We start from the raw sequence: 144,179 nt of genomic DNA on the forward strand, positions 1-144,179 counted from the left end.
AAAAGAGAACAAAGTGGTCTGAAGAAACAATGGAAATACTGTGTTAAATTTTCTTGAGCGATTTCTTTCTGATGTTCAGCAGTTTGCCATCACACAGTCACAGGAAATTAACGACTGTTGGTATTTAGTTGTCTCGTGCTTGGTAGGGTTCATTACAAAGCAGAGCTTATGACCACAGATGTTGCCTGCGTGTGGCAAATTTACCATCTGGGCAGAAACACAACAATGTGACACAGTGAACATCACATGCAGAAGCTTGTCGGTATTTCACGTTATTTGTGTTCTTTCTCTACTCAGTTCAAGATTGAGTGTTGGATTACACAATAAATGCTTGATTACATTATGTATACAAAGAAGGATGTGTGGCACATCAGTTGCATATAGATGAAGAATCACTGAGTGATGGAAAGGGTTGTGTATGGGACATGTTGAGGTGCCAACAAATTTAAATTTAGCACAAAAACCTTACAAAAAGACATGTACATGAATGTATATATATATATATATATATATATATATATATATATATATATATATATATATATATATATATATATATATATATATAGGAAGAGGTCATCCCCAAACTGTTCCCACAAAGTTGGGAGCATGAAATTGTCCAAAATATCTTGGAATGCTGAAGCATTAAGAGTTTCTTTCACTGGAACTAAGGGGCCAAGCCCAACCCCTGAAAAACAAAGGGGTCAGAAATAAATACTCTGGAGAAACTACATTTGTTGGCATCTTTTGTGTGATTCTGTATATATACCTAGAGATGAAATAAATAAATAAAAAGCATGTGTGGTACAATCTGTCTTGACCCAAAGCAATATACAGTAGATACACGATGTCTGCACAGTATACTGTAGAGAAACTGAGAAATCTGTGAATAGAAATATAGTGTTAGAAATGATAACATGCATAAAAGAGACAGCGTTTTAAGTTTCAGACACCTGAGTGCCAGGAAGTTAAAGGTATTTTATAAGTGGGTGGTGTGCACCATGATGCTTCAGAAGATTTTTTTTTTCCAGAGGGGAGAGAAGAAAAAAATGGATGAGATATGGATGAAAAGGCACTTATTGTTGATGAACTGGACCATGATCATACCGGTGCAAGATATTGTAGGTGGTCACTGCCAGTGAATTGATGCAGGTCTTAAAACATTATGTAGAAGTCTAAAACTTACCTGAACTCGAGAACAGGTTGCCAAATCACACCATGATCCAGTACAGCAGTAAAAGTTGACTAGAGATACAGAGTTCACTCTGAAGCACTTTAGTCTTCTGAAATCCAAACAGAATCAACATTGATATATATATATATTTTTTTTTTTTTAAAGATACTGCTAGTGTTTAGAGACCAAAAGAGTCATTCAGCTGCACTTCCAGGAGTCAGAAGCTGCCAACTATTTCCTCATGTTAGTGGGAGTATAAGCATGTCTATTTTTCATTTTTTATTATATTATATTATATTATATTATATTATATTATATTATATTATATTATATTATATTATATTATATTATATTATATTATATTATATTATATTATATTATATCCAGTGATTAAAGTATGGATGGAAAAATGTAAGATCAGCATGTTTCTTATTAAGGCTAATCCAAAAATCATAATATCAGGAATCAGTTCACAAGCAGGCAGCAATAAACAATGCTAATCCATAAGCAAACATAAATACACAATCTAGGTAAAAAACAAGAAACATGGAATCAAACAACAACTGACAACGTACGTTTACAATGAATGAGACTTTTGAACGAGACAAAAACGAAGGTATAAAAAGACAAATGCATCAAATTAACAGACAAGAAGTGGTAGCTCAGTGGTTAAGATGTTGGACAACTGATCATCGGGTGAGTTTAAATCTCAGGATCACCAAGCTGCCACTGCTGGACTCTTGAGCAAGGCCTTTAACCCTCAACTGCTCAGTTGTATAAAATGAGATTAAATGTAAGGGTGTCTGCTAAATGCTGTAAATGTAAATGACAAGACAGGGTAGAGGAAGGACTTAAACACAAGCACTTGTATTGTGGAAGTTTGGAGAACACCCTGATAGGCATGGGCAAGAGTAAAAGGTTCACAATTTATTTGTACTGCTGCGCAACATGACCTTAACGCTCTCCGAGAAAGAGGAAGGGCCATGATCATTTGTTACACTGAGTTTTTATAAACGTGATTCAATCACAGAAACCAAGAAGAAAAACATCGTCATTTATTGGATACAGTACAATTGCTGATCAGGACAACCTTACCAAGGTCTGCCTAAGCTGATTCTTAGCCTTAGTCTTGCCACCTTGTCTCCAGCGCATTCTGACCTTCTAACAATTTGCACAACCAATCTCTGAACACAAACAACTTCTAGTCACGTACACAGAAGTTCAGAACATCATCCTTTCAAAACGCCAACCATTACATATACAACACAAACCATACACGGCATTTGGATGCCTGCCATTACAGTCCATATATAGTAATTATGTGTAATCAGTGTGTTCTACTCTTCACCTGATTTAACTGTGATATACTCCTGCATACCGGCAACCTAAATTCCAGGACATATTTTATTTGGGCTCTGAGTTGATTGATCCAGGACAAGCCTACATAATGCAGTATAGTTTCAAAAGGTCAAACAAACTTCCCAGGTGTCCCCCAAATGATCTTTAGCATGTTCATAAATTATTTTTGTGTACCTTTGTGGAAAATGTTAACATGTCTGATCTGAAAGTATGCACTATCCACACACACACACACACCTACATTTTTAAAACAAAGTACTTATAGAATTCTCTTGTTATGACAACTGACAAAGCCTGTGCAAATGTCCAGAGGTTCTTCAGAGGTAGATATAATTTCCCTTATTTTGGCAGTGGGTAATGTAAAGGAAGGAAGACCTTTAGAGAGAGTTTGTTAATGAGATACCATGCAAACAGAGAATTGTAGCTCAATCCTATAGACAGAGAGATCATTATTGATCAGGTCTGGTCAGTCATAAATCAATGAGCTGTATGCCCAAGTGCTAAAGCAGAATCCATTAAAGTCAGAGTGGATGATTTGCTGTTTGTAATACTCGCTGTCTGTGGTCTGTTAGCCACAAAGTCCAGTAGATGGTTGTAGAAGGAAGTGCATAGGCCAAGGATCCTACTAAGACTATATAGTAGTCAGTGCATAGCATCACAATAATGTCCCCTATAGAGGAAAAAGTCACAACAAATGAATACAGTTATTTCACTGATCGCCTTAACACAATGAAGAAACATTTCTATACTCATAGAAGTGTTATCTCTCAAGGTTGACTCTGCCCTATACACAAGTGCACAAAGGCTCACCAGGTAGTACATTGAGGATGCAAATGATAATCATATCCTATAGCTGATTCAATACAGATCTGTCATTTTGCAGCGAAGTGCTAGACAGCCTTCTCAATCACGATCATCAGTTGAGAGAGTATGTTTTAGAAGAATGCTATTTCCAGTGATTGTAGAATACAGTATAATGCAGGTTGAAATCATGCTCTGTACAGAAAGCATGACGTTTTTTTGAAAAAGTTCAAATGCTAATCTAGCCAATAACCTTGAATTTTTTTTTCTTGAATTTCTTCTACAGGGGAATAATAAAGGTAGATCTCATCTTTCATCTGTCATCCTATTTTAGCGTTTCTCCATTTCGAATTTCGTTAGATAATGCATTTTACTGTTACTGATATATTATCCCATATTATACGGTGTTTTTGCTGTCTGATGTCTGAAAGAAAAATACATTTAAGCAAAAAAAAAAAAAAGTAAATTATGTCTGGCCATGTCAAGCCGGATATATTATTGTATGTAATCAGAATACACAGCATTAAACCTGGATATATACAAATGATTCTGAAAGTTTTTGTAATGCAGCTATCTTTACAGTTTGGAAAACCTAAGAATTTTCGAAAAACACTATCAGTAGAGGAATCCAAGGGCAATAAGCAAAAAAAACAGTCTACATCTAGAGTCACCAGTCAATACACACAGCATGGAGCTAAAATGGTAACAAAGAACATGAATCAGGTTTCCAGAAAGAGAGGTACGTGTCGACTAATGCAAAAGGCTTTAGTGTGCTGTGTATATAGACTAAGAGTGATGAAACTAATTAGTAACCATGGCAACAAACAGTCTTGGAGAATGGCTTCATTGGAAAACTTCTCCAAACAGGGTGTTGCTTGGAATCCTTCCTAATGGAGAAACTGGTGTAGGGCTATATGTAGAATCCTTTAAAGGTTTCCCCAAGAGATCACTCAAGAACCCATTAAGGGTACTAAATATTCTAAAGGGTGCAGTATCAAGGAGACAGGGACATCTGGTGGGTCGGTGTGTAATTGTAATAGACTCCATTATAATACATCCTAATTTCTATTCGTATCTGGGTGTTGTTGTTCATTTGGTGTGTGTGAGCTGGCTGACTAGTAGGTTTGCACCATTGGTTAAATTGGTTAAATCGACACGAACTTTGAGGTCTAACTCTCCTAAGAATTTAGCTGCAGCTCTGACTGTTATACATCAGAGACTAAGGACAGTGTGTAATGTAGAGCACTGCAGAAGAAATGGCCTGGATTGTGCTAACCATTTATCTCACCTCTGTCCCTTTTGACCTGATAAACCCCCTAGAGTAGTATGACTTATCTAAAACAACAAACAGCTACAGATTCCCCAGCTACTGCCTTGAGGTGTGTCCCAAATCACATAATTATGCACTATTCTATGCCGTGTTGTAGTATAAATAGCGTGTGTAGTGTGTTCACACTGAATAGTCCAACAAGAAGAAGAGCACTTAAAGTGCCTGGACAATGCACTCATTCAACTGAAAAAAATGAAGAGTGGAACGTTGGACACTTCATGCACTCGACGCTCACAGCTTTGCCTACGTAGCAAAAGAGGGGCGGAGTTACCAAGTGGCAACACTGAATGCCACTGACTGTGAAACAGGTTATACTTCCACTTAGTGAAACCCTGTTAGTGTTTTTGTTAGTGTTATCATCTCAGAGTCGCACCTGAGACAATATTACCCGTCCTAAATGCATACACTAGGCAGTAGTGTATATAGTGCATAGTGTATAGTACGGCATTTGGGACACAAAACTGAAGATTTCATAATTCTCACTCTTTTTCTGGTTCAATAAACTTTTTTTTTGTTGTTGTTATTATTGTTTTTTTTTATTATAAATTGAATATGCTCAGGTCAACTGAAATATCACACATAACAGGGCATAGAGGCGTATTTAGTTTGACATAATGTATATAGTCAGATGACCTTTTCTCTAGCTCAGCTGACAACCAGGTAAGTGCTCAGATTAGATTTGTGTTTTCGCCTCTGCTTGACCGCATTGTGTGTATTTTGAGTAGCTTTGAGTAGGTGAGTGTTTGTTGAAAAAGACTGTTGGTCTTTAAATATGAATCAGATCATAAAGTGATTTGGTAAACATGTTTCTGTTCACCCACACTCACTGGAATGTATCAAACATGTGCCGGATAAAAGAAGTAATATTTGACTGCCTCTCTCTCTGAATGCTGCTTTAGTGCTTGTTGTCTTTATCTAATTAGCATGATGACACCGGGGATGTTTGCCTCAATTAATGCAGGTCAGCTAAGCTCACATTTCGATGTCGAGTGCAGCTGTTAAAATATTTAAAGTACTGATGTTGTATTACCAGTAATCTGTCTTTCTAGAAGGCATACACACAGAGAGAGAGAGAGAGAGAGAGAGAGAGCGAAAGCAAGCCATGCATCAGATTATTTCTGCTCTTTTTTACCACACAGGTGTCAGTGAAGGGACCCAGGGAGGTTTCGAATAAGCTGCAAACTGTAAAATGTGTGAAACACTAAACAGTGGTGGAGTGTGTAGCATTGCTGTCGCACAAGCTCTATGAACATGTGTTCAATCCTGAGCCCTGGTTATTGTATGTGTGCAAATGTGTGTGTGTGTGCATGACTCCCCATGATCCAAGGTGTAATTCCCACATCACGCCAAGTGCTCACAGGAATAAAGCAGTTTCAGAAAGTAAGTGTGTACGTGAGAATAAACAGGTCCGTTCTGTTCTTTTTCATTTCCTTACTGAAATCATCATAATTGTTGAAATTGGACTGAATGACGTTTTATTATATCTGTTGCATTCCTCCCATTAGAGCAATCAGTGAGCTGGTGTCACACTGTTTCTGGCCTGCTTACTCTGCATGTGTAAATAGAGTTGTGATTAATTGGAAATTGCTGCATGATGCACAGAGAAATACACCTCCCATCTGCCAAATGACCAATGCACTGTCAGCTAGAATAATACTGCCAGTCAGCCAGATGAAGTGTCTTCATTTTAAGCAACATTAAGTTCAGGGGCTTTAATTTATCTCTGTAAGAGGACTTGGCAAGCACACACACACACACACAGTTGCTTCTCTTCATTGGAACATAAAAGTAGGAAACACATCAAGATTAAGATTGCATGTCCTAAAGTGAGGTGACTGACCCCACCTTTTATTTATTTATTTATTTATTTATTTATTTATTTATTTATTTATTTATTTATTTATTTATTCATTCATTCATTCATTCATTCATTCATTCATTCATTCACTGCAACATTGCAATTCTCTGGAGATTTCTGGAGTTCAGAAAAGGCGATGCATCAGGCATTGTCTAATATTTAATAAAGAATGCTGCACAATGTTCGTGGACATCATTCCAGATCAAACAGCAACTTTTATTTTATTATTGTTATTTTCAATTCACTCAAAAATAAAGATTTAGGCATCCATAATGCTGAGTATATATATGTGAATTTTAATATTTATATGCATGCTAGTACGATTACTTTTGCAGACATCTCTGTTCATTGCATCATCTCCACTGTACCGAAACGCATTACAATAAAAAGACCCATACTGTTATCTTATCTGCTTGTTTGTTTGTTTTTTCAAGATTGAATTCTGTTCCATGCGAATGCAGACGAGTAAGAGATGGTAAGCATGCAAATTGTGCAAAACAATGAGCTGTTCTCCGGTGACATCCAACCCTACAGATAGCAGCAGCAGGAGAAGGGTGAATAGGTACAGAATGAGAGTGAGGCAGTAAGAGAAAGGGAAAACAACGTCTCACACAGGTTTTCTTGATCACATTCACATTGGGACAGCATCTTCACAAATCACTTGTTGAACCTGAGTCGCTTCTGAACCTGAATGGTGCAATTGTGATTTTTTTTTTTTTTTCCGTCTCTCTTGGACAATGAGATCAATATTTTTTTTCAGACTTCTGACAGCAAAAGGAGCAGTGCTTCAATAAAGCGAATGGGGATTTGTATTATCTTTTCTTTTTTCGATGTATTTTTTCCCTTAACTTTTGAAAGCGTGCGCTGTATATAGCCAATCGGATTTAGGATAAATTCACCAGCACTTGTTCTCTTGAACCCTTTTACGGAAACTAGTAAGATTTCTACTGACATTCACATAGTATCTCGATGTAACTATCACACTGGATTAAATCATCGAAGAACCAAGTTCTGCATTAAGAAATTTCCTGCCATCTTACACTTATTACTTATTGAATTATATCGCATTTATAGTCCAGAGTTCCCATTTATAAACAGTGTATGTGTAAATACTGTAGTATTGTGCATAAACTTTGCATATGGTATTCTGTGCATAGAATGTGATTTAGCAAGAGCTTTTTGTTATGGATGAATATATTTAGAGCAACTCCTGACCATGGGTATGAAGAAAAAATTGTAATTGTAAGTAAACCGATTGAGACAGTCTTTGCTTACTTATAAAAACCCAGATGAAATGTAAATTGAAATCATATAATAGGTACATCTAAAGCCTGATTGGGATGATGCCTTGCTTGGTAGATTTGGCACACTGAGCTTTGTGCAGCTGGAACCTCTTTTGCTCATCAGTTGATTTTGTTTGTCCAGTGACACTGTAGTTACTCTGTCAGCAACATGCCCCACTTTTTTAAAAAGGCTAGAAAAATGCAGGGATAGCAGCCCTGGCACACTCAAGTCCTTTCTACTCTAGAGGGTTTTAGTGAAACTGAATACAGGTTTGGCATTTTCAGCCAGATAATAAGACATCTTACATGCATTCATGTGCTTCATGAAGTAATACATTAGATTTCCAAATATGGAAGTAGGACAGCTAAGAATAATGAGGGATTTTCACATTATTGCAGGTTTTCCAGATTTAATTGGGCAATAGATTGCACACACAGCCATAAAATGGGTATTTAAAGTTTGATGTTTACCATATATGGTGACTGAGGGTTATTTATTTATGTAAATGTGTGTGGCCATATGCAGAACAATTTAAAATGTCTAGGATTTATTCAGATCTATTGTGAACAAGCTGTTCATATACAAAATGCTGGTATATGTGTGTGTGTGTGTGTGTGTGTGTGTGTGTGAAACTGAGAGACTCTAGGCTTTAAAGTCAGAGGCCACCACCTTCATAATGCCAGCAAAACAGATTCAGCACCTTGGACAGGACCCTCGACATCAACATCCAGAAACAGTGACGTAAACAAAAATCGAGGCTTTAGTAGGTGAGACAGTGTTGGCAGGACGCAGGCACCGTTAGAGGGGGGAATGATTGCAGTAACCATTCCCAGCTGGCGGCATATCTGGGGAGGAAACACAGCACTGCCAAGACACAGCAAGCAGAGCCGAGGACGAATGAGGAGAATTGTTGAGATTGTTATTGCTGAAACAAACTTGTATCTATTTTCCCTGACACAGAGTCCCCTGAGAAAAGCTCACCCTTCAGAATGCTGCGGAGATGTCAGCCTCCTAAACTTCAGAGCCACTACATGTGTGCACATTGAGCCATGCACCACAATAAGAGTAATCTTTTACATCTGATACAGACACCTACACCACTCATCGCTCCCTTCTCCTGCATAATATAATGCAAACAAATAAGCCTCCAGGCTTCAACCAGTTTTCCTTCCTGGTGTGTTTTTATGTTCAGACCAACACTAGAAAAGTTAGTGTGCCACAAAATACATGTTCTATCATGTTTTTTAGTTACATTTGGCATCCTGGGAAAAAAAATAAAAATAATGTCTAGCCAGGTGAAAAATGTACAGATTTTAATAAGACAAATAAAACAATAACATGCATGGCATATTGAATATAAAAGTAGGCAACGGCATCTTCAGCTGTCCAGTTTCAGAGTCTGTACTCAGATTTCAGTATCCTCAGATTTCTGTTCTGTGGTCTTCTGCTGTTTCAAGATTTGACATGCTTTTCTGCTCACCATGGTTGTAAAGAGTGGATATAGACTTCCTGTCAATTTGAACAAGTCCGTCCATTCTCTTTCTCTCTCAACACAGTGTTTCTGGCCTCTTACTGGATGTCTGTTGTAGAGCCTGATAACTTGTCAAAAATCCCAAAACATTAGCAATAACTACACAAACCGAACACCATGGCACAGTCACAATCACAGAGATCGCATTTTATTGTCACTGATATTTGATGTAAACATTATCTGAAGCTCTTGTTGTGTATCTTCACCATCTATCATTTTTACATTTAATAATTTCCATGATCAGTAACTTGGAGGAAAGGCTAATTAAATATGGGCCTACTGAACCTGCTGAGAAACAATATAGAGAAAGAATATTAAAATATTATAATAATCGCTACATTAAATGGTTTTTATACCAATCAGTTTTTGAGATTATATCTGACTTTATATAGCATCCTTTAGTTATGGTAAAATTTCCCTGAGAATTCTTTGACAACAAAACACACTGTACTCACATGTACAGGACAGTGCTGACTTTAAACAGCGAGTGGCCAAACAACAACAAGTATTTCTCCCCATGTTCACTTCTAACAACATTCCTTCTCATGCTGTGTGTCAATTGCTGCCTGCATGGCTGAAAGCTGCATCACAAGCAGTACTAATTTAAATCAAACTCCTTTGGCATTACAGTGTGACTCAGACGGCTTAGTCTTTAATGTAATATTGATCAGTGAGCACATTGTCTAGTAATTAGCACTGCAGAGCAACTTCTCTCCTGAAACTTCTCATCACAATTGTGCTTTTGCCAAACATTTTTACGGGAATAGATGCAATATTGTAATATATGAACTCGCCGACTTCAAGGCCTTAAAAATAGCAAGAGGGCCATATTTTCATCTTCACAATTATGCATTTTTTCGCCTTTGCTTCACAATTATGCATTTTCTTTTCCATTTTGCTACTAGATGCAGCATTTTTAGTTGTATATACTGGTATATTACAGTATGATACACATCTAGATATCTAGATTTGTGTATAATGGGGCTTCCATGTGTAAAGATGTGTTAATATATGCTTAGTTGGGTACCAAGGTTTTACTGATATATTACAATACACACACACACACACACACACACACCAAAATATCTCAACATCACTGTTTCTGTGCTCCTGAGCAGTTCTCATTAGCACTTATATATGCAGAAATGTACGTGGCCTGTAAGAGTTTGGATTTGAGCTTGGTTCAGGATTTATGTTTCCAGAGCATGCAGTGTACAGTAATGATAATATAAGTGTGTATAATGCTGTAAACATTGCTTTTAAAACATCTGATGACTTAATTCATTGTTCTGGTGTTACATTTTTTTCAATATTTTCTTTTCTTTTCTGGTTACTTTTTCAACATTTTGATAACAAAAATAAGAGAGAGAGAGAGAGAGAGAGAGAATAGGTTATATGAAGCAAATGTCTTAATTTAACCTATGAAATATTTGTCTCAGGTTCAAATAATAGACTTATTTAATATACACCTGACAGAAGTTCTGGCTATAGTATAGATAATTAGTTAATTACTTAATGAAGTACTTAAATTATTTGCATCATGTTGTGCACTTGGATTATTCAATAACATGACACCTATGTTATTTGTCTTAGTCGCTTCAAGAGAGTGAAGGACTGTTTAAAGCTGCTGTAATGGAAGCGATAACAGAAACTAACTTAGCTCATGGGGGTTTCACAACATTAAATGTAACTGTAAACAATTTTAAAAATGCAAAGCGTCATAATTGTTGCCAAATGGCTGTGGTGTGAGGAAAATAGCACAGCACAGTCCAAGCTGTTATACAAAAATGTTCCACATTGTGTCTGCTTCATGTCAGGCTGCGTCTAGTCTCCTGTAGCTAGAGCTCCAGACTCACAGCAGAAGGTCTGGACTCCATACTGGCCAAGGACCACCCAAGAGGGCATCTGACTGACTCGTAAAGCAACCAATCACAGCTCATTTTGTACAGCCTCATTTTTAGTGGTGTGAAAAAGTCCTACAAAAACAGACTGGTGTGCAACAACAGATCATTCATTTAAGAAAGCCATGCAAATGAATGAGTCTATACCCTGAACGTCACATACTTTGTTAAATCCAGTGTTTAGCTGAGCCTCATTAGCGGCGCTCATTGTCTCAGTTGTAAACATGATGGCTTCGTTCTTCCATGAGGGAAGTAGAGACTTAAAAAGCATGACACACACATCTCCTGGAACTCCTGTGGAATCCATCCAATCAGATGATGCCTTAGAAACTCCTGATGTGTTTCTAAAACTATGTGCCTTATGCATCAGACATTCAGCCAACGCTTTATGAGTTCATCTTAGCTGAGACTAAGCTGTGGCAAACCCTACAGTGTTGATTATTTTCCAGCATCCCCTGCTGTACATCATTCTTTATCAATACAAAGTATTTTATCAATAGAAACTAATGTTTGTGCATTTTCTCAAACACTTCCCCACTACTAAATAGTACAAACTGACTGAAAATCACGGTTTACTTTAAGGTCCTTAAATACAGTTCTAGAATATGAACACGACTATAGTTACTTAGACAACATCCATGAAACACTGCCCTTTATGCCATGCCGAATACCTGTTTCTCTGATGCAGACATTGCTTTAATTTTCTGTCTCTACTTCCAATGCTCTACTTGGTGCTGTGCTCTGTTTACATACAAATATGATGCACAGACTTGCTCATTTGGTGTATCAGATCACGTCTGTGCTATTAATACTAAATCTGCTTTATGCCCAGACATCCAGCAGTTTCTCTTGAGTTGTGGGCTTCATACACATTATCCGTCATTGCAAGAAAAAAAAAAGTGCTTTTATTCTAGCTATTGCTGTAGCTATTACTGCAGTGTTTTCCAAGGTCATTTCAATCTTCCATCTTTTGTGTCCATGTGATTATCCTGAACATTTTGACAGAATAGAATGGAAAAAGCCATAAGCCATGTTGATACAGAATTGAGTTTAAGGGCAAGTGGTGAATTCTGTCAATAAAAGTTTCAAATGTTTTACATAACGTATATAAGAAAATATTAAAAAATATGTCCTGAAATTGATTATATTCTAATAACTGCATGTCCTGATATGGTTTACTAGTGGTTTATTATTATCAATGAGACAGAGAATAAGCCCTACTCATGCTTATGTACTTTTATGCAAACACTGGAGCAAAAGACTAAAAAGTTAATCAGATTTTGTGTTATTAATGCTGCCTCAGACCCACAAAACTATATTGCCCAAAATTCTTCCCTGAATTTATCAGTATATTCAACTGTAGAAGTCATAAAAGTGTTGAATATGTATTCCACAAAAAAAACAAAAAAAAATATTCACGGGCTGCCACAACAACTGTCCTTAATCTTCTATTACGAGTGAGATTTGAACAAATTGACGTGTTTATTTTTCTGTCAGTAAAGGACATGGGTTGAAATTGTGCACACCGTTAAATGTTTAGAGTGAAATATGGTGCAGTATTCCTTTAACAGAATTTTCAGGAGGCAACAAAGTTCAGCGAGAGTGCAACTGTGTGAAAAGTAAGTATGTCAGAGCTCCAGCTTTTGATCAGGACCTGAACGAGGAAAGGAAAAAAAGGTTTTTCGGAGGCTTTGAAAATTAATTCTATGAAATATAAATTGAGTGTGATTTAAGCATTAGCAAGCAGTTATGTCAAGATATAATCACTTGTGATGGAGCGGCATAGGAGTGAGTTCAGGCAAACCTGTGCATGTGTGTGTGTGTGTGTGTGTGTGTGTGTCCGTCCTTGTCATTTATCACTTCTGCACTGAGAAAACAGAGCAAAATATTTTGTACCACTGATAAACTCTGACAGAGCGATGACCTTTTCAGCTCCTTCTGCTCTAAACTCCTGATAAAAGGCAAACCATTAAAAATCCAATAGCAGGAAATGAGCTCCCAATTCACTTGCCAAGAACCGTGAGCCAGCCCGTGTGATAGAGTTTATTTCACCAAGACCGCAGTCATTAAATGCACTGGTGATTAATACCACGGGCAAATCTGGTCTCTTATTTAGAGTGTGCATGTCATCACAAGCCATAGAGATGAATGAAATATTTTGCACGCTCAGTGAACCTTTATTCAGATGCCATTTCTATGAATTAATTAGACACTTACATAAGAGATATCATTTAATTAATACTTAAAAAAAAAAACTGTACACATTTATTCAAATAAATGAACAGGGTGTATATCTGGGGATTGGAGATAAGCTCTGGAAATGTCAGTGAGGAAAGTTCCTCTGATGATATTTTGTTTGAACACTGCAGTAATGCATGAACATAATCCTCCTTTTGGTTCGACATGCTTAGCCACCCTTCTGTTAAATCTCTAATCCACATTTTATTTGAGCAGTAGGTATGTGATAACCTTTCAGAGAACGCCTAGTACTACATGGCAAAGTGAGGAACATGGGCTTGAAGAGCTTCCTCTTCAGCAACAATACCGGAATAAGTGCAATACAGTACTTGAATGTAAACCACAAGGCAGGGAAGCAGACAAGCTTCTGAAATGCAATGCAATGAGAAACACACGAGCCTGATGAACCATAAAAATCTATCATCCTGTTGCATTCACGGATGTATGAAAATTTCTTAGTGCATCTATTTAAGTTGCACACACTTAAAAAAAAGGGGCACCTTATCACATCTCTGATATGATTTGTCTGGATTACATTTGTTTTCTTTTCCCTTTCCATTATAGGTTCTTTATATTGCAGTCTGTTCCAGTGATGTAATCATAAAAAATGTTCTCTCTCAGCTACATCATTAAATGTTCAGTAAGTGTTTAACAAGTTCCAAGAAGGTTAGAGTGTAAAATAAAAAGGTTCCTGCTCCCATTCTAAAAAATATCTCTGCTGTAATAATAGTTTGCTGCACATTGTTCTTCACACATTTCCATTTACAACAATAAAGTGACAACAGAATTTAAAGTAACTTCAGACTTAAAGTGTTGTTTGTGGGCCTGGAGAATAATGTGTTATTTTATTTCACTAGGTACTGCTTCATCTATATTTGGTTTGAAATGACAATAAAAGCTTCTTGAGATGACTTGACTAAAGGCTAACTGTAGCAACATATCTCAACATCTACATATGGTAATAGAGGCACAGCACGTATCATTGCCACCTCACAGCTCCATTTTAAGCCTGAGCTCACTTCACTGAGTGTGTTGTGTATGACATGTCCTCAGATTCTTCCAGGTTCTACGGGTGTTCCTACTCCGTCTGAAAACATGCTGGCGCGTGGTGATTTGCTTCTAAATCTGAGTGAATTTGTGTATTCATGATGCCCTGAGATGGACCAAACTCATTCCAGCCTCATGGGATAGGCTTTGAATCCCAAGACCATGTAAAAGAAATATTACTGAAGTGGAACAAAAAAGGAATGAAAATACATTCTTAGCACAAAAAAAAAGACATATTAACTGTTTGTGGATCCAAAATGTCTACACAACATTCACAGGATGTCAAAGGACGCTAACCTAAAATTGTTAGCTGAGCTAGAACCACTTCTTAAAAAAATGTATGTTTAGTTTTCTCTCAGACTTAAGGTGCAGGAGTAAGCCACAAACAAAGGAAATAAACATATACTCAAAGGAAGTGAGCAGTGGATCATGTGAAGGACCTCCTCAGTGAGGAAAAACAGTCCTGTCAGTTCTTCTGGTAATACTGGAACAATGCAAGAACAGATGCCACTAATACAGAGGAGTGCTGCATGACTTCCTGCATATTTCATGAGTTAAGTTATGTAGCATTTATTTGTCATATATACATTACTGCACAGTGACATTTCCCATCCTTGGTTGAGGTCAGAGTGCAGGGTCAGCCATGATGCAGCACATCTGGAGTTTGTTGTCCTGGCTCCTGGACTTTTTGACCAACAGGCCCCAGCATGTTCGGATAGATCGCCAATGCTCTTCCACCTTCATCCTTGGCACCGGAGTACCACAAGGCTGTGTGCTGAGTCCCTTCCTCTACTCTCTCTTCACGTATGACTACAAGCCTGTACATAGTTCCAACACAGTTATCAAGTTTGCAGATGACACCATGGTGATTGGACTCATCAAAGACAAAGATGAGTCAGCTTATAGAGAGGAGGTGGACCGTCTAGCTGCGTGGTGCACTGACAACAACCTGCTGCTCAACACTACGAAGACCAAGGAGCTCATAGTGGACTTCAGGAAGGAGAAAGGTGACACACATGCACTTCTGGTTAGATGCTAACTGTATTTCGTTGCCTTGTACCCACATGTGCAGTGACAATAAAGTTGAATCTAATCTAGGGTTGAGGGCCTAGCAATGGCAGCTTAGCAGTAGTGGGGCTTGAACCCTAATCTTCCGCTCAAAACCCAGAGCCTTAACCACTTGAGCCACCACTGATGAGTGTTTAAATTTAACAGCTTTATGTCATCAGCACTTCACAAAAGTAGCGCCTTCATATTCCTTTATCAATTCAAGAATTAGGGGGAAGTATCATTTCATTTAGTGTTTGAAGGCTTAGCCTGTTTTCTGTAGTATTGCATGTATGAAGATGTTTTTTTTTTCCAGAACTTTGGGGATATATCTCAATAGAGATTTAATCTGGCTTTATAACAGAGCCAAATAGCTTAGTTTTGAAATATTTTACTAACTTCTTTCAAGTTACTAAGTGCTTGAAGATAAGTGTTAATTAGTGTTTTGGTGATAAAGTATTAATTAGAGTTTGAGTGCTTGCTTTTTATCCTATAGTTGTATTTTCTTCCCCTGAACAGAAGTTTTTATTTCACACCATGAGTCATTATCAGGCCCAGATTTCCTCACTCTTTAACTTACATCATTTTTGCAATTCAAGTCAGGTTTATATTAATGTGCGTGTTCTAATGTATTACGTGTATAGAGATGGCAATGTTTCTTTCATACATAATACGGCTGATTACAAAAAGTGCTGTTATTTAACAAAGGAAAACTTTTTCCCTTGAATTCTGAAAACAGACAATTTTTTGTTTACACCTAAGGAGTCACCAGTATCACTGATCGTTTCACAGAAGTACATTTATCACCGCATGAAAGTTTCAGAAACAAGAGAGGATGGTGAGGAAATAACGTCTGTGATATCGGTGATATCCTAAACATACTTAAAGTATGCTGCGTCATTTATTAATTAGATGAAAATGAAGCTATGGCACTGAATAACACCACCCTATTGTGTTTTATTCATTACTTAGTCGCTGCATAATATGCTGTGAGGTGAATCAGTGAATAATAATTTAACAGGTAGCAGTAAAGTCAGTGTGGATAAGGAAACATGATAAACAGCTCACGCCTGCCTTTTGTTAGACCTGAACTTTCCTAATGTTCCAACGTTCCCTTATCCCCCAACTTATGAGATGGAAATGTATTTAGAGGAGTAGGTCAGAAACCTCTTGCCTTTCCCAAATCAGATAAGGGAAGTGAAGGCAGAGAAAGCCCTGAGACAGAAGAAACATCAGCACTGCTGTATCATGTATGAGTCCTGTTGATGAATGACAGCTTGCCGTTAATACCGTAAACTCCAGTATGGCAGCTAAGCCCATGAGGTATTAAAAGAGCTGGTGTTTTGGGTGGCCTTTCCTTAAACTTTTTGTTTTTGTGCTTAAAAGTTTCAAAGTTTTCTCATTTGACACTTTAAAACCTCACAGGTAACTATACAGGGACTAAGAAGAAAGAAATTGAGTCACTACTATTAACTCTTAATGAATACTGGGTAATTATTCAGTAGGTAATAATAAAGTAATGGTTTGGTCATTTATTTGAATGTTGTATTATAATGTTGCTGAGTCATTTACTGTATGAACATGTCTTAATTCATATGAATGATAGATAGCCAGCAGTTTGCACATTGATATATATATATAGTCAGTTTGCACACTGACCTTTAAATGAGACAATAGCTACATACAGAGTGGAACACTGGATAAGATTGAACAGAATGGTCTAACTCTAGTAAAATAAATTTATTACCTCCCAGGAGCAAGTGTGTCAGTGTTTCTCCTGAATAATCACCACAATCACAAGGAGATTGTTCACATAAATCTGTGTATGTGTATTACATTCATAGTCTTTCAGCCTTTTTATTTGTTATATCGTTAATACTGATCTGGAAAACTATTGCATGCACTTCCAACCTTCAAATAATGGTTAAAGACCCACCTTTTCTCTTAACCTTTTCTGCCTAGCTTTAGTCACAGCCGTTAAAAAAGAAAAAGAAATGGTACTGCAGCTCCACTACCACTGAATTAAAAATCTTGCACTACTCGTATTGTAGTATTTACTTATAGTATTATCCTAGTTGTAGTATTACTACTAGTTTTGTCCTCTGCTTGATATATCCCTTATCTTGTATTTTGTTTTAAATAAATAAATGTAAATATAAAGTTAAAATATTTTCATAATTAGCATTTCTTAGTTCACAATTAATTACCTACTGTAGACTTCTGTCATATTATTTATAATATTCTATTCTATTCTATTTAGTATCGATTCTGCACTAACATTAACATTTGTCTGCTTCCTTTTCCTCCCTCTATCCGTCTCCCTTTGTCTCTGAACTTCTTTGAGATTCCTACAAGCCCAAATGCTTGTGAATTTCATTTATCAAGGGGGGGGGACACCTCTGAGCTGCTCTTTCAGATAAAATCTCATTTAATTTCCCCTGTGACTCCTTTCCCTTGACACAGTACTGGCTGACGTTGTGATTTATCCTCTAGCCTAGACAACACCATAGTGTGTTCAGCCATTAAGCATGTTTGAATGTTGGTGATATTGTCTATGATGTAATGCAGATGTAATATATACACAAGCAAAGGCAGTTTATTGCCCAGATGGTTGCTTACATGCTTTAGCTGGCACTCCACTTAAATTGCACACATGGTGGTAAGGTGACCTGATCTGCTGACGTTATATCCCACAGGAATGTCTTTTTTTTTTCTTCTCATGTCCACATTTGCATAAGCTTTATCTCAATGCTAGGGCTTTGCAAGGACACGAGTGATCTTTCTTCAGCACAAGCTATTTCCCACTGTTTCTCCAGTATATATTATAGCTTGCGATTTCAATAATGGATCAGTGAAGATGGATGCATGAAATGAAACCAAAGGGTCTGGATTCCTGCTGAGGAGCCATAATGGACTTCAGCACACACAGCCTGAAGCTTCTGCATTTACTTATAGCTATGCTTTAGAGAGGTGGCAATGATGGAGAAGACCTGTTGACTTTCCCACGTTTCCAAATGGCTTCTATCAATCCCAGTTGACTGCTTTATCTTGCATCATGATCTTCGTCCTGCTTTAAAAGCAGCAGTGAGACTGTATAGAAATTATATTCTGTATAATGTCTTGCATCTCGTCTTATAGAGAACATCTCCACATATGGAACTGAAAATTCATGCTGTATTGTGTGTTTGTACATCGTCCTCAAATGCCAAAGCTGATAAACTGGTTGCTCAGAATTGTACTATGCTAATGTTAAGCTGAAACTTTGTCTTTTAGGTACTATATAGCATAACACTGAGGTATGCTTTTGCATAAACTGTATTTTAGCTGAGGTAAATGAGGTCCTCACTGCTTAATGTGCAGTATGGATGAGCATGTACGCTAATTATTTAGTCATTTCAAATGGTCTTAACAGCATTTTTATATGGTCTTCCATTAAGATAAGCCTGGTGCTGCCTCTGGAAGACTATTACCAGGCTTAAAACTTCAATTTTCAAGAGAATTACTTCCCAAATAATATATTTTCTTCAGTGTGCATTTTAAACCTCTAACACGTCTATCTTTGCTCTTTTTTTTGTGCTCATTCAGAAACTTCCCGTTTTCAGGAGACTAGATAATTGGAAAAAAATTATCTTTTGACTGTCTGGTTGTCATACTGACATGCATATTAAAGTGTTTAAGACATATTTTATTATTTTTTTTTCCTTCTCAGTCTCCACAGTCCTTCAAGCTCGATTAACCGATCTGTCCAATCTGTGAATTTTATCTTTAATAAATTTTGGAAGTCATCCTGGGACATGAATGTCTGTGCTGTAACTCTAATTCATCTTAAGTAGGCGAACCTATGCAGTGAAGGTTGTAGATGGATGTGTTTGAAAAGTTTTGCACAGCTATAAACAAAATGCGGAGAAAATGAGAGGGAAAACAGTTTTTCTTTCTCACCCATGTGCATGTGAGAACTAGTGAAGCTGTGAATGAAGGTTTATTATGAATGCAGGTGGAAACCTGTGAGTCTCAGGAGACTTTTGTCTCCAATTAGCATCATGCTGCGTGCAACTTTTCACAGTTAAAGGTGGAATTAGTGATTTTCCAATTTGCAAATAGGCTTTACTAATTATTCTGTCAAAAATAAAGTCAACATTAATGCACAACACCACAATAAAAAGTTGTATTGTAGACAAAGAAAGAAATAGGCAACTTATACATAAAGTATTTGTCAATATTTAAAAAGATATAAAATCTATTTATACCCATATGAAAATAACATTGGTTACATAATACACATAATAATAATAATAATAATAATAATAATAATAATAATAATAATAATAATAATTAAAAAAAGATTATTTATTTATTTATTTATTTATTTATATATTTTTTGTGGTACAGCACTTCAGTAGCATTTAGTGTTAGTAAAGTAGTTACTGTATCTTAGACGTAATGTCCATCACCGGCAGTATTTGATTTTTGAAGCTAGCTGTTCAAACTAGCTAAGCAAACATTAGCCAAATAAAAGAAGACAAAAAATATGAAATAAGAACTTTACTGCTCACAACCAGGAATCTTATTTTAACTGTAACTTCCTAATACTTTCTTTTAGCTCACTGTATTGTTTGTTTTCTCCTAAATGTTTTTTTTTTTTGTCTCTGATGTGATTTCTTGCAATCCATCGTTTTTCACAGAGAGACAACAAAGGGGGTGCTGAGGATGCCAGACTCCTGTAGTGTACATTAAACAATTTTAGCTCCAGTGTATCTGTCCTTGACTAATTTGGGGGCAAAGGGATTATTCCTCCAATCCTGGCGACTACTCAGTACATGGTGACTACTCGGTACTCAGTACTCCTGTGGCAGCTGCTCGAGTGGCGTGTAGCGATGCAATTTTCTCAGTCTGCAAGTGATCACCAAGTCTCTGATTCTGTGAAGCATGTTTGGGGAAACTGCCAAAAAGACCTCAAAAAGAGATCAGATTCATCTTCTCTCATGTGTAGTATATCCCTAAACCCAGTTAATCATCCATCTGCGTGGGAGAGTGAGAGCAAAGGGTAAAAGCAATAATATTGCTTCTGTATGAAATTATTTGGCTTGTCATACCCAAATGGATGTTAGGAAATGCAAAAAATAAAAACAAACATGACAGGATCCCTGGCAGAGCATGGTATATAAAGAACTTCCAGTGCTCGCTGCAGAACAGATAGTAATTGTTTGCATCACCATGGCCATAGTTTCCTCCACATTTTCTATTTTTTCCATTATCATACAAAATCATTATTATTATTATTATTATTATTATTATTATTATTATTATTTTTGTGTGTACTTGTTTTTAGCTAGTGTACATGTATACTCCTTTAAATTCCAGCACTCTGAATGTTAAAAACCTTCTCACGTCTGTGTTTGCTGTAGAAATTATAAATTAGATTGCTACATAGGAATATATTTACAAAATATTTACAAAACACTTTCTCAATATAAAACCTCATTATGATAAAGTTTGCTTTAGGCAGAGAGATAGCTAAGCCAGACTAGTGATAAACCTTTAGCCACTTAGCATGTCTATGTAATTTTTAAATAGGGAAACTTTGCTAACTACTCACTCCATTGAGTAACACTGTGAAGCACTGCATTTGGACTTTTGATACTAGCCACTGCTAGGCTACTGTATATGTTGGAACACGAGTGGTAAAATTCCTATGTGTGTGTGTCTATGTGTGCTTGTCTTCATCAACACAAAGACAATTGCAAAGTCTAAAATTCTTTCCAAATCCACAACTTTATTACATCAGGCTTCCATACAGCCTAATAATGATTACCGGTTCAGGAACACTGTGTAGGTGTCGGAACTCAAAAACACATCTTGTTTCTGCTGAGAGAACAAATAGCCTCTGCGATAAATAAATGATGTGCCTTATGTAGTGTATGCTTAAACATTTCCTGCAAGAAATCTGATTTTAGAACAATTTCCAGACCGGTGATTAGTTTTAAAGAGGTATCAATTATATCATTTCGGTTTTCCAACAGTGATCACAATTTTATTCACAAGGAACACTTTAGACAACGTGAAAAAATCCACCAAAACATGACAACTTAGAGACTCTCACAGATGCTGTGGAGAATCAGACGTTCTGCTGTGACGTTCCACATACTTCACATTACGTTTCCACAAAACTTCATTACAGCGCGCATTTGTCAACATTTTATATTTATAGTCCTTAAAAAAATCACGTAATACCTGTATGCTCAGGTCAATGGCTTCCAACAGTACAGTTTGCCTATTTATTGAAATACACTTCATTTTTTTATTTATTTATTTTTTTTTTATTTTTTTTGTTATTATGACATCTTGCAACATTGAACTTTAAGAGCTTCAATATGAAACAGATCAGTCTCAGAGTTGAACTACCTCTAAAGTCGAACCCGCCCGGTTCTGGTGCTTTCCTGTTTGTGCGTTTGTTGTTCTGAAAATCCAGAGATCAAATAAAAGCCACAAACGCTGCAATGGGTTTCATTTACTTTGTCAGATGCTGCGGCATTTTGTGTCATTGTGCAGTTTGACTTGATTTCTGTCAAGAAGGCATTCTGTAAAAACAAAATAGTTTATTTCACAGCCTGTTGAGGCTTCATCTCATCTTTCTCAGCCTCATTCGGTTTTCCTTATCACGCTTCTTGAGGCCGCTGACAAACTGGGAGAAAAGCAGCTCCTGGTCCTTCTGCTTGGGAACACGTTTGAAGCGTGGGTCTCGGCCGTACTTCTCTGAGAACTCTTTGAAAGTTGACCTACATGGAAAAAGAAGGAATAAATCAGCAAGGCTGTCACAGGCTGCTGGAGCCATCCAATTTTCCATTTCAGTGCAGTGATGATATACTGTTGCTCATTCGCACATGTGCTGCTCATCTCCCTGTGCTGCCTTTGTGATTTAATACAGGTTTGGTTATTGTTGATCTGGTGGCTGGATATGAACTTGAGTTGAGTTCTGATCTAGTTTCATTCTTGGGACTAAAAGAAATGGATACAAAGGGAATCATCAACATCCTGATGCGTTTAGCAATTCTTTCACACGAGCTAGCTGTGCCACACTTTAGCTTTGAGTTGAGTGCTGACTCAAAACTTACAGTTCATAATGGTGTGGGTAAGGACTTAGAAGGTTCAGTGCCTTCGCTGAAATGTGAGATAATTTGTCTCTCGTTATGTCTGTATTGGCACATTTTAAAAGTCACATTTCCCCCTCATAAAAAAAAAAAAAAAAACAGTTAATATTAATACTCATGCAAGTTTTATCCAGTTCTGTAAAAGGGGAAATGTGTCATGGGTAGGAATGAATCACCAGAAAGCATATTGTGAAAGGAGGAAGGAGTAAACCTTCAAACAGACTCAAATTTGAATTCACTCCTTCCAGGAACAAGCAGAAGAAAACAAGATCAAACATCCCAAGTCAAAGCTTAGACCTGTGCCACAAATCACATCTATTATTAACACAATAGCTGAATATATAAATTTCAGGTCAAGATTTTGGGACAATATTTTTCCTTTGTGCTAATAGAGCAACTGAGGTAATAAAATAGATCATGGAGGAACATACTTGGATGTAATTTTGGACTCTTCAAGTAATTTCCTGAACTCCTCTTTCGCCTGTTGGAGTTTGTTCTTTCTCTCTTTATATTCTTCTTTTATCCTGGCTTTGGCAAACTGATCAAAAATCTGCAAAGGAGTAGAGACATGGGATTTAGATCCAGAATTGGGTATTAAAGTGACACATAGGTTTGTAATTTCAAGTGAACATCTTTAACCTAGTCTTACCTGCTTCCTCTCCTCTGGTCCCAGGAGCAGGTATCGTGGGTCGAACACAATTTTGTGTAATTCTTTCTCCCATGTTGAGAATGCAGAGACCTGATATTGAGATAGAAATATGAATATGTGCATGCCATCAATAATAAAGGTATTAATATCAAATATCATTCCATGTTTCTATTTCAGCTAATAATCTGTTTACTGTGTAGAGAGGAGAACTTGAAATATCTTGAAAATAATATTTGATCTAGAGAGTTATCTGTGATCTTCATTTTAACTCAGAAATTAACACTGAAAACTCACTCGGAATTTTAATAAGGCCCTGGAGCCATACTGAATGAAATGCACCTCTGCTGGAGTTCATATAACTTCATATTGTTGCTTAATAAAGGTTTTTTTAAAGTGCTTTTAGTGAGCTCACCCCTCTCTCTAGGAGCATCTCTCTGAAGTGCGTGATCCGCAGTTCGAGTGGTAGGACCATCTGATTGGACGCTGCGCACCTCTCTGTATTCTGCTCCTCACTGGCAGACACTGAATTGCTAGATGGCTCCTCCAATCTTAATTGGAAGACATAATGAAAAAGACATCTGTTCAACCTGTAGAATACATCATGGGTGTTTTCCTCTATTTGTTCCCTACAGTCTGCAGTACACAGCCTGCTATTCAAATGAATTATAATTACATCAATGTCAATAATACTCTTTGTAAAAAATCCAATCTCACATGTTCCCAGGCAAGACAAAAATGCAAAATTAGAATTTAAATCACCTTCTCACTATAGTAGAATTATAATAGAGTTCACCTGGAAGTGGATCAGGACCAATTTGCTTACACAGTCTTAGACTGTGGTTTGCATGGATATTGGATGGTCAGTGTCTGTTTCTTCCTTCCTTCCATCCTTCTTTTCTCCCTTCCTTCCTTCCTTCCTTCCTTCCTGTTTTTCTTCTCTATTTCTGGCTAGATTTCAGTTGCACCAGCATCTGGTGGGTTTTTACCAACATTGCAGCACTCTATATTACATCCAGTGTCTATTTATTTATTTTTGCCAATTAGAGACATACTTGTTGCGTTTAGATTTCAGAATATGATCTCCTTCATCATCGCCTTCATCCTCATCATCAGCTGAAGGGGAATTTGAACCATCCTCTGCAGGTACAAAAGAATAAAATAAAATAATTGTAATAATAATAAAAATGTATAATATAATAAAACAAAATATACATATATGGATACATCATATCGGAGTTTTATGTACGTGCTGTTGTGCTGTTAGTTACATACGGAGCAGTGTATGATGTAATACTGATGGACAGCTTGAGAATGTCTTTTAGAGGCCCAATAAATATGGCATTCAAACTGTCCCATGTTTTTTTGAACAAATTGTTTATCTAAATGTATGTAATATATGCATATAAAAATAAAAGACCAAACAGAAATGACCTAAATAACTAAAAACTGAGAAAAAGCAAATAGCAGTGTTTCTCTGCTCATTTATTTTCTATTATCCACCACCCACATTTATTCTGATGTTATGATCTTATTTAATATCTGACCGTCTACGGTAAGCTTGTCAGCAGACTGAATTAAAATGAAGCAAAAACATTTCACTGTTTCATAATATGAATCAATATAATAAACTCTAATAAGCCCAATTCCATCTATCTGTTTTGTCTGAATTGAAAGTGTCAACATCAATAACGATTCACCCAGAGACTGCAATAAGACTTAATCAATAAAAGCATACAAGCTTCAAGGAAATGTAGTCAGCCATGTAATAACTTCCAGACAAGATCTGAACTAATTCAATATGTGCAAAGGCAGAAACATGAGATTAGCTCTTATTAGCTAATCCATGTGAGCAGCAATCAATTGTGGAGGTTTTCTGGGGGGGGCATTATCCTTCTTGACAACATTATGATTACGCAGGGATTACGAGTGAGATGAGTTTGTCAAATTGATACCTCACATGGATGGTTGGGTTTAACATTCGCACCCTACCGATCAATTCCCTTAATAGTCACTTGTTTACCAGCCTAATCTATTGTTAATCTGCCCTTCAATACAACGCTGGCTAACAGCCCTGGTAACTGGCTCAGAAACTGGCAAACTCAAAAACATGGTAATGCAGCATGCTAATGACACCATACTAAGAACACCGTTGACCGTACCTGACATGTCCTTCTTGCGTTTATGTGGAGGATCTTCAATGATTTTGTTGAGGTCACCTCGGTCTTTTAGATCCACTGGTTTTTCCCATACAGACAGCTGCATGGTGGGGTTGAAGAAGAAAACTCTATCGTCTCCTGTCCATACCACGCACCTGCAAACACAGAGAGTTAAGGCCACACATACACACACACACAAACAAAAAAAGCTGAAGAGATTCATAACTGCACACACACACAACAGCTAGAACTACTGTCAGAGCTTTTGTAATAAAAATAAATAAATAATCAACACCTTCTGACTAATCAGAATCAAGCACTTCTCTCCTCAATAGACTTTTACTATATGTGGACCATAACACTTGAGCTTTTTAGACATAAAAATCCAGATTTAGTTCCCTTTTTGCTGTTATAATAACCTCCACTCTTCCCCTCTCCACTGTGTTTTAACACATAGCTGTGGGGATTTCCTGATTGTAGAAGAGCATTAGGTCTTAGTGATGTTGGGTGAGGAGGTCTGGGGTGCAATCAGCATTCCTGTTCATCCTAATGGTCGTCAGTGAGATTGAGGTCAGAGCTCTGTGCAGGACATTCTAATCTTTGCAAACCATGCCTTCATGAACCATGCTTTGTGCACAGATGCATTGTCATGCTGGAACATGAACACACTCACTACCTCAAGTGAAGGGAAATTGCATTTCCACAGCATACAAACTGTGTTTCCAATTTTGTGGCAGGAAGAACCACACTTTAGTGTCATCATCAGGTGTCCACAGACTTTTGGCCAAATAATGTGTTTAATAATTATTACTATACCATATATTACACATTATGTTTGCTTTAAAAAAAAAGTTTGACCTTGTCCTCATTCGTTCTCTTTGTTTGTTCCTCAGTGATCATTTTTTATAAAAAGCCTTGGTCCAGTTCCATGGAGTGTTGTCTGGGCAACCTTCACTTACTGGTATGTTCTGTTTCATGGGTCCTGAAACTCTTTTCCATTTACAGCACAAATTCTATAGCACTCTTATGATATTATTGTACAGTTTAAGAAAATGTAACGGTCTTCTGGTTATCTCTCTGGAGGAATCTTTAAAGGTAGTATGTGAAACCTTACAGCAGAGTGTTTCCCTATAAGATAAAATTGGAAGTAGAATCTTTTATTTACTTATTTATCCGAAGAACCCTTGAAGAAGTCTAGTCTCATCTCAACAGCGTACTAGAGACAATATAAAATCAATATTCAGTTTAAAAATTTAGGTCCATTCCTTTGAAAATTGCTTTTCATCTCTTTGCTGTGCACATAATATATACAGCACCTACAGTATATGACTTTAAAAAAATAAAATAAAAATCTCGATGCAGACACTTCCTGCCACGGATGTATGATGCAGTGTTCAGGAGTGTTGAAAGAAATTTGATGTGACTTCATGCTGAGCATGACAAACACATTCTGACATTTTATTTTGACTCACATCACCAGATCTAAGCAGCCTGCTGAAAATAGTCATGCCAGCTTTTAGTTAATACTGTAAATCCCACCTTTCAATAAAGCCAGCATGCTCTATTTGCGGCATCATTTCTTTTACAAAACAGATGGCAGATATCTGATACTTTGTTTGTCTCGAGTATATTAATAAAATCACCAATAAAACGCCCCCGTTCATTTTACAGCCTAAACACCAGGACAAGGGCTTAAGAAGCATGGAGACTCAGGACCCAAACAAACTCTATACATTAAATCACCTTAAGGCTTTGTGCTATATGACCACTGCAGGAGGTAGATAAACACACTGCAGCTTCGGCAAGAGCCACACAGTCTTCTACAATATGTATCAGCTAAAGTGTGTCGGGTGAGTTCTGCCTCATGAGTCAACAAAAACTGACACAGACAAACCATTATGCCTGCTGTAAACTGAATTTGTGTTGAGGGGAGAAGGGGCTTGGGCTAGGGGATGTTGAGCCACAGGGAAATAATGAGGTTGCACTACATCAGTATTGTTCTGATTCAGGTCTGAGACAGGGAGACATTAAATGAGCTAAAATCTGCTGCTTAATTGTGTGCACCATGGCACTTTAGGTGCAGCAGAGATAGTTAGGATATTAGCTTGTGCTTTTATGACTGGAACACATAACAGAGATCAAATGTGATGCAGGATTGATGTTGGTGTGAATTCTCTGAAATTATAAACGTTTAGATGCTGATTTAAGGATTTCATGCGTAAAATGTATAAGCTGATTTACGAACACAAAGGATTATGCTTGTTGATCGTGTCTAAATGAGTAAGACAGCATGTTATGCTAACAGCATCCCTGTTTCGCCTTAATTAATATGCAATTTGGAATATTTGTACTTAAAAATGCAAAAAAGCACAGTGTTAAGACAAATACAAAAAAAAAAAAAATTAGCACTTGCAGTGTTACTTGTTAAGCATGAGAGAAATGCTGAAAACAGAATGAAGGGATGGAGGTATGGCAATTTTTCGATTACTGAGACCAGACTCACAAGCAGCACAAACCTCAGCTTTATATTGTTAATATTGTTAGCTAACACACAAAATGTTCACAAACTGCACATGCAGATTCATCGCATTGCACACACACATTAGAACAATTAAATAGGGATGTTTGTGAATCGGGGCTAATATCAGTAAAATGAGAAAAAGTTTTCAAACGATATTTCACTTGCAAGTGATCACTTACCATGGTGATCCTGGCACTGGAGTGGACGCAACTGGCCGTTTGTCTTTAGGAGAGTTGTCAATATCCATGCTAATCTTAAACTGCTCATCCTGCAAACACACGCACACACGTTCTGTATTACAGTTTTATTTCTGAGGTATAAAGAATCAACTAAATCTTTATTCAAAGTCCTGTTTTTTTTCCCCCCAAATTCATTTTTTGAATCAAATAAATAAAAAACAGCGACAGTCAAATCATTCATCCAAACTACTTTAACCAGAATAAACCTTAATTTAGCACAACGAGGCACCAAGCCAACCGTAAGTACTCCAACAGCCACCTCACCATCTTGAAAAGGTCTTATCCCCAATTAATGTTTATTCGCTGTGCACTCGTACTCCACTGATTACACAGACGTGAAGTTCAATTAACTTGCCTAGCGCCGGGGTTAGGAGGCTAATCCCAAAATGTGGAGTAGATATTACTGTGTGATAAATGATTTAGACATGTTCAGCTCTCGATAACGGACAGACAGCAGTCAATTACTAAAACCCTGGCTGACCAAATAACACGGATTACCAATTCTCCACACTGAGGGCTTCTGGGTGGCAATGTGTCTGGTCAAATTAATTGGTGTTGTGAGGAAATTTGGCTAATTACAATGTCTGGAAAGGCCAATAAGTGACACTGTGTACAACGTTTAAAAGACACGTACCTTTATACAGACTGGAACTAGCTATTTGACTCAACAACCATAAACTATAAGAAAATACTGTTCGATTTAAAGGAATATAGGAATGCAGTGGAGTTGTAAAACATATTCAGTGTAAAAATATAACAGACTACATTGCCATTTGGTTGACACTTTTATCCATTACCTCTTACAACTGAGACAGAAAGTTGAAGATTATGGATTTTGTTAAAGTAACCCACCAGGGCAGATTGGCAGTGCTGGGATTTGAGCTCATGACCCTCTGATCTTTGACACTGAGCCTCCACTTCCCTCAGCAAGCGTAGAATGATTCAACCTTTACTGTCGAATTAACACTTGCATGAAAAAGCTTGAAATTTCAGTGCTTTTTATAAAACTTAAAATAGAATAGAAACTTAAATCCAAAATTGAGTTGAGCTTTCATAAAAAAGTCACTAAAATATAAGCAACAAAAAAGATTGAATAAATGTTCAATCTCAACGTAATGGAAATCTTCACCATTATAATTCTTGTCCATAAAGTTACATAACTTACTATGCATTGCGTTTCCTTGTATTTTGACTGTTCACTAAAACACTGCTCTTTATATTATTTACATTATTACAGTACACATTTACAGTCCAATCATGTCAAATAATAACGTTATTTTGGTTTTAAGTCCAAGAATATGAAACAGTGTATGTCTCAAAGGTATTTCCAACTCCAATTCCAACTAGACTGCTGAAAGAAGTGATACATGCAGCTGGAGAGCCTCTTTTTAATATTATTAACTCCTCGTTATATCTAGGTCGTGTCCCAAAATCTCTTAAGTTAGCAGTTATTAAGCCTCTTCTTAAGAAACTGAAGCTAGACCCCGATGAAATATCAAATTTCAAACCATCCGTTTATATCTAAAATATAAGAAAAGGTGGTGTCAGCCCAATTATGTTCCTTCCTACAGGAAAACAATATCCATGGAGAATTTCAGTCAGGTTTTAGGCCCCATCATAGTACAGAAACTGCACTAGTTAAAATCACAAATGACTTGATTTTAGCTTCGGACCAAGGCTGCATCTCGATTTTAGTCCTGCTTGATCTTAGTGCTGCATTCGACACTATAGATCATAATATTCTCATAGATCGCTTACAAAATCACATAGGTATGCAGGGACAGGCATTAAAATGGTTTAGATCCTACCTGTCTGATCGATACCACTTTGTAGATTTAAATGCAGAACTGTCCAGTGTAGTGCCAGTGAAATACAGGGTCCTGCAAGGGTCAGTTTTAGGACCTCTGCTTTTCTCAGTATACATGCTTCCATTGGGTAACATCATTAGAATTCATAGGATTAGTTTCCATTGTTATGCCGATGATACCCAGCTATATATTTCATCAAAACCAGATGAAATATGTAATTTGTCTAGACTAACTGGGTGTGTTAAAGATATTAGAGATTGGATGACCGATAATTTTCTATTATTAAATTCTGATAAGACAGAGATATCACTTATTGGCCCAAAAACTAGTACACAGAAGCTCTCGCAATTCAGCTTGCACCTAGAAGGATGCACTGTTACCACTAGCTCAACAGTGAAAGACTTGTATTAGACAGCGACTTATCCTTTGAAAATCATATATCCAATATCACAAAAACAGTCCTCTTCCATCTTAGAAATATTGCCAAGCTTAGGAACATTTTATCTGTATCTGATTCAGAAAAACTAGTTCATGCATTCATGACCTCCAGACTGGACTATTGTAATGCATTACTAGGTGGTTGTCCTGCATCTTCAATAAACAAGCTACACTTAGTCCAGAATGCAGCCGCCAGAGTTCTTACCAGATCAAGAAAATTTGATCATATAACCCCAATATTATCATCCCTGCCCTGGCTACCTGTTAAGTTTAGAATTGACTATAAATTAGCTCTACTTACATACAAGGCTCTAATTGGGTTAGCTCCCACCTATCTCTCCAGTCTTCTAACACGCTATAATCCACCACGCTCTTTAAGATTGCAAAATTCCGGACTTCTAGTAGTTCCCAGAATATCAAAGTCCACAAAAGGGGGTAGAACATTTTCGTATTTAGCTCCAAAACTTTGGAATAGTCTTCCTGACAGTGTTCGGGGCTCAGACACAGTCTCCAAGTTTAAATGTAGACTAAAGACTATATATGTAGACTATCTCTTCAGCCTGGCATACACATAACACTTCCCATAACCTTGTGCTCCAGTACATCTGATTAAATGCACATTATCATCTAGTGCTGCTAATATTATGAACAGCAGCTACGCTAATGCTGTTCCATTGTTTCCCTTCTCCTACCCATCCCGAGGCATATGGAGACTGTGCCGGCTCCAGTGGCATCCGGAGATGGACCAGCTCCAGCCGGGTTCTGCTTTGTGAGGATTGGGGTATTCAAGCAGCATTGTGGACAACAACCTCCTTATTGATTTACATAACATTCTACACATGCTGTATCTACATCAAACAACTGTCACCCAAATGAGGATGGGTTCCCTTTTGAGTCTGGTCTCAAGGTTTCTTCTTCTTACCATCTAAGGGAGTTTTTCCTTGCCACAGTCACCTCAGTCACCTCAGGCTTGCTCACTTGGGATAACATCTAGGACTGTTTGTCTGTTTGCCTGTTTATATGTTTGTTGTTTTCTTATGTTGTTTCTCATGTAAAGCTGCTTTGAGACAATGCTCTTTGTTAAAAGCGCTATACAGAAAATAAATTGAATTGAATTGAAAAGAAAGAACAAAAGCATACTGTATGACCTCTCCAAGGGTCAAAAAACCTTCTTGCCACGCCAAGTATAAATGATTCATTGAGGATGATCGGAGACCTGACACCAAGTAATATACAGTCACTAATTACAGCCTAAATTTGAGACATGAATAGTGTAGTTTTCTTACATAAAACACTGACCTCATCTACTGAGGATGTGTAAGGCCCCTGGGTGGAGGAGATGTCACTATTTTTTTTTATGTATATGTCATCTTTTGCCTGTATACTTGTATATACTGCTAGAATGAGAAAAAAAACTCTACTAATGAGGCATGCACTTATGAATCTAGCAGCATGGGGCTTTTGAATGTACCACTGGACCTTTGCAATAAACTTGACCAAAATACACGGACATTCTCCTGTCTTTTCTGTAAATATGTGTGATCTTAATTTGGACACTAACTTTGAGTCTTTCTAATATTTTGGCTTCTTTATTGAGCAGTTAGATTCAATTCATGCCAAACCACAGATATGGAAATGAAATGAAGTGAACAGTCGTGCCAATTTAGAGGCTGCTAGGGGTTACACCGATATAACGATCAGAAAGAGCTAATGAGGGAGTAAGTGAATGATGATCACAAACCTCGACTTTGTCCTCTGGTGTTGAATCAGAGTGCAACACCAGTGCTCTTGTGCAGGATGGCTTTCTCACTTCCAGTTTCTTTTCTAAGAGGAAGTAAGAAAATGTCAAGCCTTCATCCTGTCTTCTTCTTAGACACCCCCCCCCATTTTAAATTCTCATCAGTCTCAGGCATTCACTGTGCAATCAGGATGTTATGAGAGCTTGCATGTTAAACCACACTTCAATCCACAAGAATGACAATGTAATTTAAAGTGGTGTTAAGTAGGCTAATTAAAGTACTTTAAGCATGCAGTTGGTCCACCAATCAAATCTTCATTTATAAGCAATCTAGACAAGGCAAGTACCGAATGAAAATTGTGCAAAATGTCTTTGGACATAAAAGTGTGCATGTGTGTGTGTGTGTGTGTGTGTGTGCTATAGAAAATCAAAATACTTCACATTCACTTGAACTGCCAATCATATATTCACTTACACACATCTAACGAATAAAATCTCTAAACTCTTTTATGCCACACAGTGTTCTTTCTTCCTGAATAAGGTGCATAAAACTTAACCCTTAGAGCCATAGCCTAGTTTTTTTTTTAGCATCTTCACTTCTAGCTTTACTAGTCCAAAAGAAATACTGACTGCATAATCCTTTTTTTCATCTTCAGCTACTCACAGATTGTATGATAAAGTGAATTATTAGCATATTTATAGGAGACTTTCATGAGTAATACACAATTGTTGCATATTTATCCTCTTTCTACTAAAAAGAGAGTGCCTTTTGAGAATTTTGCTTAATGATCTCCCCCGAATTAGCATTCATTTCCTGCAGGACTGTTGAATTAAATGAATAAACAATAAGCTTTAGCTTGTTTATGGTCAATAAGGCGGTGTTATTTTATGATTTAGAAAGAAATAAGGGCTATCACTTGAAACTGGAAGATAAAATGGGTGTTGTTTGTCTTTTGGTGATGGCTAGTGAGGATGATGGCCTATACTCTTCATTCCCAACAAATTACATGACCCTGTCACATGCCCCTATGTTCACACCCCCTTTGTAAAGACTTTTCTTTGTTTAGTTTCTGTAGTATATTGTTTGTTGTGTGTTTTGCGCTACATTGATCTTGCCCTTGCTCTTTATGCCTTACCAATGATCTGATGCTTGAAAAAATAATTAAGCATTCATTATTATTATGATTATTATTATCATTATTATTATTATTATTATGATGACGATGCTTATTATTATTATTATTATTATTATTATTATTAATAACAACAACAAGAATAATAATAATAATATATTATTATGATGATGATGACAATTATTATTATTATTATTATCATTATTATTAAAAATGAATCATTTTGAGAAATATTTAAATAAATGAAAAGAGATTACTATAATCAGAGATGTCCATGACACAAATGGGAATATGACCTAAGATCATTTTCTATAACATGTTACCTGACTCACCTGAAAATGAAATGAAATATTTCTGAGAGTTACACGGCCCGTGTCATTTTGAATTAAGAGGAGAGACTGTTTGTCAAGTTGTAAGGGGTTAAGCAGTATCTGACACTTCAGGTTAATCCACTGTTGTACCTGTTCTCATTTTATTTATCAAAGAATTCTCCAACAGAATACTTCTAAAATGTGGGGACTTTTCATTACAACTTGGGGAATCTTGTCAAATCCATGGACACATGAGAAAGTACGGATGTCTCTGGCATTTAATCTTACTCTTTGGGGTGTGAAGACATTTGAACCTTTATAACCTCTGGTTATTGATGTGAAGCAATTCAGCGCAGTGCCACTGCCGGAGCTCATTCCACAGCTTCTGGGGTTTATTATTGTTCTGTTTTTCGTTGACATTTGGTCATTGTTCTGACTGCAAAGCACAGTGAGGTCCGTTTCAGGAGGCAATGGGTTTCCCATGTTTAAATCATTGCATTCAGAAACTCCTGACTCCACTAAGACCTCTTAAAAAAAACCCTTTGTAAATTGTCCTGTGTGAACACTTAATAAATGCCAATCTATCTGTTTGGATCGGGACTTGAGACTTTACATTATTCTGTACTAAAGTTGAAGAATTCAAGTGAAAATGGCCTTGGTGTACAATAAAACGTGGAGCGCTGCATATAAAATGTAATTTGTTTCTTCTCCAGTATGATAAAATTCTACCTGGAAATCAATATGGAAACATAAGTCATGCAGGACAGGAATCGGATACTGCACCACACTGATATCTGTACAAATTGTTTCAACAACTATCTATTTGATAGCAACCAATCATTACAATGACAATTTGAATTTGACTGATGTCTGATTCAGTCCTACAATAACTAATATGTCAGTTTTGTTTAGTTTGTTTGTTTTTTTAATATAGAAATATTTATTTATGTATTTAGTTAGTTAGTTAGTTAGTTAGTTAGTTAGTTATTTAAATAATAATAATTATTATTATATGTCTTTCTCTGCCAATTAATTAACTAATTAATTAATTGTTATAATCCTTACAATACTGAAAATTAGTTAAGTCACAATCTGCTTTACTCCTAAACCCTTGTATTTTAAATCCTTGCAGCTGAACATATGGTAAGGGGATGGATAAGTGTTCATACTTTTTCTGGTTTTTCATGCTAATTATTGTTTTAACAAGTCATCTCAACTTTTTATTTAGACAAGGGTATTAGGCAAAAATTTCTAAGAATTATTTATCTATATATATCCATCCATCCATCCATCCAAAATAAAACTTACTCTACTTCCAGTATTTTTTCCTTCATTTAATTAAACTCTGTCAAACTAAGTTTTTCTCCCTCATTTGTCCCAAAACTGTCCTATTTTAAGAACCTTCTATTTGTCATTTTTAACATTTATCATTCACCACATCACTCACATCACAAGGTCTGTCTTACACATCATGTGATCATCTGCTCAGCTCTAATGAAAGAAATCCTCGATCTGACAGACAACAAATGAGGCTCAACTCTCTGGAATATAACAGGAACATGATTTTGTCTGATGATGCAACTGTGAGCCAAATGTGGTAGCAAAAGCAAATCATAGGAAGATATTGTGGATTTTATGGATATGGAAAGTGTTTCAGAATTGAAATCCTTGTTTTCTTTACCTTGACAGATGTGTTTTGTACCATGATTTGTGGGTAAAATGTTCCTTCACATTCTCTATTTCTATTTCGAATGATTTGCTCTTTGCTTTCTAAATTTTCAGTGTACAAGCCGGTTTAATCTGAATATGGATGCTGTGAAAATAAAAGCTTTGTTCAGGGTGCTTTACTGGATCACTCCACATTAGCAAAATGGAAAGGATCCGGTAGTAATATGAGACATTTCAGTCTTTCAAAGAGCAAATGTGAAATGCTTGTAAATGTTTTGTATTGAAAAGAAATGACCCTTGTTGATTTTTATTCCTCAATTTTGCGATATGTGCTATCAGCTGTAAACTTACATCAAATAAACAGTGTTTGTTGGTGAATCTGGTTGCTCTACATAGTCTGGCAGAAGTTCAGACAGTTCGATCGCTGAGGCCTTGCTCACCTGGAGCCTTTTTATCTTTCCAGTCACCAGTTAGAAGGGTCACAGCAGGGGCAGAGAGGGACCTCATAGCAGTGAGCTGTGTGGGCAGAACAGGACTCAGCAGTCCTTCCCATGTGCTGCGAGGTCCTAGGAGTAAAATCGAGAAAACAGAATTAGACTGTGCCCGGAAAAGGCAGATAGAATCTTGCCATCATCATCATCCACATCATTTCTCTCTCTCTCGCTCTCTCTCTCTCTCTCTCACTTTCTCTCTCTCTTGCTTTTTCCATATCTTTCTCATGCTGTGGAGGCATTTTGCTGACATGGTTTAAGTCCACTTTGAGGGATAGGTGATGAAACCTTTTTCTTCTGATGCAATATTTCTATCCTGATAGGTGTGGTTTCTTCTAGGATGATCCCTCCCCCACTCACAAGGCACACAGGCTCAAAAAATGGTTTAAATCAATTCAATAAATCAGATGCTATGGCCTTTACATTCTTAAAATCTAAATCCAAATAAACACCTTTGTGTCTGTGTTGAGTTAACGTAGTCCTCCTGTCAGGCTGGAATCAGTTTGGCCATTCTCCTGTGACCTCTCTCATCAACACGATGCTTTCTACTCAGTACCATTTACTGGACTTTTTTTGTAAGCCCTGTAGACTGCAGTGTGAGCAAAAATCCCAGGGGAGTAGCACTTTCTAAAATTTCATAACCAGCCCATCTGCCACCCACATCCCTGCTGTGGTATACCACAGTGTAGATTCTAAACATACACTATATTGCCAAAAGTATTCGCTCACCCATCCAAATAATCAGAACCAGGTGTTCCAATCACTTCCATGGCCACAGGTGTATAAAATCAAGCACCTAGGCATGCAGACTGTTTTTACAAACATTTGTGAAAGAATGGGTCGCTCTCAGGAGCTCAGTGAATTCCAGCGTGGAACTGTGATAGGATGCCACCTGTGCAACAAATCCAGTCGTGAAATTTCCTCGCTCCTAAATATTCCACAGTCAACTGTCAGCTGTATTATAAGAACGTGGAAGTGTTTGGGAACGACAGCAACTCAGCCACGAAGTGGTAGGCCACGTAAACTGACGGAGCGGGGTCAGCGGATGCTGAGGCGCATAGTGCGAAGAGGTCGCCAACTTTCTGCAGAGTCAATCGCTACAGACCTCCAAACTTCATGTGGCCTTCAGATTAGCTCAAGAGCAGTGCGCAGAGAGCTTCATGGAATGGGTTTCCATGGCCGAGCAGCTGCATCCAAGCCATACATCACCAAGTGCAATGCAAAGCGTCGGATGCAGTGGTGTAAAGCACGCCGCCACTGGACTCTAGAGCAGTGGAGACGCGTTCTCTGGAGTGACGAATCGCGCTTCTCCATCTGGCAATCTGATGGACGAGTCTGGGTTTGGCAGTTGCCAGGAGAACAGTACTTGTCTGACTGCATTGTGCCAAGTGTAAAGTTTGGTGGAGGGGGGATTATGGTGTGGGGTTGTTTTTCAGGAGCTGGGCTTGGCCCCTTAGTTCCAGTGAAAGGAACTCTGAATGCTTCAGCATACCAAGACATTTTGGACAATTCCATGCTCCCAACTTTGTGGGAACAGTTTGGAGCTGGCCCCTTCCTCTTCCAACATGACTGTGATATATATATATATATATATATATATAATTTTTACATTTTATACATACTATATATATAAATTTTTTTTTTTTTCCTAAATAAGAATTTTTTTCTAATAGGGAAACCCTCTGTTGTAGGGATCTACATATAACCATTAAGGGACAAATGAATTACCCTTATGGGCTGTACGTTTCCTTAGAGTGTATCTAATGAATCCTTCATCGTTCATTCATTCCATGTACATGAATTTGACTGTACACCTCTACCTTCCTTTTCAACTCTCTCTCTCTCTCTCTCTCTCTCTCATAAATGCAAGACAGATTACTGCATCAAGGTCTATAGTTGTAGGATTCCTCCCTTAGGATACATTAAACTTTCCTGCTTATGTTGTGCTTATGTTTTGACTAAATATTAATGATGCTTGTGATGTCCTTCATTACCATTAACACCCACCATCTTTTTATATCTCATTCCTAATGAGTATTTTGTTCAGCCAGACAATTTGCATGCAAAGAGTAGCTCATGCATTCTTAGATAAGTTTTTGATTGGCCTTAATACTTGTATGTTGTGTGGGCTTGGTCGGAGTTTTTAATGGCTCATCTAGTAATATTTCTTTTGTCTAAACAGCATGTTCAAATCAATAACTGCCACCACAGCAACATAGCGCTTGCTATTACTATGAGTGTACAGTTAGGGGCTATGTTTTACCTTTATTTATTTCCCATTTTTTTTGTGTTTACATTGCTTATGCAACTTAGAGTACATTCAAAGAAATAGAGTTCAGGGCTAATTAATGTTCTAAAATAAAACAAATGGTTTGCAAAAACCAAACTGAAGGTTTTCTCTCTGCTTGTTTACTATATTCATACACAGTCTTAAAGAGCCTACAGCTGATGTCAGACATAATTAACCTTTCCAAATATGACTTGATTATAACTCTAAATTCAGACAGACCAAGAGAAAAGACCTGAATTGTGGTCTGTTGAATGAACTGAAGAGCATTCACCCATTTCAATTATAATTCCTTTAAATACAACATTCCATCATCATCATTTAGCTTAACATGTGGACTTGTGGTATGTTGGTATAGTCTGTATGTTAAATTTTGGGTTTAAAATATGATCTTAAAATATTTGGACAAAAATGACAATTTATACATATGACATTAAGCGGAAATACATGTTTAAACCATCTAAACGCTAAAACTGAGTGTGTCACACCCTTGAGCTCTCCGCGAGTCATGTGACAATATCAACATGAAAATATCCAAGGACGAATATCAAACTAGCTGTTTGCTATTGATAAGCTGCTATTTAAACTGCATGTATATGCCTTCCCTGATATATTACAATGAGCAAGCTATATATGTTAAGTGCTCTTGTATTTACAATTCTGATGGAGAGAAGGTGTTGATACATATATCAACATATTATGGATATTATAACATATACCTGTAATAGCACCTTGGAGAGCTCCCCGCTATTATGGTATATAATAGCAAGTTCCACAGAGAGGGTTAGATTGTATGGCTCTATTGGATTGGATGTTCCACAAAGAAAACAAACTGATATTTTTCCAAGAAATTCGCATTGGCATACAAAGCATCTTCAACATACAAATGAACAAATGCCAGCTAAGTTTTAACATGTTTGCATTGGTAAAAAGCCAGGCAAAGCCAACCAGAAAAAAAGTTTTTTTTTTCTGTCAGTGAAAGCTGTTCCAAAAGAATCAACCCATAATACCAACATTGAAAAGTACGTTTTTTTGTAGACAGATAGGTGGCATGGGAGGTCTGTTTTATTTTTAGCCCAAGCTTGGTGACACAATTTCCTGTGAGGACCCTTGACATGGAATGCTTAGCTTGGGTCAGTTCTTTGTAAGCAGCCATACAGTTTACATACACTTCGTATTGGGAATATTTGTAATATTTTTGGGTGGCCGGGAATGAATGTATCTGCATTTACAGTTACTTATTAGGGGAAAATTCATTTCGCAATACAAATTTTCTCCTTAAGAACTCGCCAAGTTCGTATGCCGAGGTTCCACTGTAAATGTTAATTTGATGACTTTTTTGGATGGGATGTTTTGTTTTCTGACATGGGCATGCACTTATTTAATTTCAAGAGTGAGAGAGAGGTGGGGGAAATGATTGTCTATATCTGTAATACAGTAAGTGATAACAAGGACTAACTTGTTTTCGACATTTAAAAATAAATGTTCATGTGAGAATGCGCTTTGCTATTGGACGAGTAAAACACAAAACATGACTGGAGCATAATCAAGGTGCTAACAGGCAATCTCTGATTCTGTGTCCCCAAATATATATTTTACATTTGCAAACACATTTATTGTCTCATATTAAATTTGTGAGATTCTCAGTATTTCCATAAAAAAAACTAGCAGAAAAAAATCTCTTTTTGATTTGTAATGTAATGTGACGCTATGAAACATACTGCCACAGTACAGGGTTTTATTGAGCAATTTACACACAGCTGATTGCATAGACAGTCTCGGAAGGAACAGCTTGTTTCACTATCTTCCAAAGAATCTCATTAAGGAAGGTTTAGTTAATTCATTATGCAAAGATGTGTTGTTCTTTTCTCAAGCATTTGAACAGCACAGACTCATGTTACAGAGGCACGGCAGGAACCAAGAGGTATCTACATTTCCGATATTTTATTTATTTTTATTTATTTATTTATTTATTCATTTTTTGAAAACGTCCTAAATGAGCCGCTGGTCCTTAGCATGATTGAAACAGTATAAGATCACTCACTTCTCTCTCTCTCTCTCTCTTTCTCTCTTTCAAGATACAAAACTAAATCTAAAACCATAACTCCATATAAGCTGAATCATACAGGAATAATGAGATGAGAATGTTAAATATATGGTGCTTTGCTTTCAACTATGATCTAGCTACAAATATGTAGAGGAATGCAGCAAAATCTTTATCTTTTGCAGGTGAACATCTTCAGTTTGGTGCAAATATCTTCACTAAGAGATCGGAGATTTGCAATTATGGTCTAAGCTCCATTCTGCGCAGGGTAAAAGACAGGAAGATTATATGAGTGGAGAATGAAAGACCTCAAACACACATAAGCAGTTCTCTAAAGCACCTGATATATTCCCTTGGCTCTGGCATATTTTGTGGAACAAAAAGGACATATTTGTGCTAAAAGGCTTATTGGCTTTCTGCATTCCTTTAACTTCACCTGCAGAAACATCTAAAAGGGTCGATTGGCGGATCTTATTTAGAAAATCTTGGCTTTTTGATGTACAAAGGCCTTTTAATGTCAGAAATGTGATGGAAAGTGGAGGAGACATTATCTGTAATCTATTATTATAAAGTCTTTGAGTTATACAAAAAGAAAAGTCTGGAAGCTCTCTATAACACACCTGGGCTGAGACAGAAAGAAACAAGGACGATTGAGAGGCTGAATAAAGACAGACCAAAATTCTCAGTAAAATAAGATATGGAATGTTTTTTAGACATCTATATTTAGAATGAACCCATTTTGAGAAATAATAGGACAGTTCTTTTCTCCTTTGACAAAAATTCTAATGCACATCCATAAATTTAATCATCTAGCTACTACGTCTCTGATTTATTATTTATTTTATGATTTATTATATCTGACATCATTACGTTTATACAAACTTGTACAAGCAATGTCAATAATTTATAGAAAATTTATAGAAAAATTAAACTGTACAAATCTACAATACAGAGTAAGGGTAATTTTATATATAATCTATGAAAAATAACCCTGCTTCAACCCAACATCAACCAACTACAAATCCTTTCACACATTATTCAAGACATTTGTTGGAAATTTGCAAGTCTGAAACCATGCCAAGTGTTGATCATGTTGATTTTTCTAAATACAGATTATATTCACGTAAAGACTGTACCAAATTCTTCTAAATCCTTTCTCTTACTGCAGCAATCTTTTAATAATACACTGCATCATGCCAGTTCCTGAGAGGAAAAAAGAAAAACATAATGACACAGCTTTATGCATTTGATGAATGGCTTGCATTGACTGGCAAGTTAAATACCTAAAATCCATCCACTAAATGCCACTTTTTTTTACACATGCCATTCTCTATAAGACAGATGTATATAATCAACACGCAAGGATATATTTAAGTCATTTGCATAATCTTTGACCTAAATGGAACTTTATCTGAATTTCATCTGAGCCTATAATGTAGCTGTTATGCATTCTGCCTCACATCACAGTAACAGTGAATTTGACATAGCAGTGTCAGCTAAAAGGCAAGTTCTGCTTGTTCTAACACATTACTGTTTCTATAGTAACAGCCAATCGACATGACTTTGTATAGTGGTTGCTGCATATTGCCAAAACTAATAATGCACAGATATTATTAATATTCTTCTTCTTCTTCTTCTTCTTCTTTTGGCTTTTCCGTTCAGGGGAATCGTCTCTCTTCACCTATCCCTACCTTCTGCATCCTCAATACGTGCACCCACTAGCTTCATATCCTCATTAATTACATCCATATACCTCCTCTTTGGCCTTTCTCTTTGCCTCCTGCCTGGCAGGTCCATGTCCAACATTCTCCTACCAATATACTCACTCTCCCTCCTCTGAACATGTCCAAACCATTTTAATCTGGCCTCCCTAACTTTGTCCCCCAAACATCCAACATGAGCTGTCCCTCTGATGTACTCATTAACGAGTATTAACGAGTTATATTATTAAGATATTACAAATAATAACAAATGAATAGAATAATAGCATTTGTTAATAGATTTATAATAACATTTGTTCATATGGTGAAGGTTTTATAGTGAAGCAGACTCCATTATTTATTGGAGGAGTCAGCACTTGCAGTAAATTGGTGGAACTGGTGTTAAAATGGGTAGAAGGACTACAGGATAGAAAATGTTTCATTTTCTCTGTAACATGATAAGCTGAATTCTATCACTTCCACAATATCAAATGTATCTAGACATGTTTAAATGTACAAACTCTTTTTTTTTTTTTTTTTGCGAACATTGTAATTGCTGTGTTATAGGTGTGGGAAAACAAATTGTCTAGTGTTCTTGCAGAGGAAGGATCACTAACCTATTCGGGAAAGGCTATAAACATTCTTTCTCACAACCAAATGGGTCGCAAATCTTATTCGGTAAACATAGTCTCTAATAGGGGTACGGTAAATGAGGGGTTTACATTAATATAGCCTGAAGGACAGCCTACCAAAATCTGTATAAATACCAGAGGTTTCTTGTCTGTTTTGTGGAGATCTTGATGACCACAGAACTGCTGAGTGTGTTCTAATCTTCAATAAAAGATTCCTGCAACATACTTCCAAGTCTCCTCGCTCTTCTACTGGTCTTCGGTTAATTTACAACAGTGGAAAATAATCATCTTCACACAAGGTTAGGCTGCATCACAAATACCTGTTGTTGATTATTTTCCTACAACAGCACACCCTGTTATGTTTTATTCCTTATATAACACACTCTGTCAGTGCTCTGCTCTGAATAGAACAGAATATTTACTCTGTGTAAATATGAGCTAAAGATGCTGGTATTCCCATAGGCATTGTAGTGAAAACAAAAAAATTCCTGATAGTGACAATGATTTGAATTAGTGGAGATCAGCTGTGGAGTAACAATGGCAAATAAAAGGATTTGTAAGATGTTTGATTCATAATCTCGCAGTTGTTGACACTTTACATTTTAAGAAACCAGCAAGAATTTTGGAATGATGAACTAGAGCTGCACCATTCATAGAAAAAGTGTTACTGTAGGGCACCCAGGACAGTATGATGGAACAGCCAGGTGAACGACTTGGCCAGTCAAGACATTTCCAAACAGATTTTCCTAACGTATTTTAACTCTGTAGCTTAGTTTGTCCAGACCCTTGTCTTTTTTTCCCCAGGTATAGTACTGTACTGCAAAACTGTACATTTGGTTTTATATTCCTTCCACAAAATGTGTTTTTACTTTCCTCAAACAACACACTCTGGACTAACAGTCTCGACCCTTACAGCCCTTAAATCCAGTACGCCATTTTCATGAAGAAGTCAATATTTCCACAGTACCTCTTTTTTCCATTTAGAATCACCTTTACAGATTCACTTTCATATTCAATACATGCAGTAATTTCACTAAAAAAAAGTATAAAATATTTAAATTGGAAATTTCCCCACTGTGGGAGGAATAAAGGTTTATCTTATCTTATCTTATCTTATCTTATCTTATCTTATCTTATCTTATCTTATCTTATCTTATCTTATCTTATCTTATCTTATCTTATCTTATCTTATCTTATCTTATCTTATCTTATCTTATCTTAAATATTCTGCTCCACACTAGATTTTTATTAAGATTGGTTATTCATTATCATACACACCAATAATTTCCTTCTTTCTGGAAGTGAATATTTCCATCAAGTCACGGCACTTTACTTCTTTAGTACTTTATTTCTTTTTGTTTGTAAGTAAATGACCGGCAGACAGAATGTGTATTCCCATAGATCCTACCAGCATGACAAAACTGCTGACATTTCAGTGCTCTTCTCTAAAAAAAAAAAAAACCAAAATCTTCTGATATACAGTATGGTCCTATGTAGAGTCTCTACTGTTTAAAGGGATGAAAAGAATTCATAAGGGTACCAGATGGAAGATTGAGAAAGTATAAAAACTTTGTTGGTGGTGATGTTGTTGTTGACATGCTTGGGTTTGCCCCTTTAGTCCCAGTGAAGGGAAATACAGTGTCCAGGATGTTTTTTTTGTTTTTTTTCATAGTTCCTATACACTCTCACTGAAAACCCGTCCATTAATAAAATGAGTTTTTCCCCATTTTTATGCCAAGAAGAAGCAGAAGAACAAGAAACAGAAAGTGATGAAGTAACAGCCTGTAGCGAAGTTCGCTATTAAAAGGCAATCCATTAAGGCATGTGTTCTCTAGTGCGAATTCAATCTAAATCAATTAAGACTCAGCAGGACAAGCTGTCCTCTCTCTCATTATCTATCACCAAACTCCACATACCATAAGCAGGTGCTGTTCAGCCGCGTTAAATAATCTGGCTTATTTCCTTGGCTTTTTAGCAGTATGAGCAGAAGCAGATTTGCAGTTATCTGAAATACTAGAGCAAGAACATGAATCTGTAGCTGTAGAAATGATCACGGCAATGGTTTTTTGGTTAAAGTCAATGACAACCTCAGTCAGTATCAACAAGGTTTCTTTATTATATGAATAAAGAAGAAATTATAATATTCCTCTACCCTGAAGAAAAAAAAAAATACTGAATTTATTTCATTCAGACATCAGTTCCACGTGAATGAACTGAGTTCCATTAACAAAGTTTGTTGTTCCTCCTTCAAGATGGTTTGGTAGTGTACATTTCAAAGCCCTGAATGAAATCACAGTCTGTTCTCTCAACCCAAACTGTGGAGCAGACCCACGTCACTGGCTTTCTGTTTCTGCAAATTGATCACACTCATTTTACTTTATTCAATCTAGTAATTAAAATCTCATTTACAATAAGATTAGTATAAGCAATGAAATCATGTTTTAATGAGTTTATTTTTCATAAACTTTACATAATACGTCCTCTTCCTTTTTTTCAGTATATATGAACAGATCACCATATACATTTTTGCTTTAAGTAGCTAATTTATCTTGGTCAGGACCTAGGTGGATTCAAAGCCTATACCAGGAATATTGATTCTGAAGTGGAAATATACCTTGGATGGGATAGCAGCCTGTTACAGGGCAGCATGCACACTGGCATTGGTTGAGAGAGGGATGTGGTAGCTCAGTGGTTAACATGTTGGACTACTGCTTGGACGGGTTGAATCCCAGGTCCACCAAGGGTTAGGGTTAGGAGCTACAAATCAGCGATGCTACACAATTATAAGTAAATTAAACTACTTTTCCTTGGCACCATTGAGTGGACCATCTTTTGTACCTTTAGTATGTCTTTTCTACTTGATGATGCATGCAGTGTATCTTTAAGAGACGTCTGTTATTTTTAATAATATAATGTATCTACTGCCCCACCATGCTACCCAGATCAACACAGAAATGTGTATGTTAGTATTTATATTGAGAATGTTAGTATATATTTATTACTGCCTGTCATCAGTGAAAAATCCATGACACTTACATGGACCTCTTCTAGTCATAATTACATAAGTTACGTTTGTTACAAGTATCCTAGAGCCTCAAAATGTTGATGCAATGTCACTGTAAATGGCTGGATCACTCTGGATGGATGAAGACTTTCCATTTCAGATGCATCTAAAAAATTTGAGGAACAAAAAGCAGAAAAAAGTGACCCAGCTGAGTCCCAAGACACATCAAACACAAAGCTGCACATGAAAATGAATGAAAGAAGACGTGCTATGCATCTGTCCTGATCTGCCAGCAGTGATGAGAAGTTCTATCACTATGGGGAAAAAAGTTGCTTCCTTTGAGAAAGTGTCCTAACCTTCTATGTGAAATTGAAATGAAGGCCCAAGTGACAAGTAAGACGTAATTCAGAGGAAAAGAAGAGACGCGGTTAAACTCTTAATGTACGCAATTCCAGGAATATTAAAGAAAATATCTTTTTTGTTGACTGAAAGTATTGAGCTGTCTGGCCTTGGTTAAAAAACAAAATACACATTTGAAGTTTTCTTCTGACTTAAAACAAGACCCCCCCCACCCGAATATGCAGGATAAATTAAATCAAGGTGTGATTTGTTTACGCAAAACTCAACCATTAGATCAGCTGACTAATAGGTGAAGAATGCCCTAAATGACTATAAGTCTAGTGTACTGTCTATGGATCCATTTTGATCATAAGTGAGGCTGAGGCTGATTTCTTCTTAGCCGAGACTGTAGATTCTTGCCTTGAAAGATGTGTCATGTAGTAAAACAGTGAAATACCTCCCTAGTTTTTATAGAGAATTAAGGACTGATATTTTGTTGCTGATGTGTCTGTAATGTCATCAGAAGGAGTGTGAAGTTGTGTGTAATACAGTCAGGTATTTTTCTCTCAAAAGGGAAGAATTTAGTAGAGAAATTAACAGTAGATTAAGCACACAATTTCCAATCGAAGAACAAATTACACAGAAGGAAAGACAGCAAAATTGTCCAGTATATACTTGATTTTGATGAATTATCTTCATGTTTTACATTCTGAGGAAACATAGCATGAAACCAATCGATCGTTATGAACTGTGTGTGTGTGTGTGTACTTTGCCCCAGTATTCTTATTATGCCATCCTTGAGACCTCATAATATAATGCATTGTTCAACCTTAATACACTAATTGTCAAGCTATGGAAAGTTTTTAGGGACGATTATAGAAGATTCTCATCTAATATCACAACCATCACTGTTTTTTTGTTTATGGTAAACTAAAATGACACAAAGTGACCAAAATGTAAAAACCCTGCATGTCAAAAGAAATTGTTTGGCACAAGGAGTGATCAGAGAAATTGCTTTTTTCAGGCTGTCAGATGATTTTCCTCTCAGAACCTCCAAAAGCAAATTGTTGCCCTGAATGCTGACATGTCTTATATATATATATGACAAGACAATTTCTTTGGGAAGCACTATGGTTGCATATAACCTTCAGCATGTCATAAGACAAGCTTTGTTGTCCTCCTCACATTTTATTCCTTTGGTCTGAATGCAATTTTTTATAATTCTTTTATATTTCATTTTTGTATAACTTGTTAAACCAGCAGCATGCCTACTAAGGTTGCATGTAAACTTCACTTAAAATATTATTTAAGCTTTTCCACATCACACACAATTGGTTAGGCTTAAACTTTTACTCATTTGTTTTGTTGAAAGTACTGCAAAGAGCCCAGATTAATGACAAAACCTGGGCTCCTCTATTTTGCAAAACTCAAGGAAAACATTGACATTTTTTCAAGTCCTTTCCAATATTTCAATAGTCTTTTCTTTTAGTTAACTGGCCGATTCAGAATCCTGTTAAAAATGCAGTGTTAGTTTTAGCTGACAGTGCGGTTTAGACCTCTGGCTCAGATCTACCTCACCTCTACCTCTCAAAGCCGGGAAAGCAGGAACAAAGGGGGGTGGCAGGATATGTGGAAGTCTTCACTGAGATGAATAGATAAATAAATCAAATTTGACAGGACTCTTTCATGATGCAACACTCTGCAAGTTTTACAACTGAAGAGCATCTTCTGCGTGTCTCATAGCAAATAAGACGAGTCAATGTCACATCAATGTCACATACATTTTTAATCACCCAGACCAGCCATTGTTTACTTTAACTGTTGTTAAAACTACAATATGAACTATTCAGGAGTTTCTATTTTTAACCCATGCATGTCAAACCACAGGTACACCCAGGAGAGCGATCTTTGTTACGGCTTGTGACACGAACTACACTCATATCTTCTCTTCGTATGAGGCGAGTGAGTATATTTTTACTTTACATTCTAGTGACCTTTCTGGAAAAAGTACATGAGGAAATCCATAGTGCTAGCTACCATCAAGCTGTTTCTCTTGCTATCATTATTAGCCTTGTTATATTCGATCACTGCACTCCTCTGTGTTGTTGCTCAGTGATGGCATTCACTTTTCATTCTTCTGCCGGCGTCACTTTCCCTCAGGGTTATCTCCTCGGATCATTTATATCCCCTGCTATTAAGCCCAGACTGAGTGGGCATCCCTTGCCATATTGCATATTCTCACTGAACCTTCCAAGATAGTTGGACTAACAAACACACATGTCGGGAGCAGACTTAAGTACCCTCCTCATCTCTGTTGGGTCAAATCCTCTATCATCATGGCTATGTGCTGCTAATAATAATGAGTGGGTTTCCCTTGCTGCACTGTGCCATATTCACTGCCGAGCCTATTACATTAGCTGGATCCACTAAAAAAAACACCACTGGGACTAGAATCAAGTTTCTCTCCATTCAACCTTCATTCTCTTTACCAGCTTGCACCCACCAATGACTGATAGGCATTGCAATAAGCTGAGAAAGCAACCATAGTAGACACAGAACACTGATGCTTTTTGAGAGTCGCCTACCAATGACAGCAATTCCAGTTCAAAATTCTACCCTTCAGCCTGTCTCTAGCACCACAGGTGTTTTCAAGACACATGCTGACAGCCCTGTCTTCTCTGACAGAGCAGGCTTCAGAATATTGCCAAACTTGGACAACTGGTTCCTGTGCACAACTATTTTTTTTCTATTCTATTCTGGTGGAATGAAATTCCTCTGTCCACTAGCTGTCTTCAAACAAAGACCGAAGACCTTCCTCTTTACTTAAGCACTTGAAGTAATTTTGTTACTCCACTAACTTGTACAAACTCCTATCTAACAGGTTTTTATCACGATACCATTCTTGTAACCTGACCTATTTGTGCTAGCATTTTGATGGTTTTTTTTTTTTTTTTTTGATAGAGCATACAAAGCACTTCTGTAAATCACTCCGGATAACGGAATCAGGAAAGAGAAAAGAAAGCTCGAACAAAACACCACAACATGTTGTTGAGTACAAGTTGTTAGGCTGATTCATGAGAGTTTAAAGATGTTTTATAGAGAGTCTACATCAGACGCATCAAAATAAAATGGTACCAAAAGTATTACTGATGGCTTACAATGTTTTTGCGGTTTATTGTCTTGAATACATTCTGACACCCACTTTATAACTTCAGGCTCTAGTTATTTCTCATAGTAAAAAAGCATGTCCATACAAGGATACAGAGAAATCATTTATTTATTTGTATAGTTACTTATTTATTTGAGTAACTTTATGTTTACATAAATTATGTAACCCAAAGCCCAAGGTACATAGTACATAATTTCATATGCATGTAAAGTTGCAATATTAAGAATTTTATGTTGAATTATATTGTCTAATCTGTCATTTTAGACCAATGCACTATATATTGAAATCTCTCTCTCTCTCTCTCTCTCTCTCTCTCCCTCTCTCTCTCTATCTGTCTCCAGATGATGAAGTGTAATTCCTATAGGAAATAAAAAATGCATGTTTAAAGCTTTGTCTCTTTGTTTTCTTGAGTTAAATTGAGCAGACCTTTCATGAAAGCCATGCACAGTGTTACAGTAGTTAACATTTCTACTGGGACCCCAAGAACAAAAAAAAAAAAAGTGACATACAAAATGATGGTGAGAAGGATAAAGGGTCAGACAGAAGAAATAGAGAAGGGAAAAGAATGCAGTGAATAAAGAATCACCCAAACCGTACACTATAGTTTTTCCTCTACTGACCTCCGTGTACCATTCAGCCAGATGAATCACAGCAGTGAACCCATTCTCATACATTCTCTTCCTCTGTAAGTCTACATAATTCACCACCCATGCTTTAGTCAGAGCACATCAATGCCCTTTGTATAGATTCCCCTTCCATTTCCCCGAACCTTAATGTCACAGTGCTTGCTGAAAGGATGAGTATAATCTGTCAAATATTAGCTTTAGGCCTGCTGTTTCAGAAAGTCAGATAAATGCTGTGCTGTTTACACAGCCATACTTAATTTTCTCCTCTGGCTTGTCTGTGGAGGAAATGTGTTAAAGGCCTCACACCTCTACATTCAGCTGAGACATTTCGCTGCAGGAATTCTAATTAACATTCAAAGAGAGTAGACATTTCTACTAATTACGCTGCAAGTGTGGCCTCCAGAGACAAACAAACAATATAAGTCTAACACTGATATAACAGGGAAAAATAAGCTACAGTACTAACACTTAGAACCTCAGCCCATGTTTGTGAGTAAATACAAATGTAGGCATAAATGACAATGTAATGAATAGATTTCCAAGTGCTAATTTAAAAAAAAAAAAAAAAAAAAAAGGAAGGAAGGAAGGAAGGAAGGAAGGAAGGAAGTGAGTGGAGTTTTAGATATAATTGTTGCAATAGTGTGTGTGTGTGTGTGTGCGTACAGCCTAATTTTTGGTAATAAATTTTATAGTGTAGCTACAAGCCAAAACGATTTTTTTCTCACAATGACATGAGGAGTTAATTGTGCATTAGTAGCTTTTCTCAGCTTGTCTTTTTCCAACAAAACATTTAGCTGACATTTCTTGTGGCTAGAAGATCAAATATTGTTTCTAAGTGTGGTGAAAATGATGTGGAATGTACTCAGAATAAATGAATGCACATTTTATGAATAATCCCTGACAGTCCTGATGCACAATACTCATTCAGAGTCGACATCGGAATAGCAAATAGCTCAGGATCGGACATATAATGAGCTACATGGAGTCTTTTAGGAGCATATCAAATCAAGAACAGATAATTCCGGTAAACGCAGCGATTAAAAACGATGACAATATCAACGTGTTGCATAAGTATCCGGGAAGGAAGAGCAATTTGCAGTACTTTAAAGTTTGTCATAGGCTCAAAAAACTTAATTTGTATACAACTGAACTCTTTCTCAGGTGCTGCTGAATGCCAAACTAGAGAATGAAGAAAGGAAGTGACTTTTCGAACAACTTTAGATTTCAGTAATTGACATGATGCTGACTCAGGTCAAGTACCTTGTGAAAACAGATTGCCCTGTGTTCCATCGGGCAGTAACCTCAGCAAATCATTATTACCGCTATTTCACCATTGAAAATGCTTTTTTCATATACCTCTCATTATATTTGCACAACTTGAACCTTTCTTTTTCTACAATGTGCTCATCAAAAGCTTTTGTGTAACGGAGGACACATGACCTCCAGAAGAGGAAAAAAAAAAGACATTTGCAATTTACTGTCTTTTCCAGACATATTACAAAACATTTTAAAGCGTTTCCACCATTGGACAGATCAAAGCTCACTCAAAACTGGCACTGTAGCCACTGTAATTATGTGGCTAATTACTTTACCATCAATCTGAATCCATTTTGATGACATGGGCATTCATGCTCAAAATAAATTATGTCGAAGGAAAAAAGCAGTAAAATTTAGTGTATGCTTTAAAAGCACAAAGGGACACTCAGCACCAAGGCTGGCAGCAAAAGTGTTTTCATCTATCTGAAGAAACAACAGATAACAAGCAGTCAGTTTCTTGGTTTTCTCAGTATGCTGTACTGTACACCATCCAGATGAAATAAAATCACATGGTTCAGGATCAGGTTTCCTGGAAACTAAAGCATCAGCAGAACTGCTTTGTAATTTACTATGCTCTTTTATGAAATATGTTGCCACAGCCACATGAATCAGCTTTGTTTTCGAATAAATACAATTAATTATTTTATTTATATATTTATTATCTTTCATTCGAAGGAGTCGAGATCTAGACACATGAAATCTGCAGCATTGAAAACTAATACGTTAAAATAACCTACAAAAGACGGTTAACTATATCCAGACTAGAATCCTTTCTGTAACCTGGTTTACGATGCGTTCAAGTAATGTCCGAAAGATCGTATTTATGAGTTGAACACACACAAAATGGCACCACTTACGAGTGGGAAAGGATTTTCTTTGAGCTCAGAGTTTCTTAGTTGGGGGCGTATCAGTAAGAAAACATGGTGAGATCAGTGGAAGCAACATCTGTATTTGATGGTAAATTTGTTCATGTTGAATGTTTACTCATCTCAGAAGCTGACTTCAGTCATTCTGGTCAGTATATGCAGCCAGTTATTAAAACACCAGCAAATTATGATATAATGTGTACGTTAACGCATATAGTGGCTTCATAAATTGATTAAAAACAGACCAAAACAAACCTGATCCACATTCATGTTCTTCATTTCCCAGAAATTAGAGTTAAAAAAAATCATTGCTGAATTGTTTGTAGTTAATTTAAAAAAGGTACACCTCCATCTTGCCTTGAACAAAGTGACATGAACGCACCTGACGTCGTAATTACAACTTCCCAACTCGCAAATACGAAACTTCTCAGTAGGACTTGAATGCAAAGTAAGGTAAAAAAAAATATAACACATTAACTAGACCACACATTGCCAGGTTATGCCTAGAACACAATGTACTGAGTTGAGACCTACCCCAAAAATTCATTATGACACAGCCGTGGGTTATTTACACTTCTTTCTGGCTTCTTCAATGAATGTATTATTATTTATGATCCAGATAGGGGATGTTAGCTGCTTTTTTACTTTGTGGAAAACATTTAGTTGCTTATCATTAATGAGTTTGCCAGAAGTCTCATGTTTAATAATCAAGTTAATTTAAACACAATGCGTTGCAACGTTTCATTTTTTATTTAAAAATGTTTCATAATGCGATTCTAAAACCTTATTAAAACAAATGCATTAAAAATAGATGAGATTTTAAACAAATAAATGCAGTAGTAGATAGATCATTCCTGGATAATGAATAATTTGATCTTAAAAACTGTAACATCAAATCTTATCTTCTGTCTTGGTTACTGAGAGCTTTTGAGAGCACTGGAAGCTATTCTCTAATTATGCAACAGGGACAGGTTGATATTTATTCATTTACTTACTAACTTAATGACTGACTACTGACTGACTGTCAGGAACTACAGGGACAATTCTCAGTGTATTGATAGACCTTGTTGAATGTCATGTGGTTATGTCATGTGTGTTGTCACCTGTTTCCAGTTGCTCATAATTACTCATTCCTTCCTTCGTTCCTTCCTTCCTTCCTTCCTTCCTCCCTCCCTCCCTCCCTCCCTTCCATCCTTCCTTCGTTCCTTCCTTCCTTCCTTCCTCCCTCCAACCCTTCCTTCCATCCTTCTTTCCTTCCTTCCTTCTCTACTCCCTTCCTTCCTTCCTTCTGACCTCCCTTCAACCATTCCTTCCTTCCTTCCTTCCTTCCTCCCTCTCTTCCCTCCTTTCTTCCTTCCTTCTTTCTTGAGATAGAATTAGCTTACTTAATTATTAAAGCTTGCCTATGTTCATCTTCTCAATCTCATTGACACCATCACGGTCCATTTAAACCACAATCTAAAGAAACTTGGTGTCATTATAGACCTGTCATACATCTCAAGTTATCTGATTATATCATATCAACAGAAATAACCAGTGATATCCATTTTCACAACATCAGAAGAATACAGCCTTTCCTGATAACAAAAACTGCTAAAATTCTCATACTTGATTGTTATTCTTCCATCCTATGTGGTTAATCTTCTACAGAGCAGGACTTGAGTTTCTAAAGTTTAGACATGGCTTCCTTTTTGAGATCTCTCCACTTGTTCTCTCTTGCCCTTGCATTCCACGCTTTGAAGGGTACTACAGCACAACATCTATAGATCTTGGTTCAGAACTACACACTGGAGCTAAGCTTTCCCTTTCAGTCTAAAATCACGATTTCTTCCACTAAAGGTCTAAGAAGCTACAGCATCTTTTTTGAATGTTACCTAAGATAACAAATGTGCAGTTTTCCACTGAACTTCAGTTTATTTTTCTCCTTTTCTTTTTAGTTAAACCACTATAGTTCAACCCCTCATTAATCTCTAGTCTCCCTGGTTCTAAATACTTACAACTACTTTTAAATCATTGTCACAATTCAGCTGCATGCTTTGAAAGCAACGCTGGTTAAAGTTTCTGCAGTAAGACTAAATTAAAGTTTAAAACATGGGGGGATTAGGTTTACAGAGCTCTACAGACATGGTGTAGGTGTTGGAGGACGTAATTTTATAAGTTGTTTTCTTGTATCTAGCTGTTAAGAATCTCTCTTATATTGTTACAGTTTATACAGTTATTAAGGTCTAATGATATTTTCAGTAAGAAGCAATATGCTCACCAAGGAGATAGAGTTTCACCGAGGTTGTTTATTGTTAAAATGTTTTTATTGTCTGTAAAACTATATAGAAAAAATAGTCATGCTCTTGATGTACCTGCTCAGAAGGCATAGAAAAGGAGACTTAAAAAGTCAGAAAAAAAAAACCCTTTCTGTCCAAATGAGTACAAATTCTGCATCCTGTCATTCATTCCACTCATCCACTCCAAGGAGAAGGAAGACACTAAGGTCAGAATGGCATGGAGGGAGGTTGGTTCATGAGGTGGAAGATAAAAGAAGAAGAAGAAAAAAATGTAGAAGTACTAAAATGGGGCTCTGTGAAAAAGGAGTGAGAGCAGGTAATGATGTCTCACTGTGAGGAGTGGAGGAATATGGAGAAGTTGAAAGATACACAACAAAGACAGAGAGCGTGTGAGGTGTGGAACTAGCACAAACAAACCCAGCAATTTCCCGGGTCAAAGCCTAATACGATCTCTGGGAAGTATATACCAAGAAAAGTTTGTGGTGTATGTGAGCTATACAGGAATATGTGGGCTAGAGATAGATAGATTGAGAGAGAGAGGGAGGGAGAGAGAGAGAGAGAGCTGAGATGGGTTGTGTTTACTGTGGAGGCATGAACACTGAAGCAGTCAGCATAGTGTGAGTTTACTAGAAGGTGACTCATTAAAAATGAAGACTGTGGCATGCTGGGCTTCCTTGCTCGCTAGTGACTCTAGCTTTCACAGGTAGATAATCAAGAGACATGTTTTAAGAAACCCGAGAAATATGACTGTCCTGCATCGTGTTTTGACAATCCACATGACTTTTAACATAATATAACAATAATATATTCCTTTAAAGACAGAGCTGCACTGCTACACAAACATTTAAAAATGTTTCTCACTAATAATTAGCTTTTTCTTTACATATCTGACCGATTGTCTAGCCCAAATCAGAATAAACATGGTATTTTCAGTTCACTGTACTAACTGTCATGCACCCAAGTGTCAACTGCTTGCATAGTGTGAATGGTTCAGCAAACCAATTTTCTCAGTCATGTGCTAACAAAGTCACATACTAGACAGAGCTCGTGTTTATTTTCATGTTCTGGGGATCCGGTGCACTAGTCTATGATCAAACATGGTGAAGTGTGTGAGTCTGGTCTGTGAGAGCTCATGTAATGTGCACATCCCCATGTCTAACAAATAATGGATCACAAGCCGTGTAGTTTGAGCAGGTCAGCGACTTAGATTTTGAAAGTCGTGTAGCGTGCACTCAGTTTAAGAGTCAGCTGGGAAAGGGGCGGCGATGAATTTTAATTTTTTTTTATTCGCTTGTCAGAAAAACAACAGGGGATTGGCTATGTTAGATCGATGCTTTAATTAAGTATGCTATGAATCACGTAAAGGTGTGTGCGTGAACAGCTGTGTGGATGGAACTAACAGATAATTTATTGATTGTTTAGTCTTTATCTTCTTTTCATAGCATGTCTGGTCAAATTAAACCAAGCTAAAGGTTATTATTATTATTATTATTATTATTATTATTATTTATTTTATTTTATTTTATTTTATTTTATTTTATTTTATTTTATTTTATTTTATTTTATTTTATTTTTAATGAATTTATTTTTTTAAATATAAATCTTCAAGACCGGTTGTTTTATTTTGTGCTTACAATATGACAGCTGTGTTCTCACCTGACTAAACAATGCATATGCCCGAAAACTGAAAACTGAAAACATTTATAACCGGCATCTTGAATGCACAAGACAACACCGTTTAGAAGAGGAGGAGATGCACAGGCTTATTTCCTTTCTCCCTGTTTTGTTGCTTCTTAGTAGGTGCCATTGTTGGGAGAGATTGAGAGGTGAGAAAGCAGGTCAGGGTTTATTTCCATTTCAATAGAACCTTAAAGAGGAGCTTAATGAAAGTAGCAGAATGTAAAATAGCTGCATCTCTGAAGCGGCATTGTGCTGCGGCAACAATGAAAACTGTTCTAATATTTCTGGGGGGAAAACTGTTTTATACTTTCCCATTGTAGAAATTCAGCTACTTTGTCCTTATCTCTACCGAGCAACGTGCAATCAGTTCAAAGCTGGGCAATCCGCTCGTGACGGTACAAGCCACGGACGCTTATAATTCAATGTCATGATGTCTTCACTCAAGTATAAAGTAGAGAACCGTTCCCATTACTCAAACCCATCTCCTCAAAGACACTTCCTCCCTCCAGTGTGTTTTTTTTTTTTTTCTGGTGATCTTTTGCATCCATCCCAAGTAATTTAAAGCATTTGCTAAGATTTGTCAACCCTCAGTTACGGAGGCTTTATCCATATCAAAGATGCTTTATCTGAAATCAGTTTAAGGTACTGTAGTGTATCATCAAGTACCATCAGTTCCGAGTCAACACGCTGGCACTAAGCCAAAGACATCCAGATAGAGATATACCGTTCCTCCACATCTAATTGCCTGTCAGAAAGGGTGGGATGTGACAGGTGAACACACGTTTCCCATGCTGCTTCAGGGTCTTGAAGTGTTTTATTTATTTATTTTTATTTATTTATTTTTAAATATTTGAAGAATGTTGATGGAGAGAGTAAAATGAAGAGCAAGAGATACAAGAAAGGTGAAGTTGTGTGTGTGTGTGTCTGTTAGAGATGACAAAAAGATGTGTAAGTGTAAGTTATATTTGTGCAATTGAAAAAAATGTTTGACAAACAGAGATGGAAAGAAAGAATGATTATGAATGTGTATATATTCTGTAAAAGATCCCAGACCAGTGAAATTAGGGTTTTTTTTATGAAATTCTCTCTCAACCCTTTTTTCCTGATTCATTATTTCATTCTCAATACAATAATCATCGCATCATAATAAGCTTCGGGCTGTCTTACTTGGTGCAACTTTATCACAGATTTTTTTTCCCCCTCGCATTACTCCACTGCTGCTTTCTCTCTATCAGTTTTCTTGTAGCTGCCTCAGATATAAAACACTCATGGTTGCCTACAAAGCCAGAAAACATCCAACTCCTACATACCTGAGACACATATCAAACCTCTACACTGTACAGCATGCTACAAGCACAGCTCTGCAAGGAAGACTTGCATCAAGATTCTCCTCTGTGTTCTCAACTTCCCCTGGCTGTCCACTGACAAAGACTAAGGTCTTAAAGTTCTGAAGGACTCTGGATAAAGACGTCTGGCGAATGCTTTTAAAGGAAATGCTTGCAAAAAAATGTTTTGAAGTCAGTGTTTGTCTGTTGCACAGATGTCACAGGAGGACATGGCTAGTGCAGTTATAATGGCATGTAATAAGAGAGGAAACACATCAGCGATCTCAAGCACAAGGGATAATGATCAGGTTTCACCGTTTGCTCCTAAAAAAAATGGCAAGAGCTTGTTTTCCTCAAACACTGTTTTGCTGGTTGGGGATCTATACGATGATGAGCATTGTGGCACTGATGAAGGTTCAAATCTGTTGTTTTGCACAGACAGAGAACTGACAGAGCTGAACATACGAAAAAGATCTAAGTGCTGCTGCATCACCCTGTTTAGAAAGTGATAAAATCATTAAAGTGCTGCCGTTTAGCTCTATTTGCAAGTTTGCTCCCACTGGTGCCACTATCAGAGAGCATTGTGGGTAATACTGAAAGACTGAATACTGTAGAATTTCACTGAGTGATTGTTAACTAACTAAAACAGTTCACTGAGAATCAAATCAATCGTATTTTAAACTAAAATATAATTAAATCTAGACCCTGTTTTACATACAGCATTCCCAGTATAAGCTTGGGCTCCTCCTGGTTAAGCTTGGGAATCTTGGAGAATTCTTTCACTTTTTTTTTTCTATTCAGTAACTCCTGAATAGGGATGATTTGTGATTTTCTATCTTTAGCAGCTAATATTCCAGCTTTTATACTGATGTATGAGGTGCATAAGGCAAGGTATCATCCGTGAATCCAGGCTTCTGCAAGTAGGCTTCATTCGTAGGCATTTTCAACCTGGCGCTCATTGCATTTGGAGAACATTTCGAGAACATTTCTTTGTTGGCCTGGAGGAGAGGAAGAGATAGTGAGAGTAATACTGTGAGTGTGTGTACATTAGAGAAATAAGATGCAAGCAATATAGCAGTATGTAGGAGTAAATGAGAGAGAGAGAGAGAGAGAGAGAGAGAGAGAGAAAGAAAGAAAGAAAGAAAGAAAGAAAGAAAATTCGTGTTAGAGATAGAGCGAAAGCATCAGTGCTTTATCAGCTCAAGAGGTCATAGAGAACAAAGTAAAAGAGATGATAGAGAGATTGGGCGATGGATTAGTTGCTGTGCTCTTGACCTCTTCCTGGCCTCTAAACAACATTCCGCTCTCGTCTCCTACCACAATTATTTATAACAATGTAAATACAGCTTTTTTTTTTTTCTAATCTCAACCTCATCTTCTATATTCTTGAATACTATTTACACTCTGAGGATGAGCCAAAAGTCACAACATACCCATCTAATCTGTATTCACTGACATTCAGTTATATCGAGTAAAATTACATTCCACTTCCATTAACCTCAAGCAAACACACCAGTGGTCAAGCCATGCTGTTCAGACAGCATACGAGAAGACTGCACTCGAACCCTTCCTGTAGGATGCGTTCGTGTTTCTCCAACACCTAGATCTTATGCAGAGATTTGTTTACTAAGTCAACAAAAACCTCTCAGCAACCGACTGCCGTATGATTGAAATTTCTTCAAATAACACCACAGTGTGAGGCATCATATTGAGGAATTGTTTTATTCTTGTATCCGGCAATGGATTTGGCATTAAAGCCTGACACCACTGTTGACTGTGTTGAAAATTTCATTTTACATTATGTTCAATAATTCAGATGCCTCTGTGAGGGGAAGGGGAAGATTGAGGAATGTAGCCATTTTGAGGTTCGCCAAATAAACAAACAAATAAATAAATAAATAAAATAAAATAAAATAAAATAAATAAAAATACAAGACCAATAGTGTGTGTGTGTGTGTGTGTGTGTGTGTGTGCGTTACATGATAACATGCATACATAATGTTCTCTCTCTCTCTTGTGCTCTCTATCATTAAACATTTGATAGCTTTGGCAGGAAGAAATTAGTGTTAAATCTATAATGAATTCAGAAATCCCACTGATGCTCATATTACTTATATATTGCTAAGAAGCTCCTGGTTACACAACAGTCTGGTTCCTCTCACGGTTTCTTCTTCTTCTGCATATCGTCTCATGGAGTTTTTCCTTGCCAATGTTGCCTCTGGCTTGATGATTTGTGATAAACATAAATTAAAATTTCTATGATTTTATAAAGCTGTTTAGAGACAACATTCAATGTTTAAGTGCTATACAAATAAAATTAAATTGTGTGTGTGTGTGTGTGTGTACATGCTCGGATATACACAGACCAACCACTTTATTAGGAAGACCTCTAGACCTGCACATTTACACAATTATCCAGTCGACCAGTCATGTGTCAGAATGCCTAAATTCATGCACATGCAGGTCAAAAGATTTAATTGATATTTACATGAAACATTGGAATATTTAGCATCAATAAGATCATATTTATTCTCTCTCTGTTGTGAACAGTTAATTATACTCCTGATCTGAATGCTAAGCATTGCACAGCTGCCAGATGATCCATTGATTGCATGAATGGGAATGTGTTCCTATTTAAGTGGCCATATTAAGTGTTGTATAAAGTACCCAAAAGCCATACTTGTACGGAAGCCCAGAGAGGCCATGTGATATTATTTTTTTTGCTTTTGTTTTCTCATGATGACGACTTAATTTTCTCGTGATCACGACATAATCAGAACCACGGTGAAGTTAGTTTGATATTCGGACATTAGACAGACATTCGGAAGCGCTAGTTTAGGGACCGTTGACAAATTTCTGTACGACTGAAATGTGGGACTTGTTACTTAACTGACTACGTTCCCCAGTTATTCTAATTTCTTCTTAAATATACATATGGCATGCGGCATTGCAAACAGCATTTGTTTATTTATAAATAAAAATTGAATTAATTGATAGTATTAATTATGTATCATGTGAATTAATTTGCTATTATTAATTTATTTTTTAATAAAAAAAAACTATTTCTTCAATAGCTTCTAGGTAATGTGACCCTGTGACCCAAATCTAGTACCAAAATCATCTACTTGAACACCTCCACAGGGTACACCTCTTTGTATCCCAAAAATCTCTTTTTTTATTTTTATTTTAATTTTTATTTAAAAAAAAACACAATTTCTTCAATAGCTTCTATGTCATGTGACCCTGTGACCTGTGACAAGGTACACCTCTTCTTATCCCAAAAAATGTCTTCACTGATTTTTATTCATTTGTTTATTTTCTTCATTTGTTTAACTCCTTTCTTATATAAATAAACAAGTCATTTTATCACGATTACACATCGTTTTTTATTGTTATTACACAATAGTCTTCTTAAACACACAAGCAGCATTTCCATATTTTTTTTCTGGCTGTTTGAAGCTGCAAAGTGCCACACTGGACCTGTTGACATAATTTGATATATTTCATATATATATATATATATATATATATATATATATATATATATATATATATATATACTTATATTACACATACACACACACACATACAGGGGTTGGACAATGAAACAGAAACACTGGCCAATTTAGTGTTGGAGGTTTCATGGCTAAATTTGACCAGCCTGGTGGCCAGTCTTCATTGATTGCACATTCCACCAGTAAGAGCAGAGTGTGAAGGTTTAATTAGCAGAGTAATAGCACAGTTTTGCTTAAAATATTGCAATGCACACAACATTATGGGTGACATATCAGAGTTCAAAAGAGGACAAATTGGACCACATCCAACAGGAGTAACTGTGGACGCAAGAGGAAGCTGTCTGAAAGGGATTTCCGGGAGCTAACCCGGATTGTATCCAAAAAACATAAAACCACAGGTGCCCGACTCACTGCAGAATTAAATGTGCACCTCAACTCTCCTGTTTGCACCAAAACTGTCCGTCGGGAGCTCCACAGGGTCAATGTACATGGCCGGGCTGCTATAGCCAAACCTTTGGTCACTCGTGCCAATGCCAAACGTCGGTTTCAACGGTGCCAGCAGTGAAAACCTTGGGCTGTGGACCCAATGTGAAACATGTATTGTTCTCTGATGAGTCCACCTTCACTGTCTTTCCCACATCCGGGAGAGTTACGGTGTGGAGAAGCCCCAAAGAAGCATACCACCCAGACTGTTGCATGCCCAGAGTGAAGCATGGGGGTGGATCAGTGATGGTTTGGGCTGCAATATCATGGCATTCCCTAGGCCCAATACTTGTGCTAGATGGGCGCGTCACTGCCAAGGACTACCAAACCATTCTGGAGGACCATGTGCACCCAATGGTTCAAACATTGTATCCTGAAGGCGGTGCCGTGTATCAGGATGATAATGCACCAATACACACAGCAAGACTGGTGACAGAGTGGTTTGATGAACATGAAAGTGAAGTTGAACATCTCCCATGGCCTGCACAGTCACCAGATCTAATTATCTATTATTATTGAGCCACTTTGGGGTGTTTTGGAGAAGCGAGTCAGGAAACGCTTTCCACCACCAGCATCACGTAGTGACCTGGCCACTATTCTGCAAGAAGAATGGCTCAAAATCCCTCTGGCCACTGTGCAGGACTTGTATCTGTCATTCCCAACACGAATTGATGCTGTATTGGCCGCAAAAGGAGGCCCTACACCATAGTAATGAATTATTGTGGTCTAAAACCAGGCGTTTCAGTTTCATTGTCCAACCCCTGTACATATATACAGATGTGGCATTTAAGAATGTGCGTCAGACGGACAGGAATCCCGCGACGACTCGCGGCATTGTGCGGCATTGGGAGTGATGCTCTCGTGCAGGAAAGACGAGACCAGTAGGCGGCAGTCGTGTTTCGTGTACATTGAAATCGATCAACATAATGTGGCACTGTGGAGAGCAATTGCCGTATGATATCAAAGTATCACAAAAGCTATTTAAAAGCATTATCCATTATTTTAGTACTAGTTTTGGGTCACAGGATCACATGATGTAGAAGCTATTAAAGAAATAGTGTTTTTTTTTTAAATAAAAATTAAAATAAAAATTAAAAAAAGAGATTTTTTGGGATACAAAGAGGTGTACCCTGTGGAGGTGTTTTTATTAAAAAATAAATTAATAATAGCAAATTAATTCACATGATACATAATTAATACTATCAATTAATTCAATTTTTATTTATAAATAAACAAATGCTGTTTGCAATGCCGCATGCCATATGTATATTTAAGAAGAAATTAGAATAACTGGGGAACGTAGTCAGTTAAGTAACAAGTCCCACATTTCAGTCGTACAGAAATTTGTCAACGGTCCCTAAACTAGCGCTTCCGAATGTCTGTCTAATGTCCGAATATCAAACTAACTTCACCGCGGTTCTGATTATGTCGTGATCACGAGAAAATTAAGTTTAGATCACGAGAAAATTAAGTGGTGATCTTGAGAAAACGAATTTTTTTATCTCGAGATCACGAGAAAACAAAAGCAAAAAAAATAATATCACATGGCCTCTCTGGGCTTCCGTATACTTGAGTAAAAGTACAGGTATTTGGTTAGAAAATGACTCAAGTAAAAGTTAAAGTCAACCATTATAATTCTACTTGAGTAAAAGTCTTAAAGTATCTGAAATAAACTGTACTTAAGTATCAAAATAGTATTTTCATGAATGTACTCAAGTATAGAAAGTAAAAGTAGAAGTAAATTAATAAAAAAGCAAGACTAAAAATTTGGAGAATTATGAATTTTATTCTGTATTGCTTTCTTTGTTAAACTTCTCAATAAGTGCACCACCAAAAAATAAGACTTGCATGAAAGAAAGAAGAGGCCTTTAGAACTTAGTGAACTGTATTGTAATGAAGTGTACAGTATCAGTGTTTCCATACATGTGCACTTGTAACTAAGGCCATGTCCACACACAGCCGGGGATTTTTAAGAAGGGAGATTTTTCTCTGTCCACATGCTAATTCAGTTTGAGGTCATTGAAAACGGAGCTTTTGGAGAACTCCTTCCAAAGTGAAGATTTTCCAGAACTCACCGTTTTCAGTGGTGTTGTGTGGACAGGGGAAACGGAGATTTTGATGAATTGACATCACTGTCTGTGTGCCGGTCTCCTTGATTTGACGTTAGCTTTGTTTATGAAGATATTTTGTGCAATAGCTGACTTACGTAAACTACTGACTGTGTTAACGTTGTTTACTGGACTTTTTACATGCGTGCACATACACACGCAGTTACTCACACATTATGTTCATGAACAGAGGGCTGGAATGTAATATGGAGCTCACTGCTGCTACATACAAAACTCCCACAACACAGACCAGGCACACAGTGATGGCGGTTTTCGACGAGACCTGGTCAGACTTCTACATTCTATAATAAAATTTTCGCATGTCAAGGGCATCGCTTTCCCATGACGCACCATTGTTGTTAAACTACCGGAACCGGTAATAAAGTTTTGTCTAGGCTTCTGATTGGCTAGGCATGCTCCTGACAGCACTTATCAAGGCTTCTGATTGGCTAGGCATGCTCCTGACAGCACTTAACAGGGCTTCTGATTGGCTAGGCATGCTCCTGACAGCACTTAACAGGGCTTCTGATTGGCTAGGCATGCTCCTGACAGCACTTAACAGGGCGTTTTGCGTTTTCATGTGGACAAAGTCATCATTAACCACAAACTTCCTTTACCGCAAATTTGGATGCAGGTTTTTTTTGTAACGTAAAAAAATGAAAATACCGAACAGAAAATGTATCGGAGTAAAAGTATAGAATTTTTTTTTCAAAAAAGTAGTGAAGTAAAAGTAAAAGTTGACAAATATAAAAACTCAAGTAAAGTACAAAAACTCTCAAAAAATACTTTACTTTACACCACTGATTGAGAGTACTCTTCTACACGTTATTTCTCTTTCACTTTACCATGTGTAACTGATCTCTAGACATAATTGAATTTTTTTTTTTTTTAGAAGTCTCTATTACAATGTTAATCAATATTCAATCATCACCTTTGGAACTTTGCAACATGAAAAAGTAGAGATCTCTCAGCAGTCTGTTATTTTAAACTTATAAAAGAATTGCTTCAAAATGTGGCTGACAGGCAGAGTTAAAAGGCAAAAGCAATTTGCCAGCTTGAAATGTGAAATACCTCCAGAATGTTCATGTTCCCTAAAGAGAATAAAACACACAGAATGCTGAATATGGCTGGTGCTTAGCCAAAAAGCTTCTGATCTTGAAGCTGTTTTTTATTACCCAATAACTCTCTCTGATCCCATAGCCATTCCACCTATGCCTTTTTGTCTACCTCTCAGAGGTAAACACAATCTATTTTGCTCGCTGATGTGCTTTCACTAAGCAATGTCCCACTAATACTAATATCAATACAGCTAAACTACTGTAACAATACCACGCGATATCAAAGAGCTAATAATCCAAAAGAACTAAAGAGCAGCTCATATTGCTTAGTACCACATCCATCCATCCATTCATTCTTTACTCCTACTGGGTCACAGGGAATCTGCAGCCTATCCCAAGAGACTCGGGGCATTGAAGGGTACACCCTGGACAGGATGCCAGTCTCTTGCAGGACACACTATTCACACAAAGCCAATCAGTCTACAACACATGTCTTTGCGCTGGGAGGAAGCCGGAGGACCCAGAGGAAACCCCTGAGGCACGGAAGTGGTGGAGATAGGAATCAAACCCCTCAACCCTGGAAGTGTGAGACAAGCGTACAAGCCACTGTAACCCTCCTTCACAGTGCCGCATTCTGATCGTAATACCATTCATAATATTTTATTAATCAAGGAAATTACACATCAACTGATTGCAATAATGAATAAGCCAACATACTGATTTTTTTTTTTTTTTGCACAAACAAATCATTTGCTAAACTAATCTCTTTAATATTTAATAATCTAATAATCTGGTTAATTAAGAAAACACAATTTAAATTCATAAGGGGGTATTTACCTTTATCCAAAATGCACTCTATGATTTCTAAGACTGTGAAGGAAAGGCTAGTCATGGCTTCTCTTGTCTTATAACTATTAACTTTCTTTTAATTACATAGTGATTAAATGTGTTTTTTTTTTTTAAATCAATTTCTTCTCCTTATTTCTTCTGTTACTGTTAATTCAAATGATTAGTGGATTATCAAATAGTTAATCTATTGACGAAGTATTTAGTGGCACAAATAAGTCCCCAACAGTGGTCTAAAGTACATCTAACTGCATGTGTTAGAAAAACAAACTGAGCTGCAGCCCATAATGAGTGTTTGATTAATTAGACAACCCACCCTGTGTATAAGATCTAAGCTTCTGGAATGTGTCACTGGAAAAGTGTTTTACAGAAACTAAAGCTCTCAGAGGACTAGCTTATGCGATGTCAGCTACTTTCATCAACAACGCCAGACTGTACAATGAAATATTGTTTCATAAAAATGAGAAATTATGTGCCGCTCATTAGGTGAACATCATTATGCTAAAACCTGGGTCCCTTCCACCCAAATCTCATTAATTCTTCCTTGTCCTTATGCAGAAATGATTGCCAGTATTAAGTGCTATAATCTGTTCATGCGACACACAAATCCCAGTATAGATAACTGAACTGAATAACCGATTGGGCTGTGTTTAGCTTGATGAAATCAACCACAGTCTTAAAAACTCAAAATTCTGAAACTAACTGGAAGGTGTGCTGAGAAGGACAATTTTATATTTGGTCTAAATGTGGTGTAAGATATGTGCAAGATTTCATCCGGCTAACATACGGTGTACGCATTTCATGGCACAGCCCCTGCTTTCAGAGTTTCAGAGAGATAGTAAAAAAGATATAGAAGGAGAAAATACAGCTTTAATATCAACAGGAGCTGGAAATAACATAAAGTAGGTTATGTGTTCCTTCCAAAGCTGTTCAAAACAAATCTAAAAGATTCCCTGAAGCTTTTCCCACGTTTGTTAAAAGTATATTTTAGGTAACATTTTTTTTTATTACTCTATTTGTAATAAAACGAACAGTACCACTTCTACAACAATTCTATATGCGTATGTTTATTGCTCCAAATCATCCCTGGGTTATCCCTGTGAAGTGGGCATGGCTTCTCATTATACTCCACAACCTCTGGGGGAAACAATCTTTATAAAAAAAAAAGATATAAAATGCCAGTTAGTTTATATTTTGTCTCATCAAGATCAGGATTAAGATATGCTTCTGACAAGCTTTCTAAGCTTTCTGCTGTCTGCATTTATATCCATATATAACATCATCTGCTCATTCAAAAGCAAGCATTAGTATATTACATACAAAGATCTCAGTACAGATCATTAAAAGCAGATTAGAGTGAAGCATAGAGGAAACAAAAATAGATACATATCAGGACAGCTTGCCCAACTAGGGTTAGAATGGATTCAGCTGTGTAAACGATTTTGTAATGTTCGTGACTGATTACAACACCAGCTCAAGCTCACCCTGACAGCCCACTTCAGAGGGTCTCACTTTCTCTTCACTGCTGCCAAATGCCGCTTATCACGAAGAGTAAATCCAATAAATAACCCACACAGAAAAGTTCCACCTCTGCCTCTACAAATAGCGCCGAATTTCCATTTATTAGGTCAGGAAGGCTTCAGCCAGTATGCCAGAAAGTCACAACAGCCTTGGCAGAAATATGAGGCTGTACAGTCTACACTAGAAGCGCTCAGATTGGTGAGTAGGCACATGCTTTATATTTGACTACACTTTGAATTATACATCAGGGAATTAAGTATATTGCTCTCACTCTATCTAAGTGCATGTTTGAACAGGCTAAGGTTCAAAGTACACGTGAAAAATGTCAAATGATCTCAGAGAACAGCCATGGAAGAAGGACAAGTGCTTCTGTAACCCCTGAAGAAAAAGCGAAGAAAGAAAATCAGTGCAACGTGGAGGTTATCAAGAGCCAGAAAAGTTTATATAGAGTTAAGTATACAGAGTTAAGTATCACAAGAAAGGAGTGACATTGCTCTTTACTCTCAAAAAAATATTTATGGCAACAAGAGAGTAGAAGTAAAAGTGTTGAATCCCTAACCCTAACCCTGACGCCCTTATCCAGAGCGACGCATAAAAGCCTCTATCAATAAATACATAAACAATGGGTTAATAGATCACAGATTTTGGATACCATCAGCCTAAAAACTGAGTTGGGAGGATCTGTCATTTAATGACAGCCAGTGACTCAGCTCTTCAGACATCAGGCTACATGATATCATACACATCTCATTCATTTGTACCTAAGAACTTTTACTGTAATCATACAGACTTTATCCCAGTACTCTTATGTTGAATATGCTTATTACAGTTTGATTTTATAGTCTACAAATGTAAAAGAGAAAAGATTTATAATACCACTATCCAAAGTCACCCAGAAGAGGGATATAATTCCCGCAAGGTTTGTTCCTGTAATCTGTCATCTGTTTTTTTTTTTTCCCTTGCCACTCTCATCTCCGGCTTGCTCATTAGGGATCTAAATATATATCTACATCTAGATTCCTGTAAAGTTCCTTCATTACAATGTGTCTTATTAAAAGTGCTATTAAAAATTAACTGAATATTTATTTCCTAGAGATTCCTGCACAAATCTACATATGGTATGGTATGCAGGTGGGAACTTTTCACAAAATACTGTACACCTGTACTGACTAAATGTATGTTATGGGTGTATAACTATGTATTGTACTTATGTTATGTTATGTTATGTTATGTTATGTTATGTTATGTTATGTTATGTTATGTTATGTTATGTTATGTTATGTTATGTTATGTTATGTATTTAACTAATGTATGCACCTTAATATATTAAGGTTAAGGCCACATTTTTATATAGCAGTCTTAAATACTAAACTGCTTTGTTTTTTAACATCAATCTACACTCTATAAGCTATAAAGACAAAGAAAAACCAGAACTGTGATGCTAGCAAATTGGTTAAGTGGTATCTCAGTAGTCAATGTGTTGGACTACTGATCAGCAGGTTGTAAGTTTGGATCCCAGAACCACTGAGCTGCTCCTGATGGGCTCTTGAACAAGGCCCTTAACCCTTAAATGCTCAGTTGTATAAATGAGATAAATGTAAGTCACTCTGTATAAGGATATCTGCAGAATGCTGTAAAAATATAAATGGTAAGAAAAAAACTATATTTTCTCACTGACATAAGTATTCGGTTCTCTAACTTAGTATTTAGCTGAAGCACCTTTGGCAGGAAATACAGCCTCAAGTCTTTGAGCATGAATTAGCAAGCTTTGCACATCTGGATTTGATGGTTTTATGCCTTTCTGTTATTTAAGGACATTCACAGAGTTGTCCCTAATCCACACTTGTATTGTCTTGGCTGTGTGCCTAGACTCATTGTCCGATCAGAAGGTGAACCTTTGGCCCTGTCCGAGGTCCTGAGCATGCTGGAAAAGGTTTGATATTTCTGTATTTTAGCTGTGTTCAGATTTCCCTCTACCTTGAGCAGTGCCCTAGTCCCTGCCAAATAAACACCCTCACAACATGATGCTAGCACCACCATGCTTCATTGTTCACTGCTTCACTGCTGGGATGGTACTGCATAGGTGATAAGCAGTGTCTGGTTTTCTCCAGACATGGCACTTGGAATTGAGATCAATCAATATTCATTTCATCACCGAATCTGAGAGTCCTTTAGTTGCTTTTTTCATAAATTGTAAGCAGCCTTTCATCACATTTTTTTTGTTTGCCATTATGGGATATAGGCATCAATATATAGACTTATGTGAAAAAAAAAAAATCATTGAAAGCATTTTAGCATAAGGTAGCAACATGTGTGGAAAAAATGTAATAAAATGTGAAAAACATGCACTGTAGTTTTAGCAAAATAATAATAATAATACGCTAATAATCTTCATGGTTAATTCAGGTGTTATTTTAGCTTGACATTAAAAGAAATGTCAAAAGTAGTTTGATGGCAATTGATGCCTGTTGTAATAAACCTGGTTATATATAGTTTCAGTTGTCCATTGTCACAAATAACTTGTGTAAGTGCCATGTAGCCTAAAGTAAAGTGTTAACTAAATGATATTAACCACAGCATTAATTGATAATGCAATACTACTACAGTACAGTACCGGATAATGCTACATAACTACATATAATACCAGATTTCATCAGGAATATCATCAGTATTGGCCCAGTCCACAGCACAGACCTTTTACATCATGTCCTTCTACATAGCACTTTCCATCCATCAAAGTTTGCTGGTATTTGATTTAGCCACATCTAAACAAAATAGGTAGCATTCCATGCGAGAAGGCCATGACACATTTTTATATTATGCCACTGTAAAAGAAAGTAATAACTCTCACATCTCTGTTTTTGGAATACATATTGACAGGGAATGCACCTGTACATCTTACTGCAACATAACATGCAAAAAGTCATCTTCCTAAAGGCTAATTTGCATGGATGTATGGTAGAAGAGCAGACTTTGCTGAACAGCATCAGAGGGCGAAGCTAAAGCAGCGGAAAGATCAGCACATTACCACAGAAGATTAGAGCCTCATCTATTGTGACAGCAAATCACAAGCATGGCTTGAAGATGGGAGACTTTTTTTTTCCCTCCATTTTAATTGAAAATTTAAAAGGAATATTAATGCAGGGTGCTACAAAGCAAGCGAGTGAGAGAAAGAGGACAGAGTTAACAGGGAAAGGAATGACCTTCGACTAGAAAAAAACACAGCAGTGTTATATCCAGCTCAAAATGTTAAATATTAGCCACAGACCTTTTTTGTAATAAGAAAAAAAAAAACAGTCATATGTTTCAATATGCCAATAATAATTTTTATTCATTTATATTCAGTATCGGCTTAATCGTGATCAGGTTTGCATTATATATGAAGACTAGGAATACTAGCCCTGAATTTGGAATGCACTTTAGATGGGTCATGATCCAATACAGAGAACCATGTACACATACAGTACTTATTTACAGCTAGGGGCAATTTAGAGTCCCTTATATACTTAATGGCATATAGAGGAAATAACATGCAGACAAGGAGAACATGCAAATGTCTATGCAGATTGCAAGCGAAACTCAGGAAAGAACCAGAGAAATGGAAATGTAACCATCAGTACCCACTGCCCCCACTACCCATTCCCAGGAAAAATATGTAAAACAAATTACTAGTGCAGCATGTAATAAGTATCATTTAATATTTCCTGTAAAATTGCACAAGGCTCCACTCCTGCAAATATGATATATTTTAGTGCAATGGTTCAACCAATAAGGAAATTAAAACGAAAGCAGATGATAGAAATATTGCAAAATGTACACAAGTGGTCAGGATTATGCTGATCGACATCCTGCTCTGAGATATTGGCAATTTTCCTGGAGATTTTGGTGAGCTTAGTTTCTATTAAAAATGAATTCAAAGTGTAATTGTTCATGTCAAATTTATTGCCATGAATGTTTCTTCTACTTGAACTCATCCCTTGTTGATTAAAAGTTTGGAACTAGTTGCACATAAAGCTACACAAATAAATAGAACAAAATAGCAAATAATCAACTTTACTGACTTCCTTAAACTGGACTGAATAAAAATACTGGGCAAAAAATCTTCCAACATCCAACAGTGGCAATAAATGTTTATTTATTTTTTCTTATCTTATCTTGTCTTGTCTTATCATAGCTTGTCTTGTCTTATCATATCATATCTTATCTTATCTTATCTTATCTTATCTTATCTTATCTTATCTTGCCTTACCTTATCTTGTCTTGCCTTATCTTATCTCATCTTGTCTTGACTTATCTTATCTCATCTTGTCTTGCCTTATCTTATCTCATCTTGCCTTGCCTTGCCTTATCTCATCTTGTCTTGCCTTGTCTCATCTTGTCTTGACTTATCTTATCTCATCTTGTCTTGACTTATCTTATCTCATCTTGTCTTGACTTATCTTATCTCATCTTGTCTTGCCTTATCTCATCTTGTCTTGACTTATCTTATCTCATCTTGTCTTGCCTTGCTTTGCCTTATCTCATCTTGTCTTGCCTTGCCTTGTCTCATCTTGTCTTGTCTTGCCTTGCCTTGTCTCATCTTGTCTTGCCTTGTCTTGTCTTAACTTAACTTAACTTAACTTAACTTAACTTAACTTAACTTAACTTAACTTAACTTAACTTAACTTAACTTAACTTAACTTAACTCGTCTCGTCTCGTCTCGTCTCGTCTCGTCTCGTCTTATCTTATCTTAATATAATTTATGGTATCAATATATAATAACATTTTCTATACCATGCACTTGAATGCATATTAATAAAAACAATTGGTTCATGAATTTAATTTTAAAGAAGTTACTGAGTAAGAGCAATGCCCATTTCCATGCTGAACTTTTTCCCTCTTCAGTCTGTTATACAAACCCTCCTCCCTGCATAGGATATGTAATGGAAAGATAATGATGCTTTTTAAAGATATCAAAGGCTCAGTGGTATAATTCCGTCCTACTTCTGGAATTCCATCTGCATCACATCAATTGCCATATTTCAATAGAACATGCAGGACAACAAAGCACAACTCTGATAATTACTGTGCTTCTCTTAATTGCACAGCAGAATCTTATCTGTTTTTTGTGGCCATTTTCTTGAATGCATAGCTCTCTCTACATGAGGTCCACTTTAGATAAATATAAACCATATTATTTCATGCATTATAAATATCAGATGCTGCTGCAACAAAATTATGGCTGTAGTTATAAATGAATGAAAGTGTTTCATGCAGAGAGCATGTTCATGAAAAAATAATGATGTTATTGTGTGTGTGTGTGTGTGTGCGTGTGTGCGTGTGTGTGCGTGTGTGTGTGTGTACATGTGTGTAAATCTATTCATATCCTTCCCACATAAAATTCATGAAGATCATGCTTCATAAAGGTTTATTTTTTATCTAAATCATATTACATGGTAAAATCACAGAAAATTCTTGGTAAAGGATATACAGCTTTTATTATCTGCATTCTGATCAGGGGGCTGTTTAGAAAACACTGAGTAGGTATAAAATAGGTGTCAAAAATGGCTATGCATTCCACCTCCACCATGCTTGTTCTTGACTGCGATTTAACTTGCTTGTATTTGTCTTGGAAGCCATAACATCACCAGAATGCTACACGCAAATCTAGAATTATTGGCACCATTTTGACAATCTGCAATAATCAACCAAACAACAACAACAACAAGAAAACAAGAAAACGCATGGGTGTTGACCTTTAAATACAGCCAGAATGATATGATAATGGCAAACACTGGACATATGAAGAGAGCAAATCCAGATGTCCATCAAATCAACACACACAAATTGACAGGAAACAAATTGACTGTTTGGCAAAACCATACATCACTGGACCTTGTTAAACCTGTGGCCTGAACTGATGATGTCAGTCCACATCCACAAACCCAAGAATACACTACAAAAAAATACGGTAGAGGACTGCAGATTAGGTCAGTGATGCTTTATGAGTGTCTTCTGCCTTGATAGACCTTACATATTAAAGAATTTATATTCATAAGCACAGAAATATTGTACAACTCTACATTCCTTTTTTTTACAGTATTCCCAGTATATTTTTTTCAGTATCTTACTTTTCCTGAAAGGTGTCAATAATTCTGAACTTTGACCAGACTCATTTCATTAAATTCACCACAGTCATGATTAAATTAGTACATGTTTGTGAATAGAGTTAAGTATTCTAATCAGTGTTCATTAACACCCAAGCATGATTACTAGTCATTAATTACATGTGAAGCACTTCAAGGACCATGACATTTTTTTTTGTCATGATTATAAAAGGATTGTGAACCAGTTTTCAATTTCCGAGTGCTGCCTTCTAAATTAGTCCCAGAATTAAACAGGCTATCAAAACAAGACCTTGCAGGAATCATGATCCTACTTACACACAGATGAGGTTTTGAATAAACCTCATAATAAGATAACCAATGATTACATTGTGTTTTTTTTTTAATTTTTTTTTTTTGCTGAGATCCGGATATAAAAGCTTCTGGACATGTCCATGCTCGTATTATGCTCAACTTTGAGAGTATGAAAGTTAATAAGTTGTGTGTATATAATGTTTTAGGATAGAAACAGGGTTTAGGGATTAGGTACCTATTCAATAAATTCAATATTAATTCATCAGCTACTTTGGTAGATAATCTTCAGGTGTACTTTGGAGAACATCTCTTTGTACATATCTTCAATCAGCTTGGCCACTGCGCTATGCGAATATGAGGTTTATCCATGCTAATATCTAAGACGTTTAGCTAAGTCCTGTCTGGTTCCATATAGGCCAGAAGATGCATAACTACAGCACCTAAAAATTCAAAAGTGAGAAAATCCTCCACATATTCACGTATACACACACTGTAATATGATAGCAGGTTTATTATAACATTAATAGTTTTTTACATTTTCTAGAAAATAAGGATATACATTAGATTTTAGGGTAGAGTTGTTTTGCAAGGTGAAAATGCATACTGGAAATTACATTTAGAAAATACACTATATGGGCAAAAATTTGTGGACACATGGCAGTTGCACCCATATGTGGGTATTCATCAAATATGGCAATGATGAAAGCAATTATAGAGAATTAAGAAGCCAAAACCTGTCCCAGGATGACCATGCCCCTGTGAACATTGCAAAGTTCACTGTTCACAAGTCTGGAGTGTAAGAACTGAAATGTCCTACACCGAGCCCTGACCTCAATCTCACTGAACACCTTCATGAATGAACTGGAACACCGGCTGCACCCCAGACCTACTCAACATGATCTCACTAATACTTTTGAGCCTGAATGAACACAAATGCCCAAAACCATGCTCCAGTCTAGCGGAAAGTCTTCCCAGAGGAGTGACAGTTAATAATACAACAAAGACAGGAAATAAATCTATAATGAGATGTTCAGAAAACACATATGGGTTTGTTGGTTTCCACTCTTACCTTCTGCTCATGTGTGTAGCAAAATGATCCAATAATATTTTAGTTAAATGTACTAAAATATAAGACGGTGGTTCACAAATAAGTTGTTTGTCTTAAGGTTAAAACACAACCCATCTCTCATCAGAGATCAAAGCTGACGCTATTACTGAATCAGCATGTCCTTATTATAGTGCCAGTTTTTATGCGCTGTCAAATTACACTCCCAGCAATTACCGAATCAGCCTCTTTTCATGGAAAGATCACTCGCTGATCAGTAATTGCTTTTAATACCTCTCCGAGATGTCACATAGCTTTGATTCCCTAATGCGGCCATGTTTTTTTCTCGGATGTCTGCTAATGTATCTGTGATATAGGGGAACTGCAGCGGCCTCAATAAACCGTCAAAAAGCTACTTCAGTCTGAGGAAGTTGTACCTTTGTGAACAAAAATAACATGTTGCCTTTGACAGATCTCTTAATTACAGTTTTCTAATCCAGTGTGTGATTTGGGGCTAAGAATTGGATCTTCCTAAAAGGCATGGTAAAGCATACAGTGCATTAAAGAAAAAAAATAAAAGTTATATTAAAAAAAGAAAGAAAAATTTAAATTTTCACACACACACACACACACACATTCATACACAATAGATCCCCTGAGATTTGGTGTGTTACAACTCTTCAAGCTATATCAGAAAGGAAGCCATTTGCACACTTTTGGCAGCAGCTGGATCACTGAAGGCTTCAAACTCATTAGGAGGCTTTCGTACTTTCTGTCAGACTGAGATTAATGATATGAACAGCAGGGTTTGTGAATCTCTACTGCAAAAAGATCCATTCTCTCTCTCTCTCTCTCTCTCTCTCTCTCTCTCTCTATCACACACACACACACCCTCTGTCTCTCTCTCTCTCTCTATCACACACACACATACACCCTCTGTCTCTCTCTCTCTCTCTCACTCTCTTTCTCTGACTCACTCACAGACAGTACTCTTCTGACCTTTCCGAGCTGCAGTATGTTTATCCTAAGGACTGGCCCAGGGTCAGTGCTGGCTCTGCTAAATGGCACTGAATCTTCAGCTGACGCTCAACATTCCCTCATGACCAAATGAAGAGCATGACTGCAGGATTAATGCCCAAACACACTCAAAATGAGGGACATTCACCTTGCTCTCACTCTGATTGAGTGAATTAAGCGACCAGAGCTCATCTGGACAGGTTGATTCACACAGGAGAAACCCTGACATTTCCCTCTGTATGCTATCTTGTACAGCAGCCAGGACTTACTCTCTCTATCCGGCTAGGCATTTTATTGGTGTTACTATTTATTTATTTGTTAAAAAAAAAACAAGCACCAGCTAATTAGCATGAACATTTACAAGAAACATTTATGTAAAAATGACCTGTATTAACTGCACATGTAACACAGGATATTTGCGACGCAGGAAATTTTGGCCAATTTATTTTTAAACAATTTTGGCCTTTGCCCTTCGGTGAGTCAGAATTTGTTTATACATTATTAATGCAGATGGTACCCAGAGTCTAAACTAAATCTAGATTTTCTAATTAGGTTTAAAGTCAATATATGTCTTATTGAATATAAAGTAGATTGAATTTCTTCATGAAAATATAAACTTAAATAGCATAATGTCACCTCCTGACAGTGACCTTCAGTAAGGGAAAATCCAATGAACGGAACTATATTACAGTATTTGTTCGTTGTTATTGCTGAACAATAAATTGTTAACAAAAGAAATGACTACATATTTATTTTGGTTTTAGCAAGAATATTAAGTTATATAGAGATAAATGTACTCAAGAAGTGTATTTTTGAAGCTGTGTATGGATTGTACAAAATTTTAGGACAATAAAAATAACAATAACTTAATTACTACTAGTATTAGTAGTAGTAGTAGACTTGATGGCTGAACCCAATGACGTGGGTCATGAATCTTCATATCTTCAAGAATCTTCATATCTTCATGAATCTTCAAGATACTTCATATCTAAGTCTACTATACTGCATGTATAAAAGTGTATGCCTCTTTCCCCTCATTCTTGCTCTCTTTGTAATTTATGTGTTTCGTGTCTTCAATATAACCTGTTTAAAATACATCAACACAAATTTCATCGTATTGTGTAACTGTTTCCTGTACATATTTTTCAAACTACAAGCATATCGAAACACAACAATTAAAAAGATATTAATGTCTCTGCATGCGTTATGTCATCTATGCCATTAATAGTCACTTCATTAATCTCTCAGGATATGTAAGTGGGTTCAGACTTAAAATCCTCCCTCTCATAACTACATCATTTCTTTGGTGGTTATACTGTCAATGCGAAGTAGTTACCGAATAATGTGCTTTAAATGAATTGTTGAATAATGATGTGAAAGTCCTGGGGTTAATACTGAGTCAGTCTCAGAGCAGGTCTAGATCATATCAGTGGTGCAAGAGTGAATGGTGTAGGTGTTTAATTTGCACGCAGAATGTAAAAGATTTACAGACTTGGAGTAAGTTCAGATAATGAAGTTTCTGAGATCAGTGCAAGTAGAACTTCTGGAGGCCCAGCTACATAACAATCTTTGCTGGCAAAGGTCCAAATAACTAATTAACATGACTGAACGGAGACAGCATCTACTTACTCCTTTATTTTTTAACCTTGAACTTGAAGTGGAGAACATGTTCTTCTATCATATTTTAGATCTTCCCATTTAAACAGTATTTATATATATAGTTATTTATATATAATTATTTATATATATATAAGTTTTGTTATTTTAAATATAGTTTGTAAAACCTTGCCCCTTTCTGAGCCATGGTCTCAAACTCTGTGGTCTCAGATCCAATGAGAGACTTCAGATAAATCATTTACATACTGTAAATTCATGTCATTATTTAAGCCACAACAGAGGAACTGGAATACAGCCAGCTTCCTTCCTTCCTTCCTTCTGTCCTTCCGTCCTTCCTTCCTCCCTCCCTTCCTTCCTTCCTTCCTAACCTCCCTTCCTTCCTTCCTTCCTTCCATCCTTTCTTCCTTCCATCCTTCCTTTCTTTCTTTCTTTAAATCTCTATTAAGTCTGCTACACTGTTTATGTATGCCTCCGCCGCTTGGTGGGTCAGGCGGTACCAACGTGCATCAGTGTGTCCATCTGTACATCCCTCTGTATTTGCTATCTGGCCAAGTTTATCTTGAGATATCTGAAGTATAAGTACTTGAATATTTGTAGGATTTATGTGGAATTATCACTGTAACCAGGAGATGAAGTGATTAGATTTTGGAATTTTTTTTAATATTTATTATTCAAAAGCTTCACTCCGGTTTGAAGCTCATTTTAATGGTATTTCAGAGATATTTCAGAAATTAGTTACAAGATGGACTAAATTTGTTGGTCATCCAGGCAGTCCAATCAAAGCTGATGGCATGGAGTTCTACTTGTTTTATCAAGTACTTAGTTCAGTCCACTAAATTACTTTGCTAGGTCTGCAGCCAGGCCACGATCCACCCCTGAATTACACACTTCTGCCAGTGTAAGTGACTTTTCTCTGCAATGACAAAGCATCATTCATTCTCTACAAGAGTTATGAAAACTGCTAGTGTGATAACATTTTATTCAGTCAACAGCTTGATAAGTGACTCTCATCAGCCATCATAAACTGACCATAATGACTGCTACGGTTATTCATTTTTATTAGATAATCAATAAACTGTTTAAAGGACTGTTGACTGTTTGTAAAGTGTCTAAAGTGGCCTATCCTGATGTCAGAACTACAGAATGAATTTAGCAACATGATCACAATAGGTGCAGATATAGTATTTTTCACCAATGGAGAAATGAAGTGAAAATGAAATGCTTTGTTTGGGTGCTTTAGCTGTGCTTTATTTTACAGGGAAAGAGCACCCTAGAGCACTTTTTGTGCTGATATGAAAAAAGTGGCTCATGTGATATGCACTATAACCTTAAAAAAAAATTCCCACATATAGTCACATATATGCACTGGCTATTGAAGGAGGGAGATGGGGGAGTTTAGTACAAACACAGTTTTATTATTATTATTTTTATTCATTGTTGTTTTGCCTACAGCTTTAAATTGAGTTTTTATACCTTCTGATGTGTGATGTTCGTACATTTTCCAGTTACACAGTATAAAAGATTGTAAAGGTCATTCTCAACACATTTCATTTTTGTGTTAAACATTCACAAACAGAATCAAATTCGGTGCTGGGGGTGGTGGTAGGTCAAGTGTTTAAGGCTCAAGCCCCAGCACTGCCACGCTGCCACCGCTGGGCCCTTGAGCAAGGCCCCCAAACCCCCTGCTCCAGGGGTGCTGCATCACGGCTGACCCTGTGCTCTGACCCCAACCCCCAAGAATGGGATATGAGAAGAAAGTATTTCACTGTGCAGTAATGTATATGTGATAAATAAAGGCTACTTAACTATATGGTTGATAAAATACTGGCTTCTTCAAGCACGACCCTGGCCCAATCACAAGGCATGAAAGCTCACTAACTGCATTGATGAGGATGAGAATTATGTAAATCTTATTTTATGGCTTTTCAGTTACCAGATTAACCCAATTAAACCTATGGGACAGTTGGTGAAAGATTTTCTATAGAAGGTCCATCATCCAACACCAACTAAGGGACTATATACATACTCCAGTACAGTTCCGGTGAAGTGTGAAGATTGAAGACAGTGGAGGGCTAAGGTTTTTCTGATGACTCATGCTAGCTCAGCACCTTACCGGGCACTTTAAGTTGGTATTTCCTTTTATTTGTCATTTTTAATTTGATCATCTTTTAAAGTGTAGACTTTCGCCTATGCAAAAAGTGAAAGTATTTCTTGGACATCAAAAAAAAATAAAAAGCAATCAATATGCAAGAGAGAAAAAATAAACATCTGTATGTTTTCTGCAAACCTCCCAAACTACATCTGGTTTCAGTTCAATCAATACACCGGCTGATTTAAACCAGTCTGAATCAAGAAAACTCAAACTGTGAGAATTTTATCACTGAAACAAGCTCGGCAGCACGTGACAGGACATCCAACCAGCAACATTTCATTTCTGTAAGAACTTTTAATTTCCCCAGGAACAAGTCATTGCCTAAGGAACTGTAAAACACCAAAAAGTAAATTAAAGCTGTGTGATATTTCATTTACAAGTTCTGATACCAAATTCTGTGAGAGCTATACATCTTGTCTGCATATTGTGTGTGTGTGTGTGTGTGTGTGTGTGTGTGTGTGGCTTGAAGGCCTAGTTTTCTCAGTTGTGCATAAAGTATTAGGAAATTTGCATTCAGACCACTCTCAAGGACACTTCTCTGAATGGGTCAGAAAAATGCTCCAGTGCAACTTAAAGACAATGGCCTTTACATATACACAAGAGAATCATGGGTAAGAACAAGAGGGTTGGTGATAAGAACCAAGGCTACCTGAGGAACAAACTAGGAGCTTGTGGACAGTCTAGAAGCTTCTATGTACTTAGTACTTAGCTTCTATGTACTTCTATGTACCTTACATGTAAGGTAAGAATAAAACATGACAAGTGTGGCATTATAAGAAAATAATCAACCCCATACTTGGATTGAGGCAAAACAGTTACCAACAAATTACCAGCAAATATATAACAAATATATAACAGTTACCAACAAATGTATATTATATTATTATATTATATTATATTATATTATATTATATTATATTATATTATATTATATTATATTATATTATATTATATTATATTATATTATATTATATTATATTATATTATATTATATATAATGAATTGTTTTATTTTGCTCATTTTACAGCAATTTGCCAAAGACTATAGTTTTATCATATATTAATGAACAACCTGGCATACTTTCAACTATTATAATTAATAGTTACATTTAATGTTGTGGATGAGTAAATTATAGTGGCTATAAACTTTCTCTCTTTTTCTCTCTGTTGAATTTAATATGGCTCCTTCCTTATATGTTAAATAAAAGATTCTCCTTACATTATTCTTTACTATACCGATGGTGTTATGAATTTCACTATTATAGATGTTTTTGAAATTATTATTAGTGTTAGATTATGTGGATTGTCTGCCACATACATTACATCCCTACATAAACTGTTACTATAAAATTCTGACAGAATATCAGAAGTTTATTAATTTAACCTGTGATTTGTATTACAACCAAAATTACAGAATCAGAGCTGCTCTTAAAGAAATAAACTGACTAATCAGAGTCAAGATTTCAACAGCACTGTGGTATAACCAAGTATATAAACACTAGAGTATTATAAATACAAAGTCTTGCATGAATCCTACTAAAACATAAGTATGTCCTTACCAGCATTACCATTTGACAACACCATAGTCTATTTTTAGGAATCTGTTGAACACTCAATCTGTAACACCTCCATAACTCAATACATTCTGCTATTACAATTTCAATGCGCCACTTACCACATCACAGGGTTTGTGCAAAAGCTGTTCATAATTGTCAAGCTAAAAATATCACCAAATGGGTCAGGAGAGGCAACAAAGAATAAGTGGGTTTGATCTTGGGCCACAAAATGGGGGCAGGTTCAGAATAATAGAGAAAGGGACAAAATCTGGTCTGGAGGGGCAAATTTAACTAGTGATTGATGGTACTCTTAATAGCTTCAGAACAGTTAGAGAATATTTGGGTTTCGGTTAGAGCTCTGTTCAGGTGCCAGTAGATGGGGGAAAATAGGGTTTACTGTGGATTGAGAAATAAAAAATTAAAAAGCCTGTTAAAATATGCCAGCTTTCCCAGATTTCAGCAAAATCTGGCATTTATACAGGGTCCTAGTTATTTGCGTATGATAAAACTCCAGACTTTTTCAGATAGCTTTTTAAACTTTCCAGACTTTCTGTCAGTTTTATTGATCAAAGCTTATTAACAGCATCATGAAGAGGGAAATAAATAAATAAATAAATAAATAAATATGTAATATTTTATTCGTTTTTAGGATTACGTTTCCAGGTCTAAAACTGAGACCTCGAGTAAATGTAATGCTTTACTAGATTAAACGACAAAAAGAAAACTTGGATATGGTATAATTTTATTTGTAATTGGGTTGAGAGTATATGACAAAGTGTGTCAAGTGCGATTTTTTGTTTTTAATACTGTTATTATTATTATTTTATTGTAATTATTATTGTTGTTCTTATTGTTATTATTGTGTATACATTAAAGCTAGCTGTTCGGAAAACTTTCCAAAGCCACACCCACATAACACATACATGTTATTTCCCAGAATAAATGCCTGAGCACCAGGCAATATGGCTGACATATGCCTTTGGATGGTAGTAGTCCACATTATTTGTTCTCAATTGTTCCTGCTTGCAGAGCCGCAGGCACCACACTGATCAGAGTTACAGAGTTTGACCTTTAAGCATATATTTTACAGACAGCTGCCATAATGTGAAGGGAACTCGGACAAATAACTTAAAAATCACAGACCCTACATTTAACTGGGATGAAGGGTCACTGAGGACTCTTTATAGGTGAATAAAGACCATTTTATGTGGCATAAGTAAAGAGAAACCAGCCTGATTCACATTATATAATATAGAGATGGTTGTTGAACCTGGTTCAGATGAATAAAGCATGTTGTTCTTACCTGGGTTAGGTGATGTCAGAAGTGGGATCTTAATGGGTGACAATGATAGCAAGTGTAGAGGGTGAGCTGAGGAGGATGATGGCCTCTGGGCCATGTCTGATTCCATAGCCACCAGTGCCGCTGTTGCCAGAGCCATCCGTTTGTTGCTCCGCACTCGTTTTATGGCTACTGGACAACCTAAATAGAGGGAATAAGAGAATTAGAAAAGAACAGCAGAAACAAAACTAATTGTTCTTTATGTGTTTGTACCTTAAACATGAAGGGCTAGCCTGGGTGGAGAATAATTCAGTAATTCCACTGTTGTTCCACTGTACTGTACTGACCTTTATATTTGTCTTGCCATCTAGCCAATTACAGTACACTATACATCAAACATAGTCTACCATCTAATTTATATGCTTTTCATTTACATTTCTTTTTTTTAATTCATGTAAAAATATCAAATTCATCAATGACGTAAAAAATTAATAATGAAAATTATTAAAATAAAAAAATATTAATAATAAATGATAATAATAATGCAGTGACGTATTCAAAACATTTACATATATATACATAGTACCTTTTTGACATGCATTCACTACATTCATACTTGAACTTCAGCATAATCTCTCAGTTCCTTTCCCACCCTTATGAGTTAGATCTCTCAGTTCCTTTGACTACAATCACTTCTACTGATTATAATCAGTATGGGTCAGAAACTTGAAGAGTGGCCCTCACCCTGCTCAGTCTCTCAGATCCACCAATACTGGTCATCTGATAATGCTTAAGACTAGACTGAAATCAACTGGGTTTTAGCTCCAAACTCACAAACTCCCAAAGAAAGCAATTTTCAAGAATATTATGATTACATGTCCATTTCTTATTTTGTGAATCAACATAAAATATATCTTTTCTCCCTGCACTTCATTTCCCCTAGTACTTTTTCTATGCAGTATAAAAACATTATTATTGTTGTTGTTGTTGTTATTATTATTATTATTATTATTATTATTATTATTATTATGCCTGTAAACAATCAAAATATTAGTACAGTAACACTGAAACACTTTCAAAACCATTCAGTGGCAAGCTCTGTGTTAGTTGTCTTTTTGCATGTGAACCATGCATGTAGGTTTGTCTTTGTTCTGTACTCTAGATAGCTGTCAAGCTTGCTTTTTTTTTATCAGGTTTCACAGCTGCTTTCATCTGGAGTTCCAGTGATGGAATGGCACTACGATAGCCTAGTCAATCTGGATCCAGTACAGAACCGGCAGCCTGAGGGCGGCTTAATCAGAACTAAACACACACATACACAGACTGATGGCTGAGCTGCTGAAGAGCTAGCACATGCACCGACCCACATACTTACACACATAGCGACTTGGGAGTGATCCAATACCGAAGAGATCTTATTCTATCTCTCTGAAACACACAGCACTTTATCTAATGGCATTGAGTGGGAGGATCAGAGACAGAATGCTTAACATGAGCACCACTCTGAAAATCAGGTCACTTGGGATATATAATATAGAATCGGTCCAGAATAGAGCTTCTGTTATGACAGGAAAGAGGGGAAAGATTTAGCACTGGTAGGGAAAGTGACAAGAACTTGATTGGGCTTCAAATTAGCTGATAAAGAAAGTAAAGTCTAACAACTACATTTCAACATTTAGCCAGAGGACACAGACACAGGGATCATATAAACAATGTGTTTATTGAGTGAGATCAGCCGTAGACATGACATGAGAAGGAAAAAAAACATGAATTATATATTCTACTGAGTCTTGCCTGCAAGAGAGTGTGATTTATTGAGGACTTACATAAATGTAAATCTTTAAACACTGTGTTCTGAAAAAAACACATACACACATCAAAATTGTCAATTTTTTGTTAATTTTTTTATTTATTTACTTCAGCTGGTTATCGAATATTAGAAAGTTTGAAAAAACATGATTAATTAAATACCAGAGCTATTGTCTTTTTGTGAGTTAAGGATTTTCTTTTCTATTTCTCTAGGGTTGCAATTACTGGTCAGCAAATTTTTAATACACCCCCAAACCTGTCTAAAAAATGATACAGGAGTATGTGTCTTCATTTAACAACTAGAACTAGAATCAATATCAGGTTGCTTTGCTTCCTTTTAATAGATGCACTGGTGCTGTACATAGAAAGCTAGCTGCAGTGTTTGTATGATGTTGGTGTCATGTTGCCTCTCAGAGGGCTCTTGTTTCGAATAAATTGAACCAAAAGGCTGATGGTGAGTGGAAGTGCAAGAAGAGCTGCAAAAAGCTTTCAGGACTTTGAAATCTTCCAGGATGCTGTGGTGCTAAAACACTAGATGGGTACATGAGGTAAATATCTGCCTGGTCAAAAAAAAAGATCAGTACAGATCAGCAAGATCCACTAAAGACTACTCTTTCTTCATTTTTTCTCATTGTTTCCTGCTAATTCCATCTAACTCTAGATATGATTTAAAAAAAAAAAAACTGGGATAATAACCATGGGAGGTATTGTTTGCTCTGTGGATCGGCAAAAGCTACTTGACATGGAGCTTAACCACAACAACCTATTAAAGAACAAAAGCTCCCTCTATAGGGAATGCATTCCCAGGTAACACATGAGGAGACTTAATTCAGTGTCTAGACATAAAACAAATTAAAAAAAAATGTCTTAACCCATGTATTCATTCAAAAGTTTGGTAAGCTTCCTGCTAGGCCTTGACTTTGAAACATCTTTGATTAGGAAGAACAGGGTTTTACTGTCATAAAGTCTACATTTAAGGTTCCACCAGGCGGATAAAGCAAAGAAGACTTTCAGAGTTGTGGATTTTTAAGTGTATACAGGATACACTTCATTTTTTCTTCTATTTACATTTATTGTCTGTAACTATCAGAAAGCATATACTGGGAAGCAGAAATGGATGAAGAGCTAGGGATGGTTTACTGCATGTGCAAGGCATTGTATGAGGCAATGTAAAATCATCTGACTTTACACATGTCAGACTCTCTAATACCTCTAAGAATGTAAACCCTGCATGTGACAGATGTCACCAAGCTCCAGTGAATCATGTGCATAATTTTTGGTTCCCTCAACAAAGCCTCTTTCATCTTTGCAAGCTGACTTTGTTGCTTTTGTTATCCTGCTTGCTAGGTGATTAATATTAATTAAATGGAAATCTGCTTTAACGCTTGTCATATATTATGTGTAGAGAAATCCTGATTCTTTTAAAACTAGATGCCTTATGACTGGCTCCATTTGGATATTTCACAAAATGTGTGTATATCCCTGTATACAGCTCTAGTGGGGAATGCAGGTAATAGGCCAGGCTGGGTTAGGCTTCTTCCCCAGGATTCCAACAGAAAACGCAAGTAGCAAGGAGAAACACTACTTAATTCAAGGTAATGTTCGAACAGGTGTGGAAAAAGCAAGAGCCAGCAGTATGGCGGACCTTTGACAGCAAGGATCACGGATGAGCTGGGAATCTGCAGTAGAGCGCTGACTTACCTGGGCTTCTGCTTCCATATTAGCTTGCCAAGTCCTACTAACCTCAGCATCTGGGGAAAGAGCAAAGCACCAGCCTGCCCTCTTTGTTTTGGAAGAGGATCACTAGAGCACATTTCAAGGAACTGCCCAAAGGCCATTGGCAAAGACCATTATTGCTTCAACCAGGTGCTCAAAGCAGCTTTTGAGATAGTAGGCTCAGACATCAACACTGGCTGTAACCAATACCGATCAGTAAGCGACACCACTTTTGCCAAGACATCAGAGAAGCCTTCCTCACAGCCAAGACCAACAACAGGTCTTCTTTTCAGATAGCACCAGAGAGATGATTATGGTAGAGCTCTCAGTACCCTGGGAAGAGCACATAGAGAAGACATATGAAAGGAAAAACCCCAAGTGTGAAATGGATGAAAAATGGCTGAAGCACTTGCTGTGAACTAGCAGAGATCAGCTGCTTGGGTTTTGCAGGCCACTCACTCTGTAAAGTCCTGATCCAGCTAGGCATAGTGTGGAGGACCATAAAATCTATTAGTGATGCCACAGAAAGAGGACTAAGAGGACAGAGCTGTGGTCTACTGCTGCTGGGTCACAGTCCAAAGACTGATCACCCCCAACCGGGTCACTTGGGCAAGGGTGATTGATGTTGGGTGTTTGACCTGCAGACCCCAGAAAAGCTCATAAAAAGGCTACCGATCTAGTATTCACAATGTGCACTGAAACACTACCGCAGAGTTTATGAGTGATAAGTGGCAACAAAACCATCTTCCACCAGCTGAACTAAGACTAATCCTCAAGACTAAGCCTGACTCAGGTGAGTAAGTGCTTTAGATGGACTATACTGTTTCAGGAGATCAGCAAGAGCTATATACTAGAGCTAAGCAATTCAGAGAAGTATCCTTTCTCAGTGGTAATCTTTTTCTAAGAGACAGTTGTAAAACCTTGTGGTTTCATACAGAATACTACATGTAGCACACTCTATGCCTGATATAAAATTTGTGCTTGTGGTTTTGGTGTACTTTAACATCAAATACCTTTTTCAAGTTGTCTGTAAGTATATATGTGCATGTTCTCCTTTGAACAGACAGAGGGTATGTTTGAGAATGTTTTATTTTTGAATGCAGAAATATCTTTAGGGAATCCTCTTCTTTTACAGTTAATATAAAAAGAAATATTTATGAACTGTTGAGGATGACATAACACCATGCTGTATGTTTTTTTTTAAAAAAAAAACAACACTCTGTCAACCATGGTGATACTGTTTAATGTGCCAACTCTCTCTCTCTGTCTCTCTGTCTCTCTGTCTCTCTCTCTCTCTCTCTCTCTCTCTCTTTCTCACAGGGTCTCATTTAGGATCCCTGGAACAGGCTATATGACTGATCTGCAATAACCAGCCCACGTTCCTATCCTGCGCTTCATTGCACTCTTCTAAACTCCATTTTCCAGGAGCTGAAATTTCTTGCCACAGTTGACATTTCACATTTCATTAGGTCCTGTCAATAAGACGGGGCACAAATTCACGGCAATGAAAAACGAGGGTTTTGTGGCTAGGTCTATAAAGCTGTAGAATTGTAGAGTTAAAGTAAATTCTCCTTCATTGCTATAAAATGGCCGAAAGCCACAAAAATGCCCAGACTGAAACGCAAAACACACAAGCGGCACAGAGAATCAATGCCATACAAGACCCTCTGGAAGCAGTTAAATCGGTGATAAGTGATACATGTGATACATGTCAGATTCAGAGCATAAACTAGAGGAAATGCTAGACTAATTTGATAATACAGTTTAGTCTCAAGAACTACGGAGGTTCCTGACTCGAACCTGTTTTACACATATTTCATTTGAGAGAAATTATTTTCTTCAGTCTATGTTGATATTCATGGTGTGTTGCGTAACCCTTGGAGCAGGTGGTAGTATAACCTTTGGAGCACATTGCAGTGCAGGAACATAATGAGAAAAAGTCAAGCTGAAGGAAAAACTTTGAAAAATTGAAAATTTTATTTCCTTTTGTTTGTTGCTTCACGGTAGATATTGTTTAACAGCTAAAACAAATACACACAATTCAATATTATTATCAAAGCCTACATCTAACACCAGCCCTAACGTCAGAATTTTGATGCCGCATAAATAAATTTGTCCTCTACCAACTACAGTGGCAATTTGTCGAGTATTCCTAACACCATGGGGGCATTTGGCCCTCACAGTCGTTTAATAGACATCCACACACACAGAATTCCATTTAAGGGCCACTTTATTCTCTACAACTCTGATCATTTACCTGGAGACTTCAATATGCTAATGCCTGAATTGAGAGTTGGAATTCGTGCATGCATTTGCTTTGAGCACTGACTGATGACAGATGGCTACATTTAGATGCATTTAAGTGATCGCTTTGCCTGATTTTCACAATCAGTCATGCTGGTCGTGCTGTTCTTTTGACATTTCACAAAAGAATAATGGGAACAAAACGTTCCAACCAACCGCGTATGGCTGTGATTAATAGTCATAAAGCATTCAGTATATACGTTACACAGCAATGATTTAATGAAACACACTGAATCTGCAAAATTAGACAGATTTACACCTGATTAGAAAAGTTCTCCCATAAAAAAACTACACATTCGGAAAAGTGCTTGTATTATCAGCAGGTGATGACTCGGTGCCTTGAGAAAGAGAGGTTCCTGTTTTGGCTCTTGCTCTTGCCCTTTGTAGATTGTGATTTTAAGGGCAGAGGATGAAGCCCTGCAGCAAGCGGAGACGTTGAACTTTATAAGCCCACCTTTACCCATGTTTATTACATTTCTTCTGGGACCAATAGCTTGTGCTGCAAAACATTGTTCTTCACTTCCAGTCTAACATTTACGAGTAACAGAGCCAAAATAACCACAATATATCACAATATTTCCGAACATATATGATGATAACTATACAAATAACCGTCTGCACATGTGCATTAATGACTGTTACACCACAGCATGGCTGAATGCTTAAATCTGATTGGTCAGAAGGTTAACAGGATGTTAGATTTTCATATAACAAATAGTTCCATCTTAAACACAGAAGACTGGTTAATATTAATGAGCTTGTGCTAATAACATTAGTGTTTCTATAGTAACAGCTCATTCACAGGGTCTTGTATAGAAGATGCTCCAGATAATCTAAAACTAATAATAAACTGACATTACATTTTGCTTAATAATCGTTGTGGTGGTGAAGTTTTGTGGAGAAGTTTATTTAACATTTATGGAAGGAGTTTTTTTAGTTGTAAGCACTGCAGAGAGAGAGGGAGAGAGAGAGAGAGAGAGAGAGAGAGAGAGATGCTGGTGAAGAATGTTTATTGTAATAGAAAGTTTATAGTAAGAGAAAACAGGCCCTAACTTGTCACTGAGATGTTCCACAACATTTAATCTATAAACTGCTAAAATAAGTGTTGTTCATTAATAAATTATATATATATATATATATATATATATATATATATATATATATATATATATACTACCAGTTTGGACTGAAAGTTTGGACTAACCCTAACCCTAACCCTAACCTTTTAATGTTTTTATATGTTTTTATACGTTCAGTGTTTTTTGTTTAGGGATTTATTTTCTACATTCTAGAACAATACTGGAGATTTCAGAACTATGAAATAACACACATGGACTTAAGTAATCCATATGTAATGACAACAAAAAACAGTCAGTTGTTATTTTAAGACACGAAGGTCGGGTGTTCTGGAATAGTTCTTGCAAGAACAGTATTGTCAAGTGCATTTGCAAAACCCATCAAGCACCATGATGAAACTGGCTCACATGAAGACCTTCCCAGTAAAGCAAGACCAAAATTTACCTCTGCTGCAGAGGGGAAGTTCATTTAGAGTCACCAGCCTCAGAAATCACCAATTAACAGCACCTCAGATTAGAGCCGTTATGAAGGCTTTACAGAGCATCAGTAGCAGACATATCTCAATATCAACTGTTCAAAGAACATTATTGTGGATTTCGGCCGCCTTCAGCATTGTTTTACAATGTAGAAAGAAATAAACATCAGGAAAGACCATGGAATTAGAAGATGTGTCCCAAACTTTGACTGGTAATATATATATATATATATATATATATATATATATATATATATATATATATTATTATATTCTGTATATATATACTGTGTATATATATATATATATATATATATATATATATGTCAATTTTTGGCAAATCACTGTAGTATAAGTGAAATAACACTCCATATCATGCTGTTACTTTGGCTTGCAACTCATTCTGCACCACACCCCCTGCTGAGCATTATTTTTGTATAACAGCATAGTCTGTCATGTGTTATTCCTTACATACACCATAGCACTGTGAAATTCTCAATTATGATTAAAGTGTTTAAATCAAAGTTTTACGTTACTGCACTCACTCTAATGCCTACAGTAACAGCGTATACGCGGGGACATGTATGGTGGATGCTGCACATAATCTGCACATAAAGTCAATGAATATAATGAATAACTGCATAATCATTGCTATAGAGAAACTTTTTATTAGGACATTGAGCACTTCAGATAAGAGTCCCTAGTGTAAGAGCTTTATCACAGTAAAGTAAAGCTGTTTCTTCTCCCACAACAGGAAAATCTTTAAGATAGAGCACTTTTGCTTCTTCTTTTCTTTTCTTTTTTTTGTTTTGTAGCAAACTGTGGTTTTTCTGTTTTACTACTTTTTAGAGAAAGTGAGATAATGACTTTTTACAACTGCTGTAAAACAAGTCATAACAGGAACTCCTACAACATTCATTCTTCATTCTTTAACAAATAAAAAATGTAATTTCGAGATTGTTGTGCTAGATAATGAATAAAACTCTCGGAGCAAAAATAATCCATCTTGGGATGCTCCTACTATTGAGCATTTTTTATATAAGTTTCCCATTATCTGAATAGAATTGTTAAATTTCAGTTTAAATGAATGTAACTGAAGTCAGACGCTAACATCGGGGTTATGAATAATATGAATAGTTCATCTATAGTGGTCATGTATGACCATGAAAGAACATAGCAAATTACTATACTGTGTATGATAATAATGTGAGTATGGAGACATTGTGTCAGCAGCATTGCAATCACACCTAATGTAAATAAACTGATACAAGACCTATGTGTGAATTCAAATGACTTACAGCCTCACTGTTTATGGGGTAGTGGATGCGGATGTGATGCTTAATGTATGCTTAATGGAGCCACACAGGCATATGGGGGTGAGAATTCAAAATGGAACAATCATGGAAGTGCTTTGATGCTAAGTGACAGTAAGACACCGCACATGAAAAAGTTTGTAATTTTAACAGCGGTCATGCACTCTTTGGGCAAAATTCATGTCACAGTCAATCAGGAAAGCATAAACCATAAAGCATAAGGCAAGCTGTATCTTTGCAACCTCACCTACGTTTGTTACAGCTTTGCAACAAAGAATGACTGAAATCTAAACATACGATAAACCTCAATTAAAATATTCAGCATTATCATTAACAGCTGATATTTATTTGATAAGAAAATATCTAATCAGGGGAAAATACTGAAGAATTTAAACCTAAACGTTTGGGCCATACTTTATAGTTTTACGACACATCTACACAGACATGCAGAGTATACTGTATACTCTTGGCTTTTTATTTCTGTATGGGCTTTCACAATATTTTTATTGAAATTAAATATTTTGTTTATCTTTAGTCTTTATTTTATGCTTTTTACTCTTATTGATACTATTTTTGTGACACATACAGTTGATGAAGTATTTTGTACTGGGTATGGCTGTGTATGTAACAAATAAATTTGAATACAGTAAAGTATATACTGTATATATATATATAGTATACATTTCTGTCTGCATTGATGTAATAGTTAGTTATTTTTTTATTCTTATTTGCAGAGGGAAAGCTGAGCAATAACACTGCAAAATTTCCATTCTATCAAAGATTAATATCACTACAGTCCAGTGTAAACCATCTAGGCAACCCATGCACAGTGGCCCTTATTCATCACATACGCTTAAATTCGCTGGTAAAATGAGGATGTGGAAATTCTACCTACAGTTTTTTATTCACTGGTTTCATCTTTGGTTCTCAGTACATTTAAATATACACTTTAATATAATGTTTGAAAAGTGATAGACTTGTATTTTGTTTATTTGTAGATAGATTAAAATTTGATTTAAAAAAAAATCATTAATAATATTTTACATATATCACATATATCAATTAGCATGTAGTACATTTACATTTACATTTCTAACATTTGGCATACACCCTTACTCAGAGAGATATACATAAGCGTAAGTAAGTGAATAAAAAGTATTTCTTAGAATGTTAATAAGCACTACTGTGCACACAAGAACATTTGATTAATAAAGCACAGATTATGTATTAATCTGTATTCAGAAAGTCATACTGCTGGATGACTAGATATCCGTTAGCTGAAAATAAGTAATTAGCAAGAATAAACAAGCAAAACTTTCTGGTTCTAGGTACCAGGTTCTAGGTCTCTATTTAGAGACACCAGACACAGACTTTCTATTAAGTTGAAGCACAATATGGACACAAGGTCTAAAGAACCATTCTGAATTATTCCTAAAGGTTTGAGTGTTTCTAATTCCTTACTCATTCAACTGGTCATTCTGAAAATCTGGGCCACTTATTTATACACCTAAGGACACTTTAGCTTAGCCCATCCATCTATTGGTATGTTTTTGAAAGTGGGAAGAAACCAGAAAATCCTGAGGAAAAACACACACAGATATGGGGAGAATATGTACAGAAACTCCACACAAAAAGTCACCAGAGCTCAGAATCCAACCCGGGACCCTTGAGATATGAAGAAGAAAGTCTGGCAGCTGTTTGTTGTATATGTATTTAGATTTTATCCCAAAGTGGATGTGGCTTAAACTGTAAGGATTTTGTTTAACTAAACATAAATCCTAACAACCCTATGTTATGTGAATTCCTCAAGCTCAGTTGCATCACTCCTGATGACTTTTTATTTTCTAACTATTTAAGTTGGCTCTATTTCCACAAACTCGCATGAACTAGTGGCTCATTTTAAAGGCAGTTACTACAAAGGATGAATGAACAAACCTCTGCTGCTTTTGCCCACAAATTTTGTATATAATCTCTCTAAAGACTGTCTATATATTCATACAGAACAAAGGATAATGTACTCAAGGTCTGTTAAACGTCTTTTAATTTAGCTCTAAGATGTAGCTCTGGACTAACAAAGACATGTAACTCTACATCAGGTGAGCCATCAATTGTGTTCATGTAAATAAAGGCATTTTATCAGTCAATTAGGTTTTCACCAAGCTAGAAGAAAGCAGGAATCAAGCTAGTGGCAAAAATAGCACAATAACACAAGTGCTTTTTCCATGAAAAATTTTTCAAGTGATTAAGTTCTAAGACTCACCTCTCGGATGCACTCATTAAATCCCATACATCAATCTCAGCCTCCTGACAGGTAGAGGCACCCCAGTAATCCATTGTATTAGCACACATACATACAAATTCAGGCCAAACTTCTGCAGAAAAGTCAGTTAACTCACTCGCTCGCACTGCAACAGTGATTTAATAAAGGTGACAGTGTTCTAGTAAAAGACACATGTGGTCATTAAGCTAGCAGCTTCCACCAAATTCCACTGAAGGAATGTGTGCACGTGTCTGGCAGCTATTCAATCACACATGACAGTTAAAGTAGACACAGTAAACTAAACTTTTTTTCGCCATGCTACAAATTTGTTGCTTGTCATATATCGTAGAAATAAACACAAGCTTCACCCAACCTGAACAAACACACTCACACAGTATTTATATTGTTCATGATTTAATTGGTATTCTCACTGCATTTTCCTGTATTGCACTGTAGTGCAGTCATAGTTTCAGTTCTCTTTTAAATATGACACAAATGACAGAGCATTCCGCAGCCCAGAGAAGGCAATCAGAGGCTAACACTTCAGAGAGAGAAAGAGAGAGAGACCATTTTGACTGAAAAATGTCCTCCCTTAAAATCTTATTCCCATGAGCTGGCTACTACATAAATGATCTACGGTTCTGTCATGAAACAGTATAGACAACTCCATCTTTTGTGTCGCTTGGATTTCAAATGTAACAGTAGCAATGGGACTAACATACTCCATGTTGCCAAATGTTTTGGGACATCTGCCTATACATGCACATGAATTTAAAATGGAGTTGACTTGTCCTTAGCAGCTATAACAGCTTCAGTTCTTCTGGGAAGGCTTTCCACAAGGTTTAGGAGTGTGTTTATGGGAATCTTTGACCATTCCTCTAGAAGCGCATTTGTGAGGTCAGTCACTGATGTTTAACGAGAAGGCCTTGTTCGCAGTCTCCGCTCTAATTCATCCCCAAAGCTCTTCTATCGAGCTGAGATCAGGACTCTGTGCTCTATCCATGTCTTTATAGACCTTGCTTTGTGCACTGGTGCGCAGTCATGTTGGAACAGGAAGGGGACATCCCCAAGTTGGGAGCATGAAATTGTCCAAAATGTCTTGGTATGCTGAAGCATTAAGAGTTTCTTTCACTGGAACTAAGGGGCCAAGCCCAACCCCTGAAAAACAACACCTGAATCCAATGATTTGTAGGGATGTCCCAAAACCTTTGGCGATATAGTGTATATGTTATTTAACCTTACTTATATCACATCCAATTTGTACAAACCATACAGGAACCACCTTTCTAATTAAGTATTCCTGATTAAGGATACTAAAAGTATAAAATAAAACTGAATTATCTTTAACTGAATTATGTTCAGCATGTTCTTTCAAAGAACTTTGGATTGGATGACTGCAATTTCTGTCAACCATAGACATTTTCCTCTCTGGTAATAAAGTGCCAATTCTGTAATGCAGCCATTTCTGCATCCTACTTATTTGAGATTGTTTGGTCATCAGTCTTCAGCAAGTAAAATACAGCTCAGTGACAGTCAAGAATATCAAGTCAGTGAAAAATAGATGTTTTAAAAAATAGATTTTTAATGTTCTTTCAGAATAGTATCTTTACCAGTTTCATCTTACTAGCAAGTAGCATTCAGTAAAATCATCCAGTATGTTGTGGAATTTGTTTGGATGTGAGCATTGAGGATGTTTCTGTCCACAAGCCCTAATTATCGTAATCACCAGATCACAAGTACTTTTTCTCTCTGTGCCTTCCTTTTTCTTTTCTCTCTGTAAAGATTCATCTTCATTTCATCATTTATCAATAAGCTCAACAACCACACAGGCTTTTTATGTACTTTTAGTAAACCGTAACCTGATATTTGTGCTGCTTGGGGCTGAGCAGTGATTTGCATCTTCTGGTAAATGATCTGAGGTCATTTTATCTTTACTGTAGTCTCTGACACATCCCTATATCTTCTATATCTTGGATTGTGTTCCTGATGTGTTCAGCAGCTCCTTTTATGTTGATCTGTGATCATTAATGACAGATATCCATTGATCAGTAATGATGGCGCTCCTCCATATTGTGTCTGGTTGTGTATCTAGAAGCCCAACAGTGTGTTTTTGCTGCAGAACACCACACTAAATGTTACCACTTTGACTACATTTCTAATCGATATACCTTTGTCATGATGGATTTATTTAGCATTGGCCATCTATTTGGAGCTTTTGATACCATATAAAGGAGAGACAAATGTATAATACAAACTATATGTTTTGGATTTTTTTATGCTTCACCTTTAACCTAAAGTTTATAATCTGCATCTTATTTCAAGGTGGAAGTAAAGAACCTAATAATTAGAAATTACACAGCACATGGAAATCACAACAGTTTGAAACCTTTTGGCCATTTGCCCTGAATCACATCAGAGATTTATGGGGATGCAGAGGCATAGCTGGGGAGATTTCAGGTTAGAACCTCCCTGAAATATTTAATGACAGTACCATGTGGTTATTCATTCGCGGCTAACATAGCATACATACAGTGCGGATAATTATATGTGTCAGATAACATTGTTTTGCTCAGTATTTGTGTGCTAATGATTTTTAGAAAAGGTCACTGAAGCCAGTCATTATGATTCTACCCGTGGTATCAAATGGATACATCCTTTAGTTTGTTTAATCACACTGTATAGTCTGCCAGGTTTTTTTTGGTGAGAAACAGAATTACATAAAATGTATTTTTTTCCCCAGTTCTGTTTGAAAGCCATTAGCCAGCTAGCCACTCTTTGAGTTCAGAGATAACAGTGACAAATAAATGTGACAGCTGCTGTATTTCTTCTACAAGAAATACACACAAAATATGAGATATTTTTCCCCCAACACCAGCTTGTTATTTTAATCATTTTCACTGCAACTGTCAGAAATGTATTTCCTATACCTAGTAATGTTACAAATACGACAGGATTGGCTGACATGCAATAAATAATTAAATGGGAAATACTTAACACTAACACTCCTGCTGTCTGGCATCCACACCAAATGCATGAGCAAGTAACGTTTTCATTTCATTTTATAGAATATGCAATGATTATTTTTATCATATTTCCTGATTTCCATTGAAATCAATTTCTGGCTACGTAACAGTGTGGATACACAAACCACAACTTGTTTCAGATCTTCCAATTTTTCACAGTCCTTCTTGCAGTAACACAAAATCCTCAGGAAAGATGATTTTTTTTTAATCTTTCAAGGAGTAATCCTTCAGCATCAGTCTATTAGACCTGCAATGGGATCCATCTCTGTCCAGCTACAAGAGGAAAGAGAGGAGTGCACCCAGGTTACTACTGCAGAGGAAGGCACTATTATAGACATCTAAGCCACGCAGGTGTGGACTTATAATCCAAATCTATTTTCATCCCATATTGGAAGACCTTCATTTGACCTGTGTACAACTTCCACTGCTTTCACTTCACTGCTACAATGCTTTCAAAGCAATGTGTGAAAACCACAGTTGTCGCCACACAAAGCCTTTCCTCCTACTAATGTTTTTCCTTTTTTTGTAATCATCATAAAATTAAGGTTGACAGATTGATAGCTTCGCTTGCAGTTGAATAGAAGGATTCAAATCCAAGAGAATGGGGGAAAAAAGCAAACCTAAAATATGAGAAGAGAGCGATAAAACCTGTGGATTAAGGCAAACCTGACAGTGGGCCAGCAGGCCAAAAGAATAAAGGATTAGAAAATTCTTCCTCCTACCTGAAATGCGCCTGGGTGTCAGAAGCAGAGTGTGGAAATTCCTGGAGGCAGCTGTTGGCCTCGATATGCTCATCGCTACTTGGTTTGTCATTAGCACTGGCTTTTCCTGATGCTGAAAGATTCCCAGTTCTTCTGGCCCAATCCAGGTCTCCAAAGCATTATTTAGATAAACCTACAAGTGAGAGAGTAAAGTAAAATGCTGACCAAACTGCAAATGCTATGTTCTACTAATAGCGTGTGTAATCGGATGTACCAAAAGTAGAATTAAATTCTCACAAGAGATGCTCAACATGGAAAAATGCTTGCTGTTCTGATACTGTTTTAATTAACCTTTATGAGTACAAAACAGCTCTTTTACATAAGCATCCAATGTTCTGCATGTAGTTACAGTTAAAACACTCATAACACACTGCAGTGTTTCACCTTGTAGTCAGGCGTGCGTTTTTCCAGCCAGGACTTGCCGTAATGTGGCTGAAGTACAGTGCGATACACAACAGGGAACACAGGAACCAGATCAACACCCGCAGAAGGCTGAAATCCCAGCATGGGGGGCCTAGATGTAAGCTCCCACTGAAAGACACACAGAGGGACACTGAAGGACACATTCATTTTAAGTTGAATTTTATGTTCAATCCTGTGTAAGGATCTAAGAATCAAATGTGCTAATATGCAAAATGACCTGGTGCGAACAAAACGATCTTCTGTTTATACAATAACTCCAGAATAATTGGTACTCTCCAGGAAAATGAGCATAAATTAATATATCAAATAAAAACTGATATTTTGACATTAATACAAGGTATAATTTTGTGTTAAAAGGGTAACACTCTATGTTAAGACATGCATATTAGTGGTTAATTATGGCTTTGGTCTTTATCCAGTAAAGTGCAAATTAGACACTTATACGCACATGGACTATTCATTATGCATTTACAGTGTAATAGTACTTGGAATATATTAATATATTAGTATTAGTAATTGGATATCTGAAAACAACCAATAATTCAGTGACTAGTTGTGGTAATGCACAGTAAATAATTTGTTTAGTTATTCAAAGTACTGAGAATAATTATAATTATTTTCTACCTTTTACACTCCAACTACAGATGATTACAAGTGTGGAATATACTTAGGTCATTGTACTCGGTTACAGTAAAAAATATTTGGACATTTTAATACTTAATACTAGTATTTTTGACATTTTTGAAGCTTTATTTCTATGCCTTCCCTTTTCTTTTAAATCTGGCAAGCTTTGCATCACATTTATCAGCTTGAGGATCTTACAGGCTTCTTATGTACTCTTTAACCTGATATTTGCGCTACTGTGTCATAGCCGTGTTTTTTCTATATACATATACATATCATGAAGGCCCTTTTTTGGCAATGACTGTATGCTAAATATCAATATAATATGCTATGCAATATTATATGCAATATAAACTAATATGCTCAGGTTAGCATCCAATACTGCAAGCTAGACCTCAAGAGTTAACACTGTAGGTGTGTAGCTGTGTATGTTTGAAGTCACATGACTGCAGAGTGGAACAGTGTGCTGGAGTTAGCAAAGCCTTGTATAAAATAAGGCACATTCTTTGCCTCTACTGAAAGCATGAACTTTAACTTAATTTAACAAAAGAAATGCTTTGTCTAAGTTAGATTGTTAGCTAGCACTAGGTTAGACTAGCATCAATTCCAGTAGCTAATATAAATTAATTAAGAAGCAAACCTAGTTCAGTTATATTTACTAATTAATAATTAACCCTGACGATGATCTTTAAAAACTTTAGAATATGAACCATTTGCTTAAGTATGTTAAACTCTTATTAGCTCTAAACTACTCATTTCATTCATTTCATTTCATTTCATTACTCAAGTGCACCACTTACCCTACCTGATACTAACTAATAGTCATTCATTAGTGTATACAAATGGACTGCTTTTGACTTTACTTGAATAAAACACAAGAAAGTAGTTCACCCCTAATAGGTGCTCCTTAAACTAACTCAAACTATCTTAAGCTGATTGTAGCCTATTCTTATAAACAGTGTCAAATAATTACAGTTGACTCTACAGTATTAAGGACACATAAGACTTCTGGGAAACTACTTCAGAAATGAAAGGTCTTAAGTTAAAAAGAACTGATCCATAACTGTCATTAAATGATGATCACTGATGCATTCTGAGCTTGTAATGAGTTTTTTAAAATCATATCCTTGCACCAATATATGGAGAGAATACAAATATGAGGGAGTTTAGGCTGAATTTGCAAGCCGGAGGTGTGAGGGGGTTATTTATTTCAAGGACATTTTCAGTCAGGAGTTAGCATTATGATTTGGAAAACTTGCTGTTCTAAAACAGGAAAAGAGTAAAAAATTTATGTGGAATTGTCAATATCAAGGACACAGTCATAAATATATAAATATGAGTTGCAAAGTGTACTGCGGTGAAAGTGTAATGAATTTCAATTGGTGTAGCACAGTCTACAGGTAATGATTAGTTGTGTGTGTGTGTGTGCATTGAAGTATAATTATGTCATGTAATGTGCTCTATCATTTTTAATTGAAACTCCAGGCTTCTGTGCAGTTTGATTTGTTCTTACTCAAATGAAAGTTTAAGCAAAAGTTCAATTTAACTAGTTACTTGTACTTTTCAATAGAAAATATATAGTTGTATATTACATATTCACTCTTTCTCATTCTTTCCAGTCAATCCTCCTCAGTGATTACAAGTTTTGGGAACATCCCTTAAATGAATAGCTGTTGGACCTTTGTATAATTATCATCTTTATGCCTGTAAACCAGTCAATAACAGGATTTTATCTGCAGGATGAAGGTATCAGCTTTCCTCACTACATTTTACCCCAGATTTCCTCACAACAGAAAATCTGATCAATAATAAACGGATAAAACTCATGGAATGAAATCATAAGAGGACACTGTTACCTGGGTTGGTTTAAAAAATGTGGATGCAATACGCTCAGGATCAGATTGGGACTGAATTAGTGTTAGGATCTTTTCTTATGTTTTCATTTCTATGACAATCAACAAAATCCAATTTATGTGCACTGAAAAATGGTTGTCCTGTATCTAAATAAATCTTCCAATTAAGTAATAAAGCAGAACACTGTGTGGTGTAATAAGAGAATAATCACTGTCAGAATTATTAATCCAAAGTATACCTCTAATAACACAGTGATTGCCAACATTAACCATTTTTGAATGATGCCTTAATCATACACGGTTACCTGTGATTTGCCTTGCAGCTGGAAATAATGTCAGAGCTTCTGTTATGGAAAATGAATCAATACCTTCTGGCCAAAAAGAGGTGTTATAATACAATTAATATCTTTCATTGCATTCATTTGTATTCATTGCAAAATTTAAGATCCTTTTCCCTTCAAAAAACAATGTTTCTGGGTCATATTGGCACAAAATAATGGGGAAGGTCACATGTACCAAATTTATGGCTTTCCTAACTGTGGGAGGCTCCTTTCTATTCACTGATTTAACAAAAGCATGAATAAGCTGGCTAAAAGCTGAAGTCTGACATTCAGGTTATGGTGAATATTCTTTACAGAGCAGGAACTATAGGTTCAAAAGATCAATTTCATAAAGAAAAATTAAATGGCACAGGAATGTCAAAGCCCATTTATTTACATAAAACCCCTTTTCACAAAACTTTTATAAGTGCATAATAAAAATTCTCCATTATCTTTGTTTGAGCTTCCCAGAAATATAAAACTTTCGGATGAACCGGTAGCTTCATAGTCTATGAATGTGTGTTATCTACAGAATGTCAATCATATTCCGGTAATGTGCCTGGAGTGTGATGCAGGCATAAAGACAATCCTTAATGCTCAAGAGTGGAGTCACTTCTCTGCATTATTGCCGATCTATTTCCACAGCGCTCATTATTAACCACACTCAGCTGCGGGAAGTACCACTTTGTGACACACACTCTTCCAGGCTGAGTCATTTCCTCACTATGGTGCAAGTCAATCAGAAGCCCAGTGCTCTTTGTAACCCAGTGAAGGTTGGTGTTAAAATTTACTTTACTGTACATCTCTCCTCTCTGCCACAGAATATAAACCCACGTCTTTGTTCACTAGTCTCAAAACTCTTTGCACAGACCTCTCAAAGATTTAATGCCATTCTGTATTCGTGAGTGGGAGGCGGTATGCATTAAGCAATCATAAATAAGCGCCTCTAGAGGTTACAAGTAAGAGTTTTGTGGAGACTAACAGCTTTATGCTCTTTACAGTCATCATCCTATCGACCTAGCTAACCTCATTTATAATACTCAACATAATGGCCCGTATGCTAATACTGGCCTGAAGGTCAGCCCATTATCAGGAGTGGCACTGGACCCACTCACAAAGAATAGGCAAGACTATGAAACATGACAGGCAAAATGTGAGCTGTAATGAGGTTTTATGTAGAGTTTAACAAAAGCCCCTCTTGACCAATGAACTTTGAATAGTAAAAATCAGAAGAAATACTAGCGACCAAGCAATCATACGTATTGTAAGTTCTATGGCGTTTGCTTTGGGACAATGCACCAAAAAAGTCGTTACACCTACAGAGCAAAATCCACAGCGGATGATACATGAACCCTCTCAGTTCCCAATCTAACACTATCAGAGGAGTAATATAGCACTGTTGGCATTAATTCAACTCTATCCGAGGTCAGGGGCAGCACAGTGGCACGGCAGCCAGCATTGCAACCTCACAGCTCCAGGTTCTCAGCTTAAATCCTAATTTCAGATTACTGCCCATGTACAGTTTCTGTGCATATTCTACCCATGTCAGCATGAGTTTCTTACCAGCTCACCAGTTTCCTCCCACCTCTTCAAATGATGAAGGTAGGAGGACTGGCTATGCTAAATTGCCCCTAGGTGTGAATGAGTGTGTGAAAGTGCATGTGCATGGCTCCCTGAAATGGACTGTAATATCCTGCATGCATTGCCACCTTACATTCAGTGTTCCTGGGAGAATCTCTGTATCCTCTGTCACCCTGACCACGATAAAGCAAAAGAATGAATATGCAGTAAATGTTTATTCTGTGTAAAGCTATTCAGCGCATATGGATATTAGCTCAATACAGTATATTTTGCTACTTAATCACAAGTGTCTGGTCACATATCTGTTTTATTCAAATGTATTTCTAATTGTGCAAATAGAAAAGTGACATAATTAGTCCCACCTTTCAATCCTGACCCAATTATTTTCATTATTTATGTAGCCACTCCTAAAACTTAGCAAGCACTAATCCCAAAATATAGAAGAAGAAGCCTTTATTTTTGAGAGTGAGATTCTTTCTTCACGTATAACAGCTTTGGAGGTTGGGGTCAGAGCACAGGGTCAGCTAAGATGCAGCACCCCTGGAGAAGATAGCGTTAAGGGCCTTGCTAAGGGGTCCAACAGTGGCAGCTTGGCAATGCTGGAACCTGAACCCTGACCTTCCAATCAACAGCCCAGAGCCTTAAGCACTTGAGCTACCGCTGCCCAAACTAGTAGGTCAAATTTAAACTGCTGTGACTCTTACCAGGCAATTACTAATGATGAATGAATGTATGTTTGTATGTATGTTTATTACATTGCTTTGTACGTATCTGCCTGTTCTTTACAACCCACATGACAGTAAAAGCCTCCAAATTGCAAGACTTTTTGTTGCTTCCCCAAGGGATTTCTTGATGTGCACCTCTTGTTACAACCAGATGTCCAATAATTCTTTTTGGCAAGATTTCTCGAAAAAAAAAAAAACTATAACAATAGAAGAAAGAAAGAAAGAAAGAAAGAAAAACATAGAAGAAAGAAAGAAAAACATAGAAGAAAGAAAGAAAGAAAGAAAGAAAGAAAGAAAGAAAAATATTGCATTTCCTATTTATATATGTATTTGTAATTGATTAACAGACATCTGTTCATTCAGAAAAATAAGTGTTGGAATTTGTTTGCATCCATAACCAAGTGATATAGAAGAAGGATATGGACATCACAAAAATGTCCAAGAAAAGAAAAAACTATAATTCCCCATTCCTTCTCTACTATACTATTATTCAGTTCAGTAGATAGCTAGCAACTTTAAACAGCACCAGCACAAACATATCCATGTACAATGTACCACTACGATGTACCCTGTACCAGTGAAACTAATCTCATGGAAATTTCTATGAATAACCACTACCATCTGATTTCATTAGAATGAAGCCATATAATACCACACAATAACCACACCCTTGATCCTAACTTATCCTCCATAACTTCTATTATTGATTCAGTTGTTATTTAAAACAGATCCTTCTACAGTAGATAGCTTCTTCCCAAAGGAAAAAATTAGTTAGACATATAATGATTGCTATTGATTAGTAGTTAGTAATCATGCAATGTGCTGCTAGAATATGCACAAAAGTAACATGGAAAAAATTTAAGTACTTAAAGGAAATAGCCTTTTGCACTCTTTTACATTTACCTAAATTAAAGGTTTAATAATGCACAAATATTACTAACTTGGGATAAACACAATTAATTTAATCTTTAACTAATCTTCAAGCTGTGTGCTTGGCCAGATCCTTATTTCTGTATAAAAGATCCAAAAGGGTGGTAATCAAATGTTCCTATAGACATATTCCTATGGAAATACGCAATGCCTGGGTTCAAAGGGTTGAAACAAATTGTTCACAAAATATAAGGAAAAATATAACAGTAATAAAGACAAATTGCCATGAGGTACCTCATATTACTGAGCTACACCAAAACAGCCTCGACAGACACTACTGCCAATTTTGAATCCCAAAATATACCGTCTAACATTTTATTCCTAATTTGCATAAGTAGTAGCTGTGTTCTCATTGGTATGCCAGCCATTTAGCAAAATTCAAAACAGAGTACCCCCTGCGTCTACTTCTGCAGGGGTACTGCAGACTGTATCTGGCTATTAATTATAAACATTTCATTTGCCCTTTGTTTCCCATTGCGAACACGCTCCTCACTACTCATAAAAATGTTACGTATATGGAGTTATACTGTAGCTGCTAACTTTTATTAGTGCTGCAATGCTCATGTGGAGTAGTTTTGAAAATAAACGGTTGGAATATAATTGTGGTTTTATTTTGGTGTTCAGAGCCAGTTCCTGACGTACACAACATTCGTAGCTGCCTAAGGCACCATTTGGAGGCAGGTGTCATCTTGCCAATTTGGAGAGCCTTCAAATGTATATTGAGCTACATGCGAGCAATGCCTGAGCCAATTGTACCACTGCTGTCGTCTTTCACAGCTCCCAAAAAGCAGATTACTGATAGATTAAGAGCTGTTACAGAGAAGACTGTAAAGTGGAACCAGTGCACAAGCATTGCTCTGTTTTGCCAGCCCAAAGCTCAGAGTGGCGATGTGTAAACAGGACAAAATTTGATGTCCATCAGAGCATCCAGTGCAATGCTATTTAGCTGCAAGGAGAAGTAGAAGACAGATGTTGCTTCATGAGAAATGTGTCATGAGTTAGTAAAGTTAAAACTTTAGTAACACTAAAAATGTTCTCATTGTCCTGAAAACTTGTTACAGCACTTTTTTTTTTTTTGCAAATGCAAAAGCATGATGCTTGCCTTGGGCACCAAATGTACTAGGACTGGCAGTGTATCATATTCATTAAGTTTTTCCTGCTAGAAATGGAAAGTGATTTTTTTTTTCGCATGAATATTTCAGTGTGAAAAGGCTTTGTTTTGGGAGGTTGTCACCAGAACTCAGGTGTGAATTGCTGATATTCCAATAGCTCAGACCTCATGCATATTCAGGGAGGATTGACTATTAACACTCCCCTTTGTCTCTATTTTTAAACGGAGTAAGTTTTTTTGGTTTTTTTTTCCCCCAAAAAATAAATTCCACAACCCTTTGCATTTGGTTTAGATAATCTACTTTAGCCCTTCAACAAACAGTGAACTAAACTACTACAGAGTGATAAACTAATATATCTGTGATTTATGGTTAATGGTTGTTGATGCTTAGTACATAATCTAAGAACACTACGAATTAGCTTTTGCCTTTAGCTCGGTGACCTCATATTAGAGTTAGGGTTAGGGACTGATATTATACAGTTTACTTACTGTAATTTAAATTGCATCCATAAAAATCACAATCCACCATTTTCAAATGCATTGCATTTCATGTCATATAGCTATTAGTCTATTTGAACAGTAAGTTAAATGATATGGCTAAATTCAAACCTCATACTCAACTCAACAAAACCTGATACCAACTTGGACCAAATTTATTCCTTTGTAAAAAGCTTAGAATAGAATTCTATAACAATAAACAAAATACACTCTATGTGTAAGGATTTTGGACACCTAACGATCACATCCAAAAGTGGACCTTCTCCAAATTGTTGCCACAAATGGGGAAGCTATCATAGATATTCCAAAATCAACTTTATTACCCATCAGCCCCTGCACATCACATAACCCTTCAGCACTCACACCTGTTCTGCATTTCCCTTAATCAGAAGACCCACAGAAACCAGACTAAGTTCTGGTTTCTGTGCACTTCATTGTAATGCTTCTGTTGATGTTGTGTGTTGGTTTTTGCTTTGTCTTCCATAGCCTTGCTCATGGTCTATATGTTTTGCTGGTTTATTTTGCACAGGGTTAGGGTTAGGGCTAGGGTTAGGGTTAGGGCTAACCCTAACCCTAACCCTAACCCTGGTTTCTTTTGCACCTTATATAATAAAAGCAACCTCTACAAAACCCTGACAGAAGCACACAGTCACTAGAATGCCTCTGTATTTTTCAACATTAAGACTCTTCCAAACCTGTCCCAGCATGACAGTGCCCCTGTGCACAATGCCAGGTTCATAAAGACATGGTTTGCCAAGGTTGTAGTGACCAGCTCAGAGCTCTGAGCTCAAACCCAGTGAACATCTTTGGAATGATTAGGAATTCAATTTCAGACCTTCATCAGTACTCAACCTCACTAATGGGTAAATCTAATGGGGCACAAATCCCCACATACTGGTGTCCACATACTGCACATTTGGGCATATAATATAACTGAATTGAGGGGGTGCATGGAATTTATTTATTTTACAGTTAAAGCATTCTCCGGTTAGAAATAATCACCTGATGATTATGTTAATGTGTCTCCAGTCTTCTCAATATTTCTCACAAGAAATCATTTCATATATTTGAGGTGCTATTAACAAATAGATGATTATCATTTGCTGAGAATCACTTGGCTGGTTTCTGAAGAAAGTTAGTGAAATATCTAAACTTTTTTTTTTTTTTTTGCATATTTTCATACCCAAATGAATGATTCATGGAGTTTAATTAAAAAACAATCCCTCTAATTGGATAACATGAATCCCTGTACATTCGCTTGTATTCTTTAGACGTGTAATGTTTTATAGCAAATTAAAAGGGACCTGTTTACCACTCCCAAGGGAGTCCTGAAAAAAAAAAAAACACAGAGTGGAAAGTTGGAAATCTACACAATGTCACAATGAACGAAAATTCTTCAGTGCATCCCTCAGACAAAGGAGTATAACAGTTAACTTTCAGTACTAGGATGTTGCTGTTTATGTCTTTGTAAATCACAGCTTGAGTCTAACACAAGCTGAACATGTGTAAACATTGTTGTGCAAGCAGTAGTGGGAAGAAAATGGCTTGCTACCTGAACATTTGGCACTGGAAGTGGGCTGATGAGTGGTGGCAAGAACGGATCACAAGAGAGTTGCCAGCTTGTGACAGCGCGCAGAGGAGGAGGAGGTCTGGCAGAGGTAAGGAGGGTCGCATGAGGAGTGGAGCTCAGGGCACATAGTCCTGCAGCACTTGGCATCGTCCATACCCAAGGAGAAGGCTCGGTGCTCAGAGGCCACACACGTGGCTGAGCCTTCACACGCCGAACGGGCATCATCCCTGCATCCTACAGCAGAGCTTTATGTGCTGGCACGTGGGGAAAAAGGGAGGAAAAGTGACTAATGGCAGCAAGGTATTTTATGCATTTTTTGTGTATTATTGGGAAAACGCTGTAATTCCTGTACTTAGTTATGTCTTATTAATGTTTTAGTGCAAATGGACATTTCATCCAAACACTGCATTATTTAAGCATAGATCAACACACTTCTTGCTCTAGCATATTACTTACTACACTATAAGCTTTTAGACTTCAGGGAGTACCCTTTGTAGTTCTCTGCAGAAATATTTCCAGATAAAATGTCTTTAGAAACCCAAGATAAACTCTTTTTAAAGAGCTGAATTATTAAAATGCACAAAAAAGAAGGTAAATGCAAACATTTGCCTAGAGCAATGTCATAGAAGAACTTACTTTTCATTTCTTAAGCTCCTTCATCACCTATTAATCACCTACCACCTGTTTGTCAAGCCGAGTCGATTCAATTTTTTTGGGGTTGTTTGCTATTTGGTTTGGTTGCAAAGTACAGACAATTAAATAAACTGAAAGGTTATGGCGTGTACGTGAGGATGGTGCTGGAAGACAGAAAACAAATATTTGGCAAGTGCACAGAAATCACAGAAAGCAATCAAACATAAATTGGATAGAGTAGGTGCTAACTGAGCGATTCATGATTATTAAAAACATTTGCTATACTGTCACTTGTTTTCTTTCCTTTTTTTGTTTTTTCTGTGCAGATCATATTTCTGCAGCACTTCTGCACTTTCAATTTTTTAGCTGGGTCATATCTAAAAGAAATAGACTGCATATGTGATTTCCTTCCTGCTGCTGAGTTGATTCAGGGTCAAATTTCTTTCTTACAGTAATCAAACTGCCCTGGAGTCCACTTAGATGCCAATCTAGACCACCTCACTCAGACAGGGGTTTTAGTCTACACTGTGTGTGATTACTATGTTCAATGAAACAAGCAGTGCTGAGAACATAAACACAAATAAAATGAACTAAATGCTGCATATGTGAAAGCAGCCTTCCAGAACCCTTATGATGGATGACTTATTAGATGAATTATAATTTGGTTTGTCCCTCTGGGTAATTCCTAAAAGGCTGACCATTATCACAAGATTTGCTTATTAAAGGGGGTTCAAATAAAGCCTGTTTGGGAGGAAGGGATCCTTTTGGGAGCCCATTTCTAAGACGAAATGATTATTTGGTCGATTCTGCCACCTGGGAATAAATAATGTTTTAAGGAACCATGCATAAATGGTCTTCATGGAATTAAAAAAAACCTTTTCTAGCATCATTTTAATTGTAAAGAGAGTAACATTTGAGAGCTGAGGGGAGTCCACACTGGCTTCGTTTGGGTTCTTAGAAACATCTGAGATCTTTAGGAATGCAAATCTTCTCAGGTATATGAGATATCAGATCTCTAATGTTGTAGTCATGATATCTCCAGACCATTTTTTTTTTTGTATTCTAAACACCAGAGGTTTCAGTCAGTGCTAGATCTCATCCCAGCTCCTGACTATATAGTAAAAGATTTATCCACAGTGTAACTTCAATAGCTGATTTCCCAGTTGGATGGTATGGTTTGTCTATTTGTATTACTACAAGAGAGGGTGTAATTTCATACGCAGTCCCAATCACATTCATTCAGGTGTCTGAATGCAAAAATCAACCTTTATGGAGGTACACAGGTGCTACTTAATATGTTAGAGGATATGAATATAAGCATACTTTTTCAGCATGCACACAGTAAGAAAACTGGGGCTCGTCTGAGCAAACAACGCTCTGATGAATGTAAGTTTACTGGAACGCATTGCTTTCTGGGTGCAGATTATTAATTAATGTACTGCGCATCCTTGTTCCAGAAGTTATCCCTGTGAATGAATGCTCTATACGGTGAGGATTTTCAAACTTACCTGTGAAGAGATGTGTAAATTCCCTTATAGAGAGGTACACTTTCTTACACCCTCATTCCATCACACACTGGCCACGCACATATTGGAAAAACAAAGACACTCAGTCCACAAAAAAATGGTTATTATATCCAGTGCCAGATGTTTCAAAGTGGCCTGAATGAGAAGCGACCGCGCAGCGTCCGCGCACAAAACGCACAGAACGCGCGATCAAGACCCACGGTATCAGTCCGCCCAAAAAAAGGAGCTCGGTGGGACTGTGGCGGAAAATATGCTCCCTGTCACTCTACCTCTCACTCAAGAAAAGCATCCGCTCCTATAAGAGTCCACGGCTCATATAAAAACATAATAAATCGCGCGCAGAATGTAATCCGGGTCGTGGGAACTTTGTGCGTGACGTCCTGCGAGTGTGCGCGGATTCCTTATGACGCGAATCAAAGTCTCTCTCTCTCTCTCTCTCTCTCTCTCTCTCTCTCTCTCTCTCTCTCGGTGTGTGTGTGTGTGTGTGTGTGTGAGAGAGAGTCTGTATTTTTGCCGCGTGCCAGCGCACAACGCATCTAAAAACTACATGCTCATCTGTTTTTTGCATTAACAAAACTACACTTATTTGTGCATGCTTACTTCACATTCGTTTTTTCTTACGTTATTTTTCTCTCATGATGTACCCAGGATGCACAGATAAGTTTTTATTCTCTCATTTCAAACCTGTCATTTTGACATACTGCTCATACAACTAGTCTGTATTTAAATACATCTCTTGCATACCACCAGGGGGCAGACCATGTTTGGACTGTTTTATCAGATAGGCAAAAGTGAGAAAAACTTACGATGACTGCATGCTAATCCTAATACTGCGTAATAATACATATAAATAAATAAAGCAATTTAAAACAAAAACAAAAACGAAAGATTCACCTGACGATCCAATTTAAATAAGAATTTAAAATGAAGCATTAATAAGCCCTCAGAAACATTGGAAAGTGAAATGTTAGCACTGTCAGCAAAGTGTGCGAAGTGAATTCTGTCTTTGTCGGTTCCTCAGCCATATCACTCATGTTTAATTTATGTTAATGTCCCCTGGAGGTACTGCTAAATAGTCAGGAAGCATAATTTCAAACGTAGCGACCCTGACCAGACGTTTAGTAAGGATGAGTGAAAGAACCTTTAATCTCTTGCTCAGCAAATAAAGTCTAGGTTAATGAACATGCTGTTTCTTGGTCCCGCCAGCTACATATCTGACTGCTCACTTGCACCCATCACCTGCAAGCCCTTTCCATATCTCATGAAACTGCCAATAAACCTCTCTTACAAATAGCATGTTCTTTATATCAGTTGTTATGCAGAGTTGTTCACTTCTTGCCTCTTTTTATGCATTTATATAAACAATGATGTTTACAATCCTTCTCATACCGGTGTATAATTACTTGCATTGCACTACACTGTTTTATGCATAAAAAACTTGAACCTCATACCTGACTGCTCTCCCACAAGGAAAAAAAAAATCTGGATCAACCAGATTTCTGGCAAGAATTATAAAAAGGCAGTCCCTATCTATATAGAAAACACTGTATCTAAATAATGTATTCATATTCAGTACATTTCTTGGGTGATGGTTTAATGAATTCTTTGCACAACATGAGATCAATCCAAGGACAATCTGGGGAACATTTATACCTTCAAACTTGCACAAATTACACCCTTTGACTGTCAGATGATATCACCACATGTATTTCATCACATTCATTGCATGGCATTTATCAATTATTGCCTACAAGGAAGCATTTTATTACAAATTTACTATAAAATTGGATTTGAAAGGACTCTTCAGTGGACCCTGCCATTGCGCGGGATAAACGCTAGAATAAAAAATATATATATAGCTGTATAAGTAGAATATTCTGAATTCATCTTCAATCTTCAATGACATCTTTGGAGTTAATCATCTCATGCATGAATCATTACAGCAGTTTTTTTTCCACTGTGTACACACCAGCATTTGTGACCATTGTTTTAGGTGAGTCATGGAGATGTTTACAACAGACTTTACAACACACAAAACATATTGGGAAACCATTATAACCCTAATGAAGAGGAAGTCAGATTATATAAACAGGATCTCTGCCATGCTGTAGAGATAAAGCATCTCTGCTGTAAGGAATAGAAATCATCTAGATCCAAGCATCAATCACATCGTCCACTCACACTTGTGCACGTTGCTCAAGAATATGTGGGTTACACACCAACCTCTAGAGCCATCTGTACCCACAGCAGGGCAGCCAGACTCACTTTGGGTGATGTGATGATTGAACCCCAGTTACATCAAGTTGTGCGACTAAAATAACAGTCACAATCTGTTTTTTTTTTTTTTGGGTGTGTGTGTGTGTGGGGGGGGGTGTGAAATAATATATTTTACCTAAATGGGTAAAACCTTCTCCAGGCATTTTCAGCCTTCTGTTCCATTTTGTTTATAGTCTGGCCATTGACCTACGTTGGTGAATGAAATGATCTCATTTCACTCTGCTCAGTTCCACACTTAAGCTGCTTCTGAATCAATTTGTTGAAATCCAGATGGCTGGAATGTCTTAGAGTGTGTGTGTGTGTATGTATGTGTGTGTGTGTGCATGCTATTTCTGTACACCCTGGGGGATGCATAAACTATTTGACTAATAAACTCACTAGTTGTTACTCTAGGGAACTGTCGACTAGTCTAAGTCGTGAAAATAACAGCAAGGCAGCCGGTAAAGAAAGTTAAATCTGCTTTGTTAGTCTGAATATTTCAGACCACATGAAGGCAATTCTACACTCAACTGCACATTGTGAGTGCACTGGGAATTTGTTTTTGTTTTTTTGTTTTTTTAAATTTCCTTCGCTTTAATGGAATGTGCAAGCATATGTGTTTCCCACCCACCCCTGAAGCAATCCCTCCTGCAGTACTTTTTGATTAATAAAAAAAAAAGGCACAAAAATTAAATAAAACTTTTGACTGTGACAAAGTGAAATGACCGCTGCTGAGCATATTTAGTGTCACGGATTGCACGTCACTATCCGATCTCACTCAACTGGTTTAGAGCCCCACATGCCAGCTTACAAACGATCCAGATTCATTTACTGATGCTATTGAGGTCAGGTGAGTTGAACAGGGTGGTTCCACCCAGGTCATTATCAGCCTGGAAAAACCAATTAGCTCACTGACTATGTTCTAAAATTGGTGCATCTTTAAAATATCTAATACCATGCACATTTTAGTAACGCGTCAAAATAATAATAATGGTCTGAATCATTTTTTGCATTAACCTTTGTTTTTAAATTGCCAACAAGCAATTTATACTTGTGCCCAACCAATGTCCCCAACCCTACTCAGTGCTGTCCATAATTTGTCTATCTGCCTGTATAATCAGATATTGCTCCAGTAGCTTGTCTGTGATTGACAGGGTCAGATTCTACAAGAGCACACTAGAGTTTTCTATAGCCATCGCTTCTCATTGTGACCGCTGCTGACTCAACTCGTCTTCATTTCCAATTAGCACAAAATAAAATGCCAAGAGTAGAGCCTAAACAGCACCTAGGTTTAATGTGTTACAAAAAATGCTGACCCTGTCAGTTTAATATATAAAGGTTTTTGGTTTTTTTTTTAAATTAATTTGCTCTGTTTTTCTCTTCTGCTCTTTTGTTTGTTTACCTCAGTGAATCTCCTCAGCAAATATGCTGGTCATGTTCAAGTTACCTCACAGTGGACCGCCGTGGAGAGCTCACTGCTGTGAAATTAATTGTTTTAGCCTTTATCTGAACCCAGTTGTCACCATGCAGAGCATCACAGGAGTGAACACTCAGATTCTTCAACATGATTAGCTATTGCTTTAGTCTTTTAATTGCACATGTAAACTCCTTGAATGTTTGTGTGGATGAAAGGAGCCATGAAATTTTTTCTAAGTCAGTACACCGTTTTGAAATATTGACGATAGTTCTCCTCAAATTTTGGCCATCCAGATGATATGGATCTTTGTATCTTGAAAATATAGCGCTATATTCAGCCTTGTAGTAATACCGTGCTGTAGCACATTTCATTATTAACGATAAGTTGCAAAATTGTTCGTACTAATTCATCATGAGCTACTACACAAGATTCCAAAGTCCTTAAATTGAGAGCCACCAATAATAGACATTGCTGCTGTAACCATGGACCAACACTTATTATCTCTAGCGCTCTCTTCCTCGTATATGATGCCCTTGTTAGGGATAAAGAATAGAGTGTACGCCGCAGGGGATTAGCCATGTAGTAAAACGAAGTGTATCTGAAGGGAAGATTATTGGTTCTGTATTAATTGTGGGTTGTGTTCGAAGTTTTTGCTGACTAGATAATACAAGATAACAAATGACCTACGGTTAGATAACTTATATTAGGTATACTATTTCAGTGTATATACACTTCAGTGTGAAATCCTTTAAAGGGACTGCGTTACATTAGTGTTTCGATGAATCAATGTTCATATTCGACATATAACAGAGATAAAAATCAGTTTATATTTTCTGGTTATGTTTGCCATTTTAACTCAAGCAGGACTTGGAAGGTTTCCAGACTTCAGTACTAAATTAGCCAGGTTGAAACAACTGACAGTGGAGAACAACAAAATTAGAATGATCTGAAACACTTTTTCCACCTCTGTCCTGTGTGTGTGTGTGTGAGAAGTTTGTGTATTCTCTGTGTGTTTTAGGGGTTTTCTCTGGGTACTCTGGTCTCCTCTCTCATATCAAATAAATGCTTTGTAGTCTAATTGGCATCTCTGAATTGACCATAGTGTGTGATGGGTTGTGTGTGATGTGAGAGATTGTGGCATTCAATGTGTTGGCACCATGTCCTGGGTTTTCCCTGCAATGAGTGTCACTAAGCTCCCTGCAACCCTGTGTAGGATAAGCGGCACATGGATGGATGGATGGATGGATGGATGGATTAAACGAGTTTTATGGAATCAGCAGTACATTCATTTTCTCAGTAGTACTTTTTGCTTCAAAATAATTGCTAAAGGTCATGATTGTGCCTGTTTTTTGTTTGCTTGTTTGTTAAGTTTTTTCATTGGATCGAATTCTTTATTATAGTATGTTGTCAAATATCTCTAAAGAAAATGAATGGGAAATGTCCTTCTGGAGCTAATGTTGTTGAAAGAATGGTTGGTTATGCACAATAACAGTGCTTACGGTGCTATGATTGTTGTAGCAATCCGGCATTATAGCTAAGGACGTGGGTGTGTGTATACTTTCGGGTGTGGCTTTGGAAGGACTATTTCAGGGAGAAGTAACAGTTCGAAACCAGCTAGCATCAATAAAATTCCTTATTTCCTCACTACTTGCATTTTAAAACCTGCTAAAATATCAATATCAATATAAAAAAGATATCATATCTTAAAATACTGAACCTGAGCCTGCCCTCAAGTCACTATCTACAATATAAATAGTGTGTCATTTCTACTGTGAAAATAAAAGTAAATTTCTTAGTGTAGCTGTTCTCTTTCTTGTCCTTCTAATATGGATGTGCAGCTGTAATTAGAAAGCAAAGTGCTGCTCAATCAAGCTTCTGGATAGAGTGGAAAGAGATATGAGGCACCTGAGAATGTCCAACATGCTGTGCTTGGCTCTATCCAGCTTGTGATAATTGGGAGTGTTAAATCAGAACTAGATTCAGCTTGGGAGTTTTTGGAACAAACTCCTACTTCTTCTCCTAAACAGCACGTTTGTATTCTGTAATAATAAATCAGTGGCTGGATTTGTTGTTTATGTTTCTGGGGTTTTTTTCCCCGCAAAAAAAATGTACTGTATTTCTTACAGTTTCACAATTTGAGAGCGCATGCAACTATGAGCCATACACTAACCTGGACTGTCTTAAATTATGGCTGTTCAGCATTTGTCTGCAGTTTTGGATAAGCAGCACTCAGCAGATAAGCAGGACATATGGAACTTTTTAGCTGAAAATAGCAACAGGATGCAAAAAGTGATTTTAGTCCAGAATTATTGTCAGACAGCCATTTGGATTATTCTCAATGTGACCCTGATTACTTAAATTAAATGCGTACTTAAAGTAAAAGAGAAATTCAAAACTCAATCATGCCTTTCAAATGTGATGAGATTTTACACTAAAGAAAATTTCTCACAAACTCAAAGCACAGTGAGTCAACAATGGGGAAAATCTTAACACCTTAAATGCCCAGGACTAATCTTGAGCACTGATTTTAGACTTTGTTCGTAATTCTGTAGCATGGGTTTGACCTGCTTCAGATGTGTTTCAGGTGATTAAATGCGGCAAAAGCTTGTGATTCATACAGAGCTCAAGAAGATATTATGCCTTTTTTTAAATTATAGAATTATCGTTAAGCTATAGTAAGCTATAGTTCATATTAATAAGCCTTTATTACCACCACATATACATTACAGCTCAGTGGAATTCTTTTCTTCACATATCCCTGCTGAGGAGGTTGGGCTCAGAGTGCCTTTTGTATCGCCACACATTTAATCATTGTTCATTTTATTATTTTATTTTAATATCGCCACACATATTATTATTGTTAATAGAGCAATAAACATTAACAGAATACACAATAAGATAATTCAATCAGCTCTGCAACATTATTCGATAAACATACTCCATTAATTGGGTAATTGTCTAAGACACACGTATATAATGGATATCTAATGATATTTTCTAATTAGTTTACCTTCAAAGATATATCACACTGAGGCATGAAAGTGAATGTATAACAGGTAATAATTCATTTTTTACTAATTTATATAAGGTTCATAAGGTTTTTCATAGCTTAGCTGTTGTGTTATTAAATATACTTTGGTCATCGGACCAGAACTCACTAAGTATTCATACAAATTTAATCAAGCAACAGTGCTGTGGTTGGATTTCATTCAATATTACTGCATTGTTGCTGTAACAATAAATTATAAATGTTTGCTCTGATCGGGAAAATGTAGAACAAATTAAAAAATAATGATTTAAATCATAAATGTATATGTTTCTGGCAAGCTGCCTTGTGATAAGATCCATTGTTAAAAGCGCAATACCAATAGAATTGAATTGATTGTAACTATAATCTGAACTTTCTTAGGTTTGTATTCAAAAATAGTATATAGTATAGTATAGTATAGTATAGTATAGTATAGTATAGTATAGTATAGTGTAGTATAGTATAGTGTAGTGTAGTGTAGTGTAGTATAGTGTAGTATAGTATAGTATAGTATAGTATAGTGTAGTATAGTGTAGTGTAGTATAGTATAGTGTAGTGTAGTATAGTATAGTATAGTATAGTATAGTATAGTATAGTGTAGTGTAGTGTAGTGTAGTGTAGTATAGTATAGTATAGTATAGTATAGTATAGTATAGTGTAGTATAGTGTAGTGTAGTGTAGTGTAGTATAGTATAGTGTAGTGTAGTATAGTATAGTATAGTATAGTATAGTGTAGTGTAGTGTAGTGTAGTATAGTATAGTATAGTGTAGTGTAGTATAGTATAGTATAGTGTAGTATAGTATAGTATAGTATAGTATAGTGTAGTATAGTATAGTATAGTATAGTATAGTATAGTATAGTGTAGTGTAGTGTAGTATAGTGTAGTATAGTGTAGTGTAGTGTAGTGTAGTATAGTGTAATATAGTATAGTATAGTGTAGTATAGTGTAGTGTAGTATAGTATAGTATAGTGTAGTATAGTGTAGTGTAGTATAGTGTAGTGTAGTATAGTATAGTATAGTATAGTATAGTATAGTGTAGTATAGTGTAGTGTAGTATAGTATAGTGTAGTATAGTATAGTATAGTATAGTATAGTATAGTGTAGTATAGTATAGTATAGTGTAGTGTAGTATAGTATAGTATAGTGTAGTATAGTATAGTATAGTATAGTGTAGTATAGTATAGTATAGTGTAGTATAGTGTAGTGTAGTATAGTATAGTGTAGTGTAGTGTAGTGTAGTGTAGTATAGTGTAATATAGTATAGTATAGTGTAGTATAGTGTAGTGTAGTGTAGTGTAGTATAGTGTAATATAGTATAGTATAGCATAGTATAGTGTAGTGTAGTGTAGTATAGTGTAATATAGTATAGTATAGTATAGTATAGTATAGTATAGTATAGTATAGTATAGTATAGTGTAGTATAGTATAGTATAGTATAGTATAGTATAGTATAGTATAGTATAGTGTAGTATAGTATAGTATAGTATAGTGTAGTATAGTGTAATATAGTATAGTATAGTATTGTATAGTATAGTATAGTGTAGTATAGTATATTATAGTATAGTATAGTATAGTGTAGTGTAGTATAGTGTAATATAGTATAGTATAGTATAGTATAGTGTAGTATATATATTCAAATATAGTATATCTTGTTCTTCATCTCATTCTCCATATTTATTCCTAAATCTCTGTATTTAGTATTTTTCTGCTATATTTTGTTATATTATTATATTCTGCTATATTTGGTAATATTTTATATTTTGTTATTTGATATATTTTTTGTTATATTTTATATTTTGTTATTTGATATATTTTTTTGTTATATTTTATATTTTGTTATTTGATATATTTTTTTGTTATATTTTTGTACCCTAATTTGGGTATTTTAGTATTTTTGTTATATTCCTTCCTATTTTATCTATTACCTGTATTTCTGGATACTGCTGGAAACTGTGAATTTCCCTTTGGGATAAATAAAGTATCTATCTATCTATCTATCTATCTATCTATCTATCTATCTATCTATCTATCTATCTATCTATCTATCTATCTATCTAGTCAAAAACATGAATAAAAGTGTCAGATTTGGACAGGATGGTGGAAAGATCAGTTCAAGCTATAAGCAGTTTTACTTATAAGTCAGGCAAAGTGAAATAACCAAAGCCAAAATCAGTAATGCACAGGAGCCAGTGGTTTTTTGCTCAAAACATTAATGAGGTTTTCTTGATTGACAAAAAAAAAAGCATTCAACTTATCCAACAGGATCAAATGAGTTACAAAGCCAGACCAATAAGGTTCTCACATCTTTAAACTTATTATTATTATTATTATTATTATTATTATTATTATTATTATTATTATTATTATTATTATTATTATTATTATTATTATCATTATTATTATTAAAGCTCTCACAAAGCAGAATTATTTTAAGACGATCACTTCCTCCTCTTTCTTCCAGCTTCCTGCTTATAAGACTCATTAGGACTCACGTTGACTGTATACTTCTAGGGTCCTTATAGCATTTAACCAAAATCTTTTTTTTTTTTTTTTTGCTGTAAGTACTGAGGAATTCTAAACTATTTCAAACTTTAGTTTCTCCAGTTCTCTTCCACTGATGTTAATTAAATAAGCTTGTATATCAGATTTATTTCCTGATGCATTGCAAGGCTGGTGTTCCTACTCAGAAGTTTCGATAATCACCTAGAAGTCAGACTTGGCAGCCTAATTTGTGTGACTTGCCTCACTCAGAAGCTATAAAGGTAGCCGAGAATGATTTGAAACAGTTTTTCCTTTCTTCTTTTTTTAGAGCAAAGTGCAAGTGGTGAAACAGCGGATTAGCATGTCATGTAGACAAGAGTGATGTCATGCTGTCTGCGCCTGACAACTTATCTAATGCCTAAGGGGTGAAAACCTACCTAAATATGGGGCTGCTATTAAAGAAAGCAATGATTTTTTTTTTCATATATTCTGAATTCCTGTCCTGTTTTTTTTATTTATTTATTTTTTTTTATTTATTTATTTATTTATGGTCGCTTGAGCGTTTCGTTGTCGCCGTTGTTGAGCCTGGCAGGTGTTGTGTATTAAATTGCCTTCTCTGTGTATCTTTTGCAATAAACATCCAATTATATTGAAATGGAGCTTAGTTCTGGGAAGGTGAGTTTGCGGCAGATAAATGCTTTAGCACGTCCTTATACCCTCTGGCACCTTGAACAAAACTGCAGTACAATTTTATTTAGAGAGCACAGAGGTAGGCCACCTCTGCATGAGTGCTGTTCCATAGCGGAATCATCCACTTTTTAGTTATCCAGCCACTTCAAATGGGTCCTTGACTTTACAGAGACCCTTACCACTCAGGAAGCCTTGTTTGCTAAATGCAGCCATTAAGCTTGTAAGATCTCAGCAGCAACAGCTGCTGGGATAATCCAGAGGTAGGAAGAGGGCAATAGCTATGATTGGGTGTGCTTGTGGAAGCCAGGGGGTAAGATGTTCAGAAGACTCATGCTGGTACGTATGTCTGTGCATATGTGCGTCTAAGCGAATGACAGCTATGAACGTGTGCAGGCACAGAACATCACCTGCGGTCGGTCTAGTCATGAGACAAATGTTGCAGCATATGTTGCTGAATTCCAGCTTTGTGTATATTAGCATACATGTTCTAGTTCATGGCGAAGGTCCCAGTGACTTCAAAGTGCACTGATCACTTCAGCAGTTTTTAGGATTAAACTGGTTACTTAGTAGAGCTCCAATTTTGGTGACAATGCTGAAAATCGTGAAAATCTTGTTGCTTTTCAATTAGACTGGGGACAAGCAGTTAACCCCAAAGCAGTAAAACTACTAAAATGGAAGAGTATAATAAGCACTCTCAGAAAAAGAGCACTAAACATTAAATACCTTTTCTTGTCTTTGGGCTGGTGTCCTCATGGATACATCTTTTGTCCATTTTCAAAACTGGGCGTATGCCTTAAATGGTCATTAGAATATAGTTTAACTTTAGAATTTAAAGGAAAAATTACAGATTTATATAGTCCTATATTATAGATTTTTGTGACAATATTCAAAAACACTATACAAATAAAATTAAATTAAATTGAATTGAAAATTTATTTTGGGTACATAATTTGACCTTAAGGGTCACTTTTAAACCTTTTAAATACCTTTTAAAAATACGATACTCGGTGAAAGATACACAGGGTTACCCCAGGAACCATGAAAGTTAAAGATTAGTTCCCTGAATAAATAAATTCAAGATATAAATTATAAATTTTAACTTGAAATGTATCCCTAATGAGCAAGCAGATGGCAACGGTGCCAAGGAAAAACTCTTCGAGACGATATGAGGAAGACACCTTGAGAGGAACCAGACTCAAAAGGGAACCCATTCCCATCTGGGTGACAGTGTAGAGTGTGATTATAAAATAATTTCCCCTTTTACTATCTAGTTCTAGACTATAAAGTCTGTCTTATTAAAGGTATCAATTGATGCAAAGCTGTTTGTTTGCAGTCAAAATTTGCAGACCAAATCTATTTTTATTGTTTCAAAGTGGTACTATCCACAGCAACCGTGTAGCTTTAGGCTGACCATACTTTACTTCATAAAGTAGAAGAATGGTCACATTCAGTTGTGTAAATTTCAACTCTCGCCATCATCCATCTGCATGTAGGTAAGTATGAAACAAACCTTCCAATACCTTTAAGTACACATTCTCTACAACACAGTCTTAAAACTGGGATATCTAAGAGCGCTCTTGCATGGTCCATCTCACCTCTGATTACCCACACTGCCCTGTGGGCCCTGTCACATTAGAGACAGTGATCACGAGAGTACTCTTATTGCATTGGCAGAGATGGTTCACCTCGCCTATATGTCGCAAAGCCTCAGATTCAATCAGTCTTTATCCACTCCTCTGGCTCCGTCGCTCTTAATCTTACAGAACAGCCATGCACTGACAGCATGGCAACTAGCTCTCCAAAGTAGCTCTCCAAAACAAGAGTTTTTTAAGAGCATGGAAAGCTTTCATATTCTCAAAGCACTTTGTTTTGAACCAAGTCTACTAAACATGGTGTCAAGCTCTGTCATAGATCCAATGTGTCATGTTATGTGTTATGATATGTGTCATGTTTACCAGTAACATCCCCTGACACGAAAGCAGCATCGACGTCATCACAGATGTCACATGCTAATCGCATTTGACGTGTTCTCTATTTATCAAATGATTTATGTGTGCTGTTAATATGTATGTCATCTGTTTAGTGCGTCACAGAATAGGTGTTACATCTGGTCGGACCTTACAAGAAATGTGTCTTTACATTTACAGCCTCTCATTAATTATTTATTATTTATATTTTTAAAACAGCATGCCAGCTACGTAAACGTATCATTACAAGCGTAAATAATTCCTTAGGCACTATATATATATATATATATATAATTTTATAAAATGCCACTGTCATGGTTACATTCCTACATGCTTATAGCACAATGCCACCATCCATATTTGTATCTGCAATGGTTTAGGGCTTAAAATATTCATATCTGCATTCAGATGTTAAATCTCAAGTGAATAGGTGCTAAAATGGGAAGCATTTTTTTTTTTACATGTACCTTACCATTACCATGACCGCCAATCTCTACAGTATCAGAGAGATCTGTGAATGATATGTGAAATCTTTTCATTCACTTCACGCCATCGTAATTAGAGATATGCATGCAAAACTATTTTAATCCTGCTCACATAGTTTGTATTTTATATGCATACCTGGCTGTATAGTATCCCCTAATAAATATATTTGGTTCTGCTTCCCAAAATAGCAACAAACTAGTTTACCCTGAGCAGGTAGTTACAGTGCCTCAAACATCGTCTTTATTTCAGTTGAAAGTGAAAAACCTCTCATTTGTTTTTATTACCACCTTTAGTCTTAAGAAATGCACTGTGAATTTATTTATTTTATTGCCTCCTAGTCCTCCGATGTCTTTGTGTGTTGTTAGTTTTCAATCTGAATAATGTATGTAACAACTGCTCTCGATGGTAAAATAACACTCATTATGCTTCGATTTTATCTGTATGTTGTGTTTGTGGAATTATTTTTTTTTTGTTCTTTCTAACTTTTTTTTTTTTTTTTTAATCATTCATTCATTCATTATTAGTAGCCACTTTATCCTGGTCAGGGTTGCGCTGGAACGGGAGCCTACTCTGGGTATCTTGGGCATGAGACTAGGGCACCATGGATTACAGGGCATCATGCACACACACACACACACACACACACACACACACTTTCAGTGACACTGAGAGGCAATTTAGCTTAGACAACCCACATACATACCTGAATGTTTTAGGGAGGTGGGAGAAAACAGGAGAGAAGCCTTAGGAAGCCCACAGAAAACAAGGGAAACTCCACACAGACAGTAGACCAGACTCAGGATTGAACCAGGAACCTTAGAGCTGATCCTTTTATTTATTTATCCATCCACCCACCCATTTTCTGTACCATGTACCCTATGCAGGGTCACACAGAACATGGAGTCTACCCCAGAGGACTCAGGGCAAAAGGCAGGGGGCAACCCTTCACAGTGCACAACTGCACACACACTCACACACCCATGCACACACTATAGACAATTTAGAGAAGCCAATCAGCCTAGAGTGCATGCCTTTGGACTGGGAGGAACCTGGAGGAAATCCTTGGAAAAGCATGGGAGAACACCACACTCCACACTCGTAAGGTGGAAGCAGGAATCAAACCCCTAAACCCGGAGGTGTGAACTGATTGATTGTTTGATTGATTGATTGATTTGGTTGTTTACTCTAGAATCAGCTAAAAAGTAATTATACTGAGTGGACGTATGGAATACAACATTAACTAGGTGCTTGTTTGTGTACAGGTTTTTGTGTGTGTGTGGGGGGGGGGGTAGTAGTAAGAGTTGCACAGCACTAAGATTCCCCATAAAAGCACTAGCACATATAGCCTCCAATATATTTCTGCAGTAGGTAGTATGAAGATTGTACCATGTTGAGATAAGCAGCCGTGTTTGGCTTTTACCTCCCTTTACTTCCTGTCGTTCACCTAAGCTGGAGCTTGTGTGTTTTTCCATTGCCCTGCCAGTTATAGCAGCAATATATTCCTCTGATGGTTTCCTGTCTCTTGTGTTTCCTGTGCACTACAGAAAGGAAAATTCCATTTCTGTGTCTATACAATAATCCAATCCAATTTCAACTGTTTTAGAAAAAGCACAGAACCTGAAGGTGTGCTGTGGGAAAATTTTCCCCTCATAGTGTCCAGATTCATGGTGCCTGCAAACCCAGTTAGCATCTACCCAAAGTGATTTCCATCAGCTGAAGTGGAACTGCCAGGAAACAATAGTGATCGATAATGATTACGCTAATCCTCAGCCCTGGTAGCCCACTTTTGCCCCTCTCTCAGTTTCCCCACAAGACAATGTACAAATTACATTTAGTGTTGTTTTTTATCTTAGAGAATTCACAATATTGAAGAGTTTAAACCTCATTGTCAGAGTGACAGCTCATATCTCTAGCTTTGAACTTGTAGCTTTTATCTAGTTGTGCTTGAATAAGAATAAAATATACAATATATTTATTTTGAGGGTAGTGATCTTTACAGTGTTTTGTATTTTACATGTGGTATATGTCAGGAACAAATGATGTTCCATGCTGAAAATGATACCCCAGGGTGGTGCGATATGTTAACAACCTCAAGTCAAATGTGGATTATTTATTTTCTCTTTTTTATTATTATTATTATTTTCATATAGAATGAATTGTGTTACCTCACAGTGACACTTGTCAAAGATTACAAATTCACATCACATGCTTTTTAGAGCTGTAAGACCTGTAAGGCTAAATATATTTCATGGAAAGCAAAAACTTTATGCACAAAGTGAGCTACATCAATGTTAATAAAACAGCACTGGTGCTCATAGAGTCATACAGAGCATTCTAGTGCAAGCTTGATGCGTTGCTATGCAACAGATGCTCATGGTATCAGAAGGTCCTATTTTATTTTATTTTATTTTATTTTATTTTATTTTATTTTATTTTATTTTATTTTATTTTATTTTATTTTATTTTATTTTTTATTTATTTATTTATTTATTTATTTATTTATTTATTTATTTATTTATTTATTTTATTTTATTTTATTTTATTTTATTTTATTTTTGCAGGGAGAGGTTTCCTATCTTATCCATTTACAGTTATATTAAATACTATGGAATGTCCACAAGACAAGATACTGTTACCCTCTGCTTTACAGCAGATATAAACAGTTGTCCGCCTACCTTTTTTTTTACTCAGTTGAAGTTTACAAGATAAATAAAATGCAACTTGTCATGTAACTGAGGAAACCAGAAAGCGTAAACTACTCTGTCCTGAAATCTCTCTCATGGGCCAAAACTTACTGACTTATATAAAGCCCAGACCTTGTAGACTACTTCCATAAACGTCTCATATCACGTCTGCCATACACGTCCTTGTGAATCAGCTGTTACTTTAGAAATGATATATTGGAACTAGCACATTTATATAAACCTATCATTTATGCAACAGTCTGTGCATAACGTGTGATTTGACAATTCAGCAAATAATAAATAAAATACCTCTTGGGAATGACCCATATCCATCAAAAACACACTCAAGTTAATCAGCAGAAGCTAGTCCTTAATAACTCAACTACAAAAAGACTTCTATCGTGCTTGTTATCAGTACAGACATAAAAGCAATCCTCAAGCTGTTGAAACATGATACTGCCATTCAGGGACAATGGAATTAAAGCTGCTTGGTTGCTCAAAAAAAAAAACTCAACAGAAGGGAGTTGACACTTAATTTTTCTTCTCCAGAGCATTGCTTTCAAGCATTATTTGCAACAGATGGTAAAAAAAACAGCGAAAAAGCAGGTAGGTCAAATAAAGAGTGAGAGTGGTATATATGGCGTCTTCTGTTTCAGTGAAATTATTAAGAAAAATGCAGTTTAGAGTTCTACTGCTTTCTAGGATTGCAGCTTGGCCTTCCAGTGCTAAAACCCATGATATTATACACACGCCTTTATTTGTAATATGAAGGCTTTATATCATTCCAGCTGCATTTTACTGCATGGGATGCACAAAAAATTCACATTTGACAGGAAAGCCCAAGTGAACAGCACATGATACAAAACATCAGCGGAATTAGCTGAATTTACATTTCAAACACTTGAATGTGTTTATTCCTGTCTTCCTTCTACATGCTCAAATCTCTTGGTCTTTGCTCTCGTGACTGGCTCATAAACGACTGCCATTTACGCGTCAAAGAATTTCACCCTCGGCACAAACAGTTAACAGTTCTGAATCACTCGAGTTTCCACGCATTTGTCGTGTTTTCTTTTATTTTCGTTAACACTCAGCTTTTCCTGTCTGTGACTGTGTAATGCTAGAAATCTTTACAAATTTGTCACTGTGTCATAGGGTAAGTTCTCAAAAAGTCCACATGGTCTTTCCTGATATCGGCTTCTATCCAGATGTGAGCCCTAATTCTCTACTTCTGCTAAATTTCCACCTCAGTGCACCTGGATTGCATTCACAATTAACCTCTAATAATTACTTAGTCCAATTAAGAGTGTGAAAAAGGCTATAGAGTTTGTAAACACTAAGAAAATGCTATGCTTAATGTGAAGTATAATAGGATATATTGCAAAGGGAACTTGGGATTTATACAGCAGTGACCTTGTGGATGATAAATTCTTGGGGATTTAAGGACTTAGCTAAATCACACACACACACACACACTACGAGCATGCAGTTTATGAAACTGTAAAAAAAAATGATTATATCACCTTTTTCTCTTTGCACATATGGAAGCTAATGATATTTTTTTATGAGATTATGGTGTGGAAAGGACAAATGCATTCCATCTAATTTGTGTCTTCTAGAGCAACATTGTTTAGGAAGCATCATTTTAATCAGCAGCAGTGGGAAATTCTGTCGGAAAAACTGCCCAGAATCACTTTTTCAAAGTTTCTGTGAGTTTATAAAGTCATCATTTTGGAGCTTATAGCTGTAAGGTATTAATGACTTTGAACAAATAGGAAAAGGTTTTTCTTCCCCCCTCTGTTTCTCATTATTGTGTTCGCATGCAGTACTGTGAAGAAAAAAATGAATGATACACTGGAATACCTTGGCTGTAGTTCTTTACAAATTTAATTGTGATCAAATGAATGTTCTCTAAATTCAGTCTAATAAGGGGCACTATAACAGTATCTTTAGCAATAATAATCATCATCATCATCATCATCATCATCAGGGGCATTGTGTTTGCATTTTATTCCCAGGCTTTAGGGTTTTTCTTCCTCAGTACAAAGACATGTATTGTAGACCGATTGGCATCTCTAGATTGTCTGTAGTATTGATTGAGGGTGTAAGTGTGTGTGATTGGACCCTGTGATGAGTTGGCCTGCCATTCAGGGTGCCCCCTGCCTCATGCCCAGAGCCTCTGCCTTTAAGCTCCAGGTTCCGCACAGCCCTGTGTAAAATAAAACGGATCAATAGACGTAATAAGAAGAAGAAGAAGAAGAAGAAGAAGAAGAAAAATATACCAAAAGTGTAAACCCCAAATCCATTACAAAGGCAGCAGAACGTTATTCAGAATGCAAATTGCTGCTCTGATCAATCCTCATCTGATTCACTAACCTCCATCATCTCCCTGATTGCATCTTTGATTCTGGATGCATAGAACAACTCAGACGACATCAGTAGTAAAGCTATCCTGCTGTAAGTCTGTCTTCCCCTCCTTTTAGCAATGAGTCAGTTCCCTGTGGAGAAAGAGAGAAAGAATGAAAGAGGGATGAAGAAAGAGACAGAGCTGGAGATTCAGAGATGACAGATTCATGCAGTGTCCTTCATCAGATCAGCACGACAGGGCTTGCAGGTCAGCTCCAACATAAACGGCCGCCAAGTTACAGCTTGAATTCAGAGAATCATTCCAACATATCACACTGAACCGAGGGCTCTAACTATTTCTTAAATATTGTAGAAAACTTGGCTGAATGAATACAAATCCTCATAGCCATGCTGCAAAATCTACTGGAAAGACCTCAGAGAAAAGTGGAGGTTATTATAATAAGCAAATGGGGGAAAAATTCCATCTTAATGAAGTATATGGATGTGGGAGCATTAATGAGGTCAGGTACTGATATTGGGTGAGGTCTGGGGTGCAGTCAGCATTCCAGTTCATCCCAAAGGTGTTCAGTTGGGTTGAGGTCAGGGCTCTATGCAGGACACTCGAGTTCTTCCACTCCAACCTTAACACGTGTGTTGTCTGGACATTGTTTTATGCCTAGAGGCATCATCATGCAGGAACAGTTATTATATAACAGAATTTATGGGAACAGTTTGTGGAAGAGACACATATAGGTGTGATGGTCAGGTGTCCACATACTTTTAGCCATATTTATTTGATAGAATATATTTTAATATGATATTAATGGAAAAATGAAAAATAAAACATTAATAATAATAATAATAATAATAATAATAATAATAATAATAATAATAATAATAATAAATTTTAATTAAATAAAAATCTAAAGGTTCTGGCCATACAGTTCAAGTTAAATCACACTTTTTGGATAAAAATAAATGCAAACCTGTTTTAATCACATTTACATGATACTAATGGTGATAAATTTCATTTCATAACACTTTCCCTTCCCATGAAACCAACAGAGCTTCCTGATTTCCTTGATGTCAAATTGCCCTAAAGGTTAGGGTTGGATGTGGAGTACATATTTTTTCATTTAACATTTGCATAAAAACTGTGAGCACGTTTCATGAGATCTAGTTAATAAGAAGAGTGCTACACTCTTAAAATTCAGTTTTATAAAAATATCGATGCATTGCATCATAAGACTAAACCTGCACAGAGAGTAATTAAAGACATCAACAAAACCTTCTTATGCAAGTTTTAGAAGGTTTGGCATAGGGCATTAAAGTTCCAGCTGGAGGAGAGAAATCTTCCAAAGTGTCCAAAGTATTTTAAGTCTTGGCTTTGCTTATTATAAATGTCAGGTGGTGAAACGAGAAAGACAAAATAAGACTGGAAGCAGGGAAATGAAACATTAAGCCTGTGTGTTACTGAAGGATAGAAGCGGTGTCTATACAAAAGAGGTAATATATCACAATCTAAAGGAAAGAAGTTTATATTCTTGCGAATAAATTAAATTGTGAATAGTAAAATATCCTGCTGAACACTTATATTAATCCACACAAACACACATAAACAAACATACACACATTCATATATCTGTATTTCCCAGAGCATTCAGTTAACCTTAAAGCTTATGTGTTGGAAGCAAGAATGTAGTGGTTCTACGAAGGACAACTGGTGACCTAGAGACAGGGTTATTTGCCCCCAAGGCTAACTGATGTGCACGAAGAGTGAGAGCTAACCTGCCTGGTCCGATCCCTCAGAAGAGTACAGTGGCATAAATATGTGAAAAAGCTTATGCTGGCTGTGATAGAAAGGTGTCAAAACACATAGTGCATTGAAAACAGTCAGTTACATGCAGTCTGTGTACTGACAAAAAGCACCTACACCTTAACACATGATCAGGATACAGGATCAGTACTGGACCATGGAGCAATAGAAAAAAGTTTGATTAATAATTTTTTCTTTTACATCATATGCACAGCTGAGGCACCAGGATACAATATGGAACTGCCAGTGTGATACTCTATACAGTACAGAGAGAGAGAGAGAGAGAGAGAGAGAGTGTATAAGCGTGTGTGTTGGGGGGGGGTTACAGTGATAAATTAGAAAACTGAACGCCATATGTGTATCATAACAGGACATGAAATATCCAGTGGAGGGTGAAACTGCTGGTGAAATATGTGAAGCTGTAATTTTTATGATGTTCCAATAATAGTTTAGCTTTAGCTTCAGGCAAAGTAATTTGTCTATTAGCAAACACTTATTTCAGCAATGTGATGGACAGAAATAGATTGAATTTTTGTTGGTGGTATGCAGACAATTCGCATATTCAGTTCCAGTAGTGCTTTATTATCCTTAACAGGATTGCACTGGATCTGAAGCCTATCCTGGAAACACTGGGTGTGAGACAGGAATACGTCGTGACTGGGACACCACTACATTACTGGGCACATTTCACACACTTATTTACACTTAGGGGCAGTTTGTCTTTAGCCATTACCCCTACTGACATATTTTTGGGCTGGGAAGAAAGTAAGAACCTGGGGGGAAACCCATGAAGGCACTGAGAGAACATTTATAAACATATATAATCATTTTGGAAATATTTTGGGAAATCAAACCAAATAAATTTGTCAGTAAATGTCACAGTCAGTTTTAATAACATTCATTAATAATATGCACTGTTGACATTATCTCTTTGGGGGAAAAAACTACTTCCAGTTTAAGCCACACCCCTCTGTTGGCTGAATACAGATATTTGGATCATTAAACAGATATAGATACAGATAATGACATTGTTTTAGACCCCTAATATATTATATGGGCAAAATTATGTGGAATTATCTGACCATCAGTCCTATATGTGATTTGTGAACATCTGATTCCAGATGTAATCCTTCTTTGCTAATATCATAAGCTCTTATGAGAATATTTGCCACTAGATTTTTAAAATTGACTCTTAATTTAAATTTGTACATTCATGAGAATTAGTGATCTCAATTGAGAAGGGTGTAGTCAGCATTCCCGTTCATCCCAAAGGTGTCCAGTGGTTGAGGTTAGGGCTTTGTACAGGTCACTAAAGTTTCTCCATTCCGACCTTGTGAAACAATGCCTTTATGGAGATTGCTTTGTGCACAGGGGCATTGGGAATGAAACAGGTTTGAGCCCTTGATTTTCAGCAAAAGAACAATGTCATGCTATACAAATATTGTAATGCTATACAACATACAAAGGAATACTATACAACTGTGTGCTTCCAATATTGTTGGTACAGTATGGGGAAGAATCACATATCGGTGTATTAGACAGAAGTTGTAGGGTATATTGTTAGATGCTGAAGACACAAGTGGTTAAGGCTCTGAGTGGATTCAAGCCCCAGCACTTCCAAGCTGCCACTGTTGGGCCCTTAACCAAGGCCCTTAACCCTCTCTGCTGCAGGGGTGCTGTACCCTGCTGTACCATAACCCCCAAAGTTGGGATATGCGAAGAAATTTCACTGTGCTGTAATGTAAATGTGCCAATGCTAAAGGCTTTTTCTGTGCTCATCGTATACAATATGAATTCTAAAGACATTAGCTAATTTTGCAAAAAGACTATTAAGCACAAAAAAAAAAAACTGAATCCCTGCCTCCTTTATATACATAAACTAATCAGAGTCAATCTCTAGGAGAAAAGATGGCATGACTTCACTGGTTTATATTCCATATTGCACCACAATCCCTCACTGCAAGGTGGATCTCACTGACATCGTATCAGTTTTCACACGGCCGGCTGCAGTGACATCTATATTTTTTCATTTTACAATTATCATTGTGCCACAATGACGTATGGGACCCTCGTCCTGGTACATTTCATTCAAAATCCTTTTAGCCACAGATTATTTGTGGGTTTATTTCATAATAAAGGTCATACGATACTTCCGTGCTGCATTAAGTGCTCCGCTCATTCAGTCTCATATATTGCTAGTCTGCCTCTATGGAGAATTTTTCAAACATTTCAAGATGACTAAATAATGATTTCACACACATGCTACCCAGTGACAGGTCTGTGAGCTGGATGAATCTGCTTTCATAATGCATGATATTGTGCTGGAGCTAACTCTATTTATGTGCTCGTATTCCTGGACTTATGAAAGCCGTGCATTTGGCATATTATGGACAGAAACAGATAGAAATCTAACTGTCAAAATGTCTTCCCAGCTGACATTTGAGTAGCACATATTCCAACATCATTTCATGAGAAGAAAAGTGATGCTTTGGTGCTTCACTCATTAATAAAGTATAAACTTCAGGTTCTTCCTTATAGAGTTTTTCCACCATTCTCTCCAATCTTGGACATGTATTTGGTCTCATAAGGCATTTTTCTTTAAAGATGTGCTGTGCTATTAAAGTGTTGGTTAAAGAGCTTATTAAGCGTGATGTTCAGCTGGATATTTTTTCTTGCTACAGAAGAACAGAAATTCAGAAACAGCATTCAGCTGCATGGACAATGGGAGAATAGTTGACAGGTGAATGTCAGGTTGTCATTATTTATAATTATCATAAAATAGACAGAACACTTCATATTCCTCAGAAAGCTATTCTGATGAACATCTAATTCTAGGGAGCGAGTTGTGTAATTAGTGGTTCATTGCATGCATGTCATTGAATTATGTCAAAATACCCCTCATAGAAGGATAACTGCCTACCATTCCACTAACTGCCTACCATTTCCACTACAGCTTTATTTTTTAATTCTACAAAATCCCCAGCCTCCTTGTAGATTACATATAAAGTACAAAGATGTGCCGTGACATTCTAGAAATTGGCACATGTCTAACAGCGAAGTCAGGAATATAGACAGGGGCTTTAAATAGCTATCAAGGTCAGAAAGCACATCTGCTATGCTGTAGAGCTGATACCTACCACTCGCTCAATGCTGCAGGTTTTGTCAAAGTGACAAGAGTGAAGAAAATTTTCCTCATATCTCAAGGTGGAGAAATACAACTGTTTGTCCTGTCAGGTGGCCTCCTCTCCAGCTCCTCAGCTCAACAGTCTGGCTGCCAGTGATAAAACAGGACTTTGATCTAAAGCCTGGCCAGGGCATTAAAAAGTGTTGTGAGTGTGGGAGAGACTCTTTAAGAATGGCTTGGCAATCTATTTGAATTCGGTGTGCTTATATGCTGAATATATAAATATATATATATATATATATATATATATATATATATATATATATATATATATATATATATATATATATATATATATATATATATAGTACGTTTTTTAAGTGTGGTGCTTCCTACTTCTTTCTGAGTCACAATGAGGTGAACTACATATGTTGGATTTGTCACGCTGATATTAATGCTATAACTATAACCATGACTGCAGTGTTTGATTTGCTGTGTCATTTCATAATCCGTTCAAAAAATAGGGCATTTTTGGCCCCTTCATAATTTATTATTACTTACGTTTCCCATTTTTTATGTTTAATGCAATTTATGTAAAAAAAAAAAAAAAAAGAACCCATTCTATTATGTTTTCTGGTTTTATGCACAGCATACACTGTCTTCCAAATAAAGAGAATAACATGTCTAATTTCACTAACCAGGTTGGTCTCATATGTTGTTCAGTCATATTTTCCTAGAATGTCATTTCCTACCCCGGGGGCGTTTTTAAGAGCTCCTACAGAGACACACCGATTATTAGCTTCTCTCAGCTCCAATTCGAAACTCCATCAGTCACATAGGTTTGTAAGGATGTAATAAACAATTCAGAGGCTTCCTTTGGTGGAAAGTGTTGCCGAAGCAAAGCAGATGAAGGCTGGCCTGTTTTTCAGGTAACTGAGACATGTAATCTACAGAAGCAGAAAGAATAGAGGGAAGATGTGTTGTGAGCAAATGTTATATACATTATGACAGCATGAAGAGTTCAATTAAAGTAAAATTAAAATGCAAGATTAATTCAACCCTCAGGAATTGTGTTTGCACCCAATACAGTGATAATACAATAGATTATCTAACTAACTTGCTAGCAAGCCTGTTTAGCTAAAGGTTAAGGTTCACTAAAGTTAGCTAAGTTGCTATGGATTTGGGCATCTGGTTTTAATTTCATCAAGGGAATAGATATACTAATGTTAGTTAACGTAGATTAAGTTTAATTCTGTTAGCACTTTCAACAATAGACATTGTGACTAATCAGCTTGACAGAAATGTAGATGTATATTTAGATTTCTAATGGATGAACCTGTGGTGACAGTGGCAATGAGACGTTTTGAGGAAGAAACACTGACAGGAAATACTCTGGATATAAATAATTACAGGTCTGCAACTGTGTCAAAAAGTGTTTCTGAAAACAATGCATGCTTACATGCTTTCCCAAAAATCCACACATTCTTACTTTTATTTATTAGCAGGTTTTGTGTGTGAGAGTCTTTGGATAGGTGAACGGGATATGTTTACAACAAGCCACTTACTTCAATTCAGTTCAATTTATTTGTATAGCCCTTTTAACAATGGACATCGTCTCAAAGCAGCTTTACAGAAGTATAGAAACAGAGAGAGAAAAAAAAAATAGAAATTTTAAAGTTAAGTTAATATTTTATCCCTAATGAGCAAGCCTGAGGCGATGGTGGCCAGGAAAAACCACACAAGCTAAGTGAACCTGACTAACACAGTATAGTAGTTATCCAACATTACCTTACTAGCTAAGATGAAGCTAATTATCTTTAACTCTTTCTCTTTCCTCACACTGGTACACATTAGTATTCCATTCTACCTGCATGCACATTTTCAATCAGCATGAACAAATTTTATCACTGCAAGTCTGTTGTTCAAATTAGTCAGCATACTGTTGGGTTTCTGTGTGTAGAGTATTGTGACTCTGCGTTTAGCTGCTAATGAGCAGGACGACAGAAAAGGGAAGGGGTTCGAACGCCCTGCTTTGAAGCCAAAAAACAAACTTAAAGCCTCTTTAAAATAACAATGATACTGAGATAAAACAAACAACACCAGTTGAAGCTTTCTGGCTAGTAAAGCAACTGCCACAATAAAACAATATCTACTTTCATATAAGAATACTGTGGAGAGTGACATCACAAATAACGTTTTGACCTCTGGTGGAAAGAGTAAGGTAACTTTGCATAATAAAGAACCAAAAAGAAGTGAATGTAAGTAGTGTCGTTGCCATTCATCTAATTTTTAACAATTTGTCGTGTTATTTCTCAAGCTGTAGTCAGTATTATCATTTGTACTGAAAGTTAATTACACTGAAATGAATGCAAAAAGGAAATATATTTGCTAGTGATCTCAGACTCTCTCTTTCTCTCTCTCAAAAAAAAAAAACTTGTAAATGTGTCACACAACACTTTTACTGGAATCCTTGGCAGGGAATGAAAAATGATCCATAATAGTGTGTATGCATTAAAATGGACCAGACTCAAGGTTATGGGTGCTGCAGATGTAGTTGTAAACCACACATACCTCTCACAGTGCAAGGATGTCATACGGGGAATTTAATGATGCATTACTAATACATCCAGGAGCCTAGGGTGTGTACAATTCAACAGCAAACTCCTTATGGTCATTCACATTAAGGTTGTGGGGATGTCCAGCTATGATGTGCAACTTATGAGGGAAAATATAATAGTTTCAGGCAGTGCAAAAAAAAAAATGTTATACATAACTGTGCAAAGTTCTGGGATTTATTTTCTTTCCTTACATAGACATATACATTGGAAGGAAAGTTCCAGTAGCTCGTCTGTTGGATCGGACCAGACGGGCCAGCCTTCACTCCCCACGTGCATCAGTGAGCCTTGGCCGTCCATGACGCTGTCGCCAGTTCACCACTGTTCCTTCCTTGGACCACTTTTGATAGATACTGACCACTGCAGACTGGGAGCACCCCACAAGAGCTGCAGTTTTGGAGATGCTCTGCTCACAATTTGGCCCCTCATCAAACTCGCTCAAATCCTTACGCTTGCCCATTTTTCCTGCTTCTAACACATCAACTTAGAGGACAACATGTACACTTGCTACCTAATATATCCCACCCACTAACAGGTGCCATGATGAGGAGATCATCAGTCTTATTCACTTCACCTCTCAGTGCTCATAATGTTATGCCTGATTGTTGTATAACCTTGTTGCATTATATAATATGCATTAAAGTATGATTATAATTGCTCTCCTTCATTGTTATCAATATATGATATTCATACGATGCACAAATATTTTATTACACAATTCTGAAAATTTTCACATTGATAAATGCAAGTCTATGTACAAACTCACTAACCAGAGTATAAACCTTTCTGCTGTTAACAGGAATGCAAGGTTTTCTCTACTCCGGGAACTTACGAGTGTATATGAGCTACTAATATCTCATTACTTTCAGATCACACTACGGATCTGCTTTCCCTTCACATCTTACATAAAGCAGCTCGGATCAAGTTCACAATCTTGGCTTAACCACGTAATCCATAGAGGAGGCGATCAAAGAAAATAATCCATTTTGAGGACACAGTTCTCAAACTCAAATCCTGAGTTAACGCAGTGCTGCGCTGCTGCAGGATTGAAGGGTGAAATACCTGAGCAAACCACATCATCCACGCAGGACCTCATGAAATCACAGATGCACCAGCCTCCAGCGGGCCGGGCGTGCTTAACCACATTCAGTTTTTGGAGTTGTTTTGTGGAAGGGGGGGGGGAATGATGTGCAAGTAGAAATAAGAGGCTAGTTTTACTTAGTGATGTAGTGTGTTTAAAGGTTGTTTTTGCATTAAATGATGGAGGAAAGATTTTAATATTGACAGAATGAAACTCTTATTAGGCAATAAATGACCATGATAAAAGAAGAAAGGACATTATTTACATTCACTGTCCAGTGTCACGCAAATGAGGATGAGGTTCCCGTCTGAGTCTGGTTTCTCTCAAGGTATCATCTCAGGGAGTTTTTCCTCGCCACCGTCGCCTCAGGCTTGCTCATTAGGAATAAATTGTAACTTAATTTTAAACTGTTTCTATACTTTGAGACAATGTCCAGTTATTTGTACTAATGATAATTGTTGGCGTAATTATAAATAGAAAAACAGACGCGACGACAAAAACAGACACATTAAATAAATGATCCGTGTGACATATGTTAAGAAATTTATTCAAATAGAACACACCCATATACACATTCACATCTGCAAGCAACTTAGATTCACTAAAACATCAGTATTTTAACCTACATGGATACATGAACATCTGGCAAAACATTTTTCTTTTTCTTTTTTCTTTTTGTTCTATCTATACTTTAGCGAGTTTACAGAGCTTTTCCCCAAGCATTCTTACGCACAGTTGTATCCGGTCTTCTGTACATAACAGATAAAATAACTTAGACTTTGCGGATGAACGGCTTCTGTTCAGCTGACAAACGGGGATATTTGATGTTTATGCCAGTTTTTTTTCCCCTTAACCCTGTTCTTTAGAAGCTGCAATGATTTACTGATAAATCTAAATCTCGGTTCTTTAAACTGCACTTTTAGTGCGTATAAAGCCGCATGAAGTGTTTGAAGTGTTGTAGTCATTATGTACTTAATGTAATGCACTGCTTTAAGCTTTCACTCAGATGCACAAAACAGGCCTTTAAAAAGCAGCTTAGACAATCGTTTTTCTTTTACAGTACGGTGGTTCATGTTCAGGTTCGAGTTTATAGTTATCTTAAGACACTTTAGATTACATGTAGATTACATCAGCAGCAAATTAACAAAAAGCAGTTGTTTCCAGTCACTCTTTCATCAAGGAAATAAATGATTGCTTTTATTCATATTTATATGTCATGTTAAAACACAAAGAGGATTGCTTGCCGATTTTTTTTTCCCTGCTTCTTCTGTTGGTTTTAGACATTTTCTCTTACAGCTTTTCTAAAACCTTCAAAAATGTTAAATTAGCTTGTCTGAGATGAGATTCACGTCACAATATTCTGTGGGATGTGTGATGGGGCATTACAGGTAAATCTACATCAGTTTTGAGGTATAGTTTTCCAGAAGTGCTGGAATTAAATTTACAGATGTTTCACAGTTACTGATAAATATTCAGGTGAGTTTTTGGGAAGGTGTGAAAACTGTATAAATCATGGTCAGGATTTCTCAGGTTTATAGTCTTCTTTTCCATCTGGCAGCCTTGAATTTTTTCGTAGCTTTTTTATTTTTATTTTTTCAGAAGTTACTGATTTTTTTATATAGATATTTGAAATGTTATGTGTAATTGAAGAGCTTAGAAATGTAGTCACTCCAGCTCGCACTGAAATATTTCAGTAAATTGTAAAAAGAAGTTTTAAATCTGTATGAACTGAACTGCGGCATATCGTGGATAAAAATACCTACATGACTTTAAGTTGGTTTTAATGTTGATATTGCTCCAAAATGTGTCCTTATAGAACCTTATGACCATCATCCTGCTCAGATTGTACATTTCTGAAAAGAATAGCAAATGATTCCATTGCCATTTTGGGCATCTGAGCCGGGATTATCTAATCAGGAGGCTGCTGTTGTCATGTCAAGCTAATCTGTCCTAATGCTTCTTAATGATATTTGCAAATGCAAATCTATTTTAATGTTATAGTATATTTTAACTGATTTATTTTTATTTATTTTTTTTTATTTTTTTTGTCTTCTTTTTTATTTCAATCGGTTAAAACAAGACAGAAGACAAAATGAAAAAATAAAGTTCATCCATTTCTTACCAGTTTTTGGGTTCAGTTGCATCTCTCTTTTTATTTATTTATGTATTTATTTATTCTGATGTTAGTTTTAGTTGGATGAACTGCTGTTTCTTTCTTTCTTTCTTTGTTTTATCTCTATGCAAAATCATGTAAGCTCCTTATACACCAGGGTCCTACCACCATTTATAACAAGCAACTGCCCTGACAGTGAAGCTTAAGACCCTTAGGACCCACTTTAAAATCCACTAAGATGCCCAGTATACTCTGCACCAAACCCATTATATGTGTTCACAGACCTGAAGAGAAAATTGTTCTTTTCAAGGCTTGTCATCGACATGAACTTAACCTACTGTGAAACAGGCAGACATTAGCAGGGGAGCAGAAACGCCCGCTTAGACATGCCAACCGCGGTTTGCTTTCCCAGAGAAAAGACACAGCCTTCATCTGCAGAATCGCTGGGGGGTCGGCTTCAAGTCAAGAATAGACAAAGATAGAGCAGAAACTTCTATCAGAATCACAAGGGTGCACTTTTAGGCCCACATGCAGAGAGAGCGGCAAGGAAATAGCTTCAGAATACGTCAGGTGATCTCCAACAGGGATAATAAATCTTTGTTTGTTATTGTGTGTGTGTGTGTGTGTTTATATAAATATATATATATATATATAAGAAGTTGTCCATGAATGAGTGTTTATCTACTACTCATCTTATCAGATTGCTCGCTCGCTCGCTCTCTCTCTCTCTCTCTCTCTCTCTTACACACACAGAACATTATTTAACATTTTCCCAAACCTCTTCAATTACATCAAATCATGTGTTTACATCTTAAAACATTAACACCTCGTCATCTCATCTGTTATCCCAATAGTGCCAGTATATGCACATTTATGTGCTTCACACCTGCAGATGTTTGGTTAGTTTCCAAATGTAAGCTTTATTATAAATACTCTCAAGATAGGCGTACTAAAAGCAATCAATCCAGGAAAAATGAATGGTATCCCATAGGGATGCAGCTATGCATAGCCGTACATAGCTGGAGAGCGTATACCCAGAATTTTGATCCTTCTTTATACATGATGCAAAAGGATACTGAATTTGTTTTGGTCTATTTTTATGCACTTATCATCGAGACTGTTTTGATGCTCCAGGTGATTATCTGTTGACCCCACAAGCTCCAGTGGTGATGTATGTAGGGCATCTACATGTAGCTGCAATTATTGTCAATTTTATACAATTACTGGTGTGCAGCATGTGTGGTGTGTCCTGAGATGATACTAGATGTGATTTGCGTGTTAGTGGCAAGTCTTTGTACTTACCCATTTTCCTCTTCCCCTCTCACTACCTCTGATCTATACACTGGTTTCATCTACAGCATTGTGAAGACTGACAGCAATTTGCTTTTCACTCCATTTTCAGGAAACCGTTAAAATGGTGTGTGAAAAGTTGTGGATGTGTGTGAAAAGCCCATGTTCAAAGTTACTTATTTTGCCAGTTCCAGTGCTCCATTCAGAACTAACCAATGGTGAAAATGCTTCTTCACCTCGTTTGCTGCACACACTGCAGTCATGTGACATTTTGGGGTTAGTATGTCTAATAAATATGCAACTCAGTACATACACCATACTATATTTAGTACCATTGTTTTTGTTTAACATCACATACAGAAGGGCATCAATTACACACACAATGGAAATACTTATCTCTTTTCTGCCCTCAGTATACACTCACCCACCATTTTCACATGTACTCCGGCTGATTCATACAATTATCCAATTAGCCAATCGTGTGGCACCTACACAATGCACACAATCAGGAGATATAGGTTGATATACACATCAGACAGAATAGGAATACAAACACTGATCAGGCATAACATTATGAGCACTGACAGGTGAAGTGAGTAACACTGATGATCTCCTCATCATGGCACCTGTTAGTGGGTGGGATATATTAGGCAGCAAGTGAACATTTTGTCCTCAAAGTTGATGTGTTAGAAGCAGGAAAAATGGGCAAGCGTAAGGATTTGAGCAAATTTGATGAAGGGCCAAATTGTGATGGCTAGACGACTGGATCTCCAAAACTGCAGCTCTTGTGGAGTGTTCCCAGTCTGCAGTGGTCAGTATCTATCAAAAGTGGTCCAAGGAAGGAACAGTGGTGAACCGGTGACAGGGTCATGGGCGGTCAAGACTCATTGCTGCACGTGGAGACCGAAGACTGGCCCGTGTGATCCGATCCAACAGATGAGCTACTGTTGCTCAGATTGTTGAAGAAGTTCATGCTGATTCTGATAGAAAGGTCTGGCTGATTTGGAAGAAAAGGGGGACCAACACAATATTAGGCAGGTGGTCATAATGTTATGCCTGCTCGGTGTATGGTCACATATGAAGCTCATGTGGCACAAAACACTGGTCAAAGAAAGACTACATTCATTAACACGAACCTGAACAATGCATTTACAACAATTATTGATTGATTGATTGATTGATTGATTAATTGATTGATTTAATGCCCTTAGAAATCCTTAGCATAGCAGTGGGGGGATTATATTTTGGGAAAGACCATCTAGTAAATTATTTTAAAACATAGCAGACTGAACATCAATAGATTTGGGTACAAATACAGACAAACCTCTAATGAATGAATGGCATGAGTTTAGACACAGCACGAGAAGACATGTTGAAATGCCTTAAAAGCTTTTCCTAACACTCTTAAATATGTATGAACTAATCAGGTTGAACAAACCAATTCAACATCGCCAGCCTTCTTATTACCAGCTGCACCTGTTTCTTTTCAAAGACTCATTAGCCTGTATATTTACACTCACATTTCCAGTTGTTTTTAGCTCTCTCTCTTCTTTTTTTTCTTCTTGTGGCCAAATTTACCATCTGCTCTTTTTTACCATACCTTTTCGAAGGATTTTATTATGAAACACGTTTCTCTCTCCTGCTTCTTGAAAGGAGTCATTGCTCATTTTTTTTCAGGTAAGGCTGTAGGGCTACTTTCTCAAATGGAAGTAAGTATAGCTAATAAGAGAGTTACAGTGATTAATCTTCTCGGAGGATGTAGAAGATTTGCTGGGAAACAAGATTCAAGGTACAGCAAAATAAACAACATAGATAGATAGATAGATAGATAGATAGATAGATAGATAGATAGATAGATAGATAGATAGATAGATAGATAGATAGATAGATAGATAGACAGACAGACAGACAGACAGACAGATAGACAGATAGATAGATGGGCAATTTATCAATTTGAATGTCTTATATTTTGCAAAGTTATTTTAGTTTACTTTTTGTTTTGGTTCTTGATCCCCCATCCTAATTTTTAGGGTCGTGTCAAATAATCAGTGTGACAGAGCAAACCCTGAATTCTCTAGGATATATCTCCTGTGACGGATCTGGAAATAATCTGACTGAGGTGCAGCATCTTGGTGGCCAGTAATGCACAGAAAGCTAACTATATTCCTGGGGTGTGCAAAAATCGATCTTACACACAGGGCTACACTACTTTCAAGGCCCATGCCTGCACTTATTGTTGCTATTTTACACCAAAAGGTCATTTGGACAGTATGTGGGCCAAAGCACAAGGGCCCAAATCCCACTCCTGTCTGGGCTTTATCTGTACCGGTGCCTGCAACTTACCACTCAAAAGTTCTTTTTTTTGCTAAAACAAATTATGAACCTAAAACACGTCTAAAGTTAAATCTGAGGTCCTAAAATCCCTACTCGTGCTGCAGTGGGATGAAAATATAATTAGCTCTGTTTAATGGATTACTCTCAGGGTGATAATAACATTCTTAAGTAAGTATATAAAATAATGCTCCCATCTTCAACCTCAGGCCTCAGGAGAAGATGCCTCTGTACAGACATTGATTAGAAAGTTAAATCACTTAATACCAAAATGACACTCTCACATTACCCAAACTAAAAGGAGGAATGTGCTTACTGCTTATTGAGTACTTAATTTGTATCTCAAGAGTGCTCTGGAGGTGGAGTGTCATGAATTAAAACACCAAATAAGCTTATAGATCTTTGGTTCTCAATCTGAGCCTTGGAGCCTGGATCTATCTATCTATTTATCTTTACATCAAGTCAAATTCAAATTTCAATAAAATGTGCATTATTTAGTCTTATACACAATGAAAATCTAAACATTTAAATTATAAAAAAATAAAGAAAAACATCCCATTCCACTCCCTGTTCTAAAGAACACTTGGTACTGCATTGTTACAGCAGTGTGTTAAATATTTCTCAGAAAGACTACAGCCCCATGATATTGTCCTGTGCATGATGATGGCCCCCTGCCTGACTCACATCACATTGGCGACAGGGGTGTGAGCTGGAAATCTGTTATATTGGCCTGACGTGTTTTCACGCTTCCAGATATACTGATGGAAATGCTTTCACCTCCTTCCCCTGAGATATAAAACACTTGTGTAGAATGTCAGACAAATTCACTCTTCTTTGAAAACACACAACGCAACTGTGTGAGATTTGAGAACATGCCCTGTTCTTGACTTCAGCAGGAGTGACAGGCAGGGACCTGCTTTAATAGGAAAGAGCAGGAAAGGGCTGGAACTTTATATTATACTGAATGGTGAGTGAAGAATGATTAATAATGCAGTGATGATCAGAATTGATCAGATTTTAGACCACAGAGCAGAGGAATTTGAAATGTTTCATACTGTCAAGGATTAGGACATGCCCTCTTCCATTTTCTGGTGTCACCACATTATCAGGAAAGGGACTAAACATGGAATATATCTACACTTTAAACCATGGATTTGAATTGTGTGGCATTTTCCTGCAGGGTGTAGCATCTTACTGGCTTTCTGAGCCTTTTTAACCATTTTCACAGATGCACTTTTCAGCATAGATTGGTATTTAAACAAAGCAAAACTAGCCTACATGCAAGTCAGTGGCAAAATCTCTTGAAGACTGACTGGGAGAAAACATCCTCGAGAAAGAGAACATGTTTGACGATTATTAATCCTTCACACACGCTTGCATTTCGAGGCTGATGGTTTAAAAGCCAGTACTGTTAGCAAACAGATTGATTCAGGGATAAAGACAAGGTTCACCATTTATGTCAAGGACAAGATTTTTATCAGAGGAGCAAATTAAGAGCAGAGCAGAAATGCGGTCCTTTATGAGCAAATCATCAGAAGCTCCGAGAACCTGCGGGAATGTGGTGTGATTAAAGTGAAAATGTGAGATGTAAATGTCATCAAATCCATATACTATGTGGTATGATATATGTCAGGGATTTTTGTTAAGGACTTTTCAGAAAATCTGCTCACATCCTTTCTGAAAGCAGTTCTGAGAGCATATTCTTTAATATGACTCTAATAAGGTGTTGAATGCTAAAATACTTATTGATTTCACTCTAGCCTGACTTGTTTAACTCAGCAATGACCTTTGTTGGTTTCTAATATTTATTGAATATTATTCTATAATTGCTTGCTTTTTATATCATAGCATGGGTGAATGCTAATTCTGATTGGTCAGAATGTTAACCTGTGATTTTACTTGTTCTAATACATTACTATTTCTGTAATAACTGAACCATATTGAATGCCAGAAGCACCACCAATATAAACAGATAGGATAAACCATGTGTCACGTCAGTATAGCTGTAAGGAGCTCCCAGTGTGAGCAGTTTGTAAAGATACACAGTACAAAGAAGCTGCATTGTGTTTTTTTGGGGTTCTCATTAGCAAAAAATCTCAAAAGCAAAGATTTATATGGAATTATTACTGTAACTTGCAGGCAAACTTAAGGTCACTACTAAAATAGTCATTCATACAAATTTTATTTGTATAGTGCTATTAACAAAGTGCATTGTCTCAAAGCAGCTTTAAATGAGAAACAACATAGAAAACAACAAATATATAAACAGTTCTAGATGTTTTCCCAAGTGAGCAAGCCTGAGGTGACTGTGGCAAGGAAAAACTCCCTTATGGTATGAGGAAGAAACCTTGAGAGGAACCAGACTCAAAAGGGAACCCCTCCACATTTGGATGACAGTTGTGTGATGCCGATACAGCATGTGTAGAATGTTATGTAAATCAATAAGGAGGTTGTTGTTGTCCACAGCACTGCTTTGAATACCCCAATCCTCACAAAGCAGTACCCGGCTGGAGCTGGTCCATCTCCGGATGCCACTGGAGCCGGCACAGTCTCTGTTTGCCTGGGGATGGGTAGGAGAAGGGAAACAATGGAACAGCATTAGCGTAGCTGCTGTTCATAATATTAGCAGTACTAGTTGATAATGTGCATTTAATCAGATGTACTGGAGTACAAGGTTATGGGATGTGTTAAATGTGTGCCAGGCTAAAGAGATAAGTCTTTAGTCTACGTTTAAATATAGACATGACAAAGGTGATTTTGTCACATGTCTGTCCATGCATCTGTCCAATATTCTCATCATTTTTATGTAAATCTGCACTAGAACACGTTACCCATCAGCCCCTGCATGGCACATGATCGCAACATTCATGTCGCATGCCCCACCCGTGTCCTATTTCACCATTATGATCTTCTATATTTAAGTTGTTTTTCAGTGTCTCTTTGCCTAGCTTCTGTTGATGTCATAGTCTGTTGTTTCTAGTCTATATTTTTTGTTTTTCCGATTCACTGCGAATAAGTCTGCACTTACATCTGCTGCCCCTTCATTGATCATTTGTGACCAAACCTTTAGTTTTCGTATTTATAACTATTATATTTATTTAATAAAACCTTTTAATCAATGTGCATTGCATGCTTTGAACTTATGTACACCTATTTCTTTTCTTCCACGGTGAGCCAGGCAGGACGATAAGAGTGAGAAAGTACTTCAAGGACTTGCTCCTTGGTTCAATAACATCCTGAGTAAATCCAAACACATAGCCTTTCATGACCAGTGGTTCTGATTTAAACCAGTTTCGTTCTTCATCACCTTGGTCCTCCATTTCCTCATGTGTAATGGATGGGGGAAAGATTTGATGAGTATTACAGTTCATATCTAATATATTATTAGAATTGATCGTGACCAAAGAGTTTGCTCTATTTATTGTATACAATAGCATGTAACAGCAAAAGACCTACTGTTCTTCACTGTGTTGTTTTCTCTTCTTCTCTTTCTTTCTCTTTCTTCTCTTCTCCTCATTTCTGGAACTATGTTTTTAGAACTTTTTCAGAATAAATCCTCTATTTTATAATAATCCTTCTATTTTAGAATAAACTCTGACCTGTGATTTTTATTTGAAGACCCTGTGTCTTATCCTTTTCTTGACCCCTTCATTATAATCAGTTGATGAACGGAGTAGGTTTTGGAATTGCTTCAAATGGGGTCAAGGTCATATCAAGGTCAAATGGCTGAAATATATATATATATATATTTATTTATTTTTTTTTTAAATATAAAATTCTTGTTTGAAGAATATTTGAAGTGCACTTCAGGCATAGAAATTAGTTACAAAAAGGACTCAACTTAGTGGCGGAGGCAGTTAGTGGCAAAAGAGAGGCTGGTGAGGGTGCTTATAGCTGCTATAACATAAATGATAACAGGAACAAGAATGTTCCAGAACATTAGACTTATAAATTGATTAAAAAGTATACAGTTCTTTAATGACTAAATAATTGTAATCTCTGGCAAACTGATGTCATAGAAACACAAAGTGTTGTTATTGGAAAAATACTATTTGTTAGTAATAAATAATTTCCATCAGGTTGCATCACACCACCCTGTCCGTTATTATTTTCCCATAAGAGTATGCCACATCTTTCTTTATATAGTTACTTTTTTCAGTAGAGCACGGTGAGGGAAAACCTTTCAGCTC

General features: G+C 36.7%; 1 protein-coding gene across 1 annotated transcript; it reads right to left on the minus strand.

Moving 5' to 3' along the window:
* Window positions 1–21,268: 21,268 nt before the first annotated feature.
* On the minus strand, window positions 21,269–108,678 carry tcerg1l (transcription elongation regulator 1 like). The gene is made up of 14 exons (XM_058405627.1): window positions 108,248–108,678; window positions 106,089–106,360; window positions 96,856–97,002; window positions 96,433–96,604; window positions 81,758–81,934; window positions 35,820–35,945; window positions 32,271–32,353; window positions 28,224–28,312; window positions 25,527–25,678; window positions 24,420–24,504; window positions 23,780–23,915; window positions 23,368–23,457; window positions 23,150–23,268; window positions 21,269–22,346 (listed from the first exon to the last, which is right to left on the minus strand). Exons 2-14 carry the CDS (start codon window positions 106,329–106,331, stop codon window positions 22,190–22,192), a joined length of 1,776 nt encoding a protein of 591 aa, XP_058261610.1. The 5' UTR covers window positions 106,332–106,360; window positions 108,248–108,678; the 3' UTR covers window positions 21,269–22,189.
* Window positions 108,679–144,179: the final 35,501 nt, after the last annotated feature.

The sequence above is a fragment of the Hemibagrus wyckioides genome, linkage group LG13 (genome assembly GCF_019097595.1).
Source record: "Hemibagrus wyckioides isolate EC202008001 linkage group LG13, SWU_Hwy_1.0, whole genome shotgun sequence".
NCBI lineage: Eukaryota > Metazoa > Chordata > Actinopteri > Siluriformes > Bagridae > Hemibagrus > Hemibagrus wyckioides.

Coding starts and splice junctions, on each gene's coding strand:
- tcerg1l (XM_058405627.1), bottom strand. CDS start 106,331: ATGATGCCCGTTCGGCGTGTGAAGGCTCAGCCACGTGTGTGGCCTCTG. Junction 96,605..96,855: donor AACGCACGCCTGACTACAAG/GTGAAACACTGC, acceptor TCTCACTTGTAG/GTTTATCTAAATAATGCTTT. Junction 25,679..28,223: donor CCAGTGCCAGGATCACCATG/GTAAGTGATCAC, acceptor CTGTGTTTGCAG/GTGCGTGGTATGGACAGGAG.